The sequence below is a fragment of the Vicugna pacos genome, chromosome 16 (assembly GCF_048564905.1).
Source record: "Vicugna pacos chromosome 16, VicPac4, whole genome shotgun sequence".
Taxonomy (NCBI): domain Eukaryota; kingdom Metazoa; phylum Chordata; class Mammalia; order Artiodactyla; family Camelidae; genus Vicugna; species Vicugna pacos.
This window is the reverse complement of record NC_133002.1, coordinates 58,955,272-59,069,368: the sequence shown is the minus strand read 5'-3', so window position 1 is coordinate 59,069,368 and position 114,097 is coordinate 58,955,272. Positions and strand designations below refer to the sequence as shown.

The window sequence follows — 114,097 nt, the reverse complement described above, 5'->3', positions numbered from 1 at the left end:
GAGGTAGTGATGAGAGAGGACAGAATCGCCCCAGAAAAGCAAACTTTGATTTGCTAAAAATATCCGTCAGTTCTGCAAGCCCTCCCCTCCCCTACTCTCTCTCCCGATTCAAATACACAAAAAGCCAAACGCAAGACGCCAAGCCAGGATTGAGATCAGGCAATTAAGACAAGCTTTCAAAGCTCAGACTCCCAGACATTTCAACTGCACAAAGAAAATGCGCACTTTGTGGACAAAGTGCAAATCTGTTTCCCTTTTTTGTTCCTTCTCCGCCCCTGCTCAGAGCAAGCAGTGGAGGAAGATAAGCATAATTGGGTGCAGACAAGGCAAAAATAAGTTTAGCAACAAAGGCAACATCCTTGAGGGAGGTGCAGGGCTGATGTGGCCGTGTTGGGGTGGGGAGCAGCGTCCCCCAAGACACAGCAGGCTGGGGGACTGCCTGGCTCCTGAGTCCATGGAGGCCCTGGGATGACAGGCGCTGGGCAGGGGAGGATGGCCTGGGCCCTCCTCTGGGGTGTGGACGTGGGTCCTTGCTGAAGCCACAGGGATCAGCGATAAGGGTGGTCCCCCAGGCTGGGGAGGGTTTTTTGATCCGAGATGGGTGGCTGTCCTCCCTGACTGAGCCTCCAAAAGGTCCTCAAGGTCCCTGCAGGAACAGAACTTGCGTTGGCTGTTGGAAGAATGTAATCCAGTCGCTGCCCAAAGACTTACTGAGCCTCGCCCTGGCCCAGAATTGACCTTTGTGCCTTTCTCTCAGTCGTGGGAGACCTCCAAATGTCAAGGGCTGAGACCCAACCAGCTACTGCCCCTCCACTCCCGACCTCTGCTGAACGACAAGCGGCCTCCTCCTATGAGGGATGTGTTCTCATCCATCCGAGGGTCCCAGCCTCCTACAGAAACTGACATCCTGTAACTCTCCTGGACGGCAGCTGCCACCCGGTGAGGCAGAAGCCTCCAGAGGGGCAATGTGGAAGGCTCTCTGTTTAGCTGCCATAACAAAATGCAATGGGAGGTGACAAGATTGGACGCCACAGATTGGGAGGTAGTGATGAGAGAGGGGTCTTAAACAACAGAAATGTATTTTCTCACAGATCTGGAGGCTGGAAGTCCAAGGTCAGCGTGCCTGCAAGAGCTCCCCTCCTGGCTTGTAGACAGCTGCCTTCCTGCTGCGTCTCCATGTGGTGGAGAGAGAGAGTGCCAGCTCTCTGGTGTCTCTTCTCAGAAGAGCACTAATCCCATCATGGGGACAGCACCGCATGGCCTCATCTCACCCTATTGACCCCCCAAGCCCTAGCTCCCACCATCACCCTGGGGTTGGGGCTTCAACCTATGAGTTTGGGGGGCAGGTACATTCAGTCCATAACATTCTGTAAGGTTGCTTCTCCACTGTCCCCCGACAAGGGACCGGGCAGGCTGCTTGGCTGTAAAGCCCACTGCAGAGAAATGGATGGGGGTCATTGCAAGGGAGGGGGCTCCATCAATGCCCTGCATCCGGAGCATCATCACGTGCAGGGAGACACTCCTGGAATGGGATGTGAATCAGAGCCACGCTGTGTCCTTTCCGTCTCCATCCAGCCACCCTCTGCAGCCTCACCATCACACATACAAAAGGAATGGCCCTCACAACACACCCACGTGGACAGTCAGCATTCAGTGTCAGAAGAGATGTTTGGGGTTGCTTTGTCTTAGGGGGTGGGGAGGAGCAACCTCAGGAAGTAGGTATTAGCCCCACTTTATGGAAGGGAAAACTGAGGTCTGGCAGCTGGGGACTCATGAGGCCAGGATCCTGAAGGGACCTGAAAGGTCCATGCACTTCTGACCACACCAGATGCCTGGAAGAGCCAGGTGGAGTGGGACTCCCCTCAAAGGGCAATAGATCACAGAAGGAGGAAGAGATAAAGAAGCAGGAGTTGTGCCTGGCCAGTGGTCTCGACCAATGAACTTACCTACAAAACAGAAACAGACTCACAGACGTGGAGAACAGGGGGTTACCAGGGGGTAAAGGGGGTGGGAAGGGATAATTTGGGAGTTCGAAAATTGAACCTTGGGGAGTGACGGAACTGTTAGCTATCTTGATTGTGGTGGTGATTTCACAGGCGTATCCATCTATCAAAATTCACCAAATTATGCATCTGAAATTTGTATAGCTTACTGTACAGGAACCATACCACAATAAAGGTGTTAAAAAATTAAACAGAATAAAATAAAATACATACTTGTTCAGAAAAGGAAAGAGAGTGGCCTGATTCCTCCTCACCCTCCCCCAGTTCCCTGCCCAGCAGCCTAAGGAGCTGGCCTGGCCCTCCTGGTGGGGTGGTCTCTTCTAGCCAGAGCTGAGCCTCGCCAGGTCATTTTTAGCAGCGGTGGAAAGGGAGAGAACCCAGGGTCTAGGACACTGACTTCTCCTGCGGCTGCACTAATGCAGGCCTGACCCAGCTGCCCAGGAAGATGAAGTCCCACCCTGCCCTGTTCCAGGCAGAGCCCCTTCTGCAAACCTACAACCGCTGGCAAACAGCTTTCCATGCTGACCTTTTAGAGTAGCATTTTCTTATACATGCTGCTCCCTGCTGTTACACATAGCTGCAATTTGTGGGTTTTAACTGGAGGCTCTATCATAGGCAGAAGCCAGTTGTTTGCAAAGGGCACAATTTGATAAAAGTCAAATAAATTAACAAGCCACTGAGCGGGCCTATCTCTTCCAGAGGGCCAGAGAGAGGATGCTTCTGACCTATAAATCTGTGGCTGTTAACAGCTCCCGCAGAACCAGAATCTCCCTGGCCTGACACGTAGGTGTTCCCACAGACAGTGAGTTAGGAGGTGGCCTCCACAGTGGCCCCATGATCCTCACCTCTGTGTCCTTACGGAATCTCCTGGACTGGATCCAGGAACCTGCTTCTAACAACAGAAAACACACAGTGATGGGATGTCACTTCCAAGATTAGGTTACAGAAATTCCGTGGCTTCTGTCTTGCCTGCTCCTTTTTTTTCCCTTATTTTTTAAATTTTTATTTATTTATTTCCTTTAAATGGAGGTGCTGGGGATTGAACGCAGGACCTTGTGCACGCCAAGCACGTGCTCTACCACTGAGCTATGCCCCACCACCCCGTGCCTGCTCCTTTCTTCTTCTCTCTGGGAAAGCCACCTTAGAGGAGCAGCCCTTGTCTTTGGGAGAAAACAGAAAGGAGTATGAGGCTCCCCATTCTCCGCGGGGCGGGCGGGGATAGACTTTCTAAAGTGCTCGCCTTGGGGAGGGTACAGCTCAGTGGCAGAGTGCATGCCTAACATGCAGGGGATCCTAGGTTCAATCCCCAGTGCCTCCATTAAAATATATAAACTTAATTACAGCCCCGCAAAATTTGAAAACAAAAATTTTAATGTCAAAATAAATAAATAAACAAAAATAAAGCGTTCATCTGCAGATCTCCCCCATGAAGGCTCTTTCCTCTGGCATTAAGGGTTAACTCCACACCTCCAGGGATACAGTGAGCATCACTGAGATGAAGCTAATTGAAACCATGGAGAGGACCAGCCCCTCCCCGACAAGCCCCCAGGCTTGGCACATGTCCCTAGCCACCACCAAAAGGAAAAAGAGGCTCTGGCACCTTGTACTGAGATCAGCAATGGCTGTTTGCTCTCTGGAAGCTGGTAAATAGTCCAGGGGACTCGCTTCCCCCGTTTTAATTAATCCACGTAGAATTTCATCGGCAGAGCTGCACACTCACTCCAGCCCAGGAAACAGCGGATGCAGAGCCTCATTACCCAGCGCTTGACGGCCTGGCCCTTCCCGGTTGCTAATAGGGACTTCCCAGGAGGAACCCTCAGTCACACTGAAAGGACAAGGCTGCGCAGATCAGGAGGTCCGGGGGCTTCGAAAACCTTGGGCCTCATTCCCCACCCCACTTGAAGCCGAGTCCAGTCAGCAGAGAGGGAAAGTCCTGCGCAGCTAAGCCCCCAAGGGCCAGAGAAGAGGTGCCTCACTCAAAATCATCAGGTAGCTGGTGAGGGTTGGAGCTGAGACCCACCCTCCGCTGGTATGGACTGCCTTTCTGGGCCATCCGGGAGCTGAGGAAAATGGGATGAATGGGGTTCCAGGGGTAAGTGGTCTTGAGAAAAGGGCCTTCAGTTTGTTTTGTGTTTAAGACTGGGAGCGGTTTACAAGGTGAGGAACAGTTGCTGCGGGTGGAGGGGAAGCCTGCATATGTGAGAGGAGGCAGTTGGACCTTTCGGAGTCCTGGGAGGGAAGGACAGCTCAGAAACACAGCTGCACACTATTTACAACAGCCAAGACATGGACACAACCTAAGCGTCCATCGACAGATGACTGAATAAAGAAGCTGTGGTACATTTATACAGTGGAATACTACTCAGCCATAAAAAGGAATGAGATCGTGCCATTTGCAGCAACATGGACGGACCCAGAGACTGTCATACTAAGTGAAGTAAGCCAGAAAGAGAGAAAAGTACCATATATCACTCATATGTGGAACCTAAAAAAAAAAGAAGACACCCCAGGAAAGGCAACCACCCCCGCAAGGCCTCCCGGGGTGAAGGGCAGAACAGCTTCTGCTGCAGCAGCAGCCGTGGAGCCAGTGCAAGTGGATCTGGGCCGCCGGCTTTCTCAGATTATTGCCGGTTGCTCCCTGCACCTATTTCCTCCCCATCGTCCCACTGCTGTCCCTGAGAGTCTAGAACCTGCCCTCTCCCTTAATAAACCCAATCCCACTGTACAAAGTTACAAGTTAGAGACAGACCACATCCAAGGGCAAAGTTAAGAGTCAGGACTGCAAGGTCAACGCCCCACGTGCTCCCGCCCTTCACCCACCCGAGGACAGGCAGTTGCTTTGTTTGGGGAGTGACTGCTAAGAGAAAGGAGGAAACTTCCAGGGTCTTCCTCTTTCCCGCATGCGCTCCAAGGGGAGTGTGCCATGTTCCTGGCAGGGCACTCCGGAGACCTCCCCCTGCTGGGGTGGCTAGGGCCAGTCCCCTCTCTTGCAGATGTATCATTTTCTGCCCAGAGGAGGCAGCTCAGAGCAAAAGGGGGTCCCTGTATGTTCTGAGTTCAGCCCCAGGTTAGCTAAGAAGGGGGACGGAAGTCGTTCCTTTCATGGGAGTGGGGCTCACCTGTGCCAGAGGACCCGCAGGGCAAGAGCCGGCTCCTCCTGGGATAACCTGTGCTGACACCTTCAGTGGGTGAGTTTCCAGCCTCTCCACCTGTCAGTTTGGGACCAGGCCAGATGGCTAGCTGAGACGTTCTCAGAAGGTAAAGTCGATTTTCAGGAAATCAACAGAGAAGAGAGGACAAAGCGGGGGAAGAAAATCATGAGACTTTTCAGCTAATGACATAGGCCATGGGGCCTCGGGGCATAGGCAGCCCCCCCAGGGAAGGTGAGAGAAAAGGCACCCACAGGTGGTCGGCGGAGCAAAGCAGGTGGGGAGGCCGGCTGAAGTCAGGGAGACTTCCTCGCCACGAGGTCTCCTGTGGCCCAACGCAGAGGGGCCCGGAAGACAGACATGTCGAAAAGAAAGTCCTAAAATGTAAATTATTCAAAAACACACCGTGCTCTAACTGAGAATCAAAAGTGAGAGGCAAAAGGGGGCTCTAAGCTCAGTGGCAGCGTAATGGAAAAGAACAAACACGGCTCGGCATCAGAGCTGTTCCTTTGACTTTAACCCTGTGCTGGTTCCTAGTCTTGGTCTTGCCGGGTCTGCACCTTCTGTGAAAGCACGTTGCCTAGAGCCTGAAACTTACAGGAGAGCCTGTTCTCAAGGCTCTCATCTTATTAACAGGTTTTCATTCATATGAAGATAGCAAGTTGCAGAATAGAAAATGACATTTGTTTTGTTGGAGGTTTACAGGAACTCCATGACCTGACCCATGTGGACAGCTGCAAGGACAAAGGATTCCAAGAACAAAGAATTCCTACGCCAAAAGGTTGCAACAACCAAGCACCCCCCTCCCCTTTTTAATATAAAAGGAGCCTGAATTCTGACTTGGGGAAGACGGTTCTCCAGGACATTAGTCTGCCACCTTCTCGATTTGCCTCATTTCCAAATAAAGCTGCTCTTCCTTGCCCCAACACCTCGTCTCCTGTTTTATTGGCCTGTCATCTGGGGAGCAGAACGATTTTGGACTATGTTACAGAACGCGTGCTTCGCATGCACGAGGTCCTGGGTTCAATCCTCAGGACTTCCATTTAAAAAAAATAAACCTAATTACCTCCTCCCCAAAAAAACAAAACAAAACAAATTTTGTTTTAAGTGAGAGGCAGTTATCACACACCCTTGTCAGAATTGTCAGGGCTTGGGGCGACAGCATCTCCTGGGGCTGCCATAATGATCGACCACAAACTACATGGCTTAAAACAATGGACACGCATCCTCCCAGTTCCGAGGCCAGACATCTGAAATCAAGGTGTTGGCAGAGTCGGTTCCTTTGGAGCCTCTGAGGGAGCACGTGTCCCAGGCCTCTCTCCTAGTTTCTGGGAGGTTCTGGCAATCCTGGACATCCTTGGTTTGCAGCTGCATCACTCCAGTCTCTGCTTCTGTCTTCAGATCACCTTTCCTTCTGAGTCTCCAAATCGCCCTCTCCTTTCTCTGATCAGGACACCAGCCGCCGGCTTCAGGGCCTGTTCTAAATCCAGGATGTTCTCATCTCGGGATCCTCACCTTAATCATATCTGCAAAGACTCTATTTCCAAGTAAGATCCCATTCACAGCCCCCAGGGGCTAGAATACCGACAGGTATATCTTTTGGTGGGGGCGCTACAGAAGGTAACTGGCCCATCCTGAAAAAAAGAACAGGAAAATTCATCTAAATCCCAGTAAGGGAAGCTGACGCTGGCCAGCAGCTGCGTCCTTCTGATGGCAAGTGAACAGGATGCTACAGCAAGTGGCCCCTGGATGGGGGGGAGGGGCAAATGACCTCGGGAGCCAGCCTCAAGGCTTCACACTGCGCTCATGGAGAAAGGGCACAGGGGATCACAGAGAGGGCCTAGGGCTAGGAAAACGGCACTGCACTCCCCCCTGGAGCTGTAACTGCTCAGCAGTAAGGGGGTCCTGTGACAATGAATGAGGTCCCCTCTCAGTGCCACCATCCAGCCCCCTAGCCTCCTGGTGGCGATCTGCAGCAGAGTTAAATGGTTCTGAGGCTATATATGTATTGCACTTTGCACTTCGTAGGAATCCTGGAGCTGGAGCAAAAACAGACCTTTGGTTAAACATAAATGTATATGATGGTTTTAACTGTTACGTCCCAGCCCTCCTGTTTGTATTTTCTCCTTAGGCCGAAGGCAACGAGGGCTACGTGAATCACTCCTCCTGGAGCTTGTACATCGTCCTGTTGTTAGACAAAGCCACTTTCAAAAGAGTAGTATCTGGAAAGCTATTCCGTTTTCCACAAATTGAGCTCTCAGGGCCTTTCAACAGGGCCGTGCAAGATAAAGACAACCTATGAACGTGGGGATGTGAACAGGAACATGAGAATGTAGGCCACAGGCCGCAGGCCAGGGACGGATGTCTCCACACCAACCCAGAGGAGAACTGCACAGGTGGGGGAGTCAGAGCAGTGCGGCAGAAGCTTCGTTTGAACTTTAAATTGCGCTGGAATTTATGATGCCAGTTCAATTCCGCTTTCATCCCGGCCCTGGGCATCAGCCACACAGGAAGGAGCCAGGTACCTCCGGGATGCACACATGCTGATCGCAGGAGCGGGGCGCCCTCTGCAGGACACAAGAGGACAGGAGCCCGATTTCTTGGAGGTTTCTTTTCTGCAAGACTCCAAAATCGGCGCAGTAATTCCTACCGTGGCTGGAAAGGGATGCGTTCCACCTGGGATTGGTTAATTTGGCCAGCAGTGCAGGACTAGAGGGCCACGGGGCGATGGCCAAAACATCTGCCCAAGTATTTGGAATTCATCGGAAGCTCTAGCTAAGGGTTGGTGGTGTTTGGCTGACCAGGGACATGGAAACAAACAGAGGTGGACCTGGTCCTGCAGGGTCCCCACCTGCGTGAGAATCGGGGTCTGTCCTGGCTAACAGAAATCCCCGAGGCCCCTGAGTCCAAACCCTGCTTTTCAGATGAGGAAACTCAGTCTGAGAGAGTTCATGACCGGCTTAAAGACCCCAAGCAGGGACCAGAACCCAGGTTTCTCTTTTGTCCTCTTCCTCCCCGACCCACAGAAGCGAGCAACCATCCCAGGAGAAGAGAAGGCACGTTAGGGGAGGACTTCTGCCCCGTGGTCTGGCATCTGGAGCTTTGCTTGGACCAGTTTGCTGTAGGACTTGCTGGGACCTACAAGCCAATCCTGTGCTCTCGTGAGAAAGTCCTGCCGTATTATCTGTATTTGACATTTGCCAGGCTCCCTGCCTGACACAGTGTAGGCTGAGCGTTCCAGGAGGGCAGAGCTCTGTGGCTTTTGCTCCCTCGCGTACAGTGGTGGGTTCTTTGGTATTTGCTGAGTTTATTCCAATAAGTGTGCATGCCTTAAACGTTTTTCATAGACTTGGGAGGATTTTACACTGACCTAGCTGGATCTCTCACTGTCTTCTCCTTCAAACAAACAATATACTCTTAACAGATAACTGACCAAAGTTACAGGTGCTGCGCAAAACTACAGGGGAATTATACCGAGTACCTACCGAGCAAGGTGATCCTGGGCCCGGTCCCCGTGGTCTGCAATCGGCATTAAAAGTGAAACTTGAGCAAAACTGCTCTGTATGATATATAGTGGCAATTGGGTTTTTGGTCTTTTTATATCTTTTTGTTCATAACTCACCCCAGCTGCGCATGCACGCAGTTATTTTTAGTCCCTTATAGTTTCTTTGTATTTGTTGCTCAAGGAGACCTGTGTCCAGGTGTGAGCACTACAGCAAAGGATCCCGGATCCCAGCCTGTCTCACAAGGACCCTGTGACCACAGGGGACCCACACAGATCATCCTGGATACTCTCCCATCTCAAGACCCTTAACTCCATCACAGCTGCAGGATCCCTTTTGCTGGGTGAGGTGACATTTTCACAGGTTCGGGAGCTTAGGACAGGAACATCCTTGGGTGGCCATTATTTGGTCTACCACATCCACCAAACCATTAAGTGATCATTTGTATAGAGATGATTTTGCTCAAAGAGATCAATTGGACCCACCCTGAGCAAGGCAGCCCCTTTTGAGATGGGAAGGGGGCAGGGCACAGCCATTCAAGGAATGCTATAGCAGTTAACATCAAAATGGTGAAAGATGCAACCCTCAGTAGGCCTTGAGGCTCAAGATCTTGAGAGACTTAACTTCTAGCTCATTGTTATATATTAACTTGGTGAATAACACGCCCACAGGCACCATGGCAGTCCCAAGGCTAGCCACAAAAGGGCCTGGGAATCCCAGCCCCTTCCCCAGACTGGTCCTTCCACTTATTAGCATATGAAGCCACCAAGCCCATAAAAACCAGCAACATGGCACCGCGCAGCCACGCCCTCTCTCCCTCTTCTGAGAAGGCCCACACTCTGTCTATGGAGTGTGTACCTACTTTTAATCTGGGCACCCAACCCCCACACCTCATGGCCTTTCTCTTGCCTTTCAATGTGTCTCTCTGAATAAATCTACCTTTACTCAACTGTGGCTCGCTCTTGAATTCTTTCCTGTGCGAAGCCAAGGACCCACGCTTGGTGGGGCACATCCCAGGGGCTCAACCAAAGCCTGGGACACAGCCCTCCTCACGCCCCACATCTGTTTTCCTGCATCACTTTCAGTACCAAAGAAGTCTTCAGACTCAGCTAATTTTTGCCGTCTCCTAGAATAGATTCTCAACAGGAGTGGGTAGGGACAATTTTGTCCCCTAGGGGACCTTTGGCAGTGTCCGGAATATATTGTCACAACTGGATGAGGAGAGTGCTACTGGTGTGAAGGAAACACCGGGCTGGTCTGACAAGATAACTCATAAGTCTAGGAATGTGAAGGAGAGGCTGGGCTGGTCTAACAAGATAACTCACAAATCTAAGTATTGGAATACTGATCTGAGTTCTGCTGGACTAACTCGTAAATCTAAGTTAATTAGTGTTGGTTTGCTGTTTATGTTTTTTGCTAGCCAGCTGGATTTTCAAAGATACATATCTGGCTTTGGAATGTTGGTTTGCTGCCTCCCTGCCTCCACTTTTGTGATGATGATGCTGCTAAAGCTGTTCCATGCCTATTGGCCGAATACCCCAAGCTTGTATTTTACCCTATAAAACCTCATGTGCACATCTTGAAGGTGCTCAGAGCTTCGGAGCAGAAGCCCCTCTGAGCCCGCCGGCGTAATACATCTGAGTGCTCCAGCCCTCCGAGTGGTGCTTGTTTCTTGACTGGCCTGTCGTTTCCGTAACACTGGCACCTATTGAAACAGCAGGACCCTGTGGGGTCCTCCCCAGTACAAATCCTTAACATGTCCCCCATTTCTTGTTTTTAAGAAGGAGGTTTCATTCAGCCTTCTTGACCTTCCCCAAGTTCTAAACAGCAGATTCAAAAAATTACTAATCGGTGGGGTGGGTATAGCTCAAGTGGTAGAGCGCATGCGTGAGGTCCTGGGTTCAATCCCCAGTACCTCCTCTAAAATAAATAAATAAACCGAATTACCTCCCCCTACCAAAAACCAAACAAACAAAAAATTACTAATCAGAAGGGAGGGAATGCCGAGACAAGGGAGAAACAGAAGGGAAACAATAGTGCAGCCTTGTGGGCAGGGTCCTGGTTCCTCTTCAAGGAATGTAAGTGACAATACCTTTGCGTTCTTGCGCAGGAACCAGGACCCCCACCCAGCTGGAGGGTGGAAACTTCAGGCTGAGCACAAGATTCCTGGAGCCCCGCCCTGTTCCCTCAGCACCAACGGATCAGAAGCACCCTGCTGCCCTTACCCCAAATTTCGCCTATAAAAACCCTTCCCCCCAAACCATCAGGGAGTTCGGGTTTTTCCCAGCGTGAGCAGCCTGTCCCCGTTGCTCAGCCCTGCAACAAACCTTTCTCGCCACCAAACTCGGTATGTTTCAGTTTGTTTGGCCTCTGGTAACAAAGGCCCTGGGCCACAAAGAGGGCAATAGGTAGAATAAAAGAGATGTGCCTTCAGATCACCCGGGAGACCGAAAACCACAGTGACGGAGACACACAGGCCCGAGGCTCCCAGAGACTCCAAGGCATGTACACCCTCCAAATCGGAATGTAACCTAGTGGGACCCTACGGGGCCTTCCCAGGGCAGACCACCCCCACAACCTCATGTCCTCCATCTGCCTCTTGTCTGTAGAAAAACTTCAGTCTCCTAGGCTGCCCCGAGTTCCAAAGAGTACATTTAATCAGAAAAATGAAAAGATGCAGAAAGAAAGAACAGTCAAGCAAGACAAAATAATAACAGTTTAGCCATTAAACAAAGTCAGTGGCCTTTAGTTCCTCCTCAAGGCCTATAGATAATATTTTTGAGCCAGGAGGGAAGGGGGCAGGGCACAACCATTAAAAGAATGACACAGGGATTAGCACCAAGATGATGGCAGATTCAACTCCCAGTGGACCTTGAGGCCCAAGATGGCGAGACAGTCTACCTCAGTGGACCTTGAGCTTCACACTGTAATGTATTAGCATGGTAAGCGACACGCCCTCAAGCCACGACAGTTCTGAGGCTGACCATGAGAGGCCAAAGAATGGCCCAATTCCTGGGAATCTCCCTCCCTTCCCCAAGATAGTTGGAATAGTCCTCTCACCTGTTAGCATATAAAAACTGCAACACCGCACCTCCTGGCCTCTTGCTCCTTCGCCTTCCGGGCCGCACTCTGTCTATGGAGGGCACATCTTTCTAAATAAATCTACTTTTACTCAACTATGGCTCACTTTTGAAATATTTCCTGCATGAAACCAAGGACCCTCACTTGGTGGGGCACATCCCCAAGGACTCAACCGAGACCTGGGACACAGCCATCCTCTCACCCCACATTTTTTTCCTGGATCACTATGAGCTGTCTTGCAGAGACTGAGACCCTCACAGGTGGAAGACGTTGACTGCGCGCTGCCCACGAGCACGGAGGCCCCAGACCTGCTAGAACCAGGAGGCTGATGATGCGGACTCCCGATGACCTCACCACCGACCCAACAGAAGCACGTTCACGAGCTGATCACACAGCCCACAACCCCCTCCCTCACCCTGTCTTTAAAAACCTTTCCTTGAAAGCCTTCGGGGAGTTCGGGCCTTTTGAGCACCAGCTGCCCTGGACTCCTTGCTGGATGCCCTGTAGTAAGTGTTGCACTTTCCTTCACCACAACCCCGTGTCAGTAGATTGGCTTTATTGCGCTCAGGTGAGGGGACCCAAGTTTGGTAACAGGAAGACACTGAATCTCTGAGACTCCCACCTCACAGCCAGCCGGGCACTGAAGTTCCCCACATTGCACAGACCCTGCTCCGCCCTCTAGTTTTTCCCAGCACCTGTGACTGCTGGTTTATTTGCCCAGTCCAGGCACTTGAAGGGACTTTATTGCCTTGATATATTTTTAGTCTCATTTTTCTTTGCACAGAATCAAATTCACTCTGCAGCACCCCGCAGGCCATTTCTCATCTCGTCACCCCTGGCGACACTGGTAAAGAGTGCAGTGAGACCTTTCTGCAGCCTGATCTGTCATTTCCCCCATCTTCAAGTGTAAATGTTAATACTTACAGGCTCGACGGGCTTTCAATTGGCTTTACTGTGGATACCTTGCCGTTTCCAATAACGCAGAGAGACTAGGGGTGAGACATCTGCACGAAAGAGCATAATATTGGAGGGACAACTGAGACTGAATCAGCAAATACCAGGCCCTGCAGGCCCGCTTTACCTACTTAGCATCTCAGCTGTGTGCCTTAATTCTAGAGGCACTGGGGATATTTAAACAATTTACTCCCTCCGAAAGGCTTAGAGATCTTCCTAATTCACTCTCCTCACTTGGTAGTAAATATCCCAGACTCTACTGGACCTTCCATAAAACCAGGCCTCACGATGGGACTTACTTCCCATATCCTGATACAGCAATGCTTCCACAAGCTCCTTCAGTGTGCTCCGTAACTAAATTCCTTTAGACTAGATCAAAGGAAAAAGATGGTGTATGCTCTTAATTCAACTGGGAGAAATCTAATTAATCCAGCTAAAATTTAGTGAGCATCTGGGCAAAGGCTCTGTCAGGAGGCAGTGGGGTCCAATACTGTTGTAAGAAACCTGTTTTGAGCTGGCCGTGTCACCTTCCTGCCATCCTGGGCAAGATCCCTCCTTCTGAGTTCAGTTCTTTTATTTTTCTGGTGGGATTTTTTTTTTCAATTGAACTATATCTGATTTACAATGTTGTGTTAGTTTCTGGTGTATAGCACAGTGATTTAGGTACACACACATATATATATTCCTTTTCATATTCTTTTTCATTATAGGCTATTACAAGATACTGAACATAGTTTCCCGTGCTACACAGTAGGACCTTGTTGTTTAACTATTTTATATATAGTTCTTAGTATCTTCTCTGAGTTCCATTCTGAGCCACAAGATAAGAATGCTGACCCGTCTCCTAACTCCTGTGCTGCGTTCTTGGGAGGCTCAGTACGAGGTACTTGAAAAGGCTCTGCAAAGTCAGGTTACATCAATGTGAAGTCTTACTCTAACTGGTAAGGCTGCAGGACGGGAATTATTTTCACTCAGAAGCACAGGCAACAGAAGCGTCTTCAAGGTTTGACCCACGCAGAATTCGAGGGCGAAGATGCAGCCCATGCCTGAATTTGAGCGAGCCTGAATCCCAGCTGCAGTTTTGCTGGCTGGCTCTTGTCTTGGTTGAGTGCTGGTGTCTTCACGTGATGCTCCTTGCACTTGGGGTAAGGCGTGTGTGTTTTCGCAAGGAAGCAGCACTATGTCAGCTAATAAAAATATATCTGGTCTTTGTTCCTGATTCCTGGCACAGAGCTCCTAAAGCTTTTGGAATTTCCCGAGTGCTAGGAGTCTCTTTCACTATGTGTAACAAGCCCCTTAGGACCACACCTGAGTTTATGCTAATGTGGTGACTTTCTGGGTCCTTAGATAGCTTCAGGATGGGGGCTGGTTGCCAGAGGAACTAAACAGGTGATTAGACAGAACTTCAGCCCCACCTCTGGGACGGGAAAGGAGCTGGAGATTGAGTCAATGATTTAATCCATCATGCTTACATAACTAAATCTTGATTTAAAACTCTTGAGCAAGGTTCAGGGAGCTCCCTGCTTGGTGAGCACATCAATGTGCTGGGAGGGCGGCGTGCTGAGATGGGGCACGGACATGCCCCATCCCCCCTTGCCCTGGGCATCTCTTCCACTTGGCGGCTCCTGAGTTGTAGCCTTTATAATAAAACAACTAACATATGTCTAGTGCTTTTCTGATTCTGTGAGTTGTTCTAGAGATGATCAAATCTGAGGGAGGAATGTGGGAACTCCAGAATTTACAGTCAGCCAGGCAGAAGTGCCAAAGCCTTGGGGACAGCCAAGATCTGTGGCTGGCATCTGAAATGGGGGCTGTCCTGTGGGACTGAGCCCTCAACTATTGGAGCCTGTGCTAATTCTGGATGGTTAATGTCAGAACTGAATTGACTTGTAGGACATCCAGTGGGTGTTGAAGAATTACTGGTACTGGAAAAGGACACAATTATATTAACCGATTTCTGGACGTTAAACTGTGAAAGGAGAATCAAAACAGAGTTGGTGTTGCTAAGAGAGCTCTCTAAAACAGAGCCCAGAGGCCATCAAGGAAGTGTGACTTACGCAGGTCTCAGCCTGGATGGAATCTGACCTTTGACCTGATGGAGTTATCTAGGACACCTGTCAGAAACTCGGGCTGCTTATCAAACCTTTACCCTAAACAACTTGCGATTCCCTAAGGACAAATATTTTCTGACTTGCATCTGAGTTGATCACAATTCTTGCCAGGCAACTTTTAACAACTTCAAGTCTTTTTGTCTTCCTAAGTCCCTGACTCTTTCTCTTCCCTGGAACACTATTTCAGGGCTACCCAAATCTGTGTCTCCCTAATTGTAATTCTTAAGGCATCATCCCCCCCCAGTAACCCCCCCAAAACCCCAAACTCTTCTTTGCAGCCTCCTGCATTATTCTTTGGTTGAAAATACTCATGTTGCATTCCTGGGATAAATCCTACTGGGCTACGGTGTGTAATCCTTCTTACATGTTCGTTTTATTTGGATTCAGTTTGCTGACATTTTGTTTGGCCTCTGTGTTCACGAGGGATATCTGACTAGTCTTCCGTGGTGTCTTTGGGATCAGAGTCACACTGGCCTCGTGGAATGAGCTGGGCAGTTTCCCTCCTTCACTATTTTCTGAAAGAATTTGTGTAGAGTAAGTATTATTTCTTCTTTAAATATGTGACAAAATTCACCAGTGAAGCCCTTGGAGCCCGGGGTTTTCTTTGTGGGAAGATTTTTGATTGTCAGTTAAATGTCTTTACTTGTTACGGGGCTTTTCCGATTTCCTGCTTCCTCTTGAGTCAGTTTCAGGGTCTTTCTAGGCATCTATCATTCTCCCCTGAGTGGTCTAATTCTCCTTTTGAGGTTAACTTTCAGTTGACATGGAATATATTTAATGTTGGAAGTTGCAAGATTTACTTTTTTATTCTTGCTCACCACGAAATGGAAACCCATCGCTCTCCTTGGTCATTGTCGAGTATGACCATACCCACAGCACACATTTGAGGTGGGGGTGGTATTTACAGAGGCACAAACCCAGGAAATTCTAAGTATGTGCGCCTTCTGCTCTGACACCTCGAACACACGTCAGGTTGTTTCAGGGCGGCTGGTCGGTCCTGCGGCAGTAAGGGAGGTATACAGACAGCTGCACACTGCACTCCCTACTCCATAACCCAAAAAACAAATAAGGATGTCCCATTAAGGGGCTTTTTCAAACAAGTTATTATTATGTGTGTGATTTTCTTTCTTAAAAAAAAAAAAAGATTAAGAGCAGCAACAATCTTTTGCAAGCTGGCTATTACCCACAGGAAAATGGCCTGGCCAATTCGGAGACCTCAGCACAGGGGAGAAGGCTGTTTAATTGGAGAGAATTTTGTAAATGACCATTGATGGCATTATTAAGGCAATTCTTCCCTCCCTGTGCCAGAAAAAGTGATTTCTCACTGGACGCATAAGCCAGCTTTGGGATTGTTCACCTCCCTTAAGGAGGTACCACTTCAGTACTTTGACTCTAAGAAAACCTTTTGAGCCAGATATTCAGTAAAAAAAAGAAAAAAAAAAACTACAAAACTTTAAGGCTATAGGAGTGGCTGGAATAGCAAGAAGCAAGAAAAATCATGGGACAGGTGGGGTGCAAAATCCTGCATCTAATCAGATCATAAGAAAACAGACGGGGGTTTGCTCCCTAACAGGAGATTTTAGTGATTTTTAAGCTTTGGGCAGGTTTGGGGTGGGGATAAGTTTTTAGTTTTTTCTTTTTTTTAACACAAGGTACTTGAATTTTAGTATTATTTATTTGATATAGGTTTTCTCTTTTTTTTTGCAGTATTTATTTTTGGTTTTGACATTTTTATATACTCTTTCATTATAGGTTAATATAAGATACTGAAAATAGTTCCCTGTGCTATACAGTAGGACCTTGTTGTTTATCTATTTTATATATAGTAGTTGGTATCTGCAAATCCCAAACTCCCAATTTATTCCTCCCCCTCTTTTCCCTGTGGTAACCATAAATTTGTTTTTTATGTATGTGAGTCTGTTTCTGTTTTGTAAATAAGTTCATTCATATCATTTTTTCAGATTCCACTTATAGGTGATATATGATATCGATCTTTCTCTGTCTGACTTACTTCACTTAATGCAATCATCTCTAGGTTCATCCATGTTGCTGCAAATGGCATTATTTCGTTCTTTTTTATGACTGAGTAGTATTTCATTGTATACATATATACCACAACTTCTTTATCAAGTCATCTATGTGTGAGGCAAGTTGAGATCAGGTCTTACAAGCAGCTGGATGCCAGACTAAAAAGTTTAGGCTTCATCTGGTGGGAAGTTAGGAACCACCAATATTTTCTAAACTAAGACATTTAATGAAAATTATAACATCCCTCATCTTTGATCAACTGTCAACCATCATGAAAGAAATAGTTTAGCAGTTTGTCAGATAGGATTTTTAAAAATTCATTTCTCCCTGTATTAGTTTTCTATTGCTGCTGTAGTAGCAAACTTAGTGGCTTAAAACAACATAAATCAATCATCTTACAGTTCTAGAGGTCGAAGTCCATCGTGGGTCTCACTGGGCTAAAATCAAGATGTCCAGCAGGGCTGCATTCCTTCTGGGGATCTTAAGGCACAATCTGTTTCCTTGCCTTACCTTTTCCAGCTTCTAGAAGCTGCCCACTTTCCTTGGCTCCTGGCCCCCACCTCCACCTTCAACGCCATCAACAGCGGGTGCAGTCCTTCTAGGTTCTAAAGCAGATGCCTGGGGTTTAACTCAGCTCCGTCACTTACTGGCTCTGCCATCTTGGTATTTTACTTATCTCCCTGTGCCTTTTCTCACTGTTACTTATACGTGGTTTTCTCATGTATAAATGGGTACAATAATGGTACCTAGTTTATAATACCTGCGAAGTGCAAGTGGTTAGGGTAGAGGGTCTCCGGCATGACTTATTTAACATAAAAGAAGCTATTTTTGGTACCTGGCCACAGTGCTTGCCCTTAAACAGGTCTCAGTAATTAATGATCTTAGGGAAGCAAGGGAGTGCAGGGACAAAGGAAAAGCAGTCAAGAAACAATAGTTCAGAGATAAAGTCTTGGTTCCTCAAGGGATACACATCTATACTGAATGGTCCTCTGCTCAATCTGCTTCATGAATATTCATGTCCCTTTAGCTTAAAACTTTCCTAATTGTGCTATTTGGGGAGACACTGCATTGGGTGAGAGCCCCAGTGTTCTCCTTACTTATTGCAAATAAATCCTTCCTTCTCCTGACGTTTGCCTTGGTTGCGTCTTTTGGTTCAACACCTACCAGGAGGCAAACCCAGTTTTTAGGTAACAAAAGGGTTTGCTGCTGCCAAGGCAATGACCTTCAGTCTAAAATAAGTTCTGGATGCAAAACAGATCATTTCCTGCCGAACTGAGCACACACAATGGAGCTTTGGGGTACAGCCACCTGCAGGAGGAGAGCCTGTCCAGGCACCCCGGCGCAGCCTCCTCTAAGGGCGGCATTTATTGGAAAGTCTGCTTAACCAACACGCCAACGGGAAACATTTGCCGTGCTCCTCTCTCATTGGAATGGTAGTAACTAAGTAGAGGAAAAAAAATCTGCCTTTTCCCTCACAGTGTCTACAAGATGAGTCATCAAAAGACTTTGCTTTTCAGTTCATGTGACAATTATTCCCCCAAATCCCTTTTAAAATGTAAACTTAGAACTAAACCAATTAAAAACAAAAGTCAAACAGGCTTAGATGGTAAATAAAGAAGACTGGAGAACTGGGAATTTCTGACATTTTAAGGAAAAAAAAACAAAAAGGAAGACCAATGAATTGAAGTAAAAAAGAAATGCCCAAATGAGCTTCTTGGATTTGATGTCTCTAAAACGGCAATCAGAAAAATAAAATGAAATACAATAAAATGGTAATCAGCCTTTTCTTGAAATCATCCATCTCAGTTCACAAAGAATTAGGGCAGAACTACTCATGATAAGAACGTCAAGCCTTCCAGATTTAACAGCAGTTCAGAAAACCAAGTCATAACCAGACGCACCAGGCTAATGGCATATTCAGACCATATGAACACAAAGTTGAAAATAATGGCAATTTTGAAAGCCACTATGAAACAGAGTTTCTTGGCCTACCAGGTTAACAAAAATGTTATCTCCTAGTGATTACAATTTAGTACGTTATGGATCAGCAAGAAGAGAATGAGAAGAGTGGGGAGGGTATATAACCCTAGTGGAAGAGTGCATGCTTACCACGCACAAGGTCCTGGGTTCCATCCCCAGTACCTCCATAATACGTAAATAAATACCTCCCTCCTAAAAAAAAAAAAGAGAGAGAGAGAGAGAATGAGAAGATAAGTCACAGATTGGGAGAAAATATTCGCCAAAGACACATCTGATCAAGGACTGTTATCCAAAATACACAAAGAATTTAACAGACACCTTATTGAGGAAAATATGGAGATAGAAAATGAGCACATAAAAAGACATATCACATTATATGTCACCAGGGAAATGCAACTGTGAAATAAAATTAAACATAAAACATTTTCTCTGCCCTTTGGCTTCCTCTTCCCGCGCTGTGCAATGTGTATCTGCACTGTGCATCGACCAAGCCTCCCCCATCAGTAGAAGTACCTGCCCAGCCGTAAGGAGCAACATTCTCTTAGCATCAACAAGCCAGTTCTTTAAAAGCTAACATTCCTTCTTGATCCTGTAGGGGGTCACATGACCCACCACGATGACCCTCAGATCTGGATTGTGAAAACTGCCATTTGATGCACGGCCCTCTGTCTCAGTAAACTTACATAACTGTGCCCTGGCTTCTAATGGGCAGAACTGTCCTCAGAGCTTTCTGAGATGCTCTTCCCGGGTTATAATCCTCAAATTTTGCTTGAGTGAAATTTTCCATTTCTTTCTTAGATTGACTGATTTTTCGTCAACACACTTAAAACAGTGAGATACCACTCCATACCTATGAAAATGACCAAAATTCTGGAACACTTACGACACCAAATGCTGGCGAGGAGGTGAAGCACCGGGAGCTCTCTCATTCATTGCTCGTGGGAAGGCAAATGGCACGGCGTTTGGCGGTTTCTTGCAAAACTGAGCACACTGCTACCATACAATGCAGCAGTTATGCCCTGTGGCACTTCTCCAGGGGAGCTGAAACTTCTGTCCACACAAAAACCTGCACATGGATGTTTACAGCAGCTTCATCCATAACTGTCGAAGCCTGGAAGCAACCAAGATGTTCTTCAATAGACGGCTGGATAAATGAACTGTGTACATCCTGTTAAAAGGTAAACTAAGGCCTATTAAACAAATCTTTAGAGTTTATTTGAGCAAAAATTGACTCGAATCAGGCAGCATCCAATCTAGCAGATAGAAAGGAGGTCTGAGGAACTGTACGTAATGAAAACCTTGAAGGCAGAGGAAGTAGGAACAAGAAGTGTTAACGCTGGGCAAAAAAGCAGGTTGGTTATTACAGGTTACTCTTTCCTTGGAGGGGTGGCGGAAGTCCACACCCGGCAGAGCAACTAACTAGGGTTGACCAGGCGATGCCTGACTGGCTGGCTTAAGATTCCGTTTCTGGGAGAGCTGAAACTGCACTTTAGTCTCACTTTGGTGACATGGAACTTGGCATAAGCAACTCCATTTGGGGCCTGATGTCTTGTTTTTAACAGTGCAGACAATGGAATATTATTCAGTGCTAAGAAGAAATGAACTATCAAGCTATGAAAGCACATGGAGGAAACTTAATACCTGTCACTAAGTGAAAGAAGCCACTCTGAAATGGCTGTAGACCTTGTATGACTCTAACTACAGCACATTCTGGAAAAGGCAAACCTCTGGAGACGGTGAAAAAGATCGGTGGTTTCCAGGGACTAGCAGGGAGGGAGGGATGAACAGGAGGAACACAGGATTTTTAGGGCAGTGAAACTGCTCTGTACGTTACTACAGCAGTGGATACATGGCATTATACATTGGTCTAAACCCACGGGACGTACGACTCCAGAGTGAACACTCGTGTAAACCAGGGACTTCGGGTGATGATAATGTGTCAGTGTGAGATCATTAACTGTAACAAATGTACCACTCTGGTGGGGGATGCTGATGACGGGGGAGGTATATGGGAAATCTCTGTACCTTCCTCTCCATTTTGCTATGCACCCAAAATTGCACTAAAAAATAAAGTCTATTGTTAAAAAGCCTGAAAAAATATGAAGTCTATTTTTTTAATTTAATAAAATTAAAAGTTTCTAAAGAAACAAAGAAATCACACATTTCAAGAGTCGTAGTATTTCCATGGACTGTTTCTGTATTTCTTAAGAAAATAGACAATTTTTTAAGTTGTAAAGGGTTTAACTGTATCTTATTTGCTGAAAACCAAGCCAAAAGAAGGCAACCAAACAAGTCTAAGTAGTTATGTTCATGAGACAGTTTGACTAATTATGTAATGAGATATTCATTTTTCAGATCTAAATATCTCTTAATCAATATCCATAATCCATAGTCATAATAATGTCACTGCTGATTCTATACCAAAGGCTCACAGTATCACATTCACCCCACTATATGGATGGAATTTTACCCAGTCTGCCCAAGACTTCTATTTTCTTGAAAGACCAAAAGTTACAGAAGTGGACACTTAGGCCATATTGCAAAGCATATTATATAATAGGTCCCTAAGTTTGAGAAAATGAGGGAATACACATATTTTATTTAAATGACTTAATTCATGATAAAATTGCTTCCGAGAGCAGCAATGACAGTTTCTAGAATCACCTGTGTCCTGGCCTTTGACCCTGGTGCAGGAGGCCGGCCCAGGCACAGGGGTTTAGGAGGTAACTCCTGGAGGAAAATTCTAAGATCCCCTGATACAAAGCCCTCCAGGGAAGCCTCAGACTGGGGATGACTGGAGATTCTCAGCTAGTAAAGTCATATACATCCAGCGCTCAGGAACAAGCCAGAACCAATCCAAGGAGCGAGGCCCTAAAGGGAATGCCTGACAGCAAACCCAGGGCTGGTTCACTTCAAGGCCTCTCCCTCTGCAGGGTTTCCAGTAAGTACCACTGGCGATGCGGAAGAAACAGTCCAGCCTTGCTTGTAAGACCCCACGTGAACGCTTTGGCCTTGTGCATGAAAGGGGTAACACAGCGGGCAGGGTAGGTCACCAGTTCCAGGTAAGAGTTGATGGGTAAAGGTAGCTCATTGTGTAGAGACTGTGCAAACCACGCGGTTTATGCTAAACAAACGCCTGCTTTTTCTCTGCAAGTAGAATCTCAGTAAACGCTGGGCAGGCAGAGGGTGCCTGCAACCAGCCCCTGTAAAACCCTTGGGTGCTGTGTCTCTGGTGGGCGTTCCCGGATAGAAACATCATACATATGTTCCTGCATCTTTGATGCTGGGGGAAGAGGAAGCTCTGGGTGACCCCTCAGGGAAGCAAGAGGGCAGAAGGAAGTGGGCACCTGGGTTTCTCCAGACTCCACCCGGGTCTTTGTCCCTTATGACCTGGCTGCGTACCCACCCTGTGTCACCATGATGAACCCTGGCTCTGAGTACTCATGATTCCTTCTAGCAAGTCTCTCAATTTAGGAGTCATCCTGGGGTCCCATGAGACATGGCAACCAGCACCACAAAATTTCATTGTTATTTTTAACTGTGGTAAAATACATGAAAGTTTTATCTATAAAATTTACCATCCTAACCATTTTTAAGTCTACTGTTCAGTGACATTAAGCACATTTATACTGTGGTGCCAATAAATCATCACCACCATCCATCTCCAGAACCCTTCCATCCTCCAAAACGGACACGCTATACCCTTTGAACAGTAACTCCATCCCCCAGCCCCTGGTGACCACCATTCTATTTTCTGTCTCTATGAATGTGACTATTCTAGGCATCTCACCTAAGCGGCATTGTACAGTAGTTACCCTTTCGTGACTGGCTTATTTCACTCAGCATAATGCGCTCAAGGTGCGTCCGTGTTGTAGCAGGTAGCGTACTACTGTACGCACAGACCACGCTTTGTTTATCCACTCATCTACTGATGGACACGGGGTTGTTCCCACCTTTTGGCGATTGTGAATAGCGCTGCGACAAGCCTGACTATACAAGTTTCTCTTCCTCAAGTCCCTGGTTTCAATTCTTTGGGGCATATATCCAGAAAGGGAACTGGTGGGTCATATGGTGATTCTGGTTTTAGTTTTTTGAGGACCTACTATACTGTTTTCCATAAAGGCTGCACTGTTTTACACTCCTAACTACCAAGGGTTCCAATCTCTCTATATCCTCACCAACACCTATTTCCTGTTTAATTGGCAACTTTTTTGTGTTCTGAGAATACATTAAAAATTTCCAAGATATTTACTGTATATAAATGAACAACCAACCAACCAACCAAAACTCCAAGAGGAAATAAACCTTCAGAATAAACAGCCAAAACCTAGGCTGTAAGGTTTTCAAGCCTTTGGGTATGGGAAAAAGAAGGGAGGGAGGCGCTTTATACAGAGAAAAACTTCTGGGACTCAATCAAGCTGCTCAAGGGCTAAGCCAAATTTCAATACATACTACATGAAATTTGCAATAAAACAGCAGCACACCCATATTATATACACACACACCCCCATGTGAGACAAAGCTAAGACGTTTACTTTCCGAGAGGCATGAAGATAAAATCATTTAACAGGGTACATCAGACAAGCTTGTAAAAATTAAACTCTTTATTCCATCATCCCATGTCATTTTTCAACTCAAACAGTGACACAAATTTAAAACATGAGTTTAATGTTACCAGTCAAATAAAGAGCCCACCATGGTCAACACTATAGACACAAAACTGAGTGAAAAACAAAACAAAACCCCCAAAACACAAAACGTGAGTATAGAACTTAAAGTGCATGGTACTGCACACAGCAACGGGAGGCGGCCAGAAAGTCGAGTTCCTGATGGATTCATCTCACTCCATTTCATTTCCCTTTTGACAGCAGTTACGAGGAATCCTACAAGTCAAGGTAAGATGCGATGGCTACCTTGGATGAACGCACGCAGCGGCATTAACAGAGGCTGTTTAACTTCTGTCGCCTGGTTTTGCAGATCCATCGTAAGCAGGGAGCCTGGGAGAATGAGCAACCTGGGGACACAGGACCCAGTTCTCAGCTGAAATGTGAGAGGGGCAGCCTTGGGAGAGGGTCCCAAGCATCCACTCCTGGCATGACTCACTCCCCGCAGTAACCCCGTCCCTTGAGTGTGGGCAGGAACTAGTGACTTGCATCCAATAAAGAGAATATAGCAAAGGTGCTGGGGTGTCAGCTATAAAAGACGGTGACGTCCGACTTGCTGGCACTTCTCTTTGGTTTTTCTCACTTGCTTTCTGTGATGAGGACAGCTGCCACATTGTGAGCGCCCCGAAGACACTAAGCGAGAAACTAAGACCCTCAGTCCCACAGGCTGCGAGGAACCAGCTCCTGCCCCTGAGCCTCAGAGCGAGCGGAGAGGTGGGTCCTCCCCCAGGTGAGCCCAGCCTTGACCGCAGCCTTGTGACAGACTGACAGACCCTGAGATGGAAGACCCAGCTCAGCCATGCCCAGATTCCAGACCCACAGAAACTATGAGAGGATACATGTGTGCTGTTTTAAGTGGGTAAGTTTTTGGGTAATTTGTTACCTTGTGACAGAAAACTAACACACCTGGGCAAACAATAATGTGTTTAAAGAGATAATAATAAAATCATTTGCATTAATTCTAAAATATCATTTACAAATTATTTATATAAGATCAACCAACAACTGAGTTTATCTTAACTTTGAGAAAGAAAACGGAAGCTTCACAACGTGGGGCGAAGAGAGTTTAGTGTTCCATACAAATGAAATTTCTCTAAGGGTTCCAGCTAACTACAGAGCTTTCTGACTCCATGCAATTGCCATCAGGTCTGAAAATCACGCTCCATAAAATCTCTAAATTTCTAGCAGGTTTTTAAAAAACAATGGAAAACAAAGTATTGTCTGTTTTCTTGGTTAAATTTACTTCGCCATAAAACTCTTCATTCGTGCACTTAATTATCACTTTTAAAAGTGAGCTTTCCCATTTATATGAAATGTCTAGAACAGGCAAAACCACGGAGGCAGAAAGCAGATCAGTGACGGCTAGTGCCAGGCCAGAGATGGGGAATGGCTACTGACAGGTGCGGGGTTTCTTTCTGGAGTGATCAAACGTTCTGAATAAATAACGGCGACAGCTGTACAACCCTGTGAATATGCTACAGAAGCCCGCTAAAGTGTGTACTTCACAATAGTGAATTTTATGGTATCTGAATTGTATCTCAATTTTAAAAACTGTTTTAAGCTCTTATGATTTAAAATTAAAATTTCCATTTAAATATCCCTCCAAAGTTAATACTCCATTCCCAGACACGCGCATGGAGAGCGTTTGCTATAAGAAGTTACACAAGTGACGGAAGCCTGCCACCATAGCTTAGATCTCACTACGTCTTGGGTTTTTTTTAAATGCATTGCATGCTTTAGGAAAACTGAGAGCAAAAATCCTCCCCTAGTAAATGTGGTTTTTTAAAAATGTGTTTCTGTTCATTTACAAATGTTAAGATTCCTACTTTTTAAACTTTAGACAATTTTTACCTCATTTTATAATACTTAATTAGCCACCCCTTGCTATGAACCACAAAGTAAGAAAACTGACCAAACAAAACATTTAGAAAGAAAGCGCAAATCTTTTCAAAGATCCCACTTCAGCAGGTCCCGATTTATTCAAGTGTCACTCCCAGACCCCCAGACACACGTGGGGTGGCACTGCTCCCTATTATCACACAGTAACACATAAATCGTACCCAGCAAGAATCTCTATATGACACAGGGCCGAGCAGTTTTGATCAAAGCACGATACTTCAACGGGAACAGGAGAGAAAAGAAAACATTTACATTCTATAGCATGATTGATTTTAAGAACTTGAGATAGATGAACAGTCGTAACTGACAGAACAAGTTTCCCTTATTCCGTTTGTTTTAAACGACTAATGTCTGTAAACTTGCATACCAACTCTGGCAGACGCAGCAGTCTTAAATCTCTGATTTTCCAGCCTAAACGTCATCCAATACACCGTGAGGACGAGAGCTGGCTTCTCGCACCAGGCACGCCCTGTCTCTCAGCTGAGCCGCCCGCAGCTCTGGGATCAAATACTTCGGTAGTCAGAGCCCCGGGCCACGATGGCGGCGGCTTCCCACTCCACCGTGAAGAAGGAGACCGTTCCCAAAAACCCAAATATCACCATGACCAGGAGTTGCCAATGAAGGAGAAGGTAGTTGCTGTAGAAAAACGCCACGGCTGCGCAAATGGACTAAGAAAAAACAAGACAAAACCAATCACACAATGCACACAGGTAACCCGGCCACTCCACAAGGAGCCCCCGACTCTGACCCCAGGCCCCTGAGCCTCGCAGCACCCACTGGCCTTTCCACAGCCAGACAGGCCTCTGCTGGTCACTGGCTCACAAACACGCACCGCAAACTCGTGCTGAGAGCTGGGAGCAATCAAGTCAGCTACAGTCTCTGTTATTTAAAGTAGTATTCCATAAAAAACCAGAGTAATAAAATAATGTACGTAAATGGTGAGAAATAAATATTTATTACATGTGTATACTATGAATTCTGCCACCTAAGGAAGGGAGTCTGAGCCCCAGAGACCAGAACATAAAATCTCTTACACAAGTGAGGGGGTGAAAAAGATCATACTACTCATTGCTTCCGAGTTCTAATCACAAGTCCTTTTAAGGGATGTCCTTGACTTTCATTTAAGAAACATTAATGAAGTTAAAGCACACACACACACACACAAGACCCTGCTTTAAACACAATCTGAAGAAGAGGTTACCTGCACAAATTTAAAGACTGCAAAGGCCGGTGCGCTGTCTTCGGAATAGAGGAACCCTAAAATACTGAGCAGCTGGGTGTTGAAGCAGCTGTCTCCAAGACCCAAGAGGAAACTGCAGAAGATGGCGACTTCTTTGCTGAATAAAATAAAAATCAGGGTAGACTGAGCATTTGACTTTCAGGTTTTAAACACTATGAAACAAGAATGAATAAATACTGGAATTCACAAAGTAAGAATTTATGCTCAAACGCGCTCACCCTCACAGTCTAGCAAACTCTGGTCCGTTAACTGCTGGGGAAGCAAACACTACGAGTGGGGAAGGGCTGCCCTTGGACCGCAGCTCTCCACACAAGCGCCTACGTCTATAATGAACTTGAGAGCTGAGCGCTGTGAGGTGCTACGCTCACAGCTCCTGTAAACACCGCGACAGGACTGCGTGGCCGGCCGAGCTGGCAGCTCAGTCCTTGTTCCTCAGTGCCCTAACTCCTAGAGATTTCACTGCTCAAAAGGCAGAGATACCAAATTCAGATCAGATACTTATGTGCTCCCTCATAGATCAAGAAAAAGACTTAGTTGGGAGAAGGGTTAAAACCAACAATTACACTAACACAACACTGTGAATCAGCTATAGTTCAATTAAAAAAAAATCAAAACATGAAAAAAAACCCCACCGATTACAAAAGTAACTTGGGTTTCTCTATGGATTCCTATTTAAACTCATTCTGGCTCCATGAGCTCTTGACAGATGACCTTATAAAGATAACAGACTTTCAGAAAAGGATTAACGGCTCCATTTTAAATTTCTAGCCATCCTCTACCTCCCACCCTTCCTTAAACTGCTAAGAAAGAAAGGTCACCGTACCTGGGTGTGATGTAAGCACTGCTGTCAGTTCCCTCAATGGGAGCAATAGGGGCGTCCCCAGGCATGTTGAGAAATATTAAGTAAAAAGCTATAAAATGCACCAGGATGCCCAACAGCACAACTGGATTTCTACCGAAACGATTATTCTTGCTCAGCAGGCCAAAGAGGCTTCCACCTATAAAATCAATGAAGTCGAGAACAGGAAAACCCAGGGACATGTCAATAAATCAAAATCTTACTTCTTTGAGAAAATAAATGGACAAACCAATGGCTAACTTAATCAAAAAAACCCCCACAAATATACAAGATAAGAAGTAACTGCTAAAATGGAAGAAATTTTAAAAAGTAAGAACAGACTTCTGGATGTGACGGAGGAGCAGGGGCTAAATTTACCCCCGACTAAAAAAAAGTACCAAAAACACGGAGCAATGGTTTTGAAGACAGGGATTATCAGGCAACAATGGGCAGTGATCTCTGGGACAGGAAATAGACAGCTGAGGCCCACACCTGCCCCGGTGACTGAGAGGCTGTGGGCTGTGGTGGTGGCGGAGAGGGAAGGCAGCTGGAGCCCCCAGCCTCCTTGAGTTGAGGAGGCAGAGCTGAGAGTCTGGGGAGACCAAGGTGCCTCAAGTTCCCAAGACAGGGTATCAGAAAGGAGCGCTGCTCAGCGCACAATGTGAGGATATTACCAGAGGCCGGAAAGACGCTTCCAGGAGGATTCCAGGTATCAGGGCCCCGCCCTGGGCTGGGAACAGCGCCTGGTCCCACCAGCCAGACTGGAAATCTTACTATTCACAGGCACTGGGTGTACGCAGAGGGTCTTCCCTCGAGGGTGAGGGAAAAAGTTATCCCTAGTCTGAGCACTACTCTGGTCCTGTCCAACAAATTTTAAAAGCAAGACCTGAAAAAAAAATACTATTTCCAAGTAAGTAAACTGTATCCAAGCACGAAGCTCAAGAATATTAATTAGCAATACAAAAACATCCAACAGCTAACAAGGCAAAGTTCACAATGTCTGGTATTCATAACATTGCCAGGCGTGCAAAGAAGCAGGCAGATAGAACCCAACACGAGGAGAAAAATCCATCAAAACAGTTATCATGTGACCCAGCAATTCCAGTCCTGGGTTTACATCCCAGACAAATGGAAACATACGCTCACACACAGACTGTGCACAAATGTTCACAGCAGCATTATCCACAATGGCCAAAAAGTGGAAACAACCCAAATGTCCATAACATGATGCATGGGTGAGTAAAACGTGGTAGAGCCTATAATTAGGTATTATTGGGTCATAGAAAGGAATGAAATTTATGGAAGATCCTTAACACTGTGCTAAGTGAAGGAAGCCAGACACGTGAGACCATATATTATATGATCCCACTGATACGAAATGTCCAGAATAAGCAAATCTATAGACAAAGTGCACTAGCAGTTCCCTGGAGAAGGGTGATGCAAATATTCTAAAATTAGGTTGCAGTAACGGTTGTACATCCCTGTGAATATACTAAAAGACACTGATCAGTACACTTTGAATGGGTGAATTATATGGCATGTGAATTATATCTCAATAAAGCTGTAAAGAAAAAAGAACTACCCCAGATATTAGAACGAGCAAAGACATTAAAACAATTTACTGTTCCTGTATTCCACATGTTCAAACGTATATATACCTGGTACCATTCCAAGTGCTGGCGATAAATTGGGGAACAAAAAAGGACAACAAAAAATACGCCTGCTTTCTCCATAGTGCTCATCACTGTCTGACATTGCAAAGTGCCTATGTTCTTTATTGTCTGTATTCCTCCCGGAGCACGTAAGCCCTCTGTGGGAGCCTGTCTTACTCACACAATGGATTCACAACAAATGCGTGTTGAATAGGTAAGTTCCTCACATGTGACACAACACACGATACACTGCAAGTATTGAGCAGATTGTTGCTGAATAAGGAAAAACTAGTGATGCAGTAAAAATAGAGATTTGGTCTTTGCCTTGGCCTCCTCTCCTCCCCCCTTTCCGGCAGAGCTCCTAAAACCTAGCAGTTTCCTCAGGGAAAGGAGCGCCTTATTATCCACAATGAACCCCTTCCAACCACCCTAGAGTTTATACTAATGAGGTGATTCCTGAGGGGGTTTGGAGGTAGCCCTAAATGGTCTGCATGGGGCCTGGTTGCCAGAGGATCCAGCCTTGATTAGAGGGTGGGAATTCTCAGCCCCACCCAACTTTGGGGGAGGGGATAGGGGCTGCATCCACATGCTGGGAGGGTGCCACACCAAGACTCCACAGTGGGGCGGACAGAAGTTCCAGCACTAGGGGCCCCTCTGGACTTTACCCAATGTACCTCTTCATTGGGCTGTTCATTTGTACCCCTTACAATAAACTTTAATAGTAAGTATAGCATCCTCCTTGGGGGTGTGGGAACCCCTGAATTTGTACACACACTAGACAAAAGTGAAGGCAGCGTGGGGACTCAGGACTTACGACTGATGTCTGAAGTGAGGTTAGTCTTTCAGGACTGAACCCTTGAACCTGTGGAGTCTGATCTAACTTCGGGAATTAGTGTCAGGATGGAACTGTATTGTTGGACATCCAGCTGGTGTCAAGAGATTGAGAGAACAAGAAAGTTAGGGAATCTAATACACTACCCCTAAGTATTTTAAGAGGAAAAGCTGGGACAGACTATGTTTCCTTATTTATGGTTCTGTCTGTAAATTGTTTGGCAAATGTTTTATAATTTAGTTTTAGAACAGTGATAATAAAAAGAACAAAAACATACCCATTTTGATAAAAATAAGCAAGGAAATAGAAATTCAAGGACAGAGAGGTGAAGTACACTTAAAATTTCTATTATAGCTATAACAGATTGAATGCAAAAAAATATTTTTTTAAACCAACCTAAAATTTCTCCAATGCCAATAAAAATGCCAGAAAGTCCAATGAGGCTTTTCTCTTCTGTTCCAAATTTATTTATAGCGCCGATACAAGTTCCATACACACCAGAGAAGAAAGTCAATTCCAGACCTTTAGGAAAAAAATCAGATTTAAATTACAGTTGTCCCTGGGTATCTGCCGTGGGTACCAAAATCCAAGGATGCTCAGTCCCACGGTCAGCCCTCTGTATCCGAGGTTCTGCATCTTCAGATTTAACCAACCTCGGACCGTGAAGTTCTGGATTTATACTGAAAAAATGCACAGTCTGCCTTTCCTAGTTTTCCTTCATGTCTAGTAGTATTTGAGCTGTACACATATAGAACAAATTCACTGAGGCTGAAATGTTACTCCCCAACAGAGCATAATTTTATGCTACATAACTGATGAAATGGAGTTAGCCTCAAGCTGGCAGTCGTCACGTATTTCAGATAAAAACGTACAACTCTAATAAGCAAGGATATCTTTGTGCTAAAATTGGTCACTCTGTGTAGACAGCGGACGGGGTCGAGGATATAATTAACATAACCTTGTAACCGTGAATACTAAAGTGCTCAGTATCCCTATTAATAGCTTTCCAAGGGAGAGGGAATATATGTTTGTAAAACCAATACCGACTATCCACTTTTTGCTTAAAGGCACAATCATGTTTTAATTAAACACATCTTCCCAGGAAAAGAGATTCAAAAACATTAGGGTTAAAAAATTGGAGCAAATCAGCAGAGGACTTGATTCCTTAATGCAATAAAATCTTAAACGAATTTTAAAGATGTTTAGTATTTATTCTCTTGCTCCTAAAAAGAGGTTTATACCCTCGGGCACATACTGAACCTTGAACAACCCGGGTTTGAACTGTGCGGGTCCTATAGGGTCCGCAGTTGGTTTAACCTGCAGATGAGGAAGCACAGATACCAAGGGCTGACAAGTTATACGCAGCTTTCTGACTGTGGGGGATGCCAACATCCCTAATGTTTTCATTGTTCAAGGGTCAACTGTAAAGGCAAAAGTAATCATTGGCACATCACACAATTTTTACAAGGAAACAGATTTCCTTAAGACCCAAGAGTACTCCACCTAGTGTCACATCACATTATCCGTGGTAAACCACAGAACTCACTCCATTTCATTAGAAATTTTATCTTAACCCACATGAATTTACAAAGATTTACATATGATTTTTTTCTGTGTATTTTATTTATTTTGCTCTAAAAGCACCAGCTGGGATGAACCATGCCTCCCGGTTTCCAAACCCTTGTGTAGAATCCCCCTACATTGAACTGGGGCTGGCCTTACAATTTGCCTTAACCAACTAATGCAGTGGGAGTGACGCTGGGCTCGTGCCACGTCCAAGTTTTAAGGTCTAGCCACGTCGCCTTTTGGCCTCCTTGGGGCCCTTAGCCACCCTGAAGTCTGGTTATCCTGCTGAGTCAGCAGGAGGGGTCACACAGCTGCTAAACACACAGGGAGACAGAGACCAGCCCTGCATCAGACCCCTTCAGACACGCAAATGAAACTCCTCTGGACGTTCTAGCCCCAGCCACCCTCTAAAGCAGCCACAAGAGACTCCAGCTGAGACCACTGGAAAAACCATCAGCTGAGTCCCGCTGATGCACAGAATTGTGAGAAGCAGTAACATGGTGGTTGTTTTCGGCCCTTAGTGTCATTATGCAGCCACAGAAAACCAAAACCTCAATTAATCCCATTACCTGTATAAGCAGTTGTAATACTAAGAAGGAGCATCTCCTTGGTGACACACAACTTAAGAGATTTTTCTGTGGGGAAAAAAAAAAAACAACAAAAAACTTAGGAGTACTTAACTAGATTTTAATCAATTAAAAATTCTAAAACATTTATTCAACCAAAACACCTCTTGCCAATAATGCCAGTAAACAAAAACATTGGGATAGAGGTTAATGATTGAGATGAAAATTTTAATTTTAATTTTTAAATTTAATTTAAATTTAATTTTTATTTTTATTTTAAGGTATGAACTAAACCTACCCTATAAATAAAATGTTGATTTCACCTGCTTAAATATATTCTAGAGTTGTGTTTTATCCAACACATTTTCCAGCTCTAATTAAAAAACAAACAAACAAACATGAAATGGAGAAAAGAAATAGAATCAAACAAAACAACAGAACGTTTCAACAGACTTGATTAAAGGTCAGGCTACGAAGGGAGTCAACAGTTGGTAAAGCAAGCGCTAACCTCCCTAAGGAACCTTCCCGGAGCAGCTTTAGGAGTGGACTCAAGGTCAGACTCAGCGGAGCAGGGAGCTTTCCAACCACGCAGAAGCTGGGCTACCACTTCTGGGCAGTCTCACTCTCTGGATCTGAGGACTGACACTTTAGCTCTCACTGTTTGTTTCTGATCACTTTAATGTTTATTTTTATGCTGTCCAACTTAGTTGAAATCTGCAATGGAAAATGCATTTCTAAAAACTGCACATTTTAATTGTCTTTTTGAACCTGTTCACATGTCATAATTTAAGGCCACTCATCCAGGATCCTAAACTAACAGTGGGTCCAGATTTTAGCTCTTATTCAACAGCTGACTATGAAACTTACATAAGTCACACTGTGCTGAATGTATGCAAAACAGGATACTTTTTTCCCCTCTACTTTCACTAAAATAAAGTGAGACTAAATTCAATAAGATACTTTCACCATTTTCACATATTTCCAGAAAAAAATACATGTTCAATACAAAGTTGAAGATAATATTTTTACTTTAAAAACTTACATTAGCAAAGCATATTTGCTTTTGAGTAGTCAGAAGATCTAGTCAAAAAAAGAAATTTTAAAATATAATCTAGTATGATACTTTAATGGTGAATTCATGTTATTATACACTTGTTTAAACCCATAAAATGTACACCACCAAGAGTGAACTCTACTGTAAACTGTGGACTCTAGGTGATAATGATGTGTCACTGTGCTACCACCAAGATGAGGGACAATGATAAGGGGAAAGATTACACATGTATGAGGGCAGGGGGTATATGGGAAACTTATGTACCTTACTCTCAATTTTGCTGTGAATCTAGAACTGCTCTAAAAAAGTGAAGTTAATGGGAAAAACACACACACACAATATAATCTATTTGCAGAAACTGACAAACTGATCCTAAAATTCAGATGCAAATTCAAGGGACCACTAATAGCCAAAACAATCTTGAAAAAGAACAAAGTTGAAAACTCACACTTTACAATTTCAAAACTTACAATCATCAACACAGCATGGTACTGGAATAAGGATAGACATATATCTAGAAATAAACTCTTACACTTACAGGCAATTGATTTTCAGTAAGTGTGCCCACACAATTCAATGGGAAAGAATAGTCTTTCTAGCACATGGCGCTCGGACAACTGATCTCCACGTGGAAAAGAATAAAGCTGGACTCCTACCTCACAGCATAAGTAAAAATTAACTCAAAGTGGATCAAAGCTAAAACTATAAAACCCTTAGAAAAAAATACAGAAATAAATCTTTGTGACCTGGAGTCAGGCAAAGCCTTCTAAGGACACCAAAAGCATACACAAAAGATAAAATAGATAAATCAGACTTCATCAAAATTTAAAACTTCAGTGATTTGAAAGATACCATCAAGAAAATGAAAAATCAACCCAAAGAAAGGAAGAAAATATTTCCAAATTATACATATATAAGGGACTTCTATCTAGACTATATAAAGAACTCTTACAACTCAATAATCAAAAGACAAATAACTCAAAAAATGGACAAAGGATCTGAGCATTCAGATTTCTCCAGGGAAGAGATAAAAAGTGGCCTACAAGCATATGTGAAGATGTTCAACATCTTAGCCATTAGAGAAATGCAAATCAAAGCCACAAAACATTTAGGATGTTTCCATGTCTTGGCTATTGTAAATAGTGCTGCTATGAACACTGGGGTGCAGATGTCTTTTTGAATTAGGGTTCCCTCTGGATACATGCCCAGGAGTGGGATTGTTGGGTCATATGGTTAAGCCTATTTTTAGTCTTTTGTGGAATGTCCATACAGTTTTCCACAATGTAAAATGCCTATTTTCTACTGGAATGTTTATATTTTCTTACTGGTTCATAACAGCTCTTTATTATATACTGGAAATATTTTCCCTGACATTTTAACTTCGTTGGATTATTGTATTTTAGTAACCAAAAAGCATTCTTTTCCCTTACTGTTTGCCAGACTTGCTTGAAAGGCTTTCCTCTACCAAACTGATTTCTTACAATTAATTCTATGGTTTCATTTTTACATTTACTTTATCTGGAACTTTAGTATAAGATAGGAGGTATGAGTCTACGTATTTTTCCTCTGCACTGAGCTGCTGGCCTTGCTTATCTAAGTCTCTTTCATTATATCTTTATTCCCACACAGACATGGGCCTGAGTCTGGATTTCAGTTCCACTGCTCTTTGTATTCTAATGTTTTCAAGTGAATTCTTAATAGGTTTTGATATTTATTAGGGAAACTTCTTCTTTTAAAAAATTCTCTTGGCTATTGACAGACATTTATCCTTCCAGATGAACATTAAGATCCTTTCATCAGGACCAAAAAATATATTTAAGAAAATTTCACTGACATTTTCTAAAACCGCATTCAACATACACATTCAGCTGAGGAATTAGGTGCCTTTTAGATGAGAAGAAACTTTTCTGTACAATCCCTATTACAGCACCAACTGAAGGAGCGTCACAGGTAAGTAACATACGAGACACCGGCTCAGGGACAAGTTAAAGCCTGCACACTCTACCTCCTTTCTCTCTCTGCCTCCGGCTTCCCTGCCGCCTCCTAATCTCACGTTGCTCCCCAACTGCCAGGAACCACCACCTACACCTACATTTTCTTGCCCTCTGGCACCTTATACGCCTTATCTTTTTTGGCTGCTGCCTTCTTTCTCCCCATTCAGACCTGACAGCCTGATATCCCATTACTACCAACCCTTCACCAAGTAACCAACCGGCTCTGTGACAAAACCATGAGCACCTAATTCCGTCAGTGCCTCATTTTACGGAGAAGCTGAGGCAAAGCTGGCACAACTACCTAGGAAGGATATCCTGAATCTGCTTAATATCAAGAGCCAGCCAGAGAGCAGGGTTCAGAGGTGGAGTGGGGAAGCTGTATCAGGCCTCACCAAGGCTGGACGAAGCATCCCACAAGCCTGGAGGTCATCAGACTCCCTGTGCCTGACTCCATTCTCACCAAATATGCCAGTGTGGCTTTCCAGGCCTCCGGGGGTGAGAAGGAAGTACTGTTTGACTTTGGGTAAATAATTTCTCTAAGCCTCAGTTCTCTCTTCCATAAAATGGAGATCATCATAGATGTGTGTCATATGAGACTCATAGGATTGTTGTGAGAACAAATCATATAAAACACCTAAAGAGGTCTAGCCAGGAGAAGCCCGCCACAGAGGAGTGTGATTGATCTCACAAGCTACTGGGTCACCAGAGCTCCTGCCGTGATGAGCGATGCCTGAAGAAATAGTCCTACACACACACCTCCTGGTGGAAACTCCTGAACCCCAGCCCTCGGCTCCTCCTCGGGCCTCCTGCGCACACGCACTCAGGCCGGGTCGTCTTGTTATCAGCCAGCCCGCACCCTGCCACAGCACAGGTACTTACCGAGAAGACGACCGCGTCCCAGAGCCGCCTGCCTGGGAAAATGGAAAGACTGGGGTGTCGTCAGTCCAACGCTACCAGGGAAAGGGGGAGGGGAAGTGCTATCGCATCTCAGATACAGAAAATACTTACTAAATGCGTCGACTGCCTTTGTCATATTGTTCTGGGCAGACCTGAAAAAATAAAAATAAGACAGGTTTTTCTCCCGAAAACCGAAACAGGAACGTAAGCACCATCACATTCTCACTTAAGTCTGTAAAAGCTCCGTCCTCTTTGTGGACTGGCGAATACGTCCAGTGTGCCCTCAATGCTCCCTGCTCCCGGTGTCCCTCCATGGCCCGGGTCCTTCCTTCAGAGATGGTGGTTACAGTGACACCTGGGTGGCTCTTTACTGACAGAGGAACACGATTCTCTCATATGAAATTTACTACACAGTCATGCACGTCTTTTTCAGAAATGATACTTCAGGCAGGACAGAAATTTCCCATCCCCTGCTGTTTTCAAACTGTACAAACAGCTTGTGAGGATCAACTTTCCATCACTCCAACCACGTAGAATGCAGGTCTTCAGGGTTAAAGCTCTTCCCAAGCGTCACTATCACCTGCGGTACGTGGTTGGATGTCATGACCTTCTGGTTAAAAATGTGGGCTCTGATCTGAGCCCTGCTTTGCCACTTATTAGTCTTGCAGTTTTAGACAAGTTACTTCATTTCTCTAACTTTCATTTCTTCACTTATAAAACAGGGACACTATCACTTACCTGTGAGAATAAAGAGGATAAAATAATTTCAATTATGATAAGTAAGTTTTTAAGAAAATTACATTTCTTACACTACCAGCCAAGTCTACTTAACCTTTATAAGGATATTGTTTACAAGAACAAACAAAAAACCCAGTGGAGATCTAGTTGACTTAAATAAATAAACTGCTGGCACAAAAAAAGGTAGTATGCTCTAACCAACAGGAAAACCTTTCTCCCCATCATAAAAACTCATGCACTCCCTGGAAGGAGGTACTATTTAGACTGCACTTAATGACAGCACCTTCATCTGGTACTTGGATGGCATCAGAGGTAGATTCTGTTTTACACTTGGGGACCCCAATACACAGGAGCTACTCTGTACTCTGTAGACTATTAAAATATAATCAATTCAGTTGTTACTCAGCTGCAAATCATTCCTAATTCAGTGAGATATTAAAGGAAGCCATTTCTAGTACAAGAATTCTAGAACAAGACAACCCCCAGGTTCCAGAGGAATGGGGCGGGGTGAAGTCTAACATTAAGTCAGGTCATTATCAACACCTCTCAAAACCCTCTGAGTCTTCCCTTCTCATTCCACGTAAAAACCACAGCCAGCTCACCTCTTTCAGGTCTTCACTTTGAAGGGTAGCAGAATGTGCCATCCCAAAATATGATTGGTGGTGTTCAGGACATGTCACCCCATCCCAAAGATGCCACTCCAGTATATTGACTACTTTGAGCTGTAGGCACTTGAAAAACAGCAAAGGCAGCGAGAGGCTGTCTCTGAACTCGCCTTATCTGCCTAAACACAGATGCTCCGAAAGGAATTCAACTGTCCTAAGTCCAATCCCCAGGCGTTTCATCAAGCAGGGAAAACTGACTCCTGTCACAAGAGGGGAGGCTTTAGTCAACGTGACACCAAGACACACTTTGTCACCAACTATCACACCACCCATCTACTCTTCTAAGGGCCCAATCAGCCTTCCTGAAGATCATTTACTTCCCTAAGAGGCCTACATCCCTCCTCCCCTTCCCCTACTAAGAAAGTATTTAAGCCTGTATTCTAAGCCACCTTGGAAGTTACTCATTTTTCCCTTTGTGTCTCCCACGTGTGCATGAGCTATCCACGTTAATAAACCTGTCTGTTTTTCTCCCGTTAATTTGTCTTTTATCACTAGGGTCTTAGCAAAGAACTAAGAAGAAAAGAGGGAAAATTATTTTTCCTCCAATACAACTTAAATGTTACTTTCCTAGTCTTCCCTTCTAACTTTCTGTATCTAATACTTACATGCTATATAAATAACACTAATTTAATCTGTAATAGCAAACCACTAACCCTCAACCCATACTTTTACACCCCTTTTCTGCTTTAGATTTCTATTTTAAAATACCAGATTGCCAAGGGGTACAGGATTCTTTTTTTGAGGTAAAGAAAATGTTCTAAAACTAACTCATGATGAATGTATAACTTTGTGAATATACTAAGTCACTGAGTTGCACACTTTTAAGTGGATGAATTGTACAGTATATCTCAATAAAGCTGTTAAAATTTTTGTTAAAATTTTCCCCCATTTTTCTTCTCTCCCCCTAGAAACTAACCTCCACGAATGCACAAACTTATGTTTGTCTCAATGAAATACGCTCCAAACAATGCCTGGAATATACTAAACACTCAAATATAGGAAGGAGGGAGGGGGGATGGCGAGGTAACCAACGATGGAGAAATGCCTGGAGATCTCTCAGCTAACAGGTCCTCAGAGATGCAAATTAAGCATATGAGGACAATTCACATACAGGACAGAACTTCAGCTGCCCTTGTGCAGCTACAAATCATTTCGGTAAAGCCTTTTGGTGGAATCCCCTAAAATCAGATCCTACTTATTTCTTTAGTGGCTTCTAAACACGCCAAGAAGAAAATCCAAACTCCTGCCATGTCTTATATAATCGACTGTCTACTGCAGACACTGCTCCGTTTATTGCGCGAGTCCCACGGGCCCTCCTGTGGTCCTGGGCGACCGCCCTCCCTTCCACGCCTGGCGATTGCTGCAGTGGCCACACTTGATCTTACTCCTTCTTGGGGAGCCTCCCCGCTCTCCACCACCTCCCCCTCTTCCACTGTCTTCCGGCACTTACTTTGCTATTTTCTTCCATGTGTGGCGTCTACCACTCCCTCTAAACTCAAGTTCCACAAGGACAGGGACTTATCTGCTCCTTCCCTCTGGTTAGAAGAGGGCTGGCACACGGCACTATTTATAAAGACAAAGAAGCTTCAAGTTTGGGCAACAACTTAGGAGGAGAGGCTTCGGAGAAAGGCTGCGTGGCGCTCCGCAGCACCGCTCCGTGTCACAGGCACGGTCCCTCGTTACATGCGAAGCTCCCTGAAAACAGGTTGTATTTGTCTTCACAGCACCAACATCTGACATTTACCTAACGATCGAGGGGTTAGTTTTTGTTGAATTTTTGACATTCATCTTCAGATCCCCCTTCTCCAATATCCTTTGGTTTGCGCTTAAAAAAAAGTATGTATTTGACACATATATACATATACATATCTATACTTCAGCACACATCTCTTTTTTGCTTTGAACAGTGCAAATTTTGAATGCTTAATGATCCTATGAGTGGAGAATTTTATGACCTTTTTGGGTGTTAAAAAGACAGCACAGAAAGTCCTAATTTTTAACAACAGGTATACATGTTATCTATACATGTAAATATCTGTATCTATACATAAATCGTGAAGAATGCAATAAGGCAATCTTTATAATTTATCAAATCACAAGCAAAGCAAAACAAGAGTGGCAAAGATTGTTCATTCCCTTTTCTTCAAATCTGGGTGATAACCTGCAGAGAAATCATCGGTGATGTTTAAATAGTTAGACTCACAATTGAAATAGGCCCTGCTTCTGGTGGCAGGGTCTGGGGAGGGAGTGGCAGGCGCCATGCCTGGCCTTGAAGGTGGCAAAGCAGCCCCTGAAGGAGCCCAAGAACCAGGCCAAGGAGAGGGGGGAGGAAGACAAGGCATTCCAACAGAAACAGGAAAAGGAGCAGAAGCGTAAAAAGCAGCAGGGAAGGCCTCACCCCCCACCCGATCACAGGTGGAGTTAAGAAGTCTGGCCAAAATTAAGCTGTTCCTTGCACCTGAGGCAATGGTGACCCTCAATCCCATTCCTGGTTAAACATCTGAATTTCCCACCGTAACATCTGTTGCCACCTATAGCTGGAATGGGGCCCGTTGTACATCTAAGAATACACTCTTGTAAAATAAATAAATAAAAATACAACAAATTAAAAGAAATACGCTAAAGGTAATTTATTACGATTTTTAGAAAAACGGGACTATGCACTTGTTTCCCTGTGTGGACTACATTGGGGAAAACCACCCGCCCGGTTTAGTGCAAAGACCAGGCACCGGTCACAAGGGCACGGGCGTAACCAAAGCTCACCTATGACAACTGCTGGTGGCCTGGCTGCTCGTTTGTGCCACGTGACCAGAAAATTTTAAGGGCTAGATCAGAAAAATAGTAACTGAGAACTGTTTTCTATTTAATGTATCTCCACACATTAAAAGACATGAAACATCTGCCGAATGAATGAAGACACTGAGGCCCACAGAAACTAGGGGGAATACTGCTCCTGTCTAGGGTCACACGACTGGTCGGTGGCAACCCAGAATTAGACCAAAATCCCCCATAAACCTTTCCACGACCTCCCCGGCCTCAGTCTACCCTCCTTTCCCTTCTCCCTCCAGACAGCTCCCCCTGTATCTTCCTTCTCTGCTTATTTGCTTTAAAGCTTTTCCCTCATTTTGCCCAAAACTGGATACCATCTGGGGCTATAAAAAGGCTGGTAATGTCTATACTAGATCTACTCAAAATACAGTTTACAATAGAAAGGAACGTTCCCAACTTCTTACTCGTTGACTTCCAGGTCCTGGTCATCAGAAGATTCATCGTCTCCCAGGACATTTTCGGCATCTGGTTTCCGAATGAGAAAGAAAAGAACTGTCCCCACGAGGCTAATCACCGTCAGGGCGATGAACACTGTTCTTCGATCGCTCTCTAGGGAGAAAAAGGAAGAAGAAAGTAGACAGCACTGGGCACACAAACTATTCCAGAGTTAGGAGTATGTTCAGAGTTTGCTTAGAACCATCAACACACTTTCCTAGCAAATTTTACTTTACTGAATCAGTAAATATCTAGGACAAGAAGATCAATAGGATATCTCCACCTCTGTCTTTCAGTTAGAGAAATACTAACAAGCCAGAAGAAAAACAGTATAGGAACTCAATCATACCCTTTTAATCAAAGAAGAGCACAGACAAAACAGCTGAAATTAAAAAATCTTCTGACAACTGACTAGTCTACTCACACATGCACAACCTTCTCCCACACCGAGATGCTGCTTGAAGCACAGTCATCAACGGTAATCCCAGTTTAAAAATATAATCTAAGGGGAAAGATTACTAAAAGCTAAAATCTGGGAGGACTTAAGGTACCAAGATTCATTAGAACAATGTGCACAAAGCAATACTGGGTATTTCTGTGGGACTGCTATTTTGCTTTGAACATAACTGAATAAAGCAGAGTGAATAAAACAAACCTGATATTTGAGTTTTCCCTTGCCAAGCAAAATATATGTAGAGATTTCCAAAGAACAAGCTGGGGGAAGAAAAGGAGGAACAGGATGTTGGGAAGTTATTTTCATAGTTATGGGTTTTTAAATCATTTTTCCATTGCTTATTAAAAAAGAAAAAGAGAGACCTACATAATTAAAAAGTATCTACCTGCCCTAAGTCGTTTAAAAGTATCAACTTAACCCTCTTTCTGAAAAACTCAGCTGACCCAGATGGAATTCAGTCTCCTTCCACATGACAGTTGCCTGATTCAGAACCGCCCTCCAGAGAAGACCTGACTCACTTCGAAACATGTGATTATTGAAACTCTGGAAATGACTGGTTGGAAATAAGTTTACCCTACTTCTAAAATCCTATATTTTAAAGAATCAATGAAAAAAACCCATGATTTAGTTATCTTAATCTAATCATGCTTTATTTAGCATATTTCCTTAGAGAAGAAATCACTTACACTCCAGTTTCTTAAATACAACCACCTAAAACTATATTTGCATTTGTTAAGCCTTACCAAGGCCAAAATTTTAGGCATTTAGGATTCATGAGGGCAGATCCTCAGGACAGGTTCCATGAATGACTGTTGTTTTTTATTTTAATTAAGCCTTTGTTATCTGTAGAATAGAGATAATACCTTCTTTTCTGCAGGAGGTTGTGAAGATTATAGAAATTAAGTAATAAGCCCAGTAGTCCCTAAAATATAGCAGATGCTAAATACATCATGGTTTCCATCACAAGCATCCAGGAGCTTAACTCAGGAAACAAGACGATCTGAGTTTTCAACACAACAAAGACCTAAAAACAATGGTGTGACAAAAAAAATTATAGGAAAGATTGAGCCAAAGGATCATTACCTAGATTGTAAGAGTGCCCAGAAAATTCCACTGTTTCTCCCAATAGTGTGCTCATCTGAATTTATTGTCAGGCAGTTTCCTTGTGCTGTCCAAAGCACTAAAATTCAAATCAAAAGTTTATCAACGGAATGAAATCACTTACTTAGCTTTACATACTAAACATATAAATGATACTCTTAAATAAGACCCAGAAAACAGAAAAGAAACATTAAAATGCTTACCAGCAGCTGCAATTCCAATGAAAACAGAGGCTGTGTAGAAGGACCATGGGAAAGGCTGGATAAAAACGGCAATGTACATGCTAAAATATAACAGGTCAACGTATTACAGTCAAACAATACCTGAAATAGAATGCCAATTATGCCTTCTAGGAGTCAATTCTGAGAGTTCTCTTCTTTTAAAATTCAACCTGAAAAGGACTTCTCCAGTAGTGAAAAAAAAGGGGGGAGACAACTGTGACCTATTCATTTCTTAATTTACTATTTCAAACTTGTAAAATCAGACGTTGCATAAAGGTTTGTGACTGGCCTTTGCCAACAGCTTAACACACAGTGGGACAGTACTTCATAGCCCACAAGAGAAGTTCAGTTACTTCATTTGAATTCTCATTAGTCAACCTGATACAAAATACGTTCTTTTCAACTCTTGTGGAAAGAGATTTTTGGATACTAATTGTATTAGTGGTAAAATAAAAGCACATATACACAAATCTCATCACATTAAAACAATATGGTACCCCTGAGCATCAAGTAGAGAGCCAAATCTCTAAAATAATACTTAGTATTTCTATTCAATCCAAGTCAGCAAGTTCTTGTTAAAAGTTTAATACGTGCTTGAAAGCTGAAGGTGTTCTAATTAAGTGAAAGAAAATCAGGCTACTCACCTGTAAAATAAACCACTAGCAAACATAGAGAGTTGAGGTCCTACGATGGCAACCACTGATGGTGTAATCAGATTTGAAGCAGAGAACACTCCATAAATAATTGCCATGCTGCACACATAACACATAAAAGGAAAAAAACCAAAATTCTTGAAGCATTGTCTCAAAAGCTCACTTACTCAAACCTAGAATCTGCAGATTTTTTCTTGCAATAAGCACTCATATTCTGTAGTCAGAATTTATAATTATATCCTTAAATTGAATGTCATATTAAAATTTTCACTTGTACAAAATATTGAAGTCTTGTCAAATGTTTCTTTGAATCAGTTTGCCTTGGACAATACAATTTTTAATATATTGGTAAATCATAATAGCAGTTAACATATAACATGTAAATACTTAATTTTAATCCTAACAGCTCCATAAAGAAGGTATTATTACCCTCATTTTATGGAAAGGAAGACTGAAATACAGAGCAGTTAAGTAACCTGTCAAAAGTCCTGCTGGATAGCTGGTCAATGGTGGAGCCCTAGTCAACCAATCTGCTCTACAAAATTAGCCTACAACTCCTGGCATAAAACTTCACTGCTATAAATAACAATCACATAAGTTATAACTTGCTTGAACTAGAATTTATATAATTCAACCTAATGGTCTTACTTGAGTATTATTCAGCTACTGTAGACCCAGCCCCGGTACATATGTCTTATAGTAAAGTGTGACTAAAACCATTTCAAGAGTCCAGAATTCGTTTATTAGCTACTATTTATAAACCCAATGTAAATAATTCTTTGGCATTTATGAATCTCTCAAATATCAAATGTTCTTTCATTTGTCATTTACAATATACATGAACACAAAGCATAACAAAAAACTGTGGTATTGCTATTAATCACTTAGAAAAATGGACATTAGCATCCCTTAACTCTCCAATATTATATATAAGGTCAGGTTTAGGATAGGTAATAAAGAACCAAACAAGAAGAGGGTTGGGGGGAAGGGTGCTGGCCATAATCTAATATTTAACTATTAAAGAAATTAAGAAATCTGTTTATTTATATACGTATACGTATTATACTCCCAGCTTCAATCAATGTATTAGTGACTTAAGAAGGTGCTTTCACTTCATTTTCTTCATCTGTAAAATTGGTCCTAAACACCTTAACAAAAACCTAAAAGCTCCTGGTGACAGTATATTAATCATTAAGCAATTACAAAAATAGGAAGACCAAATATTTCAAGAACCATACAGAACATCCTCTGTTTAGGATTGGGAAAATGTAATTATGACAATCCCTGACTGCTCTTAAATGCCAGCCACTGTGCCAAGTGCTTCACGTGTGTTAATCTGAGCAAAGGAACTGGGCTCACTGAAGCAGCTTCGTAGCATAACACAGCAATTAAGTTGTGAGGCCAGGATTTCAAATTCAGTGTATAATTCTACATGAAACCTAAACTCATCACTTTTATCCTATTGTGTTCTCCTGAACAGTCAAGATACTGGAGAAAAAAAACCAGTCACTACTAATTCAATCACATTGTCGTTGACTTTTATGAAATTTAAGCAATTATGATGATATACAACATAAACCAATCACACAGTACAATACCTGGTATATCCACTGCCGTGAAAATCTGTGCTGTTTAAGCTTCTGATGACAGTTTGCTGTATGGAAGATTAAGCCAATCAATGAAAACGTCTTGTAATCTCCCTTCCCCCCAGAAGTCCGTCTCCAAGTAGCGGTAATAAAGTAAAAATTCAAGATATCCAATACTTAATCCTGAAAGTCGAACACGAGAGAAGAAAAAAGACTACAGAAGGTAAACCAATGACGGGGTAGGGCGATTGAAGACCAGCTGTAACTAGGCCTTAGGTTTATTCCCTTAACTCTCCAAGTAATAGTATAATCCTTAATACAGACAAATAGGTCAGCATACAAACCCCAATCCAAGTCAGAGAAATAAACGGTAATGTTTAACACCCCAATAAGAAGAAACGTCTGACATGTGAAATCAAGCTTAATCATAGAAAACAAGGAAGGGTAGGTGAGCAAATAAATGGTGCAATTTAAGCGCACTATTAGACGTAATTAACGTTTACTATCATTCTTGTAATGCACTTAGGACAGACACTTCAAAAGAGGGAGAAAAGATCCCAACTCACCGCTACATTTCCACAAGTTTGAAAGGCGGTGAACATAAACATAAAGGCAATTCCTAAAATAAGGATGTTGAAAAGCTTTTTAGATTCCGGGGACATTATGGCTCAACTCTGTCGGAGGTAAGCAGCAGCCCAGGGCAGTCCGCTCTCCTCGGGGCGAACCTACTGCAGTCCGGGGAGAAGAAATGAGATGGTGAGAGGAGGAAGCAGATACAGGAGCAAAGCAGCCAAGCTGTCAACTTCCAGATCTTGGAGTAGTATCCTGGGCTTAGGGTGTTCTCCCCACGGGCATAGTTAGGACAGTCCTAGGATACGGTCCGAGTAGGGAAGAGCCCAAGGCCCGGAGAAGCGCCAAGACCGTCGTTGCGCCAAGTTGCTGGGCCCGCCGGGAGGATTAGAGGCCAAGAACTAGGTGCAGCGGCCGGCACAGCCCCGCCCGCCCAGCCCTGACTCACCGCAGGTCAGGCGACCCGGTCACCTGACCGCAGTCGCGGCGCCGGCCGCTGGGCCCGCTGGGAAATGTAGTCCGGGGGGGGGTCCGGGACGCTCAGGCGTTCCGCGAGGGCTCCCTCGCCCCCTCACGAGGGAGCGGGGCCCGATCCGATCTCGCGGGCTCCGGCGAATGGGGGCTAAAGAGCAGAACCCAGCGAACGAATCGGGAACTGCGGGAGGGGGTCTGGAGACCACGAAGCGCGGTCTGAGGAGTCCAGAAACACAGAGGGGCAAGTGGGTGAAGGAGTACCCTCTCTGACAGAGGCAGAGCTAAGGTCCGAGCAGAAAGGCTGCGTGGAGCTTGGACATTGGCATGAAAAGAAGGCGGAGCCCAGTTGGGCTGCACCGCCCCTTCCCCCTGTCACAGAGCTCCTCGTAGCCGGAAGGAGCGTTTCGCGGGCTTTCCAACTGCCGGCCCCTCCCGCTCCCCCTCCCTGCAGCAGTGACTCCGCGCTTTTCGACCCGCCCGCCAGGCTCTGCGCAGGCGCCTCGGACAGGGGCGGGGCGTGCGGCAGAGACGTTGCGGGGCGGGGAGGGGCGAGCCAATCAGAGGATTCATTTCCGGGTGGCGCGGTCGCCATTTTGTGAGGAGGGATATAAATGGGCGCTGGAGCCGCCCGCCCGCCAGTTGTTTCTGAGGTGGAGTCGGCTCTGGAGCTGTCGAGGCGGTGTCTCCCATCCGCCTTTCCCAACGTTTCCACGCGGAAGCCAACCGCCAGAGCAGAGGCGCGGCGTCGAGCCGAGCTAGTCTGAGGAAACCGCCGCCGCCGCAGCCGAGCGCGCGGGCCCGCCGGGGCGTTAGTTCGTCGGCGCGCGGTCGCGGGCCCCGGGCCGACCCTCCAGAGCCATGAGTTACGGCCGCCCGCCTCCCGATGTGGAGGGCATGACCTCCCTCAAGGTGGACAACCTGACCTACCGCACCTCGCCCGACACCCTGAGGCGCGTGTTCGAGAAGTATGGGCGCGTCGGCGACGTGTACATCCCGCGGGACCGCTACACCAAGGAGTCCCGTGGCTTCGCCTTCGTCCGCTTCCACGACAAGCGCGACGCCGAGGACGCCATGGACGCCATGGACGGGGCCGTGCTGGACGGCCGCGAGCTGCGAGTGCAGATGGCGCGCTACGGCCGCCCCCCGGACTCGCATCACAGCCGCCGGGGACCCCCGCCCCGCCGGTACGGGGGCGGTGGCTACGGACGTCGGAGCCGCAGGTGAGCGGGCGGGCGTCGCGGCTGGGGCTGGCTCACAAAGGTGCGCGGGGACACGTGGTGGCGGCCCTGGCCGAGTCGGGACGCGCCGCGGGCCCCCCTTCCGCGCCCGCGCTCCCCACTCAGCAGCCGGCGGGGCGCGGGAGGGCGGGGGACCCGGCTCGCGACCAGGGAAATGGCGTCTGGCGGCGAGATAATGGCGGCTGGGCGGGCGGGAGCACGCGGGCGGGGCCGCCCGCACCCTGACGCGCCGCTCGTCCCTGCTCGCAGCCCCAGGCGGCGTCGCCGCAGCCGGTCCCGGAGTCGGAGCCGGTCCAGGTCCCGGAGTCGATCTCGCTACAGCCGCTCCAAGTCCCGCTCTCGCACTCGCTCAAGATCTCGATCGACCTCCAAGTCCAGATCCGCGCGACGGTCCAAGTCCAAGTCCTCGTCGGTCTCCAGATCTCGCTCGCGGTCCAGGTCCAGGTCTAGGTCCAGGAGTCCTCCACCCGTGTCCAAGAGGGAATCCAAGTCCAGGTCGCGATCCAAGAGTCCTCCCAAGTCTCCTGAAGAGGAAGGAGCGGTGTCCTCTTAAGCAAATGGTAATGTCTAGGGGGATCCGAGACTCATGGCCCGAAATCAGAGATGGGGTTTGGAGTAGGTTTTTTGATCCGTATTAATGAAAAAGTGACTCCTGATGTTAGGAGTGCTGCTCTGAGCTAACTCAGTTTTGGGAGTAATACTGAAGAGAGGGGTCTGCAGAAAGGATGTGTATAAAGCTTAGATAATAATGGCTGTTTCATGAACTGTTTGAGACCTATTAATGAAAATGACTATTTCTTGCTGTTTTTATCCAACGTCTGCATTTTCCCCTTTAAAGCTGCGGTCTCCTGTTTGATAAAAGAATATTGGCCAGTATTGCAGATTTTAACTGATTTGGCTGATCCTCCAGGGACCAGTTTCTGTGGGCGTGTATTGGAGCAGGTTTGTCTTTAAATGTTAAAGATGCACTATCCTCTTAGAGAAAACAATCAGTTCAACTATTGTTGTACTGACCGGGACTTCATATTCTAATGGATGTGGCAAACGAATTGCAAAAAGAAGCAATGAACTTTTGGAACCAAAAGTTTACAGGTATTGCACTGGGTGGGAGAAAGGATAGTGTGTCTTTAACTCATTGTTTGGTCCTATTTTTTAAAAGGAAAGGGCCCTAAGTAGCTCAGATGTTAAAGCATTAGTCTAAAATTGCCAAATGTTTCATTTGAAAACTAAAGACTTAGTCTTAAAATTGTCTGATTTCAAGTTGTTTTTGTTTGGATACAGCCCTTTTTTTTTTTCCTTTCTTTTCTTTTTTTGCCCCCCCTTACCATTTTTCACCTTGGTTATTTGGCCAAGAATACATAAACACAAAACTTTAAATGCTGGTGGTAGTAGCCTTTGAAATTTTCCTAACTGGGCCTTTTAAAAACTGTGATAATGGCTGGTTGGAACCTTTCTGTAACCTCCTGGTTTCACCAGAGCCTTAGTAAGTACTGAAATTGAAACCATGTGCACTTTAAGTGACTTCATAATAATGGAAGGTAAACTGAACTTATTTCTTTTAAAACCTAGATGTGTCGACAAGCAACATAAAGGAAGACTTGGGGGAAAAGGACCAAGTACTCAGTCCATCGAAGAGTCCTTGGAACAAGCAACTGGCTATTGAAAAGGTTATTTTGTAACATTTTGTCTAACTTTTTACTTGTTTTAAGCTTTGCCTCAGGTGGCAAGCTAATTTTATGTGCCATTTTGTTGCTGTTATTCAAATTTCTTGTAATTTAGTGAGGTGAACGACTTCAGATTTCATTATTGGCTTGGATATTTGAGGTAAAATTTCCTTTTTGTTTATATAGTGCTGACTTTTTTTGTTTGAAATTAAACAGATTGGTAACCTAATTTGTGGCCTCCTTACTTTTAAGGAAACGTGTGCAGCCATTACACACAGCCTAAAGCTGTCAAGAGATTGACTCAACATTGCCTTCATACCTTAAAATTTAAAACCTACAAAAGTTGGTGTAAATTTGTTTGTATATGTTATTTACCTTCAGGTCTAAATGGTAAACTGAACCCAAATTTGTATAAAGACTTTTCAGGTGAAAAGACTTGATTTTTTTTGAAAGGATTGTTTACCAAACACAATTCTAATCTCTTCTCTTATGTATTTTTGTGCACTAGGCGCAGTTGTGTAGCAGTTGAGTAATGCTGGTTAGCTGTTAAGGTGGCGTGTTGCAGTGCAGAGTGCTTGGCTGTTTCCTGTTTTCTCCTGATTGCTCCTGTGTAAAGATGCCTTGTCGTGCAGAAACAAATGGCTGTCCAGTTTATTAAAATGCCTGACAACTGCACTTCCAGTCACCCGGGCCTTGCATATATATAACGGAGCATACAGTGAGCACATCTAGAGATGATAAATACACCTTTTTTTTCTTCCTCTTCCCCCTCCCCCAAATGGTAAATTTGAACATCTTCATGTATGAACTTAAAATACGGAAAATGTTAAGGAAGCAAACAAAATGGTTTTGTAACTTTGTAAGTACTTATAACATGGTGTATTTTTTTTCCTCATGAATATTCTGTACTATAACCATTGTTTCTGTAGTTTAATTAAAACGTTTTCTTGGTGTTAGCTTTTTTCAGAATATGTCTTGGTCTTTTTTCCCCCATTTATTTGAAAGACCTGTGCAATTACCTTGTGAATGTTACCGGCTGTATAGTATGAAAGTGAAATGTTCAGTAGCTGATTACTTTCCCCCTGAGTTAAAAGGTGGAAATGCCAGTTCAGCACCAGCTGTCCCTAAAATGAATGCTCTTAAGAGGTAGCACTTTGAGGTTGTGGGTACCTCCTGCTCTCAACCCAGATGCCCTATTTTACTGACTAAGGAAAAGATCCAAGAGTTTTTTCTTATAAGTGTTTAATGGTTTTTTTGGTTTTAATTGTTATGTGATCCATCACAATCCAAAGCCAACAGGTCTAATCCATCTTCAAATTCACTGTTTGTACACGAGAAGCTGAAGTGGTCTGAGTCATAGTTGGCTTGCCAAGTTGCTAATCAGTATTGACATTGTCCCAAAACAGCCTGTAGGTATAATTCAGAGACTGTCCTTTGCAAAGGAGATGACCAGCATTTCAACAGTATGTCTTCCTGGGAGGGCAGATTCTGCTATATCTTCCTTGTCTGCACCAAAAGACTCCAGAGGAATGTGAACACATTTCATGTCCCACTTGTAGAGCAAAGCTTCAAGTGACCAGTCAGCACTAAAAAATAAATTTTTTTTAAAACTAAGCTTTTCCTGTTTTGCTTTAGTTACATTCTCATTTTATCCTTAAACTAGACGCTGAATGAGGAGTAAGGCTGAAGTTAACTTTAAAAAAAGTTGAGTGAACCAGGATTATTCAGTCTTACCTTCTTACCTGGTAAGTAGACCACAATTGGACCTTGGGGTTCTTTTGCATCAAAAGGTAAACTGTAGTTAAAACGTCTTCAAAGTCTGGGAAGAAAAGACTTCTTAATAGATTGTAATTCCATTGCATCCCTGGCTAAATTTACTACCAAGAAGAGTAAAAGTTTACCTTCTGGTTCAAAGAATACATCCGATGCAAGAATAATATCTTGCGGTGGTAGAGCCAGAAGATCCTGAGATACATGACCCCACGTGATTCCTACAACATGCACCTGTGGCAGGTCGTTCATTTGGCAGCTTTGCCGGCAGATTTCTAGACAGTGAGGCAGCTCTGAACTGTCTGACAGTGTTACTTCAGCACCACATTTTGCAGCCATAATTCCTGGAAGGCTCACTCCAGCTCCAATCTAACAAGTTTAAAGGTTTTGCTTAGAACTGCAAAGAATTGACCTTGCTTGGCATATTGTTTCCCATTTCATCCTTGCATTGATCTTTTAGTACAAGGTCTTATGTATAAGGATAGTGAGCTTGCCATGCCTATAAAACATGCTTTACTATGCGGAGCTTACTTTGTCTTGACAAGTTACTTAACTCATTAAAAACTTAAGTGGGTCAAAGGTCAACTACAGTCCCTTTTAGTATTAAAGGGCCCTCAGTTCTGCAACTGGCAGTTACCCCTTAAACAAGTGGTGGAAATGTGAGGGTCTATAATTACAGTTGACATGAAGTGTGGTTGGCTGGATCCCTGGATGTGAACTCAAGATAGGGCCTGCTAAAGTTTCACATGGATTTTTGACTGCAGAGGGTGGGTGCCCCAACCCCTGAGCTGTTAAAAGATCAATGATACATTGCTTCCAAACAGAATGTGTATCTTGAGCAGTTCCATTGCTTAGTAAGTCCAGGAGTAGTTTCGGGTCACTTACTTCCTTCAGTCATTCTCAGTTCTCATGATCTATATATAAAGGAGTTCCTAGTTATTTATGACACCAGGGCTCTAGAAGCTCAATTGAGTGACTTGGATACACAACCAGTCATTCAGTTGTTGCTACCAATTTTAAATAGCATTCACATGGCTAAAACCTGATGGGTCTGCAACATAGCTCTCCAAGAGGGTTTTCCAGCTGGGTCTTGAGAGTGGCAAGGCACTTGTGAACATACTAAGGAATAATGCTAAGGAATGCCTTCATAAATGTTATTGTTCATATTGATTAACGCTTCTCCTGTTTGAGGATGGGCAGTGACTCGACTTTTGCCAGTGGCTAACAATTATCACTACTGTGGGCCAGAAGTATGTGCCAAATGCCTTCCCTATCCATTTCATTTACATGGTTTTACAAAAGTTAACTTTCTGGTTTGTCTTTAGCCTTGGGGGTTAAGCATAGTACCATTTCTACAAATGACAAAAGTTTATTTCTCTAAACCTTCAGTAGTCTCAAGCCAGGTGGAATGGTAAGAAAGACGTAAGACACATTTTATAGCTACTCTCAAGATTTCCAGAAATGAAAAGGGCCGTTTTGTGAGAAAGACTGCAAGTGGTATGGTAGAGCCTGGATGACCCTGATGGGACACCCTATGCCAAGATTTCATAACTAAAATTAGTTACGGGCTTCACTTAGAATGGGGTCAGCAAACTGTAAAAGGCTAGACAGTAAATATTTTAGTGTTTGTGGACCACATATGGTCTCTGGTGCATACTTTAAAAAAAAATTTTACATTTAAAGGTGTAAAAAGCATTCTTAGCTCACCTGCCTTACAAGATGGCCAAATCATCCAAATATCTAACAAAAGCTAAAAACAAGCATGTGGACTTAAATTGGAACATAACCTAGGATTTTCCCAAACATCAAGGGACTTGTACCTCTAAGACAGCCTTGCCTGGCAGAGATCCTCTGTGAAACCATAGGTACTGGGCCAGGACCACAGCACAGGGCCAAACATACATTCCATATTGAAGATGCAGGACCTGAAAAAAATTTTGTAGGCCATAAGTAACTGACACATCAGAAGTCGGTATATTTACACAGCAATTACTGAGTGCCTGGCACTGGCATCCATTGCAAAAACTGTTCCCTGCTCTCCAGTTCACATCCAGTGGGGGGATATAAAACTAATACCATGTGATAAGCATTCTTGATACACTCATTTATTCAACAAGCATTTATCCAGGGCCTGAGTGGCTTAGTGACTATTCTAGGCTGAGGAAGTACCTCATGGGATATAAAATGTATATACAGCTCCTACTAGAGAGAGACAGGCAATGAGGAAGCAAATACATATTTCTGGTTGGTGATGATGCTACAAGCACAATACAACTGGGTGATGTGAGAGTGATGGGGGTGGGCAGTGACCACAAGGTGGCTGCTCTAGACAGGGAGAGGGTAATTCAGGCAAAGGCCCTGAAGCAGGAACTGAAAGGCTTCTGCCTGGACACAGAGAGCCCTGGCAGCGTGGGTCTGAGGGCTGGAGGCACGGTTGTATAGTACAAGCATAGTTGAGAGGGAAGGCAGAGACCAGATTTGTGAGGTTACATATGCCACAGGAAGTTTAGTTTTTATTTAAGTGCAATAAGAAGACATTGGACTCACAGACATAGAAAACAAACTTATGGTTACCAGGAAGGGAAGGGGGTGGGAAAGGATAAACTGGGAGTTTGAGATTTGCAGATGCTAATATATATAAAATAGATAAACAACAAGTTCATACTGTATAGCACAGGGAACTATATTTGATATCTTGTAGTAACTTACAGTGAAAAAGAATATGAAAACAAATATATGTATGTTCATGTATGACTGAAGCATAATGCTGTACACCGGAAATTGACACAACATTGTAAACTAACTATACTTAAAAAATATATACAAAAAAAGATATTAGAGTTATAAGCACAGGCAACATATGATAAGGAAGAACAGTGTGGTCCTAGAATGACACCCTAGAAGAGGTTTGAGTAGAGCTTGAATCCTGGAGTTAGGAAGGCAGGCAATTCACAAAGCCTCTGGGAGGGCATTGAATTGTGAGAGCATTGTATTTAGGGAGACAAGATAACATAGCTCACAACTCTGGAATGAGCCTACTTGAATGAGTTCAAACTTGAGATGTGTAATGTACTAGCTGTGTACTAGACCTCACTCATTATTTAAACTTGTCTGTGCTTCAGTTTCCTCAACTGCAAAATACTGTCTCATAGAGTGATTAGGAAGACTCAATGCCAAATACTTAATACAGTGCCGGGCACAAATTAAGTATACAAAGTTAGCAATTATTAAACTGCAAAACTGCAAGTCTTTGTTTTCTAGAGCAAACATCAATGGTAAAGGAACTGAAAGTCTGAGCTGAATTATTCACTGCACTCAACAAAAATATTAGTGCCTAAAATATGCTAGACGTGATCAAGAGACAAAAATGCCTACCCTGGTGAATTTTACCCAGGAGTACAACGAAATACTTCTGACTAGAGGAATGAGTTATGCAGATTTGGGTATAAAAGGGGGGGGGGTGCTCTGTTATCACAGGGTGTATCTTCACCCACCCCTTAAATTTAGGAAGAAATCCAAAGGGGTATTTCAACGTGAAGGCGTTTAGAAACTGCCAGAAACGGGTTCCATTTGAGCCTTCAACTCCTTTTAAGCTGTTTCTCATATTTATAAGCTGTTTCTCATATTTAAACTGTCAATGCCAATGCCTACCTCACAAGCTCCTGTGAAAATCAAAATACTGCAACGTGAAAGTGCTCTGAAAAACCGGACGTATATAAGGTGTAACTGCTGTTGAGAATTCAGGGGCAGCCATGAACTGAAAGGAAGGAATGCCAACTCAAGAAACTATTTGGGTAGTGAGGGTTGGAACCCCTGGTCCCAGATAAATCTGAATTATTAAGCCCTTGGGCCAGATCAAAGAAAATACTAGGTGTCAAGAATGCCACTTTTCTGGTGGGAAATAGTATGAAGAGGCCCCCTTCCTCGCAGGGCCCTCACATTTCTTTCTGAAAGGTATTTACTCTTCCAAAGGGCTTCACACCAAATCTTTACGGCCTACTCTAAGGCAGAAAGCCGCGGGGCCCCCTCCCTATAGCCCCAGGTCGGCTGAGAACGCTCCTGCCCTGAGATGCCACCGCAAAGGACGGGAGGCGCTTCCCGGCGGGTGCCGCTTAACGCACCTGCGGGACGCGGACCTCCAATATGGCCCCCTCGGCTCCCAGGCCCGGCTCCTCCGAGAACCGGAAGCGCTGGGCTCGGACCACATGCCCTCGGAGGCCACGCTCGCCCGGGGAGTCGGTGGCCTCCGGGCGCGGCGACAACAGGGGAGAGCGCCGGGCTGCCAGGCTGCGCGCGTTGGGTCCCCCGCGCCGGCCTCCCCAGCGCCACGTCGGATCGCAACTACCCGACGGCAAAAGGCGGGAAGCAACCCTCGGGCGGCGAAGTAGCCGCGCGACGAGAAGACTTGAAGCCAGGCAAACGAAACACAGACTAACAGGCAGCCGGCAACACCGGCCCACAGGAAGCAGGTTGTGGAGAGGCAGCGCGCTGCCGGAAGTGACGCGCACCGGAAGCGGGCGCGGGAGAGGCGGGGCCGCGGCGGGGAGGCCCCTCAGCCACCAAGACCTTCCCAACATGGCGGAGACCCGGATTGTGTGAGGGCGGACCCCGGAGGCGCGGAGGCCAATAGCTTATCGCGAGAGGCCAGGGGGCGGGGAAGACGGCAGCCGCAGGCCCAACCGGAGGCTCCGGAGGTGGTTGGGGAGTGAATTTTCTGGAAGGCGGCTTTAGAGGTGCCGGGTCCGAGCGAAGGGCGTTTTGGTGCCGCCACCGCCCGGGCCGGGGAGGGGGCGCACTGGTGGCAGGAAGCGCGCTGCGCCGAGGTCGTCGCGGAACTAGCTGGTGACCCCCGCAGGATGAACCACAAGAGCAAGAAGCGGATCCGCGAGGCTAAGCGGAGTGCGCGGCCAGAGCTGAAGGACTCGCTGGACTGGACCCGGCACAACTACTACGAGAACTTCTCGCTGAACCCGGCGGCCGTGGCGGTGAGCGGGTCGGGATCGCGGGCATCCCCGGGGGCTGCGCACCTCTCCTGGGGCCGGGGTCCGCCCGCGCAGAGCAGTGCGCCTCGGAGTTTCGATGGGCTCGCCCGCACCGCGCGGAAGTCGGGGTCATCGGGGCCCGGTTCCAGGGCGGGCCTCCTTCCTCCGCGCCCCCGCCGTGCCTGCCAGGGCAGCCGGAGTCCCACGCCATTGACGCCCTCCACGAGGCCTGTCAGCCCTTGACCCCTTCGGGCGGCGGGGCCCTAGAGAACCTGGCTGGCCAAGGGCACGAGTGGGAGATGCGAAGCCCCCTTTGCCTGGTGGGGTGGCGCTGGGTGCGACGTGCCCGAACGCACGCAGGTCCTTTTCCCTCCCTAAGAGGAGCCAGAGCGGAATCTGCCTACTTAGCTATGCTTTTGCTAATTAGCTTTGGGGGACACCCTTATCTGCCGCTGGACTTTTTTTTTTTAACTCGATAGTTCTTTTCTGATTCTCTCAGGATAACGTGGAAAGGGCAGACGCCTTACAGTTGTCGGTGGAGGAATTTGTGGAGAGATACGAAAGACCTTATAAGCCCGTGGTTCTGCTCAATGCCCAAGAAGGCTGGTCTGCGCAGGAGAAATGGACTCTGGAGCGCCTCAAAAGGAAATACCGGAACCAGAAATTCAAGTGTGGCGAGGATAATGACGGCTACTCGGTGAAAATGAAGATGAAATACTACATCGAGTACATGGAGAGCACGCGGGATGACAGCCCCCTTTACATCTTTGACAGCAGCTACGGTGAACACCCCAAAAGAAGGAAACTTTTGGAAGACTACAAGGTGCCCAAGTTTTTCACTGATGACCTTTTCCAGTATGCGGGCGAGAAGCGCAGGCCCCCTTACAGGTAAAACAGTGGGCAGTGATGTGGTTATAATCTTGTCTCCAACAGCAGAGCTGGGTCAGCTAATCTTTTTCTGAAACAGTGAGTGGTTCTCCCTTGGTTGCACATGGAACTTACTTAGAGGGATCCTGATGCCTGCCCAGGCCCTCTGCCAGGGGCTGAGGTAATTATTGGTCTGGGGTGCCGCATGGGCATCAGGATTTCTGAAGGCTCCCCAGGTGATTCAGAGGTGCAACTAGAGTTGAACCAGTAACCTATAAAGAGAAGTTTTAATTTTTTTTTTAATTTTTGAATTTATTTTATCTTTTTAATGGAGGTCTTAGGATTGAACCTAAGACCTCAGGCACACTAAGCACATGCTCTACCACTGAGCTATAACCCCCTGCCCCCCTGTCCCTGGAAATTTTAATAATTAAAGGCTAGTTGTAAGCCACATGAGTGATTTTCCTGTTTTCTGTTAGGGATCAGTCTGCACAATTCCCTCAGCATTTCTATGTATTAGAATTTGTGTAGTGTACTGTATAAAACTGAAAGTTTATTTTGTAGTGTGTGGGTCTGTATGGTTAAATTGTGCTTCACATCTGGAATGTTTCCATCCTTTAGGTGGTTTGTGATGGGGCCACCACGCTCTGGAACTGGAATTCACATCGACCCTCTGGGAACCAGCGCCTGGAATGCCTTAGTTCAGGGCCACAAACGCTGGTGCTTGTTCCCTACCAGCACGCCCAGGGAGCTCATCAAGGTGACCCGTGAAGAAGGAGGGAACCAGCAAGATGAAGCTATTACCTGGTTTAATATCATTCATCCCCGGACGCAGCTTCCAACCTGGCCACCCGAATTCAAACCCCTGGAAATCTTACAAAAACCAGGAGAGACTGTCTTTGTTCCAGGTATAGATGAACTGAGAAAAAATATTCTTTGCACAACAATTTAGAGAGTGTGTCAAAGGAATCCCCTCTGCATGCTGACTCTGAATGAGCTAACTGGTGCCTGCCCCTGACAGTGATATGGTGATATGTTGCCATGTGGGGGCTGCTGTCGATGTTTCTTGTAACCTGAATGTATAATGAATGTTGATAAACTTCCTATATGGGGGAGGGTATAGCTCAGTGGTAGAGTGTGTGCTTAGCATACAAGAGGTCCCAAGTTCAGTCCCCAGTACCTCCATTAAAAAATAAACAAACTTAATTACGTTCTTTCCCCCATTTCCAAAAAAAAAAAAATTGAAAATGATAAACATCCTGTATCTAGAGATCCTATTCATTTTTCTCTCCAGGAGTTACTTAGTGTCTCTGTATGTGCAGTGACTTGTGCATGTTTCTGTAAATGATACAGTGTAGCACTGGGTGGATTGAGTCAGGAAATAGTGACTTAGAGCCAAGAGGCAGGAAATCCTATACTTGAAAACCACACTTCGTTTTGGTAGATTAAGTGTTGGGAGTGAGGGTATTTAAGATAGGCCTCCTCTTAGAAACTGAAGAACTTGCTGCCTTTACAGTTGTGGTCACAGCTGTGGCTTCCCAGGGCTTGACACATTTGTTCTGTAAAGGGCCAGAGAGTAAAATATTGTAGGTACCTCGGCTTAGCCGGTCTCTGTCGTAACTGCTCAGCTCTGCCCCTGTATCAGGAGAGCAGTCACAGACAGTCCATAAAGGAACAGGCACAGCCTCGGTCCAGTAAAACTTCAGACAAACAGGTCGCTTGTGATTCTGGCACCAGGAGCAGGCTTTACCACTCTGGGTCCTGTGTCTCTAAGGCTCTTTCTCGTGCAGAGGAATCCCCCGTTTCTGAAGGTCTGTGTTATGTTATGTGAAGCTGTGTCATAGAGCTGTTGTATATAGAACCAAATCCTGCTTCAGTGTTTACTTGTTGGATTTCAGGAGGCTGGTGGCACGTTGTCCTCAATCTCGACACCACCATTGCCATCACCCAGAATTTTGCCAGCAGCACCAACTTCCCTGTTGTGTGGCACAAGACGGTAAGAGGGAGACCAAAGTTGTCGAGGAAGTGGTATAGGTGAGAGACTTTTTTTTTTCTTATTTTCGCTTTGTTCCAACGTCTACCCCAGAGATAAAATGGAAAGAGTCCACTGCTGCTGTAAGGTGCGCTGATTTCAGACAGGCCTGGGACACACCAGGCCTGCAGAAGCTCACGGGCTGAGCAGAGTGGGCCCGTGGTCAGGGCTGGTTCTCGGGATGCTTGCCAGCCTCGAGGTGACAGGCTAGGACTGCATGTCTGAGCAGAGCCAGTCAGTCAGAGCACGGTTCTAATCGGGATTGTTTCTCATTTTCTGTTTTTTTGGGTTGTTTTTTGTTTTTGTTTTTTCTCCCCAAAGTTAGGACTCACACAGGAGGCATTTTGTTTGGGTTTTACTTGGTGACTTCCTTTTTCTCGCCCCAAAGCATTCTTTCCATCTGAGCTCACTGCCTTCGGGTCTCGTGAGTGAGGTGACCATCCTGGAGACTTAGCCCCTCTGTTTATCCACAGAACAGATACAGCACGGGCCGCGGCAGTGCAAGCCACCCCCAGCCACCCCGTGCCACTGTGTCCCAACCCTGGCCCGGAGGGACCAGCTCTCGGGGTAAGAGAGGGATCCTGGCTTGTTCAGTGCTCAGCCTCCCTGCTGAGAGGGCCAGCAAGGGTGGTGGCTTTGTTCTCCCCGCACTCTTGGGCACCTGAGGCCCACTTACTCTGTCCTGCAGGCCACTGCGATCTGGTCACTCTGAAGGCCTTCCCGTCCCGCAGGTCTTAGTCCCTGGTTGCAGTGGATGCCAGAGTAGGTCCCTAAGGGGAGGGCTGCAGCCCCGGAAAGGCCCATTGAGTTTTCTCCTCCAGCGAGGGGGGCCCTCTCTGTTACTTGACACTTCTGATCTCTTCCCAGCCTGACTGTTTCTGCTCCTACAGACAGAGTTTAACCAAGCCCAGCTCCCATCATTTGGTACTGTGCTGTGCAGAGGAGAGGTTAAAAAGATCAGCTAGCACAGGATCAGGGAAACAGCAAGGGGAAGAGATGGTTCTCCCGAGGGGGAGACCAAGGCAAACTCAAGGAAACTGCCTCGCGTGCTGGCAGCACGTCCGGCTCGTGTGCACAGGGGCAGTGCGGGGCGCGGGGCTAGTTTTCCTTCCAGGGCAGCCTGAGCGGCATGCTGGGTTTCTTGTTCCCAGCCTGTGGAGCTGTGTGTCCTGGAGAGACGGGCCTCAGCTCTCAGTTGGGGGTACTGTGCGGGGGTGTCATCTGTCCAGGCACTGAGCACAATATTTCTTGTCTCTCAGGATCTTGAAGCAGGAGCATCCTGAGTTGGCAGTCCTGGCCGACTCCGTTGACCTGCAGGAATCCACGGGGATCGCCTCCGACAGCTCCAGCGACTCCTCCAGCTCCTCCAGTTCCAGCTCGTCGGACTCGGACTCGGAGGTGAGGCCTTGCTCGCTCACCGGGCATCCAGGGCGAGTCACCCGTAAAAACCAGATGCGACTCCCCCCTCACATCCAGGAGGGAGAATGATGTGAACACATTTCACTTTCTCCCAAGAACTCCAGCTGCCACCGTTCCTGCTGGGGGGTGAATTTTGCCTGTTCGATAGCTTTACACATGTTTGTGAATTGTCCTAGTAATCCCAAGGGGTGAGAGGGGTGTCTGGGGATGTCCTGAAGTAAATGGCCCGGGATCACCCGTTTGGCGATCAGTGGTGTCGGGGTTCAGACTCCAGGTGTTCTGACCTCACAGCCCACGTTAGGAATCTCCCGTGGATGGTCAAGTGTAAGTCTGGAAACTCAGCAAATTCAGTCACCTGGTTAAAAGCTAACATCACACCGGGTGAGGGGGTCCCGTGCTTTTAGCAGAGGGGACGTCCGTCTTGCATCTTCACATAATCTGCTGAGTCAGCCTTCTCAAGGGAGGCGGGGGCGTGTTCTATGCATGTTGAGTGCTGCACGTTCAGTTACAGTGAAATTCCATAAAGCGACCGCAGAGCCCGGACAGTAACACATTCTTAGAGTAAGCATCTTGATTCCAAACAAACAGCCCTCCCATTAGCCACCTCTGGAGGGACACTGGGCCCCCAGGGGGATGGATGTTCAGACTATGTCAGAAAGGGCCTTTTTGCTTCTGGGAGAAAGCGGACAATGCCTGTGCCGTCTCCTGAGGTCAGAGGTTTGTCTAAGGAAGGCCTGGGTTGCATCTGACTGAATCCCTGTTTCTCTCCTGCGTCCAGTGCGAGTCTGGCTCCGAGGGCGACGGGATGACACACCGCAGGAAGAAGAGGCGCACGTGCAGCATGGTGGGCAACGGGGACACCACCTCCCAGGACGACTGTGTCAGCAAAGAGCGCAGCTCCTCCAGGTGACCGGGCTCGGCTGGTGTCTGTGTAGGAGGACAAGCCCGCGGCCTGCGGCAGGGCCCCCGGGGCAGCCTTTCGGACCTGCAGGCCCAGGAGGGCTGGCGAAAGCCAGAGAGTGACGACACTCTTGGGCTGTGAGTCGGTTCGCTCAGCATTTGCTACAGTAGCTCCTTTTCTCCGCTACCGAAGCAAATTAACGTGGCTTGTTTTATGCAAAAAGGCAAGAATCTACGTGGATGGTGCCAACAAAACCCTTTACATTATTTAATAAAAATTAAACTCATTTTATATCTTTGACATTTTTTTCGTAGAGAATACCGGAACCTCCCTTGTCACTCTTCTAGTCGTGGTCTTGGGAGAACATAGTGACTCCACTGGCCGGTGCCCTCGCTGGGAAGCAGTAGTTACCACAGGAAAGGGGGGAAATACGAGAAATTACCTAGTGTCCTCTGAGGAGCTGGAGGCATGGCCTCCTGCTTTTGTCATTGCTGCTTTGAGTGCTTGCAGATTTTTTACAAAATCCAAATCACATCTCCAGATTGGATCTAAATAAGTTAAAATTTGAGATAAAAATCAATAAGCTTATCTTTCTGCAGGCACCTGCCCTGGTCCTGCGCTCCTAACAGTCTCAGGCTGAAGTTTGGTGGCCACATCCAGAGCCCAGAGCCCTCTTCTCCATGTGCTGCTAGTTAAAGTGTCACTGCCAGTGGCACTGGGATGGGAGGGGAGGTTTCTGGAAGATGGTGAGATACTGAAGCTTGTAGGATGCTGCCTGAAGGTCCCCCTGCTGCAGGCGACCTCCCTGTGGTGGTCTCTGTCTCCAAGCAGCTGAGCATGTTCTTAAACGTGATGGAAGTTTAGGGCCCACCCCCTTTTCTGTCGTCTCTTCCTCATTCTCTGTGGGCTGGCAGGGGCTCGATGGGGGACATTCCGGTGTCTTAATCAATTGACTTTCAGACTAGATTGTGCATTTCTCAACCCACGTTGTCCTTTTCGCAGCCATACTTAGATTTCTCTTCTTGCCTTTTAAAGTTGTTTCTATTACTGTAGACTTATCTCTGCCCTTGAGGTGTGACATTGTAATTTATAAGAAAGTAATTTTAGAGGAAGCCCTTCAGCCTGGGGTCCGGGGGTTTCTGCTTCTCACATCTCCTTCCGGCTTTGCGCCCAGCTGTGCTGTCTACCTGCTGATTACAGGCAGTTGTACTTTCCTTGGCAGGATTAGGGACACTTGTGGCGGCCGCGCTCACCCCTGAGCAGATAAAGAAACTCTCCCTGAGGCGGCTCCCGTGTGCACTGTTGGCGGCCACTCAACTCAGTTTTCCCGTCTTCTGCTCCTTCTCTGTCTTCTTTGAATTTGGATAATCCTCTCTGGTCCGAGCTTCTGTCTTCAGTCGAATGCTGTTTTCACTGCTTACTAAGAATAGATTGTCAAGAAGTTAAAAATCTCAGCAAGCTCAGTGAAGCACCGAAGCCCTAGCGTGATGTCGGGTAAGAAGGTTCTGTGCTTCTCCTTTAAAACCAAGCCGGTCGCCCACAAGGCTGGAGGGTTGTGGTTCTTTGAGTGTCTTGTTGCACCTGTTGCCTCACCGGTGTGGGGGAGGCTCCCGCCGTCCACGTAGCCAGCTGCGTGCGAGCAGAGACGCCGAGAGTGGGAAGTGGACCCTGCGTTCTGTGTGGAGCAATCTCCGGTGAGAAGTCCGGTGAGCCGGCTGCCTTCCTGGGTGGCATCATCCGTCCAAAACCGTGATCAGCGGAGGACCGCGGCCAGCACGGCCAGCACAGCCCACCACTGCCTCGGTCTTAGGATTCCTTACCTGCTCCCCGCAGTCAGAGGCTGTCAGGGTCCGGGGTAATTTTGTGTGGTTTGCTTTGGAGGAGGGATGACATGCTGGGGTGGTTCTGTTTATGAACAGAGCAGGAAAGGTATTCGGTGTGTTCTCATGGAGCTTAAATTATAAACGGGGCCAAGTTCTGACAGGTTTGTCCCAGTCTGTCCCACCATGTGGTCTGTAAGTGAGCAGCCCTCACCCTGTCAGAGAATTCATGATTAGCGTCCCCATTTCTCCAACCTGCAGGCATGAGGGCGGGGTCATGTTATGTGCTGGGAGCAAGTGCAGAGATGGCATGTCTGGTCTTTGGGATCCGTTTTGGCTTCTAAATACCCCAGGGAAAGTATGTAGGGATTGACCAGCAGGCACCATCTTTGGGCCTCTGGATTCACCTGCTTGCCTTAATCTGTCCCTACATTTAAATAAAAACAAGAGGGAGTGGTCAAAGACACACTGGGTTGGAACATGGAGGGAGGGAGTGTGTGCAGATGCCCTGGAATTGTTTGATGTTACCTCTCAAAATCCTCCCTAAAAGTGGGTTTAATCAGGAGAATCCTGCCCTTCTCTTTGCCAAGTATTCTGTTTTTGACAGACTGGTGATCGCTTCCTGGCCCTGGGTTGGTAAGAGGGCTTTGCCCTAGAAGGCTGCTTCCCTATTTTGTCTTCATCCAGTTTTCTGCACTCCAAAATGCCAGCCAGAATGCATTTCTGGATTGGAGGAGAACTTGGGCTCCCTTCCTAGGGTCTCCCTAGCTGCCCACCCTCACCTCCGCGGGCTGCTCCCCTTTGCCCGCCAGCGGTGCCCTCTGGTCCCAGGGAGGGCCCCTTGTGGGCCTGAGTAAATTCAAACCCTTAAGGAATCATCTCTTTGTATTAATACCTGAATGATGTTCCTCCTCCTCCTTTAAAAAAAGACTTTTCTTGACATCTTCAAAATGCTTTTTTCTTCTCCCTAGTATTGGGGCTACCAGGCGATCGCCTGTCTGTCAAGTTCATATCAACTGCTCCTCCATAAATGTAGTTTAAAGGCTAAAAACAAAACCAGACCCAAAGGCTGCTTGCCGCCAGGGGGCGTGGTGGGACCCGTTTGCAGTGACTGGTCTGGCAAAGTAGAGGTTGGAGTTGAGAGATTAGCCACCCAGGTCTACTTCCCCACGTGCCAAAGATGAGTCCTGTTTGCTAAACAATACCCAGAAATGAGGGGCCCGGCCCGTCTGACAGGCCCGCAGTCACCCCTCCCGAGGGTACCTGGGCGGCATGGATTGCGTTTGGCTCTCTCCACCCCATGAGTGACCACAGGACAGTCTTTACTTGTGGCCAGGCCAGAGGTTCAGCAGCCCCCTTCTACGGTCACTGCATGCCAGGCAAGCACACCACCGTGGAAGCAAAGCAGGGCCGAGGTAGGGAAACTGAGGAAGGAATGGAGCGGTGGCTGGGCAGGAAGTAGGACAGGGGTCCATCCATCCTAAAGTTAACCCTCCTACCTTCCTGGCATGAGCTACTCTGAGTGGTGTCAAGAACAAGGAGAAGGATATGACATTCAACTATCTTTAGAGATTATTCCCCAAGAGGACAGCTAATCTTAAAGCCAACAAGCTGCGTCCTGGAGGAAGGGCTCTTGGTCCAGTAACTACCAAAGGGGAGGGCCAGGACATCAGGAGGGTTCTGGGTCTTGGAGAACGAGGGAGGTACCAAAGGCTTTCCCACCAGCCTGAGACGGCCAGTGCCACACACAGGCGCCTCCTGGGGCTGCAGTACTGTGACTTTGAGGGGAAGGGCACCCAAAACAGAGACACTGTTCACATTTTGCTCATGCTTGCACTTGCCTACTTGTTAATCATTCAAGCGTTTGACAACTGTTTGAGTACCGGGCACTGTACTAGGTGCTCGAGATGCAGCAGTGATAAGCCCAGATCGCTGACCTCATGGAACTTAACGGATGGTGAATGTGGCGTCGTTCACAAGGGCCACTTGTCAGGGTAGGAACATTGCATGCGTGTCCATTTCCATGACCAGAAAAGCAAGTTCAGTCCTTGTTAAATGCAGGTGTATGAGCTCTTCATAAAAGACCTCATAAAAGCTATAATTATGATTATAGCTGTAGTCTTAAACTCACTTGGTACATGGCTCCTTTGTAAGTCAGCTAACAGTATTTAAACTAAGGATCAGCAAGAAAGTTGCTGGTGCAAGTGCTTTAGAAATTTATTAGCCTTGATACGCTTTAGGACTTTAGGTAAGAGTATAGGGTGGGACAGGGGTTCTGTAGTAAATGTGAAAAGCACTGCTGCGAAGTAGGCGTATAAGCCCGCAGCTGCAGGCTCCTTGAATTCTACATAGCATTTCCACAAGTAAGCTGTTTGCCGCGTGTGCTGGGTACCATTGATGGTTCCACGTGGAGTCTGTTTTCTCCTCACACTCCCCCTCCCTGGCTTCTGTCAAGACGTTACACTGATGTTACATCATATGCAGCAAACTGAGGCAGCCCTGGCTGCGGTGGCTCTCAGCCTTGTCTCCTCGTGAGTTCAAAACTTTGAAACATCTGGGGAGCAGGAATCAATGGGAGAAAGAAGGTGAAGCAGGGAACTGCTGTTCCTCACTGGAGAGCTTATACAACTATTTGGCTTTTTCAAACTATATACATGTATTATTTTGTTAAAAATAAATTTTTAAAATTCTTAAAAAAAAAAAACACTTGAAACATCTGGCCCCCACCCCCTTCTCTCCTGGGAGCTGGAGAACAGGCCCCGCCTGCTCTCTCCGAGGGGACTGGACGTGACAGAAGAACTGGGACTGTCTGCTGAACGCCCCGTGCCCCCTGTAGTTGTTGAGTAGAGCGCCCCAAGCACCTCCTACTCCTGCTTAGGTCTTTGCCTTGGGGTCCGCCACCAAATGCCTGCGGGGGCCACCACCGGGTGGATATTTTTTAACTTTCACTGGGATGAAACTTGTTTATCATTTTAAATAAAGCAACTTGATTTGGAGGTTTTTCTGCATCATTTGTCCTTGTTTTCATTCGTACTCATCTGAAGGTCAATAGAATGTACTCAGTTTGTCTCACAATAGGACCGCTTCAGTATACACTTGACCCTTGGTTTATAGGGTACCAATCCTCCCTCCACACAGTGGAAAATTCAAGATAAACTTACAGTTAGCCCTCTGTATCCCTTCCCAGTTCTGCAGCCAACCTCGGATTACATAGTACTGCAGTATGTGTTTATTGAAAAAAAAATCCGAGTATAAGCAGACTTTGGCTGAAAGTCCCACAGTGGTCAAAAGCCAGAAGCTAAGAGAGAAAGCCCCACTCTACATTTTATAGTTGTGGGGCATTTTTCATCAACTGCCACTATTCCTTTTGCATGTGCTCCTAATATTTTGTAATACAGCAGGATTAAGCTCACTCTGCTGCTGGAATCCTGTCTGTCCTAACTGGAGCTTGCATCTTCCTTTGAAGAGGAAGCACCCCTTCCAGCATCTTGGCTTACATCAGAGATCAGCTCAGTCACTGTACTTCAAAAAACATAAAAGTATTAAATGCATCCTAAGCAAAAACTAGAGCCTTGATTTTTCAACATTAGACCTATGTTTGGCCTGATACAAACTCTGACCGCTCTTTGTTTTTTTAAAATAACTAGAGCAGGGTTTGGGAGCAGTAGATAGTTTTTTGTTACAATGCATTCATCTCCAACATACCTGTTCAGTAACACAGCCCTGGAAGGATCTGGAGAAACAAAAACAGTAGACCTTTCCCTCAATCCACTCTCTCCTACATTCCAGAATTATGTAAAGAAGAAAGTCAGTAGAGGAAACAGCTGACTCACAGCACCTGGTGCTGAATTCCAGAAGCCCGTCTTTGGGGTCAGGGTCCATTCCATGAGGGCTGTATGGAAGGCTGCTGGGTCCAAACCCGGAGGGGCATTCACCCACCAGGCCCTGGAAACGTCCTCTTCGTAAAATGTATTAAGGCAACCCTAGGGAGTAAGAGCAGCTGGTGATATGTCTATAAAGTGGCTAAAAATAAGCAGAGTTGGTGTTTGGTTTGGTCTTTCAGGCCAGTGCCACAATGTACATGAGCCCTCCTGTCTTTACTTCGCCCTCAGCATCCCGCAACTAGCAATTCCAAACTGCTGTAAGATGACCTGCATGGGGCTGAAGTGGTGCCAAAAGATGACAATAATCCAGGGATCCTTGAGTACTGGGTATTTCAAACTGGTTTTCAAAAGGAGCTTAAACTAAGCTCAAACCATATGGCCTTCCCGGGCAAGGAGGGCTTGGCCCTAGTCGGGCCTTAGGAGCGCTTCCCCAGGGGTCGGGGCTCTGGTCCCCAGTATCTAGAGTCACCCCGGGGGCGGGGGATGTCGAGGGCGGGCCGGGGGCGGGGCACGGCGGGGACTCCGCCCCGGGGCGGGGCGCAGGCACAGCGCGGCGCGGCGGGCTCCCTCGGGGTCCCCGCGGGCAGGCACTCCGGCAGCCGCGGCGCGATGGAGGCGCCGGCCGAGCTGCTGGCCGCGCTGCCCGTGCTGGCCACCGCGTTGGCGCTACTGCTCGCCTGGCTGCTGGTGCGGCGCGGGGCTACCGCGAGCCCGGAGCCTGCCCGCGCGCCCCCGGAGCCCGCGCCCCCGGCCGAGGCCAGCGGGGCGCCCGCGCCACCCGGTCCCTGCGCCGCGGAGTCCGCGGCCGCGCCCGAGGGGCCGGAGGAGCCCGCGCGGCCGGACGAGCCCGCAGTGTCGCCGGCGGAGGCAGAGGAGCAGGCCGCCGAGGCCAAACAGGTACGTCCCCGCCCTCCTGGGCGCCCCTCCCCACCTCGGGACCCGGTTTCCGCCGCGGCTCGACGCCCCCTGCCACCCACCGCGGAGCTCAGAACCGGGTCCCTATACAGGCAGGGCAGAGCCGGCGACCGGCTGGAAAAGACGGTCCCGGTGTGCAGGCTCACCTCCCTCCCCCATAGTGTCTCCTCGCCTGTCGGAGTTGTGTTTTGTCGCCTGGCTAGCTCTTCGGGGTCTCTCCTCCAGGCACAGGGTCACACCCACCCCTCACCCTCACCCTCACCCTCTGGCCGACGGGTTCCCAAATCCACGTGTGTGTGTCTCCATTCAAGGACTGCAATAGTGACAGTTGTCTTGATAGTGAAAAATATAACACTTAAAGGAAAAACAAAAAGGAAAGCAGCCTTCTCCTTTTAGGCCAATTTGAAATCCAGATTCCTGAGTCATTTATGTCTGAAGCCCATCCGGTAGGACAACTGCAATCTTTTTTATTGTCGTTTTCAAACTGCCCAGTGCTTGGCACACCTCCCCTGCGGCTGCGGATCGGTGTGCACCCGGCTGGATAAGGCCCTCCTACAGGGCACCCGAGTGCCCCAGACCCGCCCTCCTGCTTCTGCCCCAAGCCCATCCCTGCAGTCCAGCAGCCCTGCCCTGACCCTACCGTCTTGCTTCAGGATATCCAAAGAGGTGTCTGGGAGCTCGCATGCAACCCCTGCCTAGCCCTGGACACTTTTTCTGATGCATCTCTCTAGATGGGAAGCCTACTTCCCAGGTGTGAAGCCGCGCACATTCCCAGGATCGGCACCCTTGGCTCCTCTGCACCACCCCCGAGGGTCCCGAGCCTGATCAGAACTCCTCCTTCTGACTACTTTTCTTGGAAGTGAGGATGGCCCAGACAGGGGAACCGTGAGCGAGCCTCTTTAGTGCCTCGTCAGCGTGTCTGCAGTGCCCACTCCGAATTTTGCTGGACGCAATGGTTTACACTGGAGAGAACCCTTGCGGGGAGGAGAAGGCCAGTGAGGCCAGCCAGAGGTGTTTCTCTTTGCTGAGTGATTGTTACAACGCATTTATAAGCAGGTGCTTTTGACAAGTGGGTGACTATTGCGTCATTAGAGTAGATTCTGACCAGCTTGAGGAGGCCTGTTGTAGTCACCATCCCAGGGAGGACAGGGACTCGGGCCTAATGAGATGAAACTGAGGCCCTGCCGTTCTTGCTAACCTCACCTGTGGTGATGGCAGGGAGGGGGTGGATGTTTGCCGATGTGTTAGGTTTGCTCCCGTATTTAGGATTCTCTTGGGAGCAGCAGAGGCGGAGGGGCTGTTCTCAGGCTGCCCCTTGCTCTCAGTCAGCCCTGCTCCTACAGTGGACACACTGGCCCCTTTTCACCCAGCGGCAGGATCTGGACTGAAGTTTAAATTGTCCTTTAGTGGTGCTCAGTCATATCTTGATCTTCTGTGTGACAGCACTTCTGAAGGAGCTTTCTAGAAGGCCTCTAGGCTCTTGGCAATATGATATCTATGTAATGGGCTTTAGTGGTTGTTTAAAAAGCAGCCCTAGTTTGCTTGTGAGGGTGAGTGGGGCCTTCCAGGGACAAGGCACCTTACCAAGGCTCACATGGCAGGCACAGGCTCGGAGCTGATGCCGGCAGCCAGAGCGTCTGACTCTGAGGGCTGAGGCTTGCACGTCGGTCCTTCTTCTACACACCCTGTCCTGACACGGTCCACCCAACACAAGGATTAGGTTTATGTCCACTTCCTCACTTGGAGGTCTCCCTCTTCCCTTTTGGGTTCAAGTCTCCAGCCCCTTCTGAGCTCTCGAGTCCCCTCAACTCTAGGAGTGCGCAAGGCCCTTGGCCAGGTGCTGGGGGACATGGATATTCACTGTCCCCCCACGTCCCCACCTCCCCAGTTGCAAGATTCCCCTGGAAGAAGCTGCTGAGGAATTATCTGGAAATGGACTTGGGCATTTTCAACAGCAGGTCTCAGTGCTTTCTTCTGTCATCCTGCTGGATCCTGTACAGCAGGCCAGGAGAACCGCTGGGGACAAATAACTCAGGTCCAGGTCTGGGTTTGGGGAGGCGGCGGTGACGGCCTCAGCCATCCTCCTGGCCTCTGGCTAACTGAACAGCTGAACAGCAGCAGTGGGAGAGGAGGGCGGGCAGCCCCAGCTGCTGTGAGCGGAAGTCACAGTCCCCCAGGAGGGTAGCACTTAACTCACCTCTCCCCTCCCCCTTCCATTTTCCATTAACCACGTCCCTGCTAATCCAATCACCTCCCTTCCCGGGGAGGCCTGGGGCAGCTGCTGTCCGCAAAGCGACTCGACAAAGCTGATTACTGAGGCGGCTCCAGAGCCCAGGGAAGCAGCTTCTGCTGCGGCTGTGGGTCAGTGGGAAGCACCCCGAGGGGCAGGAGAACCGAGCTGTGTGAAGGCCTGGGATGCAGGACAGCGGGGCAGACCAGCCAGGCCCCGGCAGAGGGGAGAGTCGCATTCTTAAACCTCTTGTCCTTTCCCTGGGAGGGATTAATGGGTGGGGTGGGGGGGGGCGGGTATGCCCCACCCTCACAAAGAATTATGGAGAACAACAGCCTCAGCTGGAGAGCGGCTCCCTTTTAAGGCCCGGAAAACAGTGCTTTTTGGTGCTGATGTATAGAGTGGGATTTTAGGATTGCAGGCCCCTTATCTAACGGGGATGTGGATTCCAGCAAGGCTGTCTCGTAGGATTCCCAACCGTGGTCCTGGGCCAAGGCTCAAATGTCATTCAATAGCCTTAGAGTCAAGTGGCTTTGTCTGTGCCAAGACTCAGACGTCCTGGAGCTTGGGCTGTCAATCTACTCAGAAACGGAGTGGGGACTTCCAGTAAGGCCAGTGGCACAGGCTGGGAGGCTCTTTTGGATTGAAGACTAAAGAAATAGGAAAGACTCATCCTTGACTGGATTCTGATCAGGGTGGGGGTGGGGAACTGTAAAGAATATTTTGGAGCTAATTGGGACATGTTTCAAATGAAGGGTCTGTTAGATCATTTCATTGGATCCGTGCGCACTCTCCTGACTGATGCTGCCATTGTGATTTTTATACAGAGAACGTCCTAGTTCTCAGGAAGATGCATGCTGAAACGTTTAAGGATGACATGTCATGATTCAAGTAGCTCCACACATGCACGAAATTGTGGGTGTGTGTGAAGCAAGGGCACAAAGATGGAAAAATGCTAACAATCGGCAAGTCTAGGTGAAGGGGGTGTATGAGTGTTCATTGTATTATTCTGTCAGCTTCTCTGGAGGTTTGGAATGTTCCCACATACACTGTTGGAAAGAAAGGAACCCAGTGGGGAATTTCTCAGGAAAGGCTAGGTTTTTCGGGGAGGCTGGTGGTGTCGGTCTGATTGAACTGCACGGCCTTCCCCCGTCTGTCCCCGCCACATGACTGGGTCCTAGGTTGCCTTTCTGAAGCTATCTGGCTGATGGGCCCATCTTGTCCCCGGCCTTGTCACCACAGGCCATGTCCCCAGAAGCCGGAGAGCCCCTGGCCCTCCCAGAGTGATCAAGAAGCAGGTGAATCCTAGGGGTGAGGGTACAGCTCAGTGGTAGAGTGCGTGCTCGAGGTCCTGGTTTCAATCCCCAGTCTCTCCATTTAAGTAAGTAAATAAATAAACAAATAAACCTAATTACCTAGCCCCTATTAAAAAAAATGGTTAAAAAAAAAAAAAAGAAGCTAGTGAATCCTGTCCCCCATCTGTTCTAACTTTCATGATGCCAGTGTGGCCCCACCTTCGGTTCTCTTAACAAAACCAGGGAGGCCAGCTAGCAGAGGGCCAGACATCTGACAGCTGTTCATAGCACTTGGGGTCCTGGCCTTTGGTCTGCTTAGGCTGCTGTCACAAAGTACCATAGACCGGCTGGCTCAGACCACGGACATTTATTTCTCACACTTCTGGAGGCCTAGGAGTCCAAGATCATGGTACCAGCAGATTCCGTTCCTGGGGAGAACCCACTTCCTAGCTAATGACAGCTGCCTTTTGCCTGCGTCCTCACACAGCACTCAAGGCTCTGCCTTTTCTTCTAAGGAAGGGCCCTAATCTCATCATGGGGGCCCCCACTGTCATGACCTCATTAAACCTAATTGCCTCCCAAAGGCCCCACCTCCAAGTACCATCCCACTGGGGGTTCAGTGTATGAGTTCCGGGGAACACAAACATTCAGTCTGTGACAGATCTAGTGATTTTCTGGGGCAGTGAAAAACAGAAATAATACTACTGTCCATGAATTAGGACATCTGATTAGTTAGCAAATTGGTCGACGTAAGTAAGGAAAAAAGCTGAACACAGACAGTAATGGTGTGTTCGCAGTAATTACAGTGATGAACATTAACTAAATGGAAGGTGACACAGAGGGCTGCGAGCAGTGTCCAGCGCTGAGCAGTACAAGAGGATATGTTTTGTAAAGCTGTTTAAGCCCATAATTTAATTTCTTTCATATGAGAAAGAATTTGGGGCTTTCCTAACAGCTGCCTTTTGTTCTTTCTTCCGAGATAAGAGTCTTGTTTGCACACAGAAAATGTAGCTGCCAGTTAGAATTTTCTACTTGGTAGCAAGTAGTAAACTCTTAAAGAACATACCTTAAGAAAAAAGCTACCTAGCTTTGGAGAGTTAGAAATGAAACACCCAGTGTGTTCACCTTTAGACAATTTCTTTTTTGTAGCCCTTTTCCTTCCCAGACAGTTGGCCCCAACCGCAGCGGGGGAGGGCTGCGACCAACTTAGACCCTTGGTGGACTTTCTTTCTGAGAAATGCCAAGTCCCTGGTGGCCAGAGCATTTCTGGAACAACCTGAGTCTGACCGCACTCAGTCTGCCCCTGTTGAGGACAGATGAATGGAACAGGGGTCCGAACCTCCTCCTGTAAGATACTGACGCACAGACAGAGCTGCTGGCCGCCCTTCTGATGCTTGCTGCTTAGTCAGAACCAAAAACAAAGAGCAGTCATTCCTTCCCTCCTGCCAGGGAGGTGGACAAATTGGTCACTTTCTCCTGGCCACATTGGCTAAAGAATAGCTAATGAGATGAAATGGCCTGAAGGAAAGCCAGTGCAAGAATTCGTGGAACTTGCTTACCTAATACTTTTTGCCTCTGAGTCGCCCTAGGACTTGGGGAAGTCACTTAACCTTTGGGTCTGAGTTTTCCCATCTGCAAAAGGAAAGGGTTGACCTAAGATGATCTCGGATACCTCTTGGAGCTGTAACAATCCATGACTGTCTGCTTTCTAGTCCTCACCTCCTCTTTCTGGGCCTGGGTTAGAGGCGTGTGTGTGTGGACATGCATTTAATATTTTCAAGTTAAGAAATCCTTGCAGGCCTGGCTCACGCTCTGGCCAGCCTGACCTCTGGTTGAGACAACCCTCAGCTTATTCTCAGCAAGGGCCTAATTCTGTGACCTTGGTATTAAGACTCTCTCTCCCGGCCAGATTCTTGCTTCCAGAAGACTCAGTCTGAGATCAGTCTCAAGGCAAGAAAATACCTCTGGCCCATGGGTGTCCTGGGAAGATCAGTAAACCTACTCCAGGGTCAGCCCATTCTTCATGATCTAAAACTGGTTTCCCTTCCTTAGACTGAGGCCCCCTCAAGGGATTTTAAATGCTGGCCAGCTGCGTTCTGTTATTATCCTTGGAGTCGGTCGTGGTCAAAATTCTTCAGCCTGGCTTCCCCCAGCACAATGCTTTCATTTCCTCTGACCTGCTCAGGTCTGATTTGGTCTGTCCGTTACTTTTCCTCCCCATCCTTGACCTTGTCCGTTTATCCCAAAATGTGGAGCCTGGAATTCAATCTGTTGCAAGCTGATTGAGGGTCTGGTAGATGCGGGTTGCTGCCTCAGGGTTTTGTTTTTTTTTTTTTATGAAGCTTTTGATGTCCTCTAAATCCTCTTTGTAGGAACCAAGCCAAAAACCGTTAATCTGATAGGATTGAATCTGGCAGGCTGATCTTCTGAGCGAGACAGGGTGTGTTTGGGGTTTGTGAATGTGCCCTCGACTGAGATCTGGGGTCAAGTCTAGGATGGTCCTTTTATTCTAGACATGCCGCCCTGCAGGCCGGCTCCTCACTGCCCTGGGGCGGCGTGCAGATCTGCAGGCAAACACTAAATCTCTCCCCTTCTCCCCACATTGTTGCCCCTTGAGTCAGTGGCTCACCAGGTGGTCTCCTTTGCTCTTTGTCCTGCTAGGAAAGCTCATGCCTATAATATCAAGTGGAGGACCTGTATCTGGGCCTGGACCACCTCCGCCACCTTCCAGCACACAGTGGCCACCATCAGCCTCCTGCAACCGTTGATGGTGCCCCCGTGTGTACACCCAGCCCAGCACTGTCCCAACTGCCTCCTGGACGCTTCCCGTCTGCTGTCTAATGAGCACCACAGACCATCATGTCTGATAAAGGTGCTTCATTTCTGTCCCTCCTCCCCAACCTCGGTGACCATCATCCCACTCAGAGCTCTGGCACCTCTCCCGCCTGACCACACTCACTCCATCAGCAAGTCCTGTCACCTCTTCTCCAGAATACCTTGTGCAGGTCTGTCTGTCCATCTCTCTGGCTCCTACTCTAGTCCGTGGCTCACTGGGGCTGTTCAGTAACTTCCTGAGCAGTCTCCCTGCTTCCAGACTGCGCCCCACCCACGCCACACCCAGCAGCCAGTGTGATCCTCATAACAGAAACTGCATCTCATATTCTCCAGCTTAAAGCCCCCCACTGGCTTCCACCAAATACAGAATAAATTCGAGACTCTTAACAGGGCCCCTCAGGCCCAGCGGGACCCTACCGGCTCTCCCCTGCCCCCTCCGCCGCAGCCACGCCAGGTCTGCGCCGTGTCCAGAGGGCTCTTCCCTCTGCCCCGCAGGCCTTGGCCTCAGTTTTCAGAGACTGCTCCGCCTCCCCTCTCGAGCTGAATGGTGGATATAAATTCCCCCCAACATGTCGTCCTCTCTGGCATCCTTCACAACCCTCAGCAGGTCTGAGGCCATCTTTTATTTTAGCGCAGCGTCTGCCGCAGTGGAACGCCAGCTCCTGAGAACAGGGTCCTCGCCTGCCAAGTTCACGGCCAGCCCCCCACCTCTGTAACAGGCCGGGCAGACAAGGGCACCCAAATACGTACTTGTTGAATGAATAAGCTGCAGTAACAACAAAAAGGCAAGAAAACTGTTGGTTCCTGCCGAACCCGCCCTGGGAGTTTTATTTCTCTCTGTGCCCCAGGCCTCCAGCCCAGTGTCACCTGCCTGCGGGGCATCCCTTGAGCTGTGTGTGATGCCCCAAACAGGCAGACTGCTCTGGGAGCTGGTGAGCTCCCCGATGCCAGACATGTTCAAACAGAGACTGGATGTCTGGCAATTCATCAAAGGTTTTATCAATGGGAGATTTCTGGGTAGAAGCCGCGTTAGATCAGTGGCTGTCAAACATCTTTAAAAGCACTCGATGCCTTTTTTCCTCTTCAGTCTTACACGGAAGTCCAGTGCATAGAGAAGAGCAGAACTGTTCCCAGTGAGGGGGGACTCGGCCCCTCGGCCCCTCCCCCTCCTCCTTGCGGCAGCTCCAGGGTTCTGCCGACCGAGGTTAGAATAATAACTGAACTCAAGACGGCCCAAGTCAGATCCTATGATCTCAGAGGACCCCATCCAGACAAAGGAAAGAGAGTGACCCAGAGGTGGACAGCCATAGGACAGATCCTGTGCCCAAGGCTGCGGTTCCACGGATGATCCCAGGTTCCAGCCCACCCTCCCACCCCTTGGCACATGTGGAGGGGCTTGGGGGGAGAGGACAGCCCTCCTCAGTAAGCCCTTAGAGACTGGCCTCACTCAGTCTGGAGGACTGTGAAAGTCAGGGTTTCTTTGAACTGAACGTGGCAACCATCACTGTGGGACTTTGAGCAGGGAAAGTGTCATAGAGCTGGCATTTTACGATGTTCTCAGGGCAGATGAACTGGAGGAGAGTGGGGTCAGGGACACAGTGCTGTAGGCAGGAACAGAGGGACTGAGCCAGGAGAACAAGGGGGCGGATCGCAGACTTCCCTCAAAGGCGGGAGAGGTTAGAACTCGGAATGGAAAGGAAACGGCAGCTTGGAATCAACATTCCTAAGCCATGATGAAGTGTCAGGATGCTGTGACCGCAGAGAAAAGCTGGACGCATCTAGAGGGGGCCAGTTTGGGACATGAAGATGTAATTTCCTTGTCACAGGGGATGTGCCTTGTCCAGCTGCACATGTGGATTTAGAGAGCTCGCCTGAGCGGCCTCAGCTTGGCGCTGTCCCTTGGAGCTGAGTTGTTTTGATGGTGCGGGTGGAGAGAACGGCCTGGCTGTGACCTCTGCCGGCCTGTCCTCCCCGCCCAGCACTGGCGCCCCAGGAGCTGGCGCCAGCTACGCTCGCCACACAGCCAACGCTCCCCTTGGAGTGCCAATGATGAACGGCCTGATGGCCTAATGGAATCCTTCTGGAAGGAGTGCCAGCAGTGTCTGGCCAGCTGCCACCTGCGTGGGAGCCGGGAGGCAGCCCCTGTGCCCTGCCCAGTGCCCATCTTGAGCCTTCTCTGGAGATGGGGTGGTTGATTGGGTCCGACCCAGGCTGTGGGGAGGTGCTTGGGGGATCGCGTGGGCCCCTTGAGGGCTTCCTGTTCTCTATGTCATTGCCTGCTGCAGGGGAGGGACGGAGGTGGGCCTCCCCCACTGCCTGCCTGGCAGAGCCGTGGTCCTCTAAAATCAACCTGGACTAACTGGGCAGGGCGCGGTGCGGCCACAGCAGGAGGCAGCACAGGTGGCTGGTCACGGGGTCCAGCGCATGTGTTCTGTAGAATGCCAGGGCAGATCCATCTCCTTAGGCAGACAGAGAGAAAGATGTCCATCTCCCCTCACCCCTGCCCCACTCCAGCCTGTGCATCAGGCCTGGGTCAGCCAGGCAGCCGTAAACGTGCTGCCCACGGGGGTGGACAGGGCTGCAGTGCGTCTGGCTCCCGGTGGCTCTGAGAAGCCTCGTGCCGAGCCCCACTGTGCCCTACAGTCCCTGGCCTGTCCCCTCTGCCACCTCTCTGCCCGCTCTCCCCTCTCGGCCTCTTGGGCTTCTGGCCTTGGCGAGGCTGCCAGGAGGCCCTCCCTCCACCCTCCTCCATTGGTGGAAAAGCTGAATTAGAAAAGGATCGGAAAAAAATAAAGGACTATGTACTGAATCTAAAAAAAAGAAAAGAAAAGTATCGGGGCAGTCGTGGGGGTTGTGGCCCAATGGTAATGCTTGGCATGCACGAGGGTCTGGGTTCAATCCCCGGTACCTCCATTAAAGGAAAAGAAAGAAAGAAAGAAAGAAAGAAAGAAAGAAAGAAAAGTATCCCGAAGCACGTGACGCTAAGATGCCGGTCAGTGAGCGGCCTTGGGTGGGGTCTCGGCCTGGCGTGCCGTGGGGACCATGCGGATGACACCAGCCGTCTGCCTCAGAGGATGCCAGCAGGCCACGGTTTTACTGGCACTGACTTACTTTCACTAGAGCTTGGGGTATTTGTTTGCTAGGGCTGCAGTAACAGCGTGCCACAGCTTAAACTGGATGGTTTAAACAACAGAAATGATTTTCCCTAGAACCGTGCGATCGAGGTGTCGGCGGGTTTGGTCTCTCCTGAGGCCTCTCTCCTTGACTCGCAGCTGCTGCCCTCTCGCCGGGGCCTCACGTGGTCTTTTCCTCTGTGTGCACGCATCCCTGGTGTGTCTCTCTGTGGGTCTAGATTTCCTCCTCTTATAAGATTGCATGAGGGCCCACCCTAATGACCTCATTTTAACTTAGTGACTCCTTTGAAGACAGTCTCTCTGAATACTCAGTCTGAGGTACTGTGGGTTGGGACCTCAACATATGAATTTGGGAAAGGACACAATTTAGCCCTTAATACCTGGGTACCATGCAACCCTCTTAGGACCAATGGCATCGCTGAGGGATCAACAGTGATAAACGGCCTTTTGTGGCATCTGCAGCCAGCATTCTGAGCAGCTGCTGGGTTCACCCTGCCTCAGGCCTGGTCCTGGCTAAGCTCTGGTGCACAGATGCCCCGCCAGCCACAGGAGAGCAACCTAAGGCTGGGAGTGAGACCTCAAGACCCCCGAGGGGTTGCTTTGGGCCTTCGAGACTCATCCCGATTCAATTAGCCTCTCTGTCCAGGCTCTTGTATCTCTCACCTGAGCTTTGAACCCCCTACTCAGAGCCCTTCCTGCCTCCTGTCTTGGCAGTGCATTCCCACATACTGCTCCCAAATGCAGCTCTCATCCTGTCTCTCCCCATATTTAAGCTTCCACTGGCTCCGCAGTGCCTTGTCCTCTATCAGTTCTCCGCTGCCTTCCTGGCTACTCGCCTCCCTGAAGTCACACCAGACTCCAAGGAGTCGCTGGAAAAGCCACGATGGTCCACCCCTGGCCAGCTCATCAGGAGTCTCGTCCCTTCTTGGGCCCTGCTCGTGCCCCTCCGGCTCAGCTGAGCTCCCCTCCTGAGGGCTCCCCTGCCACTGTGTTGCCTGGATGCGTTAATGTGTTCCTGCAACGTCTGTGCCAAAGTGGAGCTAAAGATGGGACATGTTGTGAGAAGGCACGCAGGTAAAAGCCTTCACAACAGCCCTTTGAGACAAAGGCTCAGACAGAGCAGTTCCGGCATCTTGCACTTGGTTTCTCTTTATTCTTCTCCTTCACTGACGTGCACCCAGTTCACCATCTTGAAGCAGAAGAGCACTGGGTGAGGGCTTAAGGACCACCACCTCCAGGAGGGTTTCCATCCTTGTCTCAGTTGTACTGTTTCTGAAACCTGCCCCTCCTATTGTCGGTATCAGCACTTTCGTTTTTCTGTTGTGTACACATTTTTTATATAATAAGAGCAAAATGCAATAAAGACTGATTTTTTTTAACTTTTTTTTAAATAATGGAAGCCTTTCCATTATTCTGATGTTATCTAAAAGCCCAGTAAGTTACCCAGATTAATGTGAGGCCGTGGGGCACCTCCCTGGAGCAGCCCCCACAACCCACCCCTACTGCTGTGCAGCTGGAATTTGACACAGGCAACAGCCTCCTGGCAGAACTTGAGATGTTCTGAGCTGGTGGAGTGGGGGGTGAGCGGACAGTGACAGTGGTCAGGACTCTGGCAGTTCGTGATGGAAACTTGGCTCAAGTGAGCTCCTGCAGAACCAAGACTCGAGTGGCTCCCATCCAGGGGAGGCAGGGGTAGAGTGGTCTCAGGGCCAGCCGCAGCCAGGGGACTCTCCACCCTGGTGACTCTACACAGCTCCCAGCTCCCGAGCTCCCAGCTCTGGGACCAGAGGTCCCTTGTGCCGAAGCAGAAGCTGGGCCTGTGTGTGTAGCAGGTGGGGTCTGACTGCCACCTGACTTTTCCACCATGACCACAGGCTTAAGGGGCATCTTCTGAAAGAAGGGGGTTTCTGTGCAGATGGAAGACCACAAATGGCCGATTCAGTGTTTTGCAAACTTCAGTAAGTCTCACAATAAGAAATCTATTTTAAATTGCATCCCTGTATATAAAGTCACAGAAGTTTCTATAAAATGATGCCTAACTCTACCACACACACCATTATTTATCTTTAATTTAATTCTGGAATACAGGGAGAGCCCCCAAAGTCTTAGTGTAGTTTTAAGTCTCAATAACTTAAGAAAGTGCAAATGCTACGAACCTCCAAAACACGTCAGTGGAGTATTTACTTATTTAAATTCCTTTTATACTTAGTTTCCTGACATCTGAATGCTGTTTGTCATTTTAAGTCTCTGTGTGTGCCAGAATCCAGACAGACAGACAGACGGGTAGAGGAGTCCTCCCCAGTGGGCACCTCAGACACCTGGTCGACCTCCCTTGAGGCCTCATCCAAACTGTCATGTGTGCATCCAATCCTCGTAAGATCACAAGGATGGAATCACAAAGGCAGTCCCTTCAGTCACTGACCATCCGCCCATGAATGTTTTTTTCAAAGTCTGAAAAAGCAACTCTAGCCACTGGACAGTGGTCATCTACGCATTTGAGTAAGAAACGTCAATATATTTAAATTGAAATAATTAACCTTTCAGACATCTTTTTTTGGCACGTTTGTAGCATGAATGACCTGAAGTTATTAAATCTTAAAACCGCACTAAGACTTTGGCTGCACATTTAAAAATTACTAGTAGCAACCTGTAAATTGCTTTCCTGACCCACCAATGAGTCACAGCCAGTTTGAAAAACACCACACTTTAAAGGTCAAGTGCAAACTCCAAATGTAGACCAAGCCACTCCCCAGGGGGCTGTTGGCAGGTCAACGGCGCAGCGTCCCTTTGGGAGAAGGGGTCTGCCTCGGCTGTTTAAGTTCCCGCCCTGGGGGCAGTTATCTGGGTGCATGTCTCTCCTACTGGACCGCGAGTTCCTTCACGAAGGGACTGTGCTTGGGGTTTTTTGTTGTTGCTGTTGTTTTTCACACGTGCAGTATAAAACATTTCACCCAGTGATATTTGGGTGGATACGTCCACCAAAGAGGTTTAACTATGATATAACTTGACTACCTGGATAAGCATTTAGCTGTTTCCAGTTTTGTCTTGTTTTCTGCTGCACCCAATCAGAGTCATTGTATAAAAACCCCGATCGATGGTTTTCCAGTCCAGAGCTGATCCCTAGAAGTGGGTTTGCCGAGTCGAAAGCGGGTCTCCTTTGCCTGTGTCCGGCAGACGCCTGTCCACCCTCACAGCCACAGGGGTCCTCGGCTGGGCAGAATCCGGGAGGCACTGACCAGCGCCCGGGGCAGCGTGACTCCCGCTTGGATGATGCTGAACTAGATGCGAACCACCAAGTGGAGAAGAGCCAGCCACTGCCTCCCACCCTGGTCCTCTCAGGGGCATTTTGCGGGGTCCAAAGAGAGACAAAGTCACAACAAGACACTCAAGGCCTTTTAGGTTTGCCACTTATGACCGGCTGGTGGAAACTGTTTGCAAACTTTGCCTCCCAGCTTCGCTCGCTCGGTTTTGCTGGGGAGCCTGTGCGCCCACACACCCCGCTCACCCTCCAGCATTCCTGCAAGTTGAAGTCACTCCTTCCTTCCACCAAGGCCATCCCGGGACGTTCCTCCCAGCCTTCTGTTTATTTCATCCATGGGAGAGAATCAGGCTGAGGGAGGAGGAGCTCCAATTTTGGGAAAAAGGACACTGAAATGGTTAGGGCTGGGAACGGTATTAGAGGAAGCAGAGATGGAACCTGTGACGGCAAATGCAGCTTCTCTGTGACGCCCGGCCCTGCCCGGGTCCCAGAGACCCTGCCAGCTTTTGTCTCCTGGTTTTTGTTCTGCTCAGTCTAGCGGTGGGTGGGAGGACCCAGGCCACTTATCAAAGGGGCATCCAGAACCTCTGACCAGCACCCATCTGGAAAAGGCAGAGGGACTGAGGTGAAAGGTCAGAAACACAGTTCCTCGGCCCAGAGTCTCCCCCATCATCTTGGCCGACCAGCACTTGTGTTGACATCATGGTTCTACCTGCCGTCGATCGTGGTCCCCATCCAGGGCCTCCCGGCCACGCTCGAAGGACAGTGCTGGTGCCGTGTGTGGTCAGCCTGGCCCTGGGTGGCCCTTTCCTCTCCCCCCCAACATGCTATCCACTGCTGCCCCACCTCTCCGAGGCTGTCACCTGCTTCCAGTCTCTACACACGTCTCTCCTAAGCACAGGCCCAGGGGTCGGGTCACTTTTACGGAGGGGGTCAGACACCGAAAGACACTATCAAAGAGTAATTCGGGTGCCCAGGCACTGACCCCTCTCCTTGTCTTACAGGAAGAGGAGCAGGGGCTGGACAGCGAGGAAGGTCCACCCCAGGCAGAGCCTGAGGAAGAAGACGGTGAGTGGGACCCAGGCCCCAGGCCGCACATCGCCGCCCACCCACTGAGGCCAGCCTTATCTGGCTGTGGGGGCCGGGCTCGCTGTGGTCCCTTGGGATTCTCCAGCTGAGGATTTGAGTGGCTGGGTGGGGGGAGTGGATGGCAGGTGAGAGGATGGGGCAGAGGGGCTGAGAAGTCAGGTCCAGTGGGACCCCAAGGATGCCTAGGCCAGAGCCCACTCCCCTCAACCCTCTGCCTTCCTGCACCCATCTCCCTGCCCACCTGCTTTGCTCTTCCAGCCCTCACTTTTCCATCTATAGAAGGTGAGTTGTCTCCAAATACAGGGGGCCCATCACTGACCTATTTCCTACGATGCCTCTTAACTTCCTTCTCATTCCCGCTTTGTACATTTCACGTTTCTCTCCAAATCTCTCTGGCCTATTTTATGGCGACTAAAGCCAGTCACAGGGCCAGTCCCCAGGGTTCTGCAGAATAAGGCCCCAGGAGGGGAAGCACTTGATTCCCAAGCAGCTGTGGCTAAACTGGCCAGACCTCTGCGGCCATCAGACTCCAGGAGGCCAGGCAAAGAGAAAGGGAGTGACCGAGAGCAGTGAGGAAACGGGCCAGTTGGGCTTGCCCAGGCGGATGGTGGTGTGTTTGCCCTGGACGCCCGTGGGGACCAGCACCCCAGACAGACAGAACCAAACACAGTGTAGGGGTTCTGCTGGATCTGTCCTGTTTTCTTTCTTTTTCAAAAAAAAGAAGCTGAAGCTAAAAGAGCAAAATGTCGACACTTGTCAAATCTATATGGCAAGGACACAGAGGACTTATTACTTGCTGTACTTTTGTGTATGTTTGAACTATTTCATGCCTTTTTTAAAAAAAGTGAGACTGTTGCTGTGACTTTAAGTCAACAGCTGGCAGGAGCTGTGGAAAGCGAGGGTTGCAGGAATGCCGTAACCAAGGCTGGCGTGGGCCAGGCCAGCAGGGCCAGGCTCGGGGGATGCAGAGCTTCCCCTGAGGCCCAGCAGGGATGGGCTGTGGGTTTCTATCAATGCAGCCTTACAGGAAGGAGGAGGGGCAGGAAGCCGGTTAGGGGGGAGTTGGCGGGAGGTGGAGGTGGACATCAGCCCTTTATCAGGGTCTCTTCCCCCAGCTGTTGGTTCTCCTGGATCGTCTGTAGGACCCGTGGCCCTAAGGTCTGTCCCCGCCACGTTATTTGTGATTTGGGGACACAGAAGGCAAAAGCTAAGGCTGCTGGAGGCCCCTGGGCCAGCACAAAGGAGCCTCAGCTGACCACTCTCCTGAAACGCCATCAGACCCACAGACATGCAGCCCCACGCCCAGCTGTGTGCGACGGCACTGGGCCCTGCCTCCTTATCAAAGACGGCTGCTCCTGGACCTCCGCCACCCCCCAGCCACCTCCTGCCAGCCCTGACGAGGCGGAGGCAGGAGAGGTTTATGGCTCCAGCTGTCAGAAGAACACAGCATTGGGCCCCCAGCCCCACTGCAGGGACCCCCCCACCTCCGCTCAGCTCACTAATTGATTAGTGTTTGCTAAGATGCCTTCCCTAAGCGACTGCGCGGATCACGTAAGACTGCAAGATCAAGTCCCCCTCTGGGGGGCTCTCATGCCAAACCCGCCTGGTCCAGTAAAACTGGATGCAGCTGTGTATCTCTGGGTACACCATATGCGATTAAGGGAAAGCCTTTTCAAGGCGTTCGTCCTCTCTTGCTCAGAGAAACATAAAACTAAAAAAGGCCCGCCCACAAATTGAAACCTTGAGTAGTACCCAGCTGGCAGCATTTTTCTGTTTTATTTTCCTAAAACATAGCAACATGATGACCTTGGTGTCCAGGTTAATCGGTTTTCCTTGTCCGTTGCCTCTTTCTGAGGTCCAGAAGCCGGCATGGTTGCAAGCTCGTTCTGAGACTAGCTCTGCATGGTTCTAACCCCACGGCAGGCTGTTTCCTAACATCCAAAGACCCAGGCCCCGAATTACTCAGCAGGGTTACCAGATCCCTGGAAGCAGGTGGTTTGAGCCCCAAGCTGTGAGAAGCCCTGGTTCTGCTGGCTCTTTGCTCATCAGTCTGAGGTGAACTCAGCCTGGAGGAAAGAGCAGCTAATGGGAGTGGGGTCTCCAGGGAGCAGTCGGGTGATGGATTCACCCTGTCTCTGCACCGAGCCCCGTCTCACTGGGAGGAAGAACCAAGGCCTCCCTTGGTGGCCTGGCCCCTTATCCCAACTTCCCCTGCATTCTCCCGTCCCCTCGCTCCCTGCCACCCTCGCTGGCCTCCCTGCTTTGCTGGATCTCCCCAGACCTGCAGCCTCCCTTTCTGCAAAGCACTTTCTGACACCCACCTTCCCCAATGAGTTAAACTTCCAAGCAGTCCCCTCCCCGCCTCCCTCTCCCCTCCTGCTGTCCGTTTCTGAAGAGCTCTCATGACCTACTGCAAACTCAATTTTTAAAAACAATTTTTTAATGGAGGGACTGGGGATTGAACCCAAGATCTCATGCATGCTATAAGCACGTGCTCTGCCACCAAGCTACGCCCACCTCCTCATCCCCCACCCTGCAAACTCTGTATTTTAATGACCCATCTTTGCTTGCTGTATGTTTTCTTCCCTGCTAAGTCCCCAGCACCGAGCAGAGTGCTCACTAAATATCTGTCGAATGAATGGAGAGCAAATTCATCCTTGTACAAACGCGGTAACTGCTCCCTAAGGCGAGGGCTCAGCCCCGGCAGCCAGGTCCTCCTGCCCAGCAGGTTGTGGTGAGAACAGCTCCCTTACCTGCTATGACATGATGTTTGGGTCCTGAATTTGCATCCAGAACCTTCTTCCCTTAGCCCAGACAGAACCCGAATCCCAGAGGCTGGAGCCTTTGCCTCCCCCGAGCCCACATCAGCCTATCTGATCCCTTGTGACAGCTGCCAGCTGGAGGAGGTTGGGATGGCCGGGGGCAGGATGCGAGGTGTCTGAGATCCCTGACATTGAGGTGACACAGAACAGAACTGAAAAAGAATACACATGGTCTCTGCGTTTCCCTTAATCACTTATTTACACGTTAACGGAAATTAGATAAGACAAACCACTCAGACTCTGTCCCTGAGGCTGGCCAGAGGCCATCTATCCTACACCTGCTGGGCTGAAGGACCACGTAAGGGCATTGCTTCCCAGAGGAACTCTCCACTGGGACACTCAGCCTAGGGAAAGCTCCAGAGCTCTTTCCTGTCTGCCCTTGCAGCTTGCACCTGTGTGTGCTGCCGCCCTCTGGCCTGTGTGCCCAGCACCTGCCTTCACTCCATGTCACACGTCCCTATTTCCCCTGGTTCAAACCCCCTGCTGTGCCCTCTTCAGGCCTCCAGAGCTGCCCTTTTGTTTGATCCCAGGTAGCTCCCGGATCAGCTCTGGGATTGGAAGATCAGGACACACCTATTCAGTAATAAGTACTGGTTTTAAAGACTGATTGAAACACAGTATGACTGATCCCACATTACTCCCGTCTCCCATTGTGGGCTGGGTGTGTTGTTTCAGATTTCTAATAACAGAGGGAGGGGGCATAGAACTGGCCTGCCAGCATGACACCCCTGGATGGCAGGGTGGGCACCCCCAAGCTGGGAGACTGGAGGACCTCAGGTTGGGGTTCCTGAGGCCCTAAGGTGGGGGGAATGAGGGGAGAAGAAGGGCCAGCTTCCCTCCAGCGCTCTCATCCCCTTTTCAAGTTTTTAAAAAGAGTTCCTAAGTTGCTCTGGGATTTCCCGTAAAGGATGGGGGTGGGGGGTGGGGTGACCTGCCAGGCGCAGGCAAGGATGAGCAGATGTCTTGGAGTCCGGGCCTCTCTGAGGCTGGCGCAGCACCTGAACTGGCCCCCGGTGGGCGTGGGGCCCATCTGCCCTCTTTGAAGAGGGGGGGCTCTCTCCCGCCAGCCTAGATGGTCCCTTGGAAACTAAGGAAGGGAAAGGGGACTCAGAAGTTGAGACGGGCCCAGCACCCTAACCAGCTCTTACTGAGTGTCCTCTCTGCAGGGGCAGAGGCCTTCTCCTTCAAATACAGCCCCGGGAAGCTGCGGGGAAACCAGTACAAGAAGATGATGACCAAAGAGGAGCTGGAGGAGGAACAGAGGTAGGCTGCCTCGCCCTCCTCAGGGCTGCTCCAGGGAGCCCCCTTCGTTCAGCGGGAGTGGGCGGGGCAGGGGCGGGCCTCCCGCTAGCCACGCCCCCACCCAGTCTCCCATGTCCGTTTTAGGGTTTTTTTTCCCCTTGCCCTGGCACTGTTTGGCCAGGCTTACTTCCCCTAGACAGGCCCCTGGGGCACTCGGCAGGGAGGTGTGATGGCAGTAGGGGGCGGCCGAGTCCAGTCCTTGCACCTCCCCCACCCCTCCCCCACCAAAAGGGGGAAAAACAGGACGCCCGGAAAGAGCCTGGAGCGGATCCGGCCGTTCACTTACACGTGGAGTTCATGACAAAACCAATCCATCACTCTGGGACAGAGCACGATTCTTCCTGCTCATCCACTTGGCAGTCTACTCCCTCACCCCCACCCCACCCCAGGGCCTGCAGTCATTTTTTATCTGTTCTGCTCCATGAAACCGCACAGCTTCTCAATTTTAGAATTGGGCTCTTCCCCGCCAGCCCCCAGTGGACACTCACGCGCAGGCATGGGCTTCCCTCTGAGTTTCTTGTCCGCTCCATCCCACCAAGGTGACCAAGGGACCGCCAGGACAGGCCATGGGGGAGAGCCAGCGGTCTGAAATGGGCTGGCCTGTGGCCTGCGAGGGTTCCTTTGGTTCCAGCACACATCTAAATAGGAGCCTGTGTTTTCTGAGGCCGGCAACCCAAAGGGGCTGAGTGATCACCCCCCAACTTGCTCGCAGAAGCTGGATTCTGGGTCAGGAATAGAGGGTTTATTATTCCAGGATGCAGATCTCAACCACACTTTCGTCATGGTTTACAAGCCACCCAGTGTCCCTCAAGAGTCAGAAGGTGCTCTTGCCCTCCTGGAGCTATCACTCGTCCTTCCAAACCTGGCCCGGAAGGCTCTTCGCCGGGGCGGGGCAGAGAGGTGGCACTGTGAACCCAGCAGGGGAAGGCAGCCTCCGGGGTGCCCCTCACTCCTCGGTGCTCACAACACTGCCTCTGGGTGTGACGTGGTTTGCTGCCTTTGTATTTCAGGATTGAGCTGACCTCTGACCTCACTTCCCTGTAGCAAGTTCCTTAGGTCCTGAGCCACAAATACTCTTGCAAATCCTTTTGGTAAGGAGATTGACTTCTTAGACTAGTGGTGCCTCCCTCATCCCGTCTGTTAATGTGTCCCCAACACAACTGATGTGGTCTAAACCTCCCTCTTCCACCACCTTCATAACCAATTAATACATCTCTGTGTGCCTGAGCTGGCTCTGTCTTCTTCAGCGCAGGGCTCCTGGGCAAACGGGCCCCTTTTCCTGGGCTGCAGGGTTCTTGGAGGCCCAGTTAGCGCAAGTGCCTCCAGGGCCTAATGGGCCAGCTGGGTGGAGGCTAGCGCCCCCTCGTGAGGCTGGGGAGGAACTGTCATCGCTGGGACTGCAGGAGCTTCGGGAACACATGTGATGTGCCCCTGCACCTCTAGTCCTACCCTATGGAAGTGGACCGGTGCCCGGCAGAAACCCTGTGCTGCCAGGTTGTGGTCAGGCAGGTTGTTCTCATCAGAACAAACAAGGTCTGCAGGCTCCGCCCTGGTTTTGTACGTCCAGTATTACTGGAAGACGGCTGCGTTCATATGTTTTTCTGTGGTCTGTGGTGGCTTTCGCACTGCAGTGGCTGAGCTGAGTAGTTGCACCAGGGACCACATAGCCCACAAAGCATACAAGAGTCAGTATCTGGCCCTTTCCAGAGAATGTTTGCAGCCCCTGCATTAAGGATGGGGAGGGCTGCACGTGCCTGTGGTCCTTCGAAGGTCCCTGTGGACATAGGCTGCGGCCAGGACCCTGGCCTTATTCTCTGTGCTCAGGGAGACATGCACTGTGGATGTGAGGGGCCATTAGGATAGGAAAGACCAGTTAGCAGGCCAGATGGTAGGGCTTGGGCTGGGGTCAGAGGGCCACCATCGCTGGGTTCAGAGCTGGGGCCTTGGGGATGAGAGAGAGAAAGTCCTATCTCACTTGTGCTCAGACAGCTGGCCTGACTCTGCATTGCCCCGGAGGGTCTTTCCCTATTGGATCTTTGGGGCGTCCCCAAATGATTCACACTGTGCAGTTCTGTGGGGTTGAGACTGCCCAAGTGCTAGTCTTGGGGAATGGCATTCTCATCCCTTCATGTGCAGGCCTGGTTATCAGTCGTGCCCGAGCTGAGAAGGAGGGACTTCATGGCCCCCGAACACGGTCCTCCCAGGGTGGGGCTGGAGTTCATGTTCATGTTCATTACCACCCCTCCCAGCATGCTCCCCGGAGCTGTCCGACTGGTCTGCCTGTGAGGTCCACTTGTTCCCTCCTGCCCCTGCATGTGGGCAGCCCACTCAGCACCGCACGGGGCCCCTGATGCCCACCCTTCTCGCATGTTCCTCGCATGGTGATGCTTGGGGTTGCAGAGGCTGGCAAGTGTGGCTTTATCTTTTCAACTGCGGCATGACGGTTCCTGTGGGGACCGGGAGAGCTGATGGGTATAAGACAGCTCCAGTCCCAGCTGAGTTCCGGAAACTGCCTTGGAATAGTCAGTATGAAAAATACTGTCAACCCACTAAAACCACAGGCCAGTGAAAAGCGTGTGCTCTCGCCTGTCACATTCTTCCTGGCCAAACCCTGCCTGTTTCTAATTCCTTTCCTGGCATTCAGGGTCCCAGTCAAGTTGTAAGCTGGTTAAAAATCCATGCTGCAAAGTCTTGATTGTAAATGTATTAATTTGGCCAGTGTAGCAGTATCTAGACCCTAAAGCTTCAGTGGTCACAAGATCCAGCATTCCGCAAAAGCTGCAGTTCACAAGTTTTCACGGCTTGGCACTTAGGAAGCAGGACCCAGAGCAAGAGACCTCAAATTTGTTCCTCCATGTAGTTCATAATTGGGCATTCCTATGCTCAGAGCTGCGTACATATGAAGGCAGAAAGCGTAAGGTTTGTAAATCCAGAGGCGGCTGTTGCTTAAGAAAGACCCTGCTTTGTCACTGTCTGCCCACCTCCTGCTGGGTCTCCCCTGGGGCTGGGGCTCACGGGCTACCTTGCTGTTGCCTCTGCCTGGCTAGGGGAGCCCCTGGGTTCCCCCCGCAGCTCTTCCGGGAGGTGCCACCTTCAGGCTCAGTGTGGCTGGGACGATGGGCTGGCAGGTACTGAATGCTCCCCCCACAGCAAGATGCCACCCCCTCACCCCCAGGGCTTGTGAAGCTGGGGAGCTTGGCTGGCTTCTAGCTCGGCAGCAAAAAGAAAAAGCACCATCTGTTCTTCGCATCTTTTCCAGGGGAAAAGTGGAACCCAGGTAGTAGACCAGGCTGGCTCTGAAAGCGAGGACTCGGGACCCAGCACCCATGCCATTTTGAAGGTCCCCCAGAACTGGCTTGACCATTCTGGAAGTGGAACCACTCTAGTGAGTGGTGTTTTGAAATGAGTACCTGGCGCGGGTGACGGGATATTCCACTTTCTGGGTCCTGATGTGTCCATGAACCATCCAGCAGTGTGTTTCTAAAACCTGTGCTGACTCACCTCCACATGAGGGCGCCAGAGGAATAAAATTGGATCCCCTGGGTTCCTTCAGCAATCACTTTTGGGTGGATGAAACAGTGCCTCATGTGTGTCTTGGAAAAGGTGGGCGCAAAATTGTCCTCATCTGGGGAGGACATAACCTAGGAAGCTACTGTCCCCAGAAAGGACAATTGAGCCAGCAGAGATAAAACATAATCTATAGTGACAGGACGAGACCAGTGTACCACAGAGCTAAGGACACACCTGCAGCAGTTCTGAACTGTCTGCCCACCTGCAAGTGGCCCTCAAGCTGCTCAACCACCCACATGTGACACTCAGATTGCCCAAATACCTAAACAAGGGACCCTCCCTGCTCAACTACCTACAAGTGAAACCCTCCCTGTTTACCTACTTGTGGGTCTCAATCTGCTCAACCACCAACATATGAGACCCAAACTAATCACACAGCTATAAGTGGGGCCCTCCCTGCCCAGATAACTCGAAGTGGACCCCCAACCTGCCCAGTTACCTACACTTGGGCCCCCTCACTCTCCAACAACCTAGAAGTGGGGACCCCAGCCCAAATACCCACAAGTAGGCTGTGACCTGCTCAAATACCCACATGTGACATCCGAATTTCCCAAATATCTAAGTGAGAGACCCTCCCTGCCCAACTACCTACAATTGGACCCCCACTCCCTTCTCAGCTACCTACCATTGGACCCCCACTCCCTTCTCAATTACCTATAATTGGACCCCTACTCCCTTCTCAACTACCTACAATTGGGCCCCCCCTTGCTCCAGTACCTACAAGTGGGACCCTCCCTGCCCGATTACCTACAAATGGGCCTCCTCCCTGCTCAACTGCCTACAACTGGGCCCCCTCCCTGCCCAACTACCTACAACTGGGCCCCCACTCCCTTCTCAGCTACCTACAATTGGACCCCCACTCCCTTCTCAATTACCTACAATTGGACCCCCACTCCCTTCTCAGCTACCTACAATTGGGCCCCCCTTGCTCCAGTACCTACAGGTGGGACCCTCCCTGCTCAACTACCAGCAGCTGGGATCCTCCCCACCCAAATACCCACAACTGGGCTTCGACCTGCTCAAATACCCACATGTGACACCCGTATTTCCCAAAGACTGAAATGAGGGACCCTCCCTGCCCAACTACCTACAAGTGGACCCCTGACCTGTCCAACTACCTAATTGAGGACCCCCTCTGCCACCTACCTACGGGGGGGCTGGAACCTGGTCGACTACTCACATGAACCACCCAAATACACGCCTGTGGGACGCGACTTGCTCCACTCCCTAAATGTGGAAGCCTACAGGAGGGACCCACCCTGCAAACGGCCTACAAGTGCAATCCAGCCTGCCCAGCCTACTGCAAGATGAGCCCCTCTGCCTAACTGCACATGTGTGGGGCCTGACCTGACTACCTACAGGCCTTGCAGAGTGGGAACGGGTCTCGGGCTGGCTTTGGTTAATGGACTGTCCTGCTGCCAGCCAGGAGAGTCTGGATCCCAGCGTCCGGGCTGGCTTCTGCAATTCCAAACGTTCCCCTTCCGCACCCTGTTTCCCCCTTTCCTTTCCTGCGGTACTTGTAAGATGGCATGAGTGAAGTAAATTATCTTTTCCCCCTATTTCTCTTCACAGAACCGAGGAATAATGAAGTTATCCTTAGCCTCCTCCTAAAGGCTTTTCCTTTTGGCATCTTAAAACTTGAGCGATAAAGTGGAGTGCCCTGAGAGGAGCTGACAGGCTCTCTGGGGTGCCTCTTGCCCACGTGAATCTGCCGGGCCTAGGCCCTCAGCCAGGACGCTCCCTCGGCTGGGAGGGCCTGTCCCTCCCTGTTTGGGTGGGTCGCTTTGTGAAGCTGAAGGGTCTTCCTAGACTTTTATTTCCCTTGTGACCCAACCTTCCTGTCTGCACACCCTCTGCACCTGAGATATCAACAATTTCAGCAATGCCATCATTTTACAGTTGGTAGTTTCATTCCAGCCCTCCTGCTTTTCTTCACTAAAGCCAAGCCGTGAAAGACTTTGGGGTGTGATGCACAAATGAGGGAGCGGCCTGTGCGTGCTGGCTGGTCGGGGTGGTCCACTGCTCTCCTTCCCCTGGGGGCCCGCCCCCCGCCCGGCTCAGTTTTGGGGGTGAGAGACCTGTACTGAGGACTGGGCAGCAAAGAACCAGGACCCGCTGCCCACTGCCTCTTGGCCTTACTCTCTATTTAGAGCAGGCTGCAGTCCAGCCCTCTTATTGCTAAGAGGCCTTTTCACTGATGTTCTTACCAGCTCAGCTGAATCTCTACCTTTGCTTTGGCAGATGCAGTAATAATGGTGTTCGCTTAAAACAGATGTCTCGACTCTGCCTTTTCCTAGGCTTCTTGGATGAGTTAGAACTTCACCAGATGATCAGATCAGTTCCAGATTGGTTTCTTGGAATTCTGTATTTGACAACATTTGTACTATGCCAAACTAATCTGTGGTTTTTAGGTAGATGTCATTTAAAACTTTTTTTTTAAGCAGTAAGTTTATAGAAAAAGATTTTCTTTCTATTTAATGGAAGGCCAGGAGATGTCCAGTGTCACCCCCTCAGGCATATTACATACCCAGGGACCTTCTCCTCTGGGTTAGGTTCAGGGGTTTAGGACAGACAAGCAACAGGGCAGATGGGAGGGTACAGCTCAGTGGTAGAGTCGTGCTTAGCGTGCCCGAGGTCCTGGGTTTCATCCTCAGTCCCTCCATTAACAGCAAAAAAGAATAGGCAACAAGGCAGCCGCCACCCAGAACCACGGGACGAACGGAAGCCATGCTCCTGTGAGCACACCTGCCCCCCCACAGCAACAGCAGCAGGCCTGGATCTGACTGATTAATGGGTGACTCCCTCCGCATTATTAAGTTTTTCTGGACACTTTCTGAACGTGGCTTATAGACACTGAGCTTCACGGATTCCCGATGGCTTGGATCTGTGTATTCAGCCTTTGTTCAGTCCAATAAACTTTGAGTAGATGGTCTTGATTACTGTGTGTTTATTTCAGTTTTGCTTTTTTTTTTCCTTTAAATAATCTTTTTTGAACTCGTTAAATTCTGAGCTCTCTCTCAATTTGTGCCTGTTACTCTCCAGCAGAGGTCCACCCTGTTAAAAATATGCAAATGCCACGGCCATTAAAAGACACAGGAGAGGATCTGTGTTCATCTGGGGGTGGGTGCCCACACGTACATCTGGACTGTGATTCCATCCAAGGAGCTCAACACACAGCCTGTCAATTCACAAGACTCCTTTTTTCAGACAGGAGGATACCATGTATTTATCACAGGCTCCTTCTCCGGACAGGAAAGCAGACTATAGAAATAACTTTCCCCAAGTGAGGCTTGGATTTGAGACTTCGTTTGGTATTTCAGCTTCTAGATGCTGCTCTAGTCAGAAAACCAGCTTGCTGCTTGGGAGCTAAGGGGTTACTGCAGAAGGAACATATTAGGACAAGTGTGAGACCAGACACTGGGACCCCTTCTAGGCCGGGTTGGGGTGCCGGCCCCGCAGCACCTTGCCTGCAGAGCCATGTGGCCGGAGCTGTGCTGAAGCACTGCCTTAGGACAGGTCTGCAGTGACTAGAGCAGACCCTGCCGCTGGGTGTACATCCTTTGAGGGTGGCCCGTGCCCCGGTGTGGAGGGAGGAACTGCAGACGCCTGAAACGGGAGTAGTGAGCCAGTGCCGGCACGCAGGGCCCAGCCACGCCGGCAAGCACAGCACAGAAGAGCGGAACAAACAAGAACCGAACCGTGGCTGCAGTTTCACCCCGCCCTTTCATGTTTGCGCTCATGGGAGGCGTCCTGTGCTGCTCAGATGGTGTGACTTTGCTCCCAGCCCCCGGCCTGTGCATAGTAAGCACAAAGCCAATCTCCAGCCAGGCCAGTGTCCTGGTAAGGGGCAGGGCCCCCGCTGGCCACCCCTGCCCTGGGTCAAGCACCCAGTGCCCACATCTCTATGCACCCCTGCTTCCCAGCCAATTATTTCTCTCCTGCCTCTCCTTCTGGCTCATCCCTCTAAACAAAGGCTATTTCTCACACATCTCTTCATAGACTCTTTGGCCACTTAATGGAACACATCTTCTTCCTTGTGCCTCCGGGGGAGGTGTGCTGTCAGCACGAAAGGGAGGCCCGGGGGGGGAAACTGTAGCACTAAGTACCCAAGGGATAACTTGGGGTCCGCAAATCTCCAGAGTAATCCCAAGACTTAGACCCTCAGCCTTTAGAACCCTCCAATTGAGGTCTCCTTCAGACCAGACCAGCTCCTGAGTTAAGAGTGACTTTCCATGTAGTTTTTTTCTGATTCTGGACAGCAATGCGGTAATACACAAGAGCGCACGACCCGGCCCCTCAGGATGCTCGCAGTCTCTCTGTCTCCCCCTTGGGTTGAGAGCATCTTTTTCCTCTTTATCGTTTCTTCTTGACAGAGTTCAGAAAGAACAGCTGGCTGCTATCTTCAAGCTCATGAAGGACAACAAGGAGACGTTTGGCGAGATGTCCGACGGCGACGTGCAGGAGCAGCTCCGGCTCTACGACATGTAGGCCGCCGCCGCCCAGCGAGACGCCGCCACGGCCGAGCCGCGACTCCACCCTGGCCCAGGACCCAAGCCCGTGCTGCTCTCAGGCTTCTCTAGGCTTCACTGTACCTTCTGTACGTAGGTGTAGAGCTCTATTATATACCGAGCTGCTCAGTTCTTGCAATTTATGTGTCGTGTTACAGGAATCAGGGCTTTGTCTTCAGAGGAGAAAAGCCCTGGATTCTCTGGCTTCTGCCTGCTGGTGAGGTTCTGGCTGTCACACAGGTAACCCTCCAAGGCTGTCATCTGATCCAAATTAAACCTTCCGTGCAGACCCTGGGCAGGCAGTGGCCAAGCAGGGCTGACCTGAAGGCTCAGCCCCTGCCCCACCACCACATGGGTGAAGATGAGTATCAGGTCCCGCTGCCCGAGCGTCCAGTCTAGCAACACTACACCTTGTTCTGCCTTTGAAGGATTTCTGGAAGCTCCTGTAACTGAATGGAAGCAAGCCGTAGGCGAGCATTCTTTAAGCAAAAAGTCTGATTCAAAGGCTCACTTTCCATTGTGGAACAAAGCAACAGTATCAGAGTTAAGACCCTCTAAAAGTTTCCCTTATTTAAGCATGAGACTTACATTGTATATAATTAAGCCTTACATAAGTGCTTATAATTCCCCCAGAACTGTGCTAGACACTGTTAATGGAAATAAAATATGCAACACAGTCCCAAACTTTAGAGAGATTAAAGTCCTTTAGAAGACAGGCACATATGCAGGAAAAGAGAACTTCCCCAGACAGCGTTCAATAAAATGCCAAAATGACCTCACAAAGAGTGTCTGGGACCCCTGAGCACATCAGTGCACTTCTGTGAGTCAGTGAGTGCGTGACAACGGAAGTAACAGCGGTCCCTCCCTGCCACCCTGTTTCTGATCACCCCACTGGCAGGAAACTTCATAGCCAACAGAGTTAAGGAGAGTGTGCTAAAGGGATAACCCCAGAGAGCTTGAAAATATTTTTTATTTGCTGAAATAAAACTAAGCACACTAAAATTAAAAGAAGCAGTGGCATTTTACATACCTCAAGTTGGTAATTATCACGGCAAGTACAGTGACTCTTCCACTATCTCCTGCTTGTTAGGACTTTTCCGGCCCCCCTCCCCGATCTGTCACTGTAATTGCTTTTACTCCTTTGCTGACAGTCCACGCAGCAAGAGGGTCTGCTCTCTGTCTGTTATATCTGAATGTCGGTGCTTTTTTCCTTTTTCTTTAAAATTATTTTTTATCTTTTTCGTCACTGCTTTTTAAAAATTTTATGATTTAAGTATTGTTTGTGCCCTCTCTCGGGTCCCAAGGACCCCCACCCCCACCCCAGAGTTGTTGTTATCTCCCTGCCCCCTAAATGCGTGTCAGCAGAACTTGCACTGCCCTCCCTGCAGCCACTTTATATCTCTTTCCTCCTCACCTCCTTCCTCCGGGGCTTGACTGCACCAAAGAAGCAAGAATGTGACTTGTGGGTACTTGGGTCAAAATTCTCACAGCTATGAGAAAAAATAAATTCAAGGAACTTTTCTGTGCTTGGTTCAGCTAAAATGTTCCAACTGCAAAGAACAGAGAACTCCAACTCAACTGTCTTAAACAAGAGAATTAGGTCATGGGAGGAGTCCAAAGGCAGAAAACCTGCAGGCCCAGAAGGGTCAGGGCCCAAGCTGCAATTCTCTTGGCTCAGTCTTCCTCACACTGTGGGCTTTTGTCGCAGACTAGGGCAAAATGGTTGCAAGATGCCTGCAGGAGTTCAGGTATCATGTCCAGAAGTAGGAAAAGGACCATCTCTTGCTTGTGTCGCTAGGAGTGAGGTTTAGGTGCACACCCACCCCCTTTTCAGGTCCCACTTGGCTGGAATATGTTATGTGTCCATACCTCCACCAATCACTGGCAAGGAGATGGGACCACCATGGTTGGAGACACCTGGGGTCAGCATCCCCTGAACACATACTATCCAGAGGAGGGGGTAACTGGACCTCATTGCAGCTCTGTGAGGAAGGGGTAGGAGGGATGGGTATTGGGCAGACACCAGGACCACTCTGTCACCTGGTGGGGGCTTGGAAGCCTGTGTCTGAAGGTGCCTGGCGTACTCAACACTATTCCTGGGTAGGGGTTCTGTTGCCCAGCCTCAGGGCCTCTGATGTTTCATAGAAGCTCTGCTAACTTGCTGCAATTGTTGAGTGGCTCTCATGCCATTTCCAGATAAGCGCCAGGTTCTGTATATGTGATGTCAATCACCTCATCTGCCTCACTTGGACACCAGTGGCCAGAAAAGTCCTCTTAAAACAAAACCCATTTCGAACAGACACCCATATGTCCCACCAGGTATCAGTATTGCTGCTGGTCAGGAAAATCGAAGTGCCTCTGAAAAAAATGTACCTGCAGAATCAGAACTTGTTCTTAGAAGTTCCTGGGGAGCCCATGGCAAGAACTTAACACACAACCACAAGATAACATCCTACCCTGCAAGCTGAAAGCATTAGTAAACATTCTATTTGTTCGTGTCAGGGATTAGAAAAATCGATACTATCAGGGCCACTGCAACGTCCTTAACAAAGAAACTTGTCAAATTTTGGGGTTTTGCCAATCTGATGGGTCAAAAATATTAGCTCAGTGAAATTTTAGGTTGCTTTTTTGGCATAATTAAAAAGTTTCGGCATCCATTCAAGTGTTTAGAGGCTCCTTGTTTTTTTGTTTTGTTTCCTTTTGATTTTTTCTGTAAACTGTCCGTTCCTGTCTCTCTCTGTTTTCCATTGACTACCATCCATTTAATCTCAGCTTTAATTCACCGAACAGCGCGCACTTCCGATTATCTCGGCTATAATTTGGGGCCCACCACCCATCACTTTCCAGTCTTGAACCCGCATGGGAAAGATAATCTAGATAATCCCAGGGAAAGCCCACCAAATTCAGAAGCCCTAGTGAAAGCCAAACTACTAACCGAAGCAAAAAAAAAAAAAAAAACCTTCTCTAAAACACATTCAATTACGTGTTAATTAATCGCCTACTTTATATACACCATGCACAGGGAAAACCACGCTTCCGCAGATTGGACCAATCACTTTCCAGGGCCGGTATTCCCTCTGCGGTGCCTCAGTAGTTCGAGCAGCTGCCAATCAACAGCGAACGCGGAACTCTTCATTGCCATTGGGTACTACATTCTCCCATAGCTCCGCCTCCACCTGAGCCCGCCTCGAACTCGAAGTGGGAAATCCCGGATGTTTGGTCGCGTCCCGCCTGAGTTACTCAGTGATTGACGAGTGCCCTTGTCCAATAAGGAGCGCGGGCTGGCACGTCCCGCCAATGAGGCCACGCTTCGCTCCTCCGTGGCGGGTCGGTGACCCAGGCCTGCCTGGGAACCCAGCCCAGCCTGGCTGCTGCTCCTACTTGGCTTAAGTCGAGAGATCCGCCCCGCATCGAGCTCCCTGCCGCGTCGGCGTGCAGCCTGGCTAGCTGTCCTGCCTGGGGTCGCCTCCTAGTTCCCTACCGAGGCCCGGTTCCCACAACTTGGCTAACAGCAAAGCCTGAGCCGTGCACCGTGCTAGACCCACGATACGAAGATGAATTCGAGCCGGTCCCCGCACATCAGGAGCCCACCGTCTCCACCTTCCCCGAAACACGCCTCAGTTCTGCCCAAGAGCGGGCTCGAGAGAGTAGCCAGGAGTCCCAGACCAACGTCCGGCTGCTGAATCTAACACCCCCCAACCCCCCTGGTTTTCACATTCCCCTTTATCCCCGCGCCGAAGGCAAAATCCAGCAGATCCTTCAGTTCAGGCAGCTGCACACACCCACCCTCTCACCCCGGTGTCTGTGGTATTGGGCTGACTTTCAAGAAGGTCCAAGGCGAAATTCGTGGCACCCTCCCTCACCTGTGCTTGCGTGTTCACGTCGTCCCCCCATCCCACCCGAAGCACTCCAGCTGAGGTTTACCAAAGCAGCGCGGAGTCCATGTGAAATCAAGCTGGACTCACCACTTGGCCTGAGTGATCAAATGGTTTCCATTCTGCGACTCAAATCCGGCCCGCTGGAGGCTCCACAGCCCTGGAGGGGTTGCGGAGGTCCCCACCAACATCGAATCTTTGGTCCTGATGGTGGCCTGGGTCCTCTACAAATGAAAAAGAGGGCCATGGTCCAGACCAGGCTGGGTCATCAAGGGTAACTGAAGTGTTATGTAACTGTCAGTCTGCAATCAGGGTTTTTTTTGTCAATTTCATATTTTCTCACCTCTTATGTACTTTAATTACTTTTTGTTGAGCTCTCCAAAAGGGGACAGGTTACACTGATAGGCTGTCAAGTTATTTAGTTTCTTCAAAGGCTGATCATATTCACCTCAGAACTGTGTTAGGTGGTGTCTTTGGTTCTCTCGTCGTCAGGTTCAATAGTACTGCAAATTCAGTTTCAGGAGAGGAGGCAGCTGGCAAGGGGAATAAAATTTAAAATATTGTTGCGGGAAGAAAAGGTTTAATGAAGGAAATGGGAGTAAAGGGGCAAAGCACATGGGATTCAAATTTGAATATTGAGTGGTGTGAATTGGCACATTTATCCTTTCAGACATTTATTGAGCCTGTCTTCAAGCAAAAACCCTATGCTAGAGTGATGTAATGCCAAATGACTAGGTGAGAGGAAGGTTCACTAACTTTTTGGAGCGTGTTCTAACTGGAGAGAACTGTATGCCTCCCAGTATTCTCTCATGAATCTTCTCAACAACTCTGTGAAGAACGTAGTGTTCCCTTTTTACAGAAGAAGAAAAGAGATTCAAAAAATATTGATGATCCAGTTTTAAGAAATGAGCAAAGGATCTTAATAGACATTTCTGCAAAGATGTACAAATGGCCAATAAGCACATGAACAGATGCTCAGCATACAAATGAAATGCAAATCAAAACCACCAGGAGGCACCACTTCATAGTCACTAGAATGGCCCTAATAAAAAAGATAATAAAAAGTGTTGGCGTTGGGGGAGCGTATAGCTCAGTGGTAGAGTATGTGCTTAGCATGCACGAAGTCTTGGGTTCAACTTCCAGTACCCCCATTAAAATAAATAACAGTAAATAAACAAACCTAATTGCCACCCCCCGAAAAAAAATTCAAGCCAAAAAAAAAAAAAAAGAGTTGGTGAGAATATGGGAAAGCTGGAACCATCACTCACTCTTGATGGGAATATAAAATGGTGCAGCTGCTTTGGAAAACAGTGCAGTTCCTCCAAACGTTAAAAAATTGCCATGTGACAACATTTCTATTCCTAGGTGTATATCCAAGTGAAATGAAAACATATGTTCACACTTAACATGAAAAAGAAATGGTGATTATGTGACATGATGGAAGTATTAGCTAATGACATGGTGAAAATCATTTTGCAGAATATAAGTGTATTAAGTCAACACATTGTACATCTTAAACTTACACAATGTTACATGACAATTATATCTCAATAAAGCTGGAGAAAAACAAAAACCATATATCCACCAAAAAGTTGAGATATCAATGTTCATGGCAACATTATTCATAATAGCTAAAGGGTGGAAACAGCCCACATATCCATCAACTGATGAATGGACAAACTGTGATATATCTATATAATGGAATAGTATTCAGCAATAAAAAGGAATGAAATAGTTACATGATACAGCATGGATAAACCTTGAAAATATTATACTAAGTGAAAAAAGCCAGACACAAGAGACCACATATTGTATCATTCCATTTATGTGAATTGTCCTGATAGGCAAATTTATAGACACACAGAGTAGATTAGTGGTTGCCTAGGGCTGGGGGTTGAAGGAGGACTGACTGCTAATGGGTACAGGGTATTTTGGGAAAGAGATGAAATCATTCAAGATTGATTGTGGTGATGTTTGCACAGCTTTGTGAATATACTGAAAGCCACTGAACTGTCTGCTTTAAATAGATGAACTGTGTGGTATGTGACTTATACCTCATTAAGCTGATATATATAGTTTTTGATTCTGATACATAGTTTTTGCTTTTGTTTGTGTCTGGTGGCATTCCAGTCAGAATGGCTACATGAGCACATACTGTGGTTGCCTCTTTGATCTTTTGATTTTTTAAAAAAAATCTTTAACTGTGAGAAAACAAGACATGCCTTTGGCTGTGGAATGACACAACTAATGTTTATTGTGGGCTTGTGCCTGGCTCCGTGATGAGAACTTGATGTTCTGTGTGACGCAGTCTTTATGCAATAAGTGGCATGTGGCCAACAGAGCCCCCAGGCAACCAACTCTGAAGTGGAGATTGGCATCTCCGCTCTGAAGAGGCTCATTGGGGAGTGCTCCGGGGGTCAACATGTGTGGGAGGAAGGGAAGGGGCAGGACTGGGCCAAGGGAGAAGTCGGGTCCCACACAGCCTCAGTAGAGGCAGCAGCAAACCCTGGGGGGAGTTTTGAAGACAGGATGGCCTTTCGGAGTCTGTGGACTGTGAGGACCAGACCTCAGTACCACCCTGTCCATCAGTTGTGAGACGCTGGCTGTCACGGGAAGAGGCGGGCCCTCTCCAGTGAGGCAGCTCCCCATACGGGCTGATAGTGGGGGAGAAATCCTTCATTCGTGATAGGGAATCTGGGTGGTGCATCAGAGCACATACCACTCGGATTACTATCTGCATTTTACAATAAGACAATGGAGGCCTAGAGAGGCTAAGTAGTCCCCCACTGCAGTGAGTAGTTGCCGGGGGGGCATTCAAATCTGCCCAGGCTGGCTGCAGAGCTGGGGGCTCTTAGCTGAACAGTCGCTGCCCTGAGGAGCTGGGCTGAGAAGGGTCCCACAGCCATGCACTGCAAAAGACTGCTCCCCCGGGGACGCTGTACAGCCAGGAGTGGGGTCCCTGGAGCATGGGCTCATGTGGAGCCACTAGCCTGGTAGCTGGTTAGGGAAATGCAGAACTGCTTAGTCCAGTGGGGCCTCCACACCCCATGCCCCTCTGGACCAGCCTCAATGCACCAAGCTCCAGTTCCCTTCCCCAAGAAGACTAGCTGTAAAGCCACCTGCTGCTTCTGCCCCCTCCCTCCCACCCCCTGGCAACCTCCCCAGCACGTAAAGCAAACAGAAACCATGTTAAAAATGAACAGGAAATCTCATCTTGGAGAGATGAGCAGGTAACCATAAGTGTAACAGGAGGTTAGAATGAGACTCCCATTGCCTTGTTTTCCACAAATAATCTAGATATCAGACACCAAGGATGGGGTCAGACAAAGGAAACCATTTCTACAAACATTGGAATTATTGGTTGTCACTTACACACTGCGTGGGTCAGAGCTCATACTAGTAGCAGAAATTAATTCTGGTGGATTTAAGAAGGAGATTATATTAAAAGGAAAGGGGGGAAGGGGGAGGGAGGGATAAATTAGGAGTTTGGGATTAACAGATACCCACTACTATATATAGAATAGATAAACAATAAGGACCTATTATAGAGCACAGGGAACTAGATTCAAAATACATAATAACCTAAAATGCAAAAGAATCTGAAAAGGAATATTTATATGTATGTACAACTGAGTTACTTTGCTGTACACCTGAAATACAACATTGTAAATCAACTATACTTCAATAAAGTAAATAAATGAATAAATGACTGAATAATGAATTAATTAATGAAGAAAGGAAGGAAGGAAACTGCAGCTTAGATTACCAGGAGGGCTGGAGAACCAGAATCGTTTCTGAGGGGACAGCAGTGTTCCCAGCACCCAAACCTTGCCAGTTGGCCTCACTGACCCTTTTGGCCCCAGACCCTCTGTTAGCTCCTGCTGGCAGCTCCAGGGGCTCGGTTGTGCTCAGACACCTCCTCAAGCACCCTGGACAGTCTGTTCTCTTTGGACTGAGCCCTTAGGGCAACGTGGAGGCGCAGGGCCACTCTCACTCAATGGGATGCAGGCGTCTTGGATAGATGCCCCAGGCGGCCATCCCTGAGGCCCATCCTGTGTGGCTTCCCAGCAGACATGAGCCCCGCCGCTCACAGAGGAACCAGCTCAACAACGCCCCATTCCCTGGCTTTTCCTCTGTCCCCGTCTCAGCATCTCACACTGCACTCCTCACTCTTGCTCCCTGGGAACATTCCCCAAGTAAGCATCCTGCACCCAGGTCCCCTCTCAGGCTCTGCTTTCTGGGGAACACAAACTAAGACGCACACGCATGTATGAAAAGGACCCAGAAAGGCCTGGATACACCCCCTTTTCTGACAGCTATTGCTTGTGAGAAGAAGGGAGAAGAATGGAATTAGGAAGGGGGACAAAGAAGACTTCAACTTTTAAACTACTACCAAGTTTGTTTCTATAAAATACATACATAGCTGAAGCAAAAATGCCAAAAAAATGTTTAAAAGCTAGGTATTACCACCTCATACCCCTTAGGATGAATATTATCCAAACCACCCCGTCTCCCCACAACAACCACCAAAAAAACCACACACAGAAAAGAACAACTGTTGGAGAGAACTGGAGAAAATGGAATTCTTTCACATTGCCGGTGCAAACAGTACGGCATTTTCAAAAAAACTAAACTGAGAATTACCATATGATCTAATAATTCCACCTCTGGGTCTACACCCAAAATAATTAAAAGGAGGGATTCGAACAAATATTAGTACAAGGATGTTCACAGCAGGATTACTCTCAACAGCCACCAGGTGGGAGCAGTCCTAACACCATCTGCGAATGAATGGATAAACAATGCGTGGCGTGTCCATACGGTGGGTGTTACTCAGCCTTAAAAAGGGAGGAAGTTCTGACGTGCTTATGGGTTTTTAATATTTTCTTTCTTTACTGTTTTATGTGAACAAGTTATAGGATTTGGCAATAGATTTCTAGGAACTGATTTAAAGGCTTTTATATGGGAAATTTCAAACATACACAAATGTAGAGGAACTCATGTCATAAAACCCTCCACACTCATCAGTCAGCCTCTATGATTTCCCGTGCTTTGCCAATCTTATTTCATTTTCTCCCCTCACCCCTAGCCCTTCTTTTTCAGCCAAACCCAGACACTATGTCACCAATAAATAATGCATAAGAGCATTTGAAAGAAAGCCATAATCATGTGCCATTTTCCCCCTTAATAAAATTAATAATTCCTCAATATCATCTGATCTCTGATTGTCTAAAGCAGCTGGTTTGTTCAAATCAGAATCCAGAGTAAGTCAGATAGAGAAAGACAAATATCATAAGATGTTGCTTATATATGGAATCTTAAAAAAAAATACATATTTTATTTACAAATCAAAAATAGACTCTTGGACACAGAAAACAAACTGTGGTTACCAGAGGGGAAAGTGGGGGGAGGGGATAAATGAGGCATTTGGGATTAATAGACACACATTACTGTATATAAAATAGATAAACATCAAGGACCCACTGTATAGCACGAGGAACTATATTCAATTTCTTGTAATGAACTATAATGAAAAAGTATCTGAAAATATATATACGTATATGTAAATCTGAACCCATTTGCCATACACCTGAAACTAACATTGTAAATCGACTACACTTCAATAAAAAATAATAATTAAAAAAACCAAAACAGAACAAAACAAGAATCCAAACAGCCACACATCATAATGCATGATTGTGGGCTTTTTTTTTTTTCGATTTCTAAATTATTTTTTTTAATTGAAGTATTGATTGTGGTTTTAAGTCTCTTTTAGTACATAACAGTCTTCCTTCCATTTCTTTTTTTTTAATGAAATTGATTTGATAGAGAAACCAGGTCATTCATGTCTTATAAAATAGTCCACCCTCTGGATTTGGCTGATGGGGTCCTCATGGTCTGGTTTTTCCTATTCCTTCATACCCTGTATTTCCTGTGAACTGGCGATTAGCTCCAAAGGCTCAACCGTCTTCAAGTGCATTGGCTTTGGCCAGAACGCTTCTCAGGCGGTGCCCGTCACCGAGAGGCGCGTTCGTGGTTCCACGCTTAGTGGTGCGGGGACTGGCCAGTGCAGTCAGGTGGTGGCAGCCTGGTCCCTCCAGGACCCGCTCTCCCACCCCGGGTTTGTGGCTGAGCACTGCCTCAGGGGACGCTGAAGCAGTGGTTTTCTAATTCTACTCATCCTCCTGCCCTTATTACTGGAATTCTTTAAGGAAGTTTCCCCGACTGGTTCTGTGATTTCCCTAAAATACCACCTGTATAACGAAGAGAAAGCTTTACATTGGCTCCTGTGAGCTTTTTTTCGCCCTTTGGTAATTTTTTTAAAAAGTTTGAAACAACGTTTGACTTACTGAACAGTTGCAAGAATAGCACAAAGGACTGTCACAGACCCCTCATCCAGACACCCCAGTTGTTTGCGTCTTGCCACTTTTGCTGAGTCACTTTCTCTTTCATATATACAACTTTTTAACTATTTGAGAGTGAACTGCACACCTAGTGCTCCTTTACCTGTAAATACGATATTGTTTATTTTCTAAGAACAAGAACATACTCTTAAATAATCACCAACTGTGATGGATATCAGAAAATGAACAGTGACACGGTTCTACTACTTAATCCATGACCTGATTCATGCTTTGCCAGTTGTCCCAACAAGTCTTTAACTTAAGGGGAAAAAAAATTCTATTCCAGGATCCAATCCAGGATTAAGCATTGCATTTAATTCTCTCGTCTCGTTAGTCCCCGCTAACCCGGAACGGCTCCCAAGCCTCTTCGTCTTTCATAACCTTGACATTTTTGAAGAGTTCAGGCCAGTTATTTAGTAGATTCTGTGAACGTGTGCCATGAGTAGTCTTTGATAGCTTCCTTGCTTTCTGGCATAGCAAGGTGTCCCAAATTCATCTGTACCTTTATTATTCCCTATCCTAACTGGCCATTTCTCCAAAGATCCCTTGTTTTCCCCACTGGGAAACAGGACTTGGAGGTGATAAGTGAATTCCGCTGCTGCTGCTGCTGCTGTTGACGGGCTGAGGTGTGAGTGGGGACTGTGGGTGGATGTGCAGCGCCTGCTGGAGGGACGGCCCCCAGCCGCGCTGCAGACCCCTCATCTGGCAGAAGAGCAGTTTCAGGCTGGCCTTTGCGGACCCGCGTTCCCACCTGGGAAAATCAGGCCGATGTACGCCCTTTGTCCTCTGGAGAGGCTCTGGGCTCGGTTCACCCAGTGTAGTCCCTGAGTTGTTTTCCGACTCAGTTTTCATCTTCTGGCTTGGGAGGTTGATTTACTGCTTCTGATCTAACATTACTGATTTATAGTAGTAGTCCCTGGGATGCAGACACAGAACTGGGGCGTCAGGAGGCTGTCAAGGAAGTGTCAGGACACCTGTACAAACATAAGGTGACTGAGCAAAACAGAACTCCACCACAAATACACAAAGTGGCCCAGAGGACTCGCTTTGTCCCAGGCCGCCCAGTGCGTCTGCGCATCTCTGGAGGCAGCTGTTCTTGGCAGAGTCCTTCCCGCTGTGGTTAGAAGGGCTCCTGACTCATGAAGAGAGGCTGCTCCCACTGTCAGAGATCCTCTCTCTTGTTCCTGTGACTTATCTAAAAGAACAAGCTTCTTTTTTTTTTTCATTGAAGTATAGTTGATTTACAGTGTTGTTAGTTTCTGGTGTACAGCATAGTGATTCAGTCATACATACATATTCTTCTTCATTATAGGTTATTACAAGGTACTGAATATAGTTCCCTGTGCTATATAGTAGGACCTTGTAGTTTTAATTTTTTTATTTGGGTTTTTTTGGGGGGGGTAATTAGGTTTGTTTATTTAATAGAGGTACTGGGGATTGAACCTAGGACCTCATGCATGCTAAGCACATGCTCTACCACTGAGCTATCACCCACCCCCAGGACCCTATAGTTTTAAAAGAACAAACTTCTTAAGTGATATGCAGTCCTAGGCCCTGGGTTCCTACCATTCCAGTGTCCCAGGGGCCACAACTCCCAGGGAAACAGGAAGTCTGAAGTAAATGGACAAGAAGAGGTTGCCTACCCTTGTGATGCTAAGGAACCTGCCCATTTGGCCTCTAAGTTTTCCAAATGGAAGGGTAGCAGAAGATGGTCCAGGACTGTCTCTGGACAGAATTGCAAAGATCAGAGAGGAGGGAGTTTGCGGACATCAAAGGATGGGGGACACTGTAGTCCGACCAGGATCTAAGTAAATGCAGTCGTTTCAGTGAGCCTCAACTCAAGTCTCTATTTTCTTAGCGCTGCTTCCCACCAGCCTATGCCAATCGCCTTTTCTGCCCCTTAGCAATATCTTGGGCAGGTGCAGCACCTTTAGACTGTCTGAACTCCAGCCAGCTCTGTTTCAAATTCCACTTGCACATCTGACTCAGAGCTTCCTCAGCTCCTCTCCCCGGCACAAGCTGGGGCACTGACCCTGGTTGCTGGGAGAATGGGAAGACTGGGGTTGGGTGTGATCTGGTTCTGCAATACCTCCCAATCTCTCTCTTTTCAAGGCCCAGCTTCCTAGCCTCCTGGGTGTGGAGAGCAGGACATGGAAACAGAAATGTTTGGGGTGGAGGAGAGGGGAAGAGATCCCTTAATTTAATCAAGACAGGGAGGGCCCCGGGTCTGGTTCCATCTGCTACTACTGGTCTCTGATGAAAGGGTGGTCTCTGCATAGGTGCAGAGATTACATAAGACACGTAATAAATGTTATGGATCAAAGCTTGGTAGGGCACATGTGAGTGCAGAGGACAAGGAGGTCAATTTTAGTTGCGGTGTAGAGGGGTTTAACCTACTTTAGTGTCACAAACTACCCAAGAAACTACCCTGAAGCTTTAGGGGCCCTACATGACACAAGAGCTTCATCCAGTATATGGCGGGTGACACAGGGTAAGATGCCGACTCTCAGACACAGTGCAGCTCCATGGACGACTTATTCACGAAGATGAGTCCTTCTTAGTTTCTCTTGCCTTTGTAGGCTGACGGAAGTTCTGGGGGATGAACAGGTTTGATATGGAACATTCCTCTTCTGAACACTGAACCACTGCACCTCAGATGCTTGCAGGGCTAGTGGGGACCTTAGAAGGCATCTGGTCAACCAGTTCACGTTACAGATAATGACACTAAGGCTTGGCTAAGCCCTGTGGCCGTACAGCGCAGCGGTGCAGTTGCCCAGACTCCCTGGGTTCGAACCCTGGCTGGGCTACTTCCTAGCTCAGTGATCTTGGGTAAGTTACTGTGTTCCTCACTTGCTTCCTCTGTAAAATGGGGGTTTTAACTACCAACATCAATGGGTTGAGTGAAAGGAAAATCAAAGTGGAGCTGGTATTGCCAATGCCAAGGGAGCTCTCATTAAAATGGAGGCCACTGAGGAAGTGAGATTTAAGCACATTCAGCCCAGATGGAATCTGAGATTTGACCACTTCTTATCTTAACATAGGCATCCAGGCATCTGCCCAACATTCCAGAAACTCAAGATACTTATTGGACCTTTACCCCAAAGTAACTCATGACAGCTTATCCCTTACGGACAAATGTTTCTTTTAACAACTTTGTGGCTTTTGTCTTTTTAAGCCCCGTGGCTCTTTCTTGTCCCCAAAATACTCTTTCAGTTTTACCCAAATCTATGTCTCCTGAATTGTGATTCTGAAGAGCCCTAATAAAGCTCTTGGTTCTTTGCAGCCTCGATACTGATTGTTATTCAAAACTTTTTAGGGGAATAAGACAATACATGTAAGGGAGTTGGCATGCAGTCTCTGTTTAGACTGGCTCCACCAGGGCACAGGTTTCCTTTGAGATCACGGGTAGCTGCTATCCAAAGTTCTCAGTGTTCCCAGAAAGGGAGGGTACAGTTCAGTGGTAGAGCGTGTGCTCAGCATGCATGGCGTCCTGGGTTCAATCCCCAGTACCTCCATTAAATAAGTAAAACCTAATTACCTGCCCCCTCTAAACAAACAAAAAGGTTTTTTAAAGTACTCAGTGTTCCCAGAAGTCCCCTTCCACAGCAGTCTTAAAGTTTGCGGAAGAATTTAAACGGAAAATTTAAACTTACTACAGCAACAAGGGCAACTATTACCAATCACGGAACAGGAACTAGTCCTGCACAGACAGCTGGACACGTTTTCCAAAGCACAGTTCAGAAGTGGTGGGCTTGTATTGTTGTGGTAACATTGAAATCAGGCATTTAAAATACTATGAAAACACTTGGCGTTGATGAAATAATGAAAGGTGACCCTGTCCTTTCTCGGCATCCACGCTCTACACGTGAAGAGGGAGTGCTCTGCATTGAGGGTGTGTAATCACAGAAGGTCGCAGTGTCTCACTGCTGTCTCACGACACATGCAGGGAGATCGTTTAGGGTAAATGGATTGTCCAACTGTCTTATAAACTGGAGGATGCTTCTGATAATTCCATCTGAGAACATTTAGGAAATTAAAATTTACTGAATCTTCCTATTTGTCTTTCAGTAAAAAATTTAAAGGATTTTGGATCATACATGGCAGTCTGCTCGTGGCCTCTGATGTTATTCAGGTTGTTTTTAAGTTTCCAACTTCACATGTTCATATAAATTTTAATTTAGTAGCAAAGAGCCAAAATATGTATTTTTAATCTAGCCCTTATGTGTCAAATTGCTATCGCACACCAGAGTTTTAACTATGATCGTACAGGATCCAATACTTGTAATGGTGAGAATTGAAAATAAAGTAGAAGCATCCTTTAAGTTACGAATTCCTTTATCAGCTCCTTTTTAAAAAAAAAATCATTCTTTAAAAAAATTTTTTGGGGGGGTAGTAATTAGGTTTACCCAATTTATTTTTGGAGAAGATAGTGGGGATTGAGCTCAGGACCTTGTCTATTCTAAGGGTGCACTCTACCACTGAGCTGTACCCTCCCCCATCAGTTCCTTTTAATGCACCCTTTAAAACAGGAATCCTCAAGAAACCAGTGTCTTTTTGAGATTAATAGTTCTAAATTCAGCATTCAAGGAGAGAGCCTTGTTGTAAAGAAGATCTGGGTTCATACCAGAGTTCCAGGAGATGCTAACTGGACCTGCCGACTGCTGTACTTACTATAAGACCCAACACTTTCAGAATTGCAGAGATTAGTCACTAGAGTCAGTGGGAAGCCAGGAAGGGAAGGTGGGGGGCCCAGACGACCAGACTCAAGTGAGGAGCAAAGACACCAAAGACAAAGCGAAGGGAAACAGACAGCTGTAAAAGAGCGTCAGAGAAAAGGCCACACTGGGTAGAAAAAACGCAGAGGGCACGTTGCGGAGAACCGAAGGGAAGACAAGACACTTGACGCTGTCCAAAGGAGCAGCAGGCAACCGGAGGAAGGAAAGCACAGGCCCTGCCAGCGTACAGATCTCAAAACTCCCCTTCAAAGAATCTAAAGAACGGTATGTGTAAGGGAAGGTTTTATTTGCCCTCACAGAGGACATCTGTAGCCGCGCACAGCTTGAAAGATGGAATGGAGGCTCGTCGCGGTTTAGAGCCAGGGCTTGACCTGCTATGTTCTGGACGGTGAGCTGTCTGGAGGCACACCTGGCATCTGCCTTGTTCTCTCCAGACCAGGAAATGTAAAAGGCTTTTTATAAACACCTGCTGATTATTCATGAATAAAGTTTCTCTAAGATCAGTTTTCACTTAAGTGTGTTTCAAAATCTTCCCTGTCATGGGCCCTGAAATTCAGGTGAAAAAAAAATTTATAAGAAAATGAATGAGATAATCAGTATCTGAAGGCTGTCACTGGTAATTAAGTCTAAGAAATTAACTAGATAGTGTTCATACATCTGATGAATAGCAGGATTCTGAATTGTAAAAAGCGGGAGGAAATCCGTGTTGAGGTTGAAGAGTATACTGCTGATGTTTGGGGAATTTTTTATTTTTATACATAAAATTTGATGCTCAAATACCCCTGGTCCTTAACATTAAGCCTTAGTAGACCAGAAATTTATGAATATCTATTCCCTGAATTTTTCCTTTCATTTACATTTTCCTCCATTTTCTTTCTAGCACAAAAATCTGCCTGCTGTGTTACAAAAATATGTTTATTATGTCCTGTACCATCCTTTGTTTAATCGTTTTGTTCTTTGGTTTTGAAATTTTTATTGTAGTAGGTTCTGAAATTAAAAACATTTTCTTAAAGAAGAAGACATTTTGTTATTAAAGAAATGTGATCTGTAAGTTCTTTGAGCAGAATGTTTTGAAGCATTTAGCATAAATGATTATTGGTACATAATTAATATCTTACAAAAATACATTTTGTTATACCATTAAAAAAAAAAGACGACATATGTAAATGCTTAGAATAGCCCTCTTACAGTGCCTTCTTCCTGTTGAAACCACTGATGCCCAGTTAGAGCCCTGAACTGCAGAAAAACAGCTGTCCCACCCTGAGAAGGGGGAGGACTGCCCAAGAATCAAAGGATTTTCAGTTCCAAAGACACCTCAAGGTCATTTATACGATTTGGCAAACAGATGCCCTTAGTGGTGGCAGCTGTGCAGTTAGGTGCTAAAGTTCTCCACTGTACAGCACCCAAGTACGATGTGGAATTAAATGTGCATTTCTGAGAGTCAAGGCCAGGCTGAAACACAAAAGCGAAACACAACAAACCTTCCTTTAGATGCCGAGAAAAGATCCCATTAACTTCTTGTTTCTGAACAGCCTGCTGGGCAGAGACCAGGTCAGTGACAACAGTGACACCTCCAAATGGCCAAAAACAAGTGAGAGCAAAGGACAGACCCAAGGGGTGCTTGAATTCGGGGGAGCAGGTGGGTCTCAACTGGTAAGAATTAGCTCCTGGCCTGGAAGGCAGAGCAGAAACTTTCAGAGTGCTGTCAGTTTTATGCCACCAGCGTGAAAGAAACTGCATAATTAGTTTGCGTCTTTTCTGAGAGCTGTTTAAACGGACTATTCTACTGGCAAGCGGTTGCATAAAGGATGCTGCAGGCACAAAGGACCCAGGTGGAAAACCGGAAAAAAAAATACACCCTCTGATCTGGGTGGTGTCCTCTCTCCCTCTTGGCTTGCTTTGTCAGGAGCTGGGCCCCGTGGCTGTGGCTGCCGACAGCATGAGTTGCTGTCTGCCTGGGCTTGGCTGGGCTGCACCACAGTCCTCATTAGCATTTCTTTAATCAGCCCACCCTCTGTGATTTTTTGAACGTCAGAAAAAAAAAACAGCTCCTTGGAATTTATTTCCCAAAGCTTTACTTCGCTTCCACCCTTTTGCAGAGAAGTTGGAGATGTTTGAGAGAGGCTGTCCTGGAGAAAAGATCAGAAAAGTGGGAGAAGGGTGGATGTGGTCCATCATGACCACGTGACACTCATCCTACCACAGTCAGGGCCTCCAGCCAAACAAGGAAAAGAAACACATGCTGACCACCACACGTGCTGTGTTTAGCAGACACGCCTGCTATTTGGCACAAATGAAGAAAGGAAATCAGCACTGTTCTCCAACTGCTGGAGCTTTCTCAATCCCATTGTCCCCTCCTGGCCAAGCCTGAGAGCTGAGTCTCCAACCAACACCCACCCTGCACCCTTTAGAACCCTCTCCTGCTCAAACCCTCCTATGGCTCCTCATCACACATGGAATAAACCTGCCTGCTCTGGTTTTCTAGGGTAAGGGCAAAAACAGGGAAGGAATAAGAGGCTTAATTCCTCTGTTGAAAGTAAGGGAAGAGATTTCCCTCCTCCTCCCTTTGCTTAGTGCATCTGCTTTAGAAACTGTGGAAGTTCTTTCCCTGTCCCTTTGAAATGTATGTGAATCATTTTTAAGTGAAAGGCCCGGGAATGTCTTTCTCAAGGACTTGGGAGCACCTCTTTGAAACGTCATCAAGGACGAGAGCGCCCCAGCTCCCAGTTTCTGTAGGAGCTCAGGAGCCTACCCTTATTCTCCTTTGGAAAAAGCCAACTAGCTAACACAGACGGCCACCCCAACCTCCAAGGGACGTCAGGATGGACTCGGTGGCCAGTGGTGCTGTCAAGTCCTCTTACTTGAGGATCAGCCACTGTTAATCTCGTGAACATGTTTGCGATGGGTTGTATCCACTTGGCTGTGTCAAAGGGCAAGACGTCTTTCTCTCTTTGCAACCTCTTGATGGACTGCCTCTGATGCATGTCAAATTCTGGTTTAATGTTCATTCAACAGTGAAACTGTTTTCTTTCTGTTCTGCCTTTGTGGAGAGATTTTATGGGTGAGGAGGAGATTTTATGTTTAATTCTATTTCTCCAGTGCCTGCTCCCCTTCCGTCTCCCTTCCTTTTGTCCACTCAGCTCCAGCCACATTGGCCTTGGCAGGCATCTTAAAAAGCACCGAGCCTGCCCCCAACTCAGGACTCTGCATTTCTAGTTCCTTGTGCTCAGCCCAGTTTCTGCCCATAGATTTCTCAGGTCTTGCTTCCTTCCTTTACCTGGTCACTCCTCAGAGAGCCCACCTCTGACCACGGCTCTCACCCTCCTTCACTGGTCCTCACAGCACCGATCAGTATCTGTTCACTGAGTCTCACCTGTCTCTGCTGGAGGAGGTTAACCTCCATGAGGTTAGGATGTGAAGGAAAAGCCGGGCTGGTCCAACAAGATAACTCACAAGTCTAGGAATGTGAAACAAAGGCTGGGCTGAGCTCACAAGAAAAGCCAGATAACCCACAAATCTAAGTATCAGAATACTGATCTGAGTTCTGCTGGACTAACTCGTAAATCTAAGTTAATTAGTGTTGGTTTGCTGATTCCCTGTTCATGTTTTTTTTGCTAGCCAGCTGGATTTTCAGAGATATATCTGGCTTTGGAATGTTGGTTTGCTGCCTCCCTGCCTCCACTTTTGTGATAATGATGCTGCTAAAGCTGTTCCATGCCTATTGGCCGAATACCCCAAGCTTGTACTTCACTATAAAACCTCATGCGCACGTCTTGGAGGTGCTCAGAGCTTCGGAGCAGAAGCCCCTCTGAGCCCACCGGTGTAATACATCTGAGTACTTCAACCCTCCGAGTGGTACTTGTTTCTTGGCTGGCCTGTTGTTTTCGTAACAAGGACTTGATCTGTGTTGCTCATCTCTGCACCTGCAGCATGGAAGGTGTTTGTTCGATTTTGGGAAATATAGTTAAAAATAAGTCTCCTGCCAACCCTGAGAACCTCTCCACAAAAGCACCTTCAACACAACAATTATGAACAGTGTTGTGCAATTTGGCCATTCATTCTCAACCCTTCCCCTCTGGGTACTGGGGGGAATCTGGGCTGGATGTGGTCAGGCAAGAGTTGTCCTGCCTGAATCTCATCCTCAGCCTTCCTGGTGCTGCCTTTTGTGTGTCTGGGGCCCACATCATTCTGTGGGTCTCACTGGCCATGGTGGGGACGAGGCATGGGGAACCTCTTGGTGCTCGTGCTGGTCAGGTGCCCCTCCTGTGTCCCTCCAGTGGACCCACATGTCTTCGGTCACACGGTCACACACGAGTGTACAGCTCCCACCCCAGAAGTCCAGCATGTGATAGTCTCTCTAAATTAAACGAATTCACCCGCAAGAACTTTGATGTCATGACATGTTTCTTTCAGGGGCACTTGTTGCCATGACCCTGGGCTGAGGTGTACACCTACCTTCCCATCAGACTAATTCCTCCAAAAGGAGCGGAAGTGGGATGGTAGAAGACCTACCATGCCCTGGGGAATCGTAAGCTATGGTCTTAGAAAATGAATTAGGGCTCTGTTGTCGATACTGGAGTCTTCAGAGAACAAGAAATACTGTAGTTGTGTCCAGAGACTGAAGAAATGTCATTGCATAAGTCTATTGGGGTCTGCCTGGCCTGTCCAGCAGCCCGGAGGGCTCTCAATGGTCCATCTGATACAGATTCAGTGTCCAAGATAAACGCACCTGTTGAGTGTGACCATCCGGGAGGCAGAACATTTTGTGTGCAAGAAAGGCTAGAAAGCCAATTTACGATTGAATCTTTGCCTGGGGCACCCTTAATCACTGGCTTCATTAAACAACAAAGATTCATGACGAGCTAAAGTTCTAGTTTTTTTTCTTTTTTACCAAACGACATTATTTTCGCCTTTGTGTTTCTGTGAGAAACGGCTAAGAAATGGATATGCCAGCTGAGCCCATGACAGAGAGAAATACTGTGGCTTTAGGAACCAGGGGCGTTCTAGCTAGAAAAAAAGGAAAGTTTGGCCCAAGGGGAGTATAGAGCAGTATCACCTTCAGACAGGGATAAGAATGGCTCCTTAGCTGGACCCTGCACTTTAGAAGGGCCCATGTCACAAACATTCAATCATAAACTTATTTAAGACCAATTTAAGAGCACTTTGATCCAGTGCTCAGTGTTGACACAATAAAACCCATAACTGTCAACAAATACTTCTATGACTAATAGTGGAAAGACAACCCACAAACTGGGAGAAAATATTTGCAAGTCATACATCTGATAACGGATTTGTATTCAGAATATACAAAGAACACTTACAATTCAATAATGGGACAAACCAACCAGCTGAAATATGGTCAAAAGATTTGACTGGACATTTCTCCAAAGATGACATATGAATGGCTAATAAGTATGTGAAGAAATATTCAATGCTATCAGCCGTCAGGGAAACGCAAGTAGAAACCACAACATGCCTGTTCACACACAACAGAACGATTAGAATAAAGAAGACGGTGAATTCTTGCGAGAATGCGGCCATGGAACTCACAGGTATGTCTGGTGGGAAAGTACAGGGGGCAGCCACCCCAGAAAATAGTTCGGCAGTTCCCCAAAAGTTTAAACAGAGAACTGACATACAATCCAGTAATTACACTCCTAGGTGTCTACCCGAGAGAAACAAAAATATATAACCACACAAAACCTGTACATTGAATGTTCATAGCCACATTATTCATAATAGCCAAAAAAAGTGGAAAGAACCCAAATGTTCACGAACTGATGAATGGAAAAACAAAATGCGGTATCTC

The 114,097-nt window shown here is 47.8% G+C and overlaps 5 protein-coding genes across 21 annotated transcripts; 3 read left to right on the top strand and 2 right to left on the bottom strand.

Moving 5' to 3' along the window:
* Nucleotides 1–19,693: 19,693 nt before the first annotated feature.
* On the bottom strand, nucleotides 19,694–46,249 carry MFSD11 (major facilitator superfamily domain containing 11). Of its 6 annotated transcripts, none has more exons than XR_012059860.1 (14): nucleotides 45,260–45,697; nucleotides 44,706–44,761; nucleotides 43,099–43,206; nucleotides 42,437–42,516; nucleotides 42,216–42,312; nucleotides 41,334–41,392; nucleotides 40,648–40,792; nucleotides 36,123–36,163; nucleotides 32,070–32,135; nucleotides 30,331–30,456; nucleotides 27,436–27,610; nucleotides 26,574–26,709; nucleotides 25,740–26,040; nucleotides 25,416–25,588 (listed from the first exon to the last, which is right to left on the bottom strand). XR_012059860.1 is itself a non-coding variant. In XM_006199423.4 (14 exons), the coding sequence occupies exons 2-14, from the start codon at nucleotides 45,353–45,355 to the stop codon at nucleotides 25,876–25,878; spliced, it is 1,350 nt and encodes a 449-aa protein (XP_006199485.1). In that variant the 5' UTR covers nucleotides 45,356–45,421; nucleotides 45,712–46,249; the 3' UTR covers nucleotides 25,416–25,875. The 6 variants fall into 6 exon arrangements, 5 of the variants coding, with proteins under 5 accessions (XP_072795749.1, XP_006199485.1, XP_072795748.1 ...); XM_006199423.4 differs by adding an exon at nucleotides 45,712–46,249 and having other exon boundaries at nucleotides 25,416–26,040; nucleotides 45,260–45,421; XM_072939647.1 differs by adding an exon at nucleotides 45,999–46,249 and having other exon boundaries at nucleotides 25,416–26,040; nucleotides 45,260–45,421.
* A 101-nt stretch (nucleotides 46,250–46,350) lies between these two features.
* SRSF2 (serine and arginine rich splicing factor 2) lies at nucleotides 46,351–49,595 on the top strand. 6 transcript variants are annotated; one of them, XR_012059864.1, is made up of 5 exons: nucleotides 46,351–46,957; nucleotides 47,225–47,535; nucleotides 47,814–47,917; nucleotides 48,545–48,642; nucleotides 49,148–49,595. XR_012059864.1 is itself a non-coding variant. In XM_072939651.1 (3 exons), the coding sequence occupies exons 1-2, from the start codon at nucleotides 46,596–46,598 to the stop codon at nucleotides 47,526–47,528; spliced, it is 666 nt and encodes a 221-aa protein (XP_072795752.1). In that variant the 5' UTR covers nucleotides 46,351–46,595; the 3' UTR covers nucleotides 47,529–47,535; nucleotides 48,545–49,595. The 6 variants fall into 6 exon arrangements, 2 of the variants coding, with proteins under 2 accessions (XP_072795752.1, XP_072795753.1); XR_012059862.1 differs by lacking the exon at nucleotides 47,814–47,917; XR_012059861.1 differs by having other exon boundaries at nucleotides 48,545–49,595.
* Nucleotides 49,596–49,609: 14 nt separating this feature from the next.
* On the bottom strand, nucleotides 49,610–54,751 carry METTL23 (methyltransferase 23, arginine). Of its 4 annotated transcripts, none has more exons than XM_006199422.4 (5): nucleotides 54,531–54,705; nucleotides 52,230–52,334; nucleotides 50,541–50,778; nucleotides 50,374–50,458; nucleotides 49,610–50,225 (listed from the first exon to the last, which is right to left on the bottom strand). In XM_006199422.4, the coding sequence occupies exons 2-5, from the start codon at nucleotides 52,311–52,313 to the stop codon at nucleotides 50,060–50,062; spliced, it is 573 nt and encodes a 190-aa protein (XP_006199484.1). In that variant the 5' UTR covers nucleotides 52,314–52,334; nucleotides 54,531–54,705; the 3' UTR covers nucleotides 49,610–50,059. The 4 variants fall into 4 exon arrangements, with proteins under 4 accessions (XP_006199484.1, XP_072795756.1, XP_072795754.1 ...); XM_072939655.1 differs by lacking the exon at nucleotides 54,531–54,705 and adding an exon at nucleotides 54,061–54,079; XM_072939653.1 differs by having other exon boundaries at nucleotides 49,865–50,225; nucleotides 52,247–52,334; nucleotides 54,531–54,751.
* A 234-nt stretch (nucleotides 54,752–54,985) lies between these two features.
* JMJD6 (jumonji domain containing 6, arginine demethylase and lysine hydroxylase) lies at nucleotides 54,986–60,901 on the top strand. 4 transcript variants are annotated; one of them, XR_012059859.1, is made up of 7 exons: nucleotides 54,986–55,394; nucleotides 55,891–56,279; nucleotides 56,880–57,166; nucleotides 58,157–58,292; nucleotides 58,764–58,857; nucleotides 59,550–59,688; nucleotides 60,488–60,626. XR_012059859.1 is itself a non-coding variant. In XM_031685785.2 (7 exons), the coding sequence occupies exons 1-7, from the start codon at nucleotides 55,266–55,268 to the stop codon at nucleotides 60,617–60,619; spliced, it is 1,263 nt and encodes a 420-aa protein (XP_031541645.2). In that variant the 5' UTR covers nucleotides 54,987–55,265; the 3' UTR covers nucleotides 60,620–60,901. The 4 variants fall into 4 exon arrangements, 3 of the variants coding, with proteins under 3 accessions (XP_031541646.1, XP_031541645.2, XP_072795747.1); XM_031685785.2 differs by having other exon boundaries at nucleotides 54,987–55,394; nucleotides 58,157–58,254; nucleotides 58,769–58,857; nucleotides 60,488–60,901; XM_031685786.2 differs by lacking the exon at nucleotides 60,488–60,626 and having other exon boundaries at nucleotides 58,157–58,254; nucleotides 59,550–59,682.
* Nucleotides 60,902–66,840: 5,939 nt separating this feature from the next.
* MXRA7 (matrix remodeling associated 7) lies at nucleotides 66,841–95,942 on the top strand. The gene is made up of 4 exons (XM_015235092.3): nucleotides 66,841–67,211; nucleotides 80,987–81,050; nucleotides 85,060–85,156; nucleotides 93,139–95,942. Exons 1-4 carry the CDS (start codon nucleotides 66,924–66,926, stop codon nucleotides 93,251–93,253), a joined length of 564 nt encoding a protein of 187 aa, XP_015090578.2. The 5' UTR covers nucleotides 66,841–66,923; the 3' UTR covers nucleotides 93,254–95,942.
* Nucleotides 95,943–114,097: the final 18,155 nt, after the last annotated feature.

What these genes read in the sequence shown, in the direction of transcription:
- MFSD11 (XM_006199423.4), bottom strand. Translation starts at nt 45,355, where the DNA reads ATGTCCCCGGAATCTAAAAAGCTTTTCAACATCCTTATTTTAGGAATT. An exon ending in CAGGACCTGGAAGTCAACGA is followed by an intron (nt 36,164 to 40,647) that starts GTAAGAAGTTGG and finishes TTATTTTTTCAG; the next exon opens with GTCTGCCCAGAACAATATGA. An exon ending in AAAGGCAGTCGACGCATTTA is followed by an intron (nt 32,136 to 36,122) that starts GTAAGTATTTTC and finishes TTTTCCCCACAG; the next exon opens with AAAAATCTCTTAAGTTGTGT.
- SRSF2 (XM_072939651.1), top strand. Translation starts at nt 46,596, where the DNA reads ATGAGTTACGGCCGCCCGCCTCCCGATGTGGAGGGCATGACCTCCCTC. An exon ending in TACGGACGTCGGAGCCGCAG is followed by an intron (nt 46,958 to 47,224) that starts GTGAGCGGGCGG and finishes CCCTGCTCGCAG; the next exon opens with CCCCAGGCGGCGTCGCCGCA.
- MXRA7 (XM_015235092.3), top strand. Translation starts at nt 66,924, where the DNA reads ATGGAGGCGCCGGCCGAGCTGCTGGCCGCGCTGCCCGTGCTGGCCACC. An exon ending in AGGCCGCCGAGGCCAAACAG is followed by an intron (nt 67,212 to 80,986) that starts GTACGTCCCCGC and finishes CTTGTCTTACAG; the next exon opens with GAAGAGGAGCAGGGGCTGGA. An exon ending in GAGCTGGAGGAGGAACAGAG is followed by an intron (nt 85,157 to 93,138) that starts GTAGGCTGCCTC and finishes TCTTCTTGACAG; the next exon opens with AGTTCAGAAAGAACAGCTGG.
- JMJD6 (XM_031685785.2), top strand. Translation starts at nt 55,266, where the DNA reads ATGAACCACAAGAGCAAGAAGCGGATCCGCGAGGCTAAGCGGAGTGCG. An exon ending in CTGTTGTGTGGCACAAGACG is followed by an intron (nt 58,255 to 58,768) that starts GTAAGAGGGAGA and finishes TCCACAGAACAG; the next exon opens with ATACAGCACGGGCCGCGGCA. An exon ending in CGGAGGGACCAGCTCTCGGG is followed by an intron (nt 58,858 to 59,549) that starts GTAAGAGAGGGA and finishes CTTGTCTCTCAG; the next exon opens with GATCTTGAAGCAGGAGCATC.
- METTL23 (XM_072939653.1), bottom strand. Translation starts at nt 54,616, where the DNA reads ATGTGGTCCGAGCCCAGCGCTTCCGGTTCTCGGAGGAGCCGGGCCTGG. An exon ending in TGGAGGTCCGCGTCCCGCAG is followed by an intron (nt 52,335 to 54,530) that starts GTGCGTTAAGCG and finishes AATTTTTTTCAG; the next exon opens with GTCCTGCATCTTCAATATGG. An exon ending in TGTATTCTTTGAACCAGAAG is followed by an intron (nt 50,459 to 50,540) that starts GTAAACTTTTAC and finishes TTTTCTTCCCAG; the next exon opens with ACTTTGAAGACGTTTTAACT.